The sequence below is a fragment of the Strigops habroptila genome, chromosome 10 (genome assembly GCF_004027225.2).
Source record: "Strigops habroptila isolate Jane chromosome 10, bStrHab1.2.pri, whole genome shotgun sequence".
Classification (NCBI taxonomy): Eukaryota; Metazoa; Chordata; class Aves; order Psittaciformes; family Psittacidae; genus Strigops; species Strigops habroptila.
Genome location: NC_046359.1, coordinates 29,680,949 through 29,803,732, shown reverse-complemented (window position 1 = coordinate 29,803,732; position 122,784 = coordinate 29,680,949). Strand labels below are relative to the sequence as shown.

The window sequence follows — 122,784 nt, the reverse complement described above, 5'->3', positions numbered from 1 at the left end:
ATCACAGACAACATGCTAAGCAAGGAGGTAAGAAATTGCAGGTGTTGGTATGTCCGCTAGTACCAGAAATAACAAACCTTTCAGGTTTTAGGCACAATGATTAATTTTACTGGCAGTAGACAAGAAAGAATGTACATGGAGCTCTGTGACATGCTGCTTTTTTTTCTGTTATACTCTGAGAGCCAAGACAAGCCCTTCATATGTTAGCAGCTATTAATTAAGGCAACAATGTTTAAGCAGTGGGTTGAGGTAATTTTAAAACCACTTAACCCTTTTAAGAACTGATGAGCTTTAAAAAGCATATATATGTGTGTGTTCATATTAATATGTATATGCAGAGGTATCTGCACAAACAGATTACATATATATGTATATATACACGCAACTGTAATGCCTATGATAGCTCCTATTTTCTTTTTTTTTTTTTTTTCCCCAGGGAATATTTAAAAAGCAATTCAGATCCATAATTTATAAAAATTCTGTGCCAATTTATGTAATTAATTATAAAACTGTTGATATTTAGTCACTGAATCAAACTTATGGTTGTTCTGAATTGCAAATTTTGTTGGCATTATTTTGCTTTTGTGGTCACAATTAAAATTAGATAATTTTAACTCTTCCAGTACTAAGAAACTGCAGCTGAACAGACCCCTCAACCTTCACATTGTAGCTCCAGAACCAGCATCTCACATCAACACCACTTTTTGCTCATTTTAAGGATCTGATCAGATTTTGCCAAGATTCCTGGCATGATTACTGAGATCAGTACTGTTTCTGTCTCACCTTAATTCTTCATGTTCAACAAATGGGTTTAGAGGCATAAATGTTAAAGGACTGGCCAGAACCCATGTGGTGAGTAAAGAAACGATGCCACCAGCCTCAAAAATAATTTGTATTTTGTATGGAAGCAAATTAGCCCACAAGACAGTCATGTACTACTTCAGTACTGAATTTTCGAGCAAGTGCATAGCAGTTGGAAATCTATGAACATTCACAAATAGTCACAAGCAAAATGCACAAAGCACATAATTCACAATAAATTCCCAGTGCCTTGCAGCAATACACAGCCATATGAGGTACAGTTAACATTGTGCTTCTAGGCCATACTGTTGCTGGGAAAGTTTACTGGGGCTGGGTTAAGAGTTTATAAAACAACAACAGAAACTTTTTTAAAATGAAGAAGACTTTGTGTGTCACTAGGAAAGACAGAAGAAAAATGTGGCCCTGCTGCTATGCCAGTCTAGCCTCCAGCAGCAGCTCCTCCCTAACACCAGTAATCCTCTTACTTCTCACAATGCAAGCCCCGATGCCAAGAAGAGTGCCCTGAAAGAACCGAGTATTACCTTAATGATTGCTTTTCAACAAACACCCAGATATCCTACTACTCTTAGTTAAAAATAGCTGATCACCTCACAGCAGTGCTTCAACTCATTGTAGAAAGGCACAAAGCCAAAAAATGGGACTTCCAAACCAGGCAACAGCAAAGTGTACTGCCCCAATTGAAAACTTTGAGAAACAGGGCACATGCTGCCCTAATTCACTGCTGCCAGGTGCAGCATGTTATGTTACGCAAGGCAGTCGTTGGATATCCAGGTAAGTCACAGGCCAAACCTGTGGCAGCCATCACTCCAAGAGCCTCTGATCTCAGCTGAGAAAGGCAGAGCACCAACAACATTATGCTATTTCAGCATCCCCTTAATACAAATAGGTATTAGAAAAAAACTCTTCACTATGAGGCTGGCGAGACACTGGCACAGGTTGCCCAGAGAAGCTGTGGCTGCCCCATCCCTGGCAGTGTTCGAGGCCAGGTTGGACACAGGGGCTTGGAGCAACCTGCTCTAGTGGAAGGTGTCCCTGCCCGTGGCAGGGGGTTGGAACTGGAGGAGCTTTAAGGTCCCTTCCAACCCAAAACAATCTATGATTCTATGACGATTCTACGATTTAATTAACTATTTGGCTTGTAATTCCTAGCAACATGGTCACAGGTTGCCACCCCCCCCAGAGCTGAAGGGGCATTTCAGGCCAGCATTTCAGGAACAGTCAAAAAGCCAGAACCATCCCACCAGCCCCACAGTATTTCTGCACACAGAATTCCTGCCTTCCCCAACTCCTACTAGTGATCATGTAAAAAGCATTTTGGCCAAGTCTTATTACTACCTAAAAGTGCACTGTCTGATGACAGCAGAGCTCAGTACTGCCAAATACTTTGGACATGCTTGCTTCAGGTTTATCCCTTCTAAAAGCAAGACAAAAGAAAGGTGAATGGATGTTTTTAGCTTTACATACTCCATAGGGAATTTCTCAATGCTTCTGTATTGGAAAAATGCCTTGCAGCTTTGTAGTATGTTCAGTGACAGGCATGCGATAAATTTCCACTGGAAAAAACTCTTGAACATGACTGACAATAGTAAAGCCACAAATTACCGTAATTTCATGCCCCCTGCAGCTAGTGGTATAAAACATAGTTTTCAACCTTGTTTTTACTTGCTGAATTTAGACAAATTTATAATGTTATTGATGACAGCGAATAAGACACTCAAATGCAGAAATTGTATTCCTGGGCATAAAAACAATTGGAGCACTGTATTTTATATGTACTGTAGATGATGAAAGATATGGCTGTCATTAAAACTATAAAAAGATGAAAAACTAAAGGGTTTTTATTTTGAATTAATTTTATATTATATACATTATTATTTATTTTCAGCTATTGCACTTGATTGGAGTTTTTTTCTCCTCCCTGGCATGCTTAACCAGTGCAGCATGTGGTATTACTGGCTTCCTCACTCTGAGCATTAATGTTTGAAATACAGACTGAGTCAACAAAATCATGAAGGAAAGCAAAAAACTTGTTAAAGCAAAGTCTATAGATCTACAGCTCCTAATAGATTTTTCCAATACTCTATCATACTCCCAATTTTTAGAGTGTAATTTTATTTATAAAGAGTTCTGAGGGCCCTAAAAGTGGACAATTGCTAGAGATGATCAAGACTTACAGTTGACCTAGCCTCCACACCTGAGCTGTTCAAGCCACGAGGAAAACTGAGCAGAGGGAAATCCCAGGGAACTCTGCAAGTAACAAAGGCTATTGCTGGATTTGGTTTTGGTTTCGGCAGGAAGTTTTTTCAAGTATGGCTGGGCAGCGGGCTCAGCACCCTGGTGCAGTTGCTTTGGTTACAGCCTCACCTCAGGCTGCAGCTTCAGTATCAGAACATGCAAAGAAATCATACCAGCCCCAATGCCAAATGCTGTCCCACGTTCAGACTCATCTTTAGAGGTACCCAAGATTACATTAATAACACACTTACTCCTACAGCTGCTTTTGAATTCGAGAAGTGTGGTGTTTAAGAAGCTGCTGCTGGAACAAATTTCCTTTGGGATTTTTGGCACACGATGATGATGCTCCTGTTTCTGGAGTTACCCAGCTGTAGTCACAAGACTAGTACCACCATGACTCCCCATGGTGGAAAGGCAAGAGAGGACCAGGCATGGATCAGCAGCTCTGATCAATCCTTCACAGCCCTCTTCTTTCACTGAGTTGGGTTTAGCAGCCATTTTACCCTTCACAGCCCTTGCTGCTGCCACTGCTTTCCTCCCCAGTGAACCTCCAGAAGTGAGTGGCTGAGGAGGAGACAGTGGGAGCCATGAGAAAGGCATGTGGTGTGTCATTGAGCCAGGCTGCTAGAGAATTGAGGGGTGCTCTCTCCCCTCATGGTCATTCACTCCCAATCCAATCAGGCCCAAGGCATCACACTGAACTGCTAGCTTTGTTGTCTTATTACCTCTCATGCTTCCCACCTAGGTATTTTCCCAGACCTTCCCATCCCTCCAGAGCTCCTCTGCGGCAATCCTGTATTTCGACAACCATTGTTCAGAGCCCCTCTCCCATAAATAAAAATCCAGCACCCAGCAAAACAACCTTTTAGAGCCTTCTTCAGTAGTCTTAAAGGAGGTTGGCCAGGCCAGCCTCATCCTGTCCGCACCCCTCTGCTTTCCCTCCAGCCCAAACTGTTTTCCATCTAAAAATCCACCCTCCTCTCCTGAAGATTCATCTCCGTGCTCTACAGCTCTTCCCAGAACTCCACTTTCAGAGTTGCCCTGGTCACGCAGACTATGCGAATAACTGCAGATGCAAAATACTTGCAAAACCCAGAATTAAATTCGCTGCTGGTTTTCAAGACTCATTGTTTTCACTATGAGACACTGAGGCTCAATGCTTTCTGAACCTTAAGTTCAGTGGCACTTCGAGCTGAGTGAAATAACTATGAGAAACATAGAACTAGGAGGAGGTGTGGAGCTATTGCTGAAGACAATAGCAATTCTATAGCTACTACGGCTTTATCACGGTGTTGTAAGGGTTATCACATGAGAAACTGAAGCATTAGCCAGCTGTAATATAGAGGTTTAGGAGCACCAGAGAGAAACCTTGCATGAATAGTTTTATCTAAAAGTAGATCAATGGGGAATCCCCGTCTATAGCAGGCACTGCATAAGACAGTCTCTATTATCTCATTTTTCTTAATTACAGGAAACAGCAGAGAAAACTCTAACCTCAAACTTCCATGTCTGCTTATTTCCATACCTAATGGGAAACCCAGAACTTCGCTCCTGTAGCTGAAGCTCTGCACACTTGTACTCAGGAAGATGCCCTGGGACTAAATGAGAGTCTCAGTTGGAGCCACTGACTCAAAAGGCTATTGGGTTTCTTCTGACCATTGACTGACAGAAGTACTGGCAAACCACTAGAGACCGCAGCCGTTTTGCAAAGGAAACCTCTTTTTGCATTTGACTTTGCAGAGAAATTATAAGAATAATTTTAAGACATGCAGAGAAATCTTTGCTAAAAAAGGCTAAATTCAGTGACAATCTCAGATTTTTCTTACATGCTCAGTTTTTTCACCTTTACAGCAACAATATACCGGTGCAGGAAATTGGCCATTACTTCTGGATGCTGACAGATTTCTCGTGCTGAACAGCAAAACCTCCTGGTCACATCCATCACTTCTGTCACTTCCTCCTCTGCTGTGTTCCTGGAGAGTCTGGGAGCACCACACATTCAAGAAAACAATTAAATACGGTGGCACTCTGGTGAACATGCTGCCAGTTTATTTCTGTCATTATGTGCACTCGTGATGCACTACCTGCACTGTTACGATCCTCCCTCATTACTGTAAACTGCAGCTGGAATCCTGCTGGCTCAGGCATTCCATCTATAAAACCCATCCAAGCTGTTACTGCCAAAACCAGCATCCATTCAGCCATTCCAGTTTCAACAGTGGGTACATATTAAGAAAGTCTGCAGACAGCTACTAACGCACCACGCTACATTTCTTGCTACAGAAAAGGGTCTCAGGAGACAAGTTGAACAAACTGCTTTAGTAGATCAGGATAGAACTACAGCATGTAATTATCATGCTGCAGAATGACTATATTGGTGGTTAACAAGGAAACTTTTCCCCTGTTGAGCTCAAAAAGCGTCCTCCTCCTGCCCTACCTCAAGGGTGGTGGGAGAGAGAGGCAAGTCCATCATGTGGCACAGGGCACAAAAGTGAGATCAAGTAATTTGGATTCAAGCGGCAAGCTTTTCCCAGTCCTCTCAACCCCAATCAAGATACACTATTATGCAAACACACACACATGCTCCCCCAGTTTGCTTTTTACAGTAACTTGTCAGGTCATTTCATGTCAGCACGCTCTGAGCTTTCCACAGCGGCCTCTGGAAATGTGTGCTCCCATCTCACGGGCACTGCACCTGGTCTGGATCCTGCCCAATCCCAGTTATCCACCAGCTGGTGGCAAATAATTCTTTTCTGCTTTGAAGGGGTGTGTGCTGTGTCAGAATGACAGGGTGCATTTGGTTTCTGGACTAACAAACCATCACAAGTTCTCCAGGCTGTCTTTCTGCATTTTGTCATCTTACAGGTTTCCTTCTTTGAAGAAATAATGGAACTACCTACTTATTTGGTGAAGAAACACTGACCTTCTAAACTGCATTTTTCTTCAGGCTTGAAATGGCTGAGTCTTGGCACACCAATGCATGAGAAATATCATTTCAAGCGTATTCTAGAAGAGTCAGCACAAATGCTGATTCTGCAAAACCTTCCCGGTGTAACCTTGTTTCAGACTGAGATGACTGTGTCCTGGAGTGGCACAAATCCCTCACTGTCCCACATTATAAAGACAGGAGAGGCTGCGCTCCTCTGTGTAATCATTCCTTAATTGCACATGAAACATTCACTGGAACAGAAAATCAAAAATACTGCCACATAATGGCAGCCGCTGCCTCTCCTTTGAATGATTTCTGCGTCTCTGCCTTTCCCTCTCTGCCACAGGGCTCCATGGGCCTGGGCTATTGCAGTGTGATCCCGAATGATCAGTGTGCACCGTCTCCCATTACTCTGCCACTGCTGTCACAAAACCCTGGTGGTGTTAGGTCTCCTGCTCCTGCAGCGCCTCACTGAGGTTTAATCAGCTCACTCAGCCCAGAACTTTCACGAGGTTACTCAAAATGCAATTTCAGAGCTGAAAACAATTTAATTTATATTCTTCAGTTACAGGCTATCAAATTCAGTTTCCATTGCCACAGCTGCAATGATTAAATTACAGGGCATTATTCTGTTAAGAGTTCAAGTCAAACCAGCTAGAAGAAAAACATGCAGATGCTAACTAGTACTAATCCTGCATGGACAGACTCATGCACAGGAACCAGCCACATGCAGCCCCAAGTTTGGCTGCGGTGTGATGTGCTTGCCTGTCCCAGCAGGCAGCAGCCAGCAAACAGGACCTGCCAGCATCACAGCACAGACTCAGGGGAGGTGCATCACCAAACAGTCAGTTCAGCACCTGGTCCACAACCACAAGATACCACCTCCTTTTCACAAAGGTAGTTGACAGATCTGCTGTCAACTTTCTCTGATTCTCTGACCCAGTGTTTGCCTCAAGCAATGTTCTCTTCCTTATCCTACATCCTAGCTTAGCTCTAGCAGCACACAGGCCCATTGCCTTGTAACACTCAGATGTGACGACTCTTACTGGAACACAGCTACCATGTGAAACGGAGAGATTCCTGAGACAACCTCTAACAAGAGCTGTGGCATTAGAGAAAGGGCTGCCAACTGGTTGACACTGTCTTCAATTATGCTATTACAGTGAAACACATGTAATGTAGCTGTAGCTTTACAAAAAAACCCCAAAACATCTCCATTTGTGAAATTAAATAAACCGAGTACCACCAAGGCTTGCTTTCAGCTAGGGCACACAACCATTAGGCTATGAATGAAATCTCAGATGTTAATGCCTCATCTTAACAATCTGGGAAGAAAGGGTGCCAAGTGGTCAGGGTCATGTAGGTGCAGGATGTTGGTGAGTCTCTGCTTGTGAAGTAATGAAGGTTGTCGTAAAGCCACAGCACCAATGGGGTAGACACAGTGACGACTCCTCCAGCTTGTTTGGAAACAAAATTTATGACTCTCCTCAGCTCCTGATTAGTTATGCCTCTTTTTCTTTTTAAGTACAGCAGGAATTTTCTGTGTATTTGCAAATATACTAGATAAGGAACTGGAAATTTTACTTTTAAAACAATTAGGTCCTAATTGCTTTCTAACTTTCAGATTATTGTACAAGTCTTCCAAACTTTTGCCAAAACCTTGTGTGCACACTTGAATTTTTAACAACCCCAGTGTTGTCTATGTGGAACAGCTTAGGAAAAATAAGGTTAACTGAAAATGTAAAGATAAATAAAGTTATTAAATGCACAGAAACAAGCTTTCATTTCATTAAATCCTGTTTGACATACTGCATAGGCACTGTATGACATTGGTTAGATCAATGTGCACATTTGTGAGTTTCCATCATCATTTACAGAGACAATGGGTGTATTTTCTATGTATTCTTTTATTTTTGTCATTTATAAGTGTCTTATTTTCATGATCCCACAACTCTGGACCGTAAAATGTCATGCCAGAGTAGGTTTACTCTTACATTTATACCAATCATGCATGCCCACCAGTCTCCCAGCAAGTAAAACCTGCTACCCTTGCAAATAGCAGGCACTGGTTTAAAAGGCATGTTTTCATGGATATGCAGTTCTTGTCTCCATAAAATTAACTGGACTAACAGCTATGAGAATGAATTAAAGATGCTATAGAACTACAACACACAAGCTAGTGTAAAAGGTAGAAGTATTTTGTCTTCACCTATAATATTAAAAGCCCTAATGAGATACTCAACACAAGAGAAGTACATTTAGGAGAATTCTAAAAAAAGATGTGTTTATTTTCATTGTAGATACAGATGAACCCTGAAGATGATGTTCTTCACTCTTCTATTACCACCCCAAAGTACACTGACCAGGCAAAGAGCAACAGAAGATAAGACAGGTTGCTTAAGTTACAGTTACATACCCCTCTGGCAACTTTCTTGATAAATATGTATTTGGTGAATCAACGGAAGCCAAAATACAGTTCAGGTTACAGCAGATCATACATCAAGACAGAAAGAGCCCAGGAAAGTTGTATCTTGATATTTCATTAGCAATTTTAACAGCATTTCTATTAATGAATGTTTCCATCAATTACAGCTATGGAAAGTGATGTTTAAATACAGATTTATATTAAAAATTACACAGAACAACATGCTTTTTACATTTTTTATTGAATGTAATATTTAAACAATTTCATAAACAACTAAAACATAAAAGACTGTCTGCTCATAACACTTCCAATTTTCTTTTCTTCCATTTTTCCACATAGACCTTGAATGTCTCCTATAAATAGAGTGGAATAAACAAGTTCAACACTGTTCCAACTGAAAAGTTACTAATTCTGAACAAAGTCTTATGTCCTGACAAAAGCAAAATCAATTATTCTCTGTCATGCAAAACTAGATCTGTATTGAAGTCTGTATAATTAAAGAGAAATACCAGAGAGAGAGAATAAAAGGATAAGGAAAACCTTGCCAAAAATGCATAATGAAGCTTCTATTACAAAATGCAACAATATAATCAATTTCATTTTAAAAATGAAAATACTTTTTAACTGGAATCTGCGATTGTGTCAAAAAAAATTATGAGACGCTCTAAAACACCAAGCTGCATTAGAGAAAAACTGAAATCAGGGAAATCAGAAAATCATTTTCTGTGACTTTGAAAAAACATTCTTGTTTTCACCAGCTACATGTAAGAAACAGACATTCGAGGTTTTAAAATTTACACAGTCCAAATAAAAATTCTGATTATAAGTTATGTCAAGATTGCAGGAAAAACTCCACAGCTGTTAAAAGGCTAAACCAAGGGAAGTACATTTAGGAGAATTCTGAAAAAAGATGTGTTTATTTTCCTTGTAGATACAGATGAACCCTGAAGATGAACCAAGATTTTCTCCAATTCTTTGCAAAATTAGAAATGAAAAATCACATTTATGATGAAGCAATATGGAGAAACAGCATCAGGTCTTTACAGAACTACAGAAAAAACATTTTAGAATATAAAAAGCAGCTAGAAAATGGCAATTAAAAGTTTGCTTAGAGAGAGACAAAATGTGTTAAGTCTTTAAAATCTGCTTTGCTAAAATGGTTCTAGAAGACTGCTAGGGAAAGGAATGATGTGAAAGAAGTATTTACAGTCTTGACAGATTCAGTGTCATGCCACTTGTCAGCCTCAAATAAGGTGTATTTGCAGAGTTGCATACATTTGTTAGCAAGGCAGCTAGAAGCAAAGCTGCAACAGAAAAATAATTCCTACAGTTCTAAAATGCCATCCTACCAAAGCAGCAACTTGTACTAGATAGAAACCAGGTAACGAAAACTAAATCCCATAAATTGTTAATGAAATACATTCTAGAAGCCTTTTAAAGTTCAATCGGTTAGATAAATGCCCCGAGGACATTTGATAAAGGTACACCTGTAGATGAGTGCCTGGTAAGGATTGAGTAGTTTAAATATCATAAGGCCCAAGAGGTTTTATTTCCTCAAGTCAAATCTGATGCAAGATTACTGTAGCTCCTACAACACTCGGTACTTCATACGTTACCTCCTTTGAGGAGTCTCTGCAGAGATCTAATCCCTATGTAATTATTCATGCAATTTGTTTTATTAACACTGAACACACACAATTCTGCAGATCTATTTCTTAATTAGGCAATACTCACGGGTGGCTCAGTGAAAGGGACAGGCTCTCCTACTTTCGTCAGAAAAGCTGCTAAAGATTTCAGAGCTAGCTCGTGCAGCTTTATATTCTTCGCTTTTGTTTTCTCATACACAGCCTTTACAGAAGCAACATCTCCATCCAGTTCTGAGGAAAAAAAACCAAAACCAAACCCCAGTGATTAAATGTTCCTCTTTTCACCTGTTTCCATGATGTCATGCACTCCTACTACTTGCCAAAACATTCTAAATATTTTAATATACAGTATTCCAAATATTCTGGATACTCTTCATATCCTACTGCCAATTCACATAAAAGAACAGAATACACAACCATTCTAGCTTTCCTTTTTATTCGAGGTTGGATGATCAATTCCTTCAAGCATGTGCTGGAACCACACGGGAGTAGGAGCTGCATGGCAAGAGCACACCACTCTAGGATGTGAGACACAGGGCCACATGTGTCTTTCTGAAGCAAGTGATAAAAAATGAAAACAAAAGATAAACCAAAAGCCAAACCAAAAGCCACCCAAATTCAGCATGTGAAAAATCTAGGACAGAATTTAATTCCCGTAAGTAAGGGCAGAATATTGTTAGTTACAAGTGCTGGCTACATCAAAGCTGTAACCTAGACGAACAAAGAAAACAATGGCCAGATGCTCATGTTAGAACACAAAACTCATTTCATCCTACCGAGTAAGAAAAAATTTTTGCTGACCCACTAACACTATTACAAACCATAGCTGTTCAGGTAACCAGTAACAATTTCCTGGATATTCCATAAAAGGCACCATCCCCTGCAACAGGTTCTAACTAATCCATTCTTCATTTATTTAAAGCACTATTCACTTCTAACTGTGGAAGACTGGAGTATATGTTTCTCCTTCTGCTAAAGTGGAAGAGGGGATAAACTCCTTCCTTTACTTTGACTCATGCTTAGCCACAGACTTTTCTGCTGCTCAGATATTTGCTTGAGAAGCATCAGGATGAAACTGAAGTGACCCCTGACAGTTTTGCTGTTGCCCTCAGGGTCCTAGAAGCAGTACAACAGTTCCTAGCACCTTGTGAACCAAAAGCAAGCCATCATGTCCAGTTAAATTCATTTTGTTGCTTGGGAAAATGCAAACATCTCCATCATGTGAACTGTCTCAAGTCTTACTGTTCACATTTGGAAACACCATCTTCACAACCACAGGGGCTACAAAAACAATGGTTCTTAAAGAAAAAAAAAAAAAGCTTTAATTTTGCAGAAATGGATAGCTTGTGTCCCATTCTCATGAGAAAAAACTTTCCAGTCATATCTGGCAAGTGGCTAAACTCCTTTTTGAATGTGGGAGGCTACTGCAGAAACTGCATGTAGTGATGGTTTAATGAAATTGAGATCACTAGAAAATGAATAGAAATTGTTAACTTTCTATGTCTTTACAATAGATACATTTATTACATGGAAGACAAAAAAAAAAAGACCTAATACTTAGGTTGTATTTAATGGACCACCCAAATGTGATTTCACATGTTTCCTTTTCCTAGAAGGTATACATAAAAGATCATGGACCTCACCAGATGAAGGAAGTCTAGTCCTGGATCCTATCTCAGGATAGGGAAAGGAGTCAATGTCCCCTTATTTGTTCAGTTGCGGATGTCTGATATACGATCTATATTCTACTGTATCTTTGCTAAATACATAATTATTGTTTTATTTGTCCATTTATTTTCATAACTAGCAACAATAACTAAGTGTGGTAATAGCACTCTGTTATCTTTCATTCCCCTTTCTGACTAATTACAATTAACCATGGACCTGACAGGAAAACTATTTGTTCTCTAGAAAATGATGATACCACAAGGTTGGACTTGGCCCAAAATGAGAAATCATATTTTAAAGCATACTAACTGTAAAATGATGAAATAAAATTAAAATCTTTTAAATAAAAGACCTTATTTCTAGCCCTCTTGGCTAGAACACAACTAGGCACAGCCTTCTAAATTTCAGCTGTGCTAAATATTTTGCTGATGATCATTTTAGCAGCCAAATGAAACTAACCTACTCACCACTGCAGAAAGCATCAAAAATGGAAGGGAAGGGATGACGGAAAGAGGTAGCTCAATTGTTGTTCATGTGTACAGGTCTGACTATATTCTGTTGCCATATATTATACACGGTAATAATGCCCCTGAACATCCTAAGAGTAGGACACTACCCTACTTCCTTAGAACAGAAAGATGCAATAGAAAATGCAAAGATGCCTTAGTATGACTCAACCAGACCAGCCTTGGTGAAGTGGATCAAGTAACTTATGTGCACTTTCTACTCAATACTGGAATGGAAATCCCTGTCTCAATACAGGCGAGATGCTCATACAGAATAATCTGGGAACAGCTTTTAAAACTCTACATGCTGGTACTGAATGTCTCCTCTAAAACTTGCCACAAGCCAGCTATATCTCTGCCTAAGAAACTACAGCAGCCATCTGTTCATCACATACACTGTGGCTTTGCATGTTGAATAAACTCTAACCACTGTTTCAGGCATAACGGAGCAAGCGATTGATTCTCTGTAATGTCTTTATGAAATTGTTGTACTAAGATGCAGTTGGCAAGGGTATTGAAAAAATTACTTAGATCACTTATGGAGTTTCTACTGGGGTAAAAAAGCAGTAAAGGGCTAATGATAAGCATAAAGCAGCAAGTACATGCTGGTGATAAAAGGGCAGGGTTTTTTTGTTTTGTAAAAACATGTTAGGAAACTTACCCTGCTGTGAATGAAACTATGGAGCTAAACAATTATGGTAGTGATTGCTGTTTTGAACATTACTAAGCAAGTGAAACTTGTAAGCTAGCTACTACATCACGAGAACTTCTACAACTTCACTCAAATACAGCAATTCTATTCCTTTAACAGAATACCTTGGATTTGGATTTGAAGTATTCTACTTAAGTTATTCCTATTTTATTTCCTCTGTGATAGACTAGAGCACAAGGGCTTCTGTCATTATATCTTTCTGCTTGTAATACACATGTGAAGAGTATTTACACCCTATAACAAAACTGGAGGACCATATCAGAGTACACAAGGCAAAGAACACTACAGCACAGAGACGTAAGCTTCCAACTGAGCGCTGCCATAGGGGCTACACATCCTGGATTTTCAAGGGTGAAAGCTGCAGATAAACATATTTAAATAAGCAACTTGATTTTTTTAAGAGCTGTTCCTCTCCAACTATAAACAGAACTGATTAGCACTTCAAACCAACTACTTAGGAAAATCCAAATGAAGGCATCTGGAATATTAATTTTGGCTAAATTAAAACAGGTATAAACAATCTACACTAAAAGCAATAAGGTCCCTTGGCATTATTGATGTTAGTTCTAAGGGTTTCCATGACTTTTCTGAATGTCTCAAGAGCTCTTACTAAAAAACTGTTCCGGATAATATATTACCGTAACATCTCATGAGGTAGCAGTATGCAATTTCTGGATCTAGATGATTAGGAATAAGTTCCAGAAGTGTCTCGATCATCTTTGCCTACAAAATTTAATGCATAAACAAAAAGAGCATTAATTTCAAATCCTAAAGAACATAATAAAATTGCCAAAGTTCGAATAATTATTTCAGATCTTTTAAGTGAAATGAACTGCACTGACAACAAGGAATGGATTGTACAACTAAAGTAGACATAACTTCCTTCCCAAAATTTCATATGCAGATACAAAACAGTCAAAGAAGCCAGGGACAAAAATAAACCAAACAAATTATGGGACTAAAATCCCTACTTGAGAAGTCTTAACATCAGTTTCTAAATTATTTCCTTTTTTTTTTTTTAAAGGAAGCAATTCATGTGTTAATGAGAATATATCAGAATTCCAATCAATTAAAAAAACCATCCAAACCACTCAGCAGCCTGACAGACCTAGAGGTCAATAGTAGCCATGACCAGTGCTTAAAAGAATTCACATCACTAATGTGCTTAAATTTGAAGCCTCCCTCCCTCAACCTCCTATTCCAGTTTCAAAAACTCCCAGGTCTTGAATTAAAAAAAAAAAAATCATAGCAATTAATAGCATCTTTATCACATGCTATTAACTTCTATGCATGATTAAAATTTCAGTTTGAAAAGCTAGAAAATTTCAAGTTTCTTTGATATCTTCTACAGACAACAAAAGATGGTGTTTATCATCATTATATTTATCATCACTGCAACAGAGGTTTTAATCTAGGAGTATTTAATGGCAATTTCTACAAAACATAAATGTGCAATTTCCCTCATTTGAAAAGTATTTATTCTAGTTTATGTATTAACTGTCTTGTGACACTGCTCCCCAATGAAAGAGAAATCAACGTGGTTTTGTGGTTTATAGGGAACGAGCAAAGCGCCAGGAATCTAAACAGATACTCAAACTAGAAACATGCCCAAACCACCTAAAACCATTAGTTGCTGGCTGGAGTTAAACCACGACACAAGTAATATGAAATGTGTCTTTTTAATGTAAACACAGAGGCATTTTATCATTAGAGAGAGGCTGAGGGTTTTAACTTGCATTTGTATTCACACAATGTAGTGAACAAAATAAGTACTTTCAGGTTGCGATACTGAACTGGAGAGCGCAGTAAAACATTTAAAGCACAATGTTTGCAGGATATAAAGTATAATATCAGAAATGCAGGAAATGACTGAAACAAAAGAAAAATATTAACTACACTCTCCTTTTCATCATGCTCCATAAAGTAAATTGTTCCTTTAAATGTAACCAGCTTTGCCTATTAACCTTTTCCCTCCCCAAGAAACCTGATAAAGCTGTCAACCGTGAAGTTCAAGGTCCAAAACTTCAACAAAGGTTGATGAAATAGTATTTTGCTTCATATACAATGATATACATGAAAAAAAACTATACCTGTCCAGGCCTAGATGCCGATCTAGCCATAAAACTCATAAAAGTTCTCTTCTCCTCAACTAACGCACCACACCTCTAAAGAAAAAGGAATAGTTAATGTAGCAGTCACAAGTAGGTTAGTGATAAACAAAATTACTAATCACAGATGTTTAAAATAATATACTACCTATTTACAAGGTAATAAGAGAACATTAGGAAAAAAAAAACCAACCCCAAAACCACCAGAAAAATACCACTGAACACAGGAAACAAGTTTGTTTCATGCACCATTTTGATAAACATTGTTTTAAAATGGTAGGTATAAAGTTTGTTTAAAACAATAGGGGAAAGAATTAAACTAATACTTCAACATACCACAAAAATGGTTTTAGGACTGCAAAAGAATGAAAAAGAGAAACACTATTCCTCTCCAATTATACTGCCAAGCATTCACAAGTGAGCTAGGGATCATAAGGTTAATTATACATTTAATAAGGTGTCAGGGAGATAACTGCTCGTTTCTTTATAAAAATTAAAATGTACAAAGCAAGTTCTCTTTAAAGTATAATTACCTACACTTATGCATACAAAGGACTGATTTCAATCTCTCTATTTTATAAAAGGCTTTCACTGCAATAGACAGTGTTTGAGAGAGAGAGAAGTTGAACTTGGAAAAGTTTGAGGCAGACCAGATAAAAATCAAAAATCCATCTTACATTAGAAAAAAGGGCAAAATAGAATCTACAAGACAATATTGTAGTGTATTTTCTTCAAAAGCATCAGTCTCAAAATTCTTACAAGGCACACTGCTTTTTACCAGCTGCAAGGTATTTTCAGTACCAAAATGCACAGGAAGAAGAGAATACTGTGCATATAAAAATGCACATACCATCGATTTACTACATTCGATTACCGACTTAGACTTAAGCAAACAAGAAATTCTAGTTTATGCCATTATGAATGTACTGTACATGTAACATGGTTTGACAAGCTCTTTAAGGTCCAGGTGAAAAGGTGTGAAGCCACATTCCATCAGGCAAACAGACAAAAATGTACCTGCAGTGTTCTGACAAAAAAATTGCTTTACGGAGATAAACTCAGGCGAAATATTCATGGGAGAAACTTGTGACATGTTGTTACGGATTCTAGCCATTCTCACCTACTGTCAGTAGGTGCTGTGAGAGCAGAGACAGCCTAGCTGGAGAAATGTTCTCCACAAGCCCCCTTTCATGCTGAAACACTAAACCACTTCTGACTTTTGTCAGTAAAAGCATCTGCACTCCAGACAGTACAAAAGACATTTTTGCTGTCTCTTAAACTGTTAAATAGACCCTCATATGCATTTTTGAAAGCGAGAATTCTCCATGCGTGTACTAATGTCAGATTATTGCAAGCAAAGTAATTCACTTGGATTATGAATTACTTTTCAAGAAAGTAACAAATAATGGACAATGATTATTCCTATCTTCTAGTTACCTATTAGCAGAATACTCGATCCACAATAGCAGTAAAGAATGCTTAGCACAACTGAAAGTTTTTCCTAAACCATATAAAAACCGAAATTTTCTCATATACACAGAAGTTTAAACTTGAGCTTATTTGAGAATGTCCACTTAACATAAAATATTTAGAAATTTCCCCCCAAAATATAGCATATACAATGTTATTTCAAGTATGTTAGAGAGCCATGAATTTAATTCCAGCAGTTGTATGGTGTGTAATAACAAGTTTTAGGAATACATGTCTGGAAATTACTCCATGTTTTGAAAAATTTTAAGAATTTACAGATTTTTACTTAAAAATGCAACTCCCCCCTTTCTTCACAGCAGCAAGAAAATGTAACTGATTTTCATTCACTCATTCAATTTCATTCATTTCAATCAAAAAGCAATCAAAAATTCAGGAAGAGTAAAATAACTTGATTTTCCCATTTTTGTGTGTCATGCTATATACCAAGAAGGCTTTATATCAAAATTGTAGTCTCCTTTTAAATTAATACTCAGATGGGCAGTTAGGCAAAGCAATAAACAAAGTAATATTCCAGAGCAGGGAATATACAAATGAGACACCTCACACTGTAGCACAAGTAACTGAACACATTTGCTGGTGTGCATTCTTCTCAAAAAATGGTCTTAACTGGATGGATGAAGCAGAACATTTTCTTTAGCAGCTTAAAATACTTAGGCACTGGTAAACGAGTAGTATGCACTATGAGGAGATGGTAAGAGGCCTTGCACACAGAACAATCCGCAGACTTGGTGGACTGCTGGACTGCCACCTGCTGGGATGAGCCTCCCTGATGGAGCCTGTTTGTGCAAGCTCCCATCATCCCACGTCTGGCTCGGCTTTGTCTTTAGCTCCGTAAAAATGGCATGAATGCAGCTGTCTCATCCCTTGAAGACGGCTAACTCAGATGAGACTATGGCCCAAAGACCAGCATTTGTCTTTTAATGCATCTGTGACACTCAAGTGAATAGAAAGCAAAATCAGCTCTTAATAAACCCTGAACACATCATATACAATGTTACAGCAACCAAGTGAAATAAAGTCCATGAAAAGCAGACATTGCCTGCTTCTGGTCTGTAAACTGTACAGCTGTAAATTATTATGTTTACAGCACTTAAGTCGCAAGGAAATGGTTTGCAAGCAGCAACTTCTTCTAGACAGCAAACATATAAAAGTATTTGCTTTGGATGGAATTTCAAGCAATATACAAGTCTTCTCTTACTCCCTTCAGGTTGTTAGAAAAAATACCTTCCAACTCTGGCACCCACTACTACTATTAGTACTAGAATACTAGCCTGTGGTTTGGAATAGCCTAAACTGTGCTACTGCAACGCACACTAATTCAAAAGCATACTAGTACTAGCCTATGCTATACAACACCTCTTCTTGACAATTTCTCCGTTAACCTTTGAAGAGCTCTAAGCATTTCTGTACCTCTCTTGTTATGTCATTACCTGTATCAGCGATCTGGCATCATCCACTCTGCCTGCACTGACATATTGAAGGAAAAGATCTGTGACAGGTCTGTAAATTCCAGACTGACTGGCCAGTCGTTCTGCCATCACACCAACTGCAAAATGATGGGTACATAAGGAAAAATATTTGATTGAAAAGACACTTTTGTAAACTTCACAGGCATGATTTATGCTGACTGAGCAGGTTTTACGTGTAATAGCTCTTTCATAACACCTCTGTCTAGTCAGAATATTTAAGTATCACTGCAATTAACTTACATTTTCCCAAAGCTGGTTCTAATCCTTCCTCAGACACCTTTCTTAACAAATAGGAAATACTTTGGACACCTTGATCAGGATTCTGTGCACCGGAGATAAGCAGAGGCTCAAGGTATTCCATGGCAGCATCAAGGTCATTGCTAAGAAAAGAGATTGAACTGGCTTAGTTTCTGAAATCAAGATTTCTAAACCTCAAGAAGCAGTTACATTAAGTTCTTTGTTTTCTACATTAAGGTTATATTTCCCAGAATGGTGGAGTACCTATCACTTCACTCAGATACTGTAAAAGTGAAACCATTTATGACTGAATAAATTAACCCGTAAATAATTTTTGTTATGACCTTTGACTTGTACAAAGCCTAAAGTAATTTTGACACACTTTGCCTCATTAAGAAAAAAGAGTTCTGCTAGCTGCTTTAGGAAAATGTGTTCTGCTAATCTAGAAAGCAAAACCAAAACATTAACAGAAAGTATGTGAATAATTAATGCATGCAACTAAAATTTTTTTTAATGCTATTCAATTAATTATTTACCCATTTTTTCCCATGCCTGCCTTTTTAGATGCAAAAGACAACACTAAATGTCATTTGCAAGATATTTAAGAATATATAAAGTGCATATTATTTATGCTGCTGCTAAGTCTTTTCATAGATTCAGACTAGTTGTAGTATGGGAAAAGCAAAGTTGATGCTGCTTAAATAACCTGTGCCTGCACACAGCTATTTATTTATTTATTCCTGCCACCGATCTACATCTTAAGAACACAGCATGACTTTGCAATGCTGTTATGACATGGAAATACAGGAAAATATGCACCTTATGAGACAAATCCTGAAGTATCTCTACTATTTGGAGCATTTAATTTAGGTAAAAGTCAATGCACTAAAACTGTGTACCAAGAACCACTCAGATCTAAGTATTTACAGGATCAGTCCTTTATGGTCAGATTGTTTTTCAGTAGCTGAAAATAGAGGGAGTTCACTACTGGAACTGGCCTGCACAGCTCTCCTTCAAGTCTTCTTGCTGTTCCAGACACTTATCAGTGACTATTCTCTCTGGTCTGCATGCGTGAGGCAATCAAGTATTTGTTCTGTACTACACAGTTCTACAGTTTTCCTGCAGAGTTATACACAGGAGCTCTACCTGATGAAACTGGTTTGAAATAAAACAACAGGGTATGTAGGGTTCTTGAAGACTGGCTCCTGCAAAGCATATTTGAGAAGTTCATAGTATGCCCTTTCTCCCAGAAGTGCTTTCCCCATGCAGTTTTATACAAAGGATAAACTAGCACAGTACCAATGTATCAACTAAAGCAGAAATGCTAGGCAGAAGATGATATTGTATTAAACAGTTGAATCTAAGGATGCTCAAAGTGTGGGGATAATTATAATGATCGAAACTGTGGCCTAAACCAGCATAGCAGCCAATTTTTTCTGTAACAAAAAAAAACCCACCAAAAACCAAAAAAAAGGACTCCACAGATATATGTCTGACTTTCACATTTTGAGAGTAAACAGAATAGTATTCTGTCATTTCACCTACTGGAACAGGTACCAGATTTTTGTTTCCAAACAAGTATTGTATGCATAATTGGTGGGTGCTAGGTTCCAAGATTTTTCACATTTATATTGATAAAGTAATTCAATTGTACATTCAGATTTCATAGGGCTTTTGATCTAACACCAAGAAGAACACTTCACATGAGATGTAGTATGTTAGAACAAAGGTATCAAAGCTAAATTACACCACTATAGAAGACCATATGCCCTCCCAAATGCTTCACAGCGATCCCTATGTGTTTGAGAAATGATACCAGAACAGAACTGCACAGCACACTGCTCAACTTGACCAGAATTTTAACAATTAGGACACCATAAGAATGAAATGGATAATGCAAGCCATTTCTCACCACTCTGCACAGAAGAATTACATATACTAGTCCTAGAAATACTTACTTTTTAGTATGAGCCAATGCAATAGCATTAGCCATTAGTGAGGCAGGTATACCAATTGGTTTTGTGGTGTGTTCCAGCATGTTTTTAAGTGCTTGCAGGTTCTTTAGATCTCCTTTTTCTGCCAGAGACTGAATGAGAGCCATAACTGCTGATCTAGCAGGCAACGAGCCACTGTCAAGTATTCCTTTTAAACCAGCCATGGCATCTAATGATGGCAAAGAAACAAGGGAAAAGGAAATCAGATTTTAGTTCAGAAGGCAACCATGCTGCTGGTATTATTAACCCTACCCTTTTAAAAACAGAAAATAATTCTCTTGCTGAACTTAAGCCCCAAAACTGCTATAGTGAATTATAACTTGAATATATATACACACTAACAGAAACTTTCAACAGTATTGTGGCATTTTAACCTGAATTATTTGATCAATAAAATGAAGATACTTCTACCAGTTAATTAATTTTAGTATCCAGCTCAAAGAAAGCATCTGTGTCACAAATGTCCTCCCTTATGACCATAAAGTCATGACCTTTTCAGCTTGTTTTTTCTCCAAACTATAATTAATTTTCTTTAAAAACCCAAAAATGTTGAGTGTGTAAGAATAGTTTTAAAATGTAATTCATTATTGAAACTGCAAGAGTCTAGTATTCAGATTTGTCTTTTTGAGTGTGCACCAAAACTTTGTTTACCAATATTTAATTTTTAAATAGAAGCATTGGACGGTTTCGATACAAGAACAAAATCAAACTTGAAATTGGACAGTTTCCAAACTCCTAAAATTATAGCAATTTACCTATGTTAAAAACCCACAAAATCTCTTGTCCATCTGCCACAAATTCCCCAAACCCACCACAGATGAAGTCACCCTCACTGTTCTAACCAGAATTCTTGTCAATTTACGTTATCCATGAGCAAACATACAGAGAAAGACATGCCCCTCTGGTAAAAATCTCTCACTCCTTACCAACATAGGCAGGATTAGTCACAGATAATAATTATAATACCAAGGGATAACACTTATAATATACACCCACTTAAACTCCACAGCATTAGCATTCCAATGTGCAGGTACTGCAGAAACCAAATATTACCTTTTACATGAGAGGAAGAAAAAACATCCTGTATGCCTAACTGCACTTAACAGCAAATTTTCTTTCTGCTCCCTCCTTCTCACCCCCCCCACCCCATTCTTTTTAGGGAAGGAAAAGGAGCAACCCATCAGGGACAAGATTCCCAAAATTTAAAAAGCTAACTTAAACCACATGCTAAATTCAAGTGCCCTCCTGACTTCCACATTTTAAGTCCACACTCTGTTTTGCACAGAGTACGCAGCCTTCTCAAGAACACACACAAAGATTTGAAAGTTGCATGTGTGCAGCATTACTGCAAGAAATTACGTACTAGGAGTATACTGGATAATTCTGCTGGTATCTTTTTTATTTTCCCTTATGCAAAAGCATTCATTATTACTAATGTGAATTCATAACTTAACCCCTTGATTTTTCAGTACATAAAAGCAAGTAACTATGTGCTTGTGAAAACTGACCATTTATCTTTTAAAAGGCTTTCCTATAAACTCTGCCAATTCCCTACTATGAAACTCAAGTTCTGACTCTTCAAGTAACCTGGGTTTTACCAAGCTCTTGCTAGAAGATATTAGAGCTCTTACAAGTATACTTAGGGATCTACATTACACTGCAAAGAATGATGGTGAACTTTATGAGGAAGTGATAACTCAAGCAAGTTTTATACAAGTGAAAGCCATTACAGGATGTAGGTCAAATGTAGCTCACAAAATTACAAGACGACAGTACCAAAAATTTTCCTGGGTAATCAGAAAAATGACTAGTCTGGTCGAAATATTTAGTAGCTTGCATCTTCAAGGCTTCACTTACAAAAAGAGAAGCAGTATCTTTCAAATTAAAAAAGAAACAAGGATCAAGTCTTGACTATTCAATTAAAGTACCAAAGTAAAGCTTGTTCAATGCAGAAAGTAAAGGAAAATATAATTTTGCAAAGCAATGGAATTCCAGAGACTTCTTGACAAACTTCGTATTGTGCAAGAAGAAACATTTTTAGAGTACTGCAAGGGAGAGGGTTGTTGTGGCAGAGAATTTAGTATGCTAGCTAAAAAGTAATCACACAGTTAGCACAGGAGACTGGTGGAATAAAGAAACATCAGTCATGTTACGAAGAAGTGAAGATTTTTCCAGTGTAATATTTAGGAAGAACTGGCAAAAATTCACTGCACACTGGATGACAAAAAGCATAAGATTTGTCAGAGTAAAATCAGACAGGGAAAGTCAGGTGAAGGCCTTGAAAGTTGTAAAAACTTCAGACTTGCTAAGAGCAAGAGAAGCAATTGTATTGACCCCATATATTTCAGTTGATGACACCTGGCAATGACATCAGACTGAAGACTGGGGAAGGAACTGAAGACAAGTTTATCAGCTGCATTAAGGAGTACAAGTGAGAAGATGCATCTCAATGCTCATCTTAAAGTATCTTAATGTACCTGATATTACACAGGTATGGGCTACTACAGTTACGCATAATGAAATAAAATTAATTGATGGCAGAATCAAACCTAGATTTTCCGATATGCCTTTTGGTACGAAAGTAAAATCCAATTCAGTGTAACACGTTTTCTTTGTACATTTGTATGTTGTCAGTATGTTTAAAGGTACTGACAGAAATATGTATCAACACCGTACACTTGCACAGGGATAAAAGACATAGCACTGCATGTAAAACTACTTGCGGGCAGAGTTTCCTTCTCTCACCAGAGTTCTACCGCACAACTAAACAAGTAAAATTTAACACTGTGGAGCTGAACTCTTCCCTGCAAAACAACCGGTGCCAAGAACTAAAATAACACAACTGTAAACTTTACCCACCATCTTGTTGGGTACCCTTACATACTCTTCAGCCACCATTTCCTTTTCTATCGTCTTTTTTATGTTAAAAAGAAAATCAAACTGAGTATTTTGTTACTGTTGGTATTGAGAACTATTAAAAGTATTTGATTAAGTTTTTAAATCAATATTATAATCATTTAGTGCACAATCATGCACATTTAACAGTCAATTTAACTCATCTGGTATCTCACACAACCAACACAATATGCAAGAAACAACTGCTGGGAATTGTTTCAGATGCTCGAAAGTATGTTAATTTCCAAAGCAAAATGACTTGTGCTGTGAATTTTAACGCACTTGAAAGCCTGTACTTTCTCTCGTTCTGGAGCACAAATTTTGCATGTCTGAAGAGCTGTGATTCATCTTAAGAAAACCCATCTTGTGTTAAATGGAATGGAAACTGGACTAAGTGGTCAAATGACAAGTACATTCATATTCAAGCTGTATTATAAATGCATGTACAGTAATTTACGTCTCTCAGCTACCACAAAAGGCTCTTGATAAGCAGGTAATTTGCTAAATGGACTCCTTTATCCAAGTATTCGAAGGGCGTTACAAGAAAAATCTGCAGAGGCATTAATGTGACGTAAAGGTCAAGCATTGTGACATACCTTTCAAATAATCCCGCCTAACTTGCGATATGATGAGGAGGCTGCTGGCAGCACTGTTCAGTGTGAAGCCCTTGATGTGGGTCTCAGCACTAAAAGAAGCAGACATTTAGAAAGGAATTACTGACATGCTTCTGATACGATAATAAATGGTTGAGCACCAAGGTGAAATTATAAAAACTACTGTTCGTATGTTAAAAATATTGCTGCAAAATATCGACCTGGAGACAGCTTTTGTGTTATCCTGTCAATGGTTATAGAAGGATAATTTTTTTTTGCATTCTGACAGATGACAAAGTTGGAAGTGAGCAACAAAAGAAACAAAGTACAAGATTTTTTTTAAACAATCGGTTCAGATTCTTGAATGCTGACATATTAGATGACTAAAATAACTGCATGCCCTGCATTGTTCTGTTGTATCCTAAGCTGGATACTTTTTCTTCTTTTTTCAATAGTCACCATAATTATAAAATATAAAACTATTCTTTCAGCAGTAAAAATGAAACATTTATTTTCAGCACTGTATATTTTAAACATAAACTAAAGCATATTATGAACTAACACCGTATCATTTGGTTGATTAATTTTCAAATTTCTGTCATCTAGATGTATACAGGTTTTAAAGTGAACATACTACATTTGCTGCCTTAGCCATGTTAAAATTGTATTTCACTTATCAATTCTTCATCTCCTGTAATACAAAACTTCACATATCTATAGCAAAGAGAGTCTTTACATTAATAACACTGCTAGAGCTTTTCTAACACTCTGAAAATTAGTCAAGAGAGACTAACCAGCAATCACGTTGATCCTATTCTCAAATGACAGCCACATTTTTAATATATAAGGATAAGTTTACAAATGTTGATTTCTAGATTACAAAATCTCTGCACAGAAAAGGGGGGCATTGCCATTTACCATATCAGCAATCAAGATAAACCTCACTGATCATCTTGTGGCAAACAACTGAGCAGCCTACCTACTTGAACTTAGAGGCTGAGCGGATTGGGAGGTAAGCAGGGTCATTGCTAAATTATTCTCCTCAATCCCAAGAAAATCCTTCACAGTGCACACAATATGACTATCCTCTCAGTCACTTTCAGCCTCCCAGGCTCAGAAATGCAGTCACTGGACTCTGGGATTTTCTTACTCTCCCAACCAATCCTCTTAATCCCTGCCTAAGCACCCACTGCTCAGTTCCGCCTTTTTTTTTCCTTTGTCCCATCTGTCAAAGCCCTTAAGTCAACAATTCATGCATGAGACTGTAAATTACATATAACAAAGGATTTACTTTCTCCAATCTTCCAATCTTTAGTGTGATTAAATAGATGTTAGCTACTATTACAGAACTAATCCATCATTCCAATACTCCTAAATTTCTATTTAAAACTTCTTGGACTAAATGCAGTAAATATTCCTCTAAACAGTGCTAGAATGTGAAAACAACTAGACTTGGGTTGACCAACATATCAGTAACCTCCTGGGTTGTTTGGTTTGGGGGTTTGGTTTTTTTCCAAATGCAGAGTAGGAGTGCAATTTCCTTCTGCCACATCACTTCCCCATGGAAGCTTCTCAGTTCTGATACCAGGAGGGAAGTTTTAAAATTATCTGACCTTTTTAAATTAAAAAACCAAAAACAAACAAAAAAAAAAAACAAAAAAAACCCAAAAAACCAAACAAAACCCGCAAACTTATTTTGTTGCCTATGCTAATGCAATAGTAAGGCACTCAAAATATTATTTAAATTTCAAATTTGGCTTCAAGCAGAGAAAAAAACAAATTGATGTTAGCTTATATAAATGAAGGTAGCTTTCCTATATTTTATGAAAATATTAGGAGTTGCACAAGTTTCAGGCCACTGCACACATTTAGGCTTTGTAGGAGTAATCTCTTTGTAATATGAGGTTGGAAAAATTGTCAAGCATGCAGAAATGTGTGCAAAACACAGATTTGCTATTCCTCAACCATGGGTACTCACACAATCACTTTGTCTATTTCAGTGAATAATTTAAAACTTACAGACTTTTGCAAATGTTTAATGTAAGCACCATTTTGTTACTAGAAAAAAGATACAGAGATAAACACCATGAACACTGCCAATATGAAGCATTTTCTGTCTTGAGGCAATAGTGAGCTGTTACAAGTTTCCTAGAATGTCATTATTTGGCATTTTTATGCTACAAGATGGAGTATGAGAGTTCTGAAAAGCACAGAGGTTATGATGGTTGGCTTTGGCCAGTGACAAAGAACAGAGCCTCTTACCAAGTCCTATTTTCTTTTTTATTAAATAACTCAAGGTTCAGAAGTGTGTCCTTTGAAACACATCTCCAACTTCATCAGTCTTTACAATTTTTTGTTCTTTATTTTTACCCCTGCATTTTGAATTTACATACTAAAACATGTATCTAAAGTGGGAATTCTGAATCATTAAAATACCAGGAACAAGCCGCTACCTTTTTTCTGCTCTTCCAATCTGCAAATTACTGCTGATAACATGCAATACTTTGTGCCTCTTGCTTGCAATTGTGTTTGAGCAGGGAAGCAGTCAATGCAGTAGAATGTTTCAAACTTCTCCCCTGACGAATCTTTCAATACATTGTGATACATTAATATTTTGTGTGAATGTTTAACAAACTACCTAATTTTTATCAATATTCTTTCGTGCTTCTAAAAACACCTCCTTTCCATCTTTTATTTATACAGACTTATCAGTTACTTCCATTTCAGGGAGCGTAATTTGATAAACTGTCTTAGTTTTTCCTTGATATAAGCCATATATCCATCAAGCACAAACATTGCTTACCATGAAGCCCAGTTACTGAGACCTATTTGAAAAAAACATTATTTGTTCTGAATGCAGATGTCAAATACTTTTTCAATGAAAGACATTTCTTTGGTCTAAACACTTTCAAAGAAAACATGAAAATAATAAACATTGTCTTACACTATACCGTTCCCAGACATCAAAGACCAAGTTGACTCTAAAAATTATTAGATTTTTATAGTGCTTTATGCATCATGTAAGTTACCTACAGGCACTTTCAAATTCAATGTATTCAGTCAGAGAACACACTTGATGACAACCACTGTTCTTGTTTTAGTTGTAGAAAGTGAAAGACTTAAATTACACTTATATTTTTGTTTTTCTTGCCTCTACATTGATGAGTAGTAACACTTTTACTCTGAAGCCTATAATCTGAGCAGAACACACATTACAGGCAATAATTAAAACAAGTGGTGTACCATGCAACTCACTAAAGGTTAATTTGATTCTGTTGATTCTAATAATAGATGTCAGCAGGTTGGGTTTATTTCAGAAGTGTTAAAGAGTTGGATCTAAGGTTTATGGTCATCTCCTAGCCACTGGCACCACAGTCAAATGTACCATTTTGCATCTGGTAGGCAGCCAGCTGCCAGGGAGTGTGGGTAGGGCAGGACAGCAGCAGGGATGGGGATGGAGGCGAAGGCTCACAGGCAGTTAAGTGAAGGAATCTTGTCTGTTTGGATATTGCTCGAAAGAGGAAAAGGCAGACTGCCAGGAGGGTAGATTTTCAATTCTGATGCCAAGTACATTTGTTGATACTGTTAGCTGAAATGAGTTATTAGCAATACATACTCTCACTCTAGTACCTTTTCAATACACAGCGTATCTCTCTATGAAACACTGGTGTATTTCTTACCATAGCTCCTAATTACCAGTCATGACCCATTTTCCCATTGAAAGATATGGACTTACCTTAAAATGATCCAGAAATTATTTTAAAACATGCCTCACCCAACTTAATTGTTGGGTACCCAAACAATTAAATCCCCCAAACACAGAAAAGCCTTACATTTGTTTTACTTTGATGGCTTGTTCAAGGCAATCCTGTGCTAACAATGCTTTTATAAGGGTAAAATAAGAACCGTAACGAAGCTCATTCTTCCCTTTTATTTTCAGGAAAACACTATAGGCCTCTAGAAAGGGGAAAAAAAAAAGGCAAAATTAAATGTCTCATTGCAATGATGTTGATCATAGACAGAAATCACCTATTCATTGAAAAGGTCCATCTTAAATCTATTTATCCTCTGCTTACATCTTAGACCCCAAAGCTATTAGTCACAACTTGTTCAAAACTGCTTATATACAACAATTGACATATCTCTGTATCTTCACATATCTCCACAAAGTTTGCTACTGGTCTTTTTCTATATGTGTCTGTTGCTGAAATACCAACACAGCTGTTTAGAAGGGGAAGACTCAGGATTTTTAAAGCAACACCTAATTCTGGGGTATACAGTTACAGTGTCTGGTGCATGATCACAACAGCATTTAACAAATAATATAGGAGGTGATTCCAATATGGGGAGATCAAATTATTTGGCTACGACAAGATTTATACAAAACATACAATTTACAAATATACAGATATTTAACAAGTAAACTACGCTGCATTTGTTTGACTGATTAACAGTTTTATTTCATGCATTCACAATAACTGTCACTGTATGAAAAGATGTTACCAAAAAGGGGGAAAAATGATAAGCACACTTTTCAGTCATTTATTTTTCTGAAACAAGATTATGTGGCTATAAACACGCAGCTAGAACTGCCATCCAGGCTGTAACATATGCTAGAAAGCTGTGTTAAGAACCACAAATGATCTTTTATATCTAAACTGTGTTTGCATGTTTCATTTAATGAAACCTCATAAATAATCCCTTTGCTAATGCAAATCATAGCCACAATAACCCTTAAAACTTTTCAGAAATACTCGTACTATGACTACCAATGTCAGAGCAGTAGGCATTTTAGTTTTTTCTTATACTTCAAAAGTAAAGATGAAGACATCTCATTTGAATCCTACTGTCACAAGAAGAGTCACACTAATAGCATTTGCTACAGTGTGCTGTGGAATTTTAAGCTGGCATTCCCCAAACCAAAACGGCTGGTGTTCCCTTTGGTTTGAATGTTAAACTTCTTCAACCAAAGAGTATAGAATCATAGAATAGTTTGGGTTGGAAGGGACCTTAAAGATCATCAGTGCAAATGGCAGTCTGGTTGAAGTATAACTAGATGAGTCTTGAATTAAGACATATGCCTGATCAGGTATTAACAGCTTACTGCTTCTTCAAATAGCATCTAAAATTATTAAAGTATATTAGCATTCGAAAGAGAAAGTTCCTGGTTTCAAAATCATACTGTGTTATAGTAGCTATTTCAAGTAGAAAGATTTGTTAGAAAAGTGACAACTTGCCAAGAAAGTCTCAGTTCTCAAGACAGTCAAACTTGTTTCAGCAAATCCAACTGTTTGGGATATGTGTAACATGATCCCCCAGAGTCAAGTTCTCACACTGAGGAATCACGATAAAAATGAAAATATGACTTAGCATAAATCAAGCACTTCAGGGAACAGCTTTTCAAAACACCTCCATGTCAGAATTGATAAATTTGTGAAATTAGTTACATAACTAGATTAAGTTAATATTTTTCCTATCAAAAGGCTGATGCTGATAAAAAGTTATATTCTGCCTTATTACATTCACATCAAAATTACACTATACTGTTATATAAAAGTGACAACTTAGTTTTTATGCTGGTTTTTTTTTCCAAGACAAAGAGAACTGTTTCCCAACGTTTGTCTTTTTTTCCCTGCTAATTCCCAGTAGCTCTACACCACCTCCTCTCGAATACTGCACCTTTAAATAAAAGAACACGTAGGAATAATTTATTGATAAATTCAGTATCAAACGTTATCATAGACAGTTAGCAGTTACATTTCACAATTTTGTTTTAAATTAGTCTCCCTGCAAGGTCCATGACATATTTAGTTTCCTCCTCCTCTCCACTTGATCATTTATGATATCAAAGGCACAGGACACTTTCCCAGGAATCATGCTATAAAATGCCCTCCATTAATTTTGAAATGTTTTCAGTGACAATATTTCTGATTTTCTCATTTTCTTTTGAGTCCCAAAATTTACCAGCATGAAGAAAATTCTTGAAAACATTATATCTGTCATAATACATGATTCTTAAATTCATATACATAACATGAGATTACACACCCTATATATAGAATACCCAGACTCCAGACCTCTAATCAGTGCTCCTGCAACTGAACAACTCTATAGAGTCATTTCACTAACAGAAGCGTGTGAATAGCTGACAGATTCTTATTTTAAAACTCAAAAGCTTAAAACCCAGCATGTCCGACCTGTAAAATACACTGATAACACTCAGGGAAGAAAAAGACTAGGTATCTTGTATTTATAAATCTTCCTCATTCAGCAAAAATGATTTTTTAAACCTATTTAATTCTATTCCTTATCTGCTTCCAAGTGAGATACCCGTTTATATGTCACAGTATAGGTGAACAAAATCAGGATTTCCAGAACATTCAAATACTCTGCATCCTGGCAAATGCTAGAAATAGACTAATTTCCTCCCCACTTTGAGAGGTCCAGTAATGCTAGTTCTGACTCCGTGACCCTACTTTGGGACAAGATGGATAGGAATGGATTTCCAATGATTTAAACACAGATTAAGCCAAAGGAACTGCAATGAAGCACACTCCTCCTTTCCATATACAAAGGCAAACACACGTGCGTAAGTTAATTCCATTTTTATCTGAGGTAGGGAAGTTTGCACAGAAAAGCTGTTAATTTTTCATAGCAGAATTGATGTGATCTCTCAATAAGGCCATTTTACTTGTGAGACAGTACCCACAGGCACAGGGGTTTGAAACTGCAAGCTATGGGTCACATTTTGATTTTCTTTTTTTTTTAATAGCCTTTATTTGTTTGGGGAAGGAACAACAGGAGGAAAAGTCTGCAAATCCTACAGATAAACACAGACAACTTTAATCTTAGTTGTAAAGAAGCTAAAGACGCTATGAAACACATTGAATCCTTCCTTCAAATAGAAATCAACAGCCTTGCAACATCAGTGGATAAAATATAGACTAACTGATAAAAGACAGCTAGGAGGAGAGCAATGGTTATCTCCATAACATAGTCCCATCTCATTTAATCTTGTCTATTTAATTTCTTTGTCAAATCTATACTTAAATAAGGTACTTGAAGTATACTTTGGAACCATATCTGATCTTATTATTGAGACTTCAACAGCAGGGGCAAATACAAAATCTCTGAACAACTTCTTTTAATAAGTAATTGCCTTTTCATAAACATGTGTCTGCTATTTCACTTGACATCAATCTTTCATCTCACTACAGTTCTCATGTCTCACAGCATAAAACTTTTGACCAAAAAGCTGGATTTTCTGGGAATCACAGAAATGATATTTTCCTATACATAAATTTATTTTCTGGTGTTTTATGGATACATTTGAAAGTCTAGAACATGGTCTTAACCCAACAGTATAAAGTGAACTACAGACCAGCAATACTTCGGTAATTTTAAAATTGGCAACCTCTCTGTAGACTGGCTTTCAAACATCCATCTAAGAAGTCAGCATTTCTAATGATATTTTAAATATTTAGCATATCCCTCTCCTAACAGCTTCTGAAATGTAATATTGGCAGGTAACATTATCATGTAACTTTCTTAATATACTAGCAAACCAACAAAAAAAAGCAGCAAGCATGTGTTGCTCTGTAGTTAATTGAAATCTTAAAATTAATGCCGGGGAGGGTGGGGAAGTGGTTTTCAGTTTACCTTTTGCATTGTTTTTGCTGCAAAGCATCCTTATTTTTCTTTCTTCTTCACGAGAAACAGTTAAACTTTCAGTATCTTCATGTCTAACCTTTAAAACAAACTTATTTAAGTTACTGTAATGCTGTATGTTAACATTTTTCAATGCAAATATATTAAAAAGTGTTGTTAGCTAGGAAAGTTAAATTCCAGTTACCTTAGGTACCTCAAATGGAACAACCTGACCATTTTTTTCAAGAATTTCAGCCAGTAAGGCTAGTGTTTTCTCACGAGGAACAAGATTTTCTTCTTGAATTTTAGTCCAAACAGCTTCAGCCTTTCTCCAGTCATTGTTGTTATCTGAAAGCAGATTCAAATCTTCAGACAAAAGCACATTTGAAGTACATATATATATACATATCTAAAGTGATTCAAAAAAGGTATCTTTGGAAAATAATTCATCAATTAGTCATATACTTCTGCTTTACATGATCATCAACCTGAAAAGTTCTGAACTACTTTTAAAACACAGAGGACACTGGAAGATGCAAACAACAACAAAAGGATTGTATGAATTTTCAAATTAATGAGAAATCAGCTCACAAACATTGCAGAAATGTGCCTCCTGGCTCATAAGTTCTAATATACTTGATTGTTAATTATAAAAACAATTACAAAAATTTCTAAGTTAGTACAAAACATTAACCCTCTAAGGTACCACTTCCTCAGTTCTATTCTGAAATCCTCGAAATTAAATCCCCTGGTTATGTTGCTACTGAGTTACAGCGTCTACATTCCAGAAGTTTAGGTCTTCAGGCTCTCATTTTCTAAGGGAAAAAAAAAAACAAAACCAAAAACCCAAGCAAAACCAAAACCAACACCAACTGTATCTGAAGACTGTAAAAGGTTAAGTTTTCTGAAAGAGAAAAAAATAATTGCTGCCAAATTCACAGAATAATTCAACTGTTTTCAACAAAACCAGCTATTTATACATGCATCACTATACAGAACTGCAAATAAATAGAAAGCTGGACTTTATGAAAAAAGTTAATTGCTATTTAACAACATACATCAGGTGGTTTCCTATGTCTCTTATCATAAGTCACCAGAATAGCATTGGATTCTGGTTGTAGATCCTATTCACAGCTACCTAACCCCAACATTTGCTAACTATAATCTGTCCATTCCATATTTTAATTCAGAATTCCAGAAATTAAGAGATGCAATGCAAGAAGGCAGTCAGAAGGCGGATGACGGAACGAATCGTTCACTCGGCAATATCTCAGCTTAAACCAGCAGCTCTTCCACTACTCTTCCACTGTTCAGTTACGGAACTTCAGTTTTTCAGCAGCTCAGGCTCCACTGGACTAAGCCAAAGCACAAGGAAAAGCTGGAGCAGCCACTTGGAAGCAGCATGGCACACTTCGATGTTCTCTGGAATTGTTATAAAGGTGGAGTTTCAAAGCAGAATGTGCTGCTTTGCAATCAATATTGCCATGCAATACTGAAACGTTACAGTGCAACGTTCTCTTCTTCCCAGGAGCAGCATGAGTTTAGGAAAACACATGGATATGTAACAGGGCTGATTCAAGCTCCATGCCCACTTTCTTTGGCATTGCTTCAGCTTTTTGGAAGAGGCAACAAACTTGGTGACTACCCTAAGTAAAATAAAATGATTGTTTTTAAGGACTAAATACTGCAGATAACATTTTAAAGCCGATTATAATGGCAGTTAGCAGAGTAGGACAGAGAATTTCCTAACACTTTTTCATGCACTTGTCCCTATGTTTGGCCCTCATGAGGCCACATCTAGAGGACTGTGTTCTCCACAACTATAGAAGACATGCTAGCAACTGGAGCAAATTCCACCATCAAGACAGACATGGGGCTGGAGCAGATGCGCAACAGGAGGTTGAAGAAGAGTTTTGGGCAGCCCGGAGAAAAGCAGGCTAACAGGGCAGACTACTTGCTGTCTTTAGTTACCTGTAAGTTACGGAAAAGAGCGAGTCAGGCTCTCCTTGGAAGTGCACAGCAAAGTATGAAAGGTGATGGTTAAAAGTTGCAGCAACAGAGTATCTGAGGATGATCAAATCCTGGAACAGGTTGCCCAGGGAGGCTATTTGATTTCCACCTTTGGAGGCACCCAAAACTTCACTAGACAAGGCCATGATGTCATCTAACTCTGAAGCCTTCCTAGCTCTGGGAAAGGGGTAGGCCTAAAACTCCTGAGGTTCTCTCCAGCGAAATTCTTCTGTGGTTCTAAAAAACCAAATGCATTGTCTTCTACATTTCCGATCACAGCTTGGACAAGATGCTAGATTCTTTTTTTAATATGCCTAAAATAGATCTGAAGTTATGGCTACTCTCTACTGTGCTTGTGCATGGAGCAGCTTCAACAGATAATCTATAATGGTTGAAAACAGGAATGTGCGTGGGTTTTGTGTTTTATGGTGACAGAAACCCACAAATGTTTTCCACATCTTTGAATAGATGGAATTGGTTTTGTCTTTTGAAAGACAACTGAAGATTTTGCATGACAGAAGTTGATAAATTGTATCTTCTTAGATTCTCTTCCTAGCAGACACACTGTCAGACTTACTCATTGCCAGAGGTGAACAGGATGAGAAGGGAAATAGGAAGGCTCCCTCCCTGTTGAGCCAACATTGCTTTTCAGGCCTACTTGATTTTTGACGGTGAACCATGTGCAAAGCCAGAATCAGGTAATGCTATAGTTGAATTTTGACGGAAAGGCTGTTCAGGAAATGAAAAGTAACACAGAGGTCTCAAGAGGTCTCATCATTTATTTTGTGGAAGTACTCATCTCTTCTGCTTAAGGGAAGTGGAATGGGGAAGTATTCCCCATACTAAATATATCAAATTGCTGTAATGGCTCATTAATCTATACACACACGCATATCACCGAAATGCGTAATAGCCCCTGTAATGCTTTTTTATGTCCCAATTTACTCTACCCATATCCAATCTGAACACAAAATGTTTTTTCAAGACTTCAAAATAACTGAAGCTTCCAGAATTTTTATTGTGTAATACAGCACAACACACTGAGTAACAAACCAAGCACAAACTGAAAAATACATAAAAAGAGGAAATTAAAAACACTACAGACACATCCTACACTAAGTCTCTAGCATAGAAATGACCTTCCAATTTTAAAAATTGTTATGTTTCTACAAATGAAGCAAAATTTAAATTGTAGCTGGTGAAGAATTGGTAGATTAAAAAAAAAAAAAAAAACAAACAACAAAACCACCTTTCAGAACCAGATCCAATTACAGAAGACTCCAGGTCTTTACCAGTTATGAAGATGTAACAAATCTTCATAACTGTTTTACTTCTTCAAGCATATTAAAAACCGAAACAGAGTAAACTTTCAAACTAGGATACAAGACAACAGCATGGATTGGAAGACTTGTACTATGTAAGTTCTAGGTAAGTGTTCTGGTCTGCAGGCCAAGAGTCCCCTGTACTCTCTCCCTCACAAGATGTCTCAGAAATGGTATCAAGGCTAATCACATTTCAGGATAAAACCCCTCTCCAATTCAGGGTTATTACCTATCTCCAAACACAAACCAAAACAGATCACAAGCTCACTTACCACACAATTGAAGCAAGTAGTAGTACATCTCATTTCTATCACATTCGAATAGATTTTGAGTTAATTGTACTAACTGTTCCAATGTCTCCATCTTCAAAAAGAAAGAAGGAAGAACACAGTTATACCCCAGCCAAACTATTTTTCTATATATGTGCACTTACACGCTGTGTGCATTCAGCTAAAATAATATTCCTGTTTAAGTATACACCAGCATTTACACAGAGCGATAAGTTCACCTCATCAGCATGTCACATGTCCTTTCACGACCAAAAAAATCAAGCAATGAAATACTTCCAAACAATTTTTCTTGGAATATAATGACATTTACATAGAAGACATCATACAAGCCACATACCTGATTATTTGATATACATTTCTTTGCAAACCACTGCAACCTTCCAGAGTGTGCTCTCAAGCCAGGAGTCTGTAAAATATTTCCACAAAAAGAAACACATTACTTCACACAGAACATTCTAAGTAAAAGTTAATAAAACTTCATAGTTTTGGGTTGGGTTTTTTTTTTTTTTGTTTGTTTTTTTTTTTTTGAAAGCTGAATGAGACTACAAGCTCACAAATAATTAAGTTAGGCTACATTTATAAGAGACTTTAAAATTGCAGTCAGTTTATTGAAGACATTTTCCTTTTTGGTTGAACACTGCCAAGAGAGTTGTTTTAAAATACACTTCAGATGAGCTGAAATGTTAAATAATTTCTACCACCACAGTAATAGAGTATTATTGCTATTACCCACAGTAATCTTTTGTATTACTTGTGGCAGCGAATTGCACAAAATGCTTCTAAACTGTCTTCACAATGAAATGTTTGTATTCAACACCACTGCAATGTCTTAGCAACTAGAAAACCATGCCACTCAGCCACATCATCACCAGTTCGTACCCTCTCTCTGCTAACATTAGCCACTTTCTTACAACTAGTAACACCTAATACCAATTGTGGTTTTAGATACTGACTTCTCTTGCTACTGCTCAGTAAGAAAAGCAGGAATTTATAGAGCAGTAACTGTTACAACTGTAATGTGCTGCCACGCAGATGCCAGGTATACTACTGTAAGGCAATTCCTATCCCAAAACAGAGCAAAGGCTTACTTCTTAAGTTTTGTACATGGAGGAATTGATGTATAATAGTCAATGTGCCCTAGTTCTTTCTGTTACTAATTTTCTCAGGTTTAACGAGCCTTTGCTTATTCATTCCTCTCTTGTTTTGAGCAGACGACAGCTACAGAATACAATCTCAAAAAGGCTTCAATCATTGGAAACTCCTCCTGGTACAGACTACCACATTGTGCCATCTCAGTAACACCAACCATAATCAAAATATTAGTTCCTCCACTTAAATAAATCCTTAAACACAGGAAAATTCACGGTTCTTAAACAAACATGTTACAGACATGCCAGTACTTATGTCCAGCATACCTAAAAACGATACAAAGAAACTGTGCAAAGCATCCATCATTTTCACCTCTTATCTTTCCCTCCCACAGAGTACTTAAATTTACTCTATACTCCCTTGTTTTATCACAAGGATCATTTACAGAGAGGATTCTGCTTTCATCTCAGGTGTCCAGATTCACATTAATACAGCTCAAAGTGATTCCAAGGAAATGTCTGTTCATCCCTACAGAGAAATGTGTGTTTTGACTCATGAATGCTTTTAGCTGTTAATATTTTAAGAAATCTCTACTGTTTAAACATGAAGTGCAACTTCTAAAATTTGAACACCACTTAGCATAAAGGAGCCAGTCTGAACAAGAAGCTGTGAGAAATATTGTGTCTCAGTTCCAAAACAGTGGAAACAATTACCACTGAAAAAGCCAATTTACCTTCCGTCTTTTTAACACAGATAATTTCTTTTTCCCATATTCCTAAGTGCAAAATTATTACCATTACATCTTTATGAAATAATTCAGCATATACCAGAAACCATCATGCAAAACTTCAGTCAAAACCATTAGAATCTGCTAAATAGATAGGAAACAGTGTTCTGCAGAGTAAATATTGGGCCATATAATCCTACCAATCATCCAAGCCATTTTATTCAATCACTGTAAGATTTAAAAAAAATAGGACATTAACCCCACAGTTCTTCAACATGGAGCATCTTCTATGTGTATTCAACTGTACTATAAAAATAGTCTCAGCCCAGAGGTTACAGAAAAATAGTGGCTTTCTCAGGTATTCAAAAGTGGTATATATAAACACAGTTTTGCTTTCCAGGTACTTGCTTTTTTTCCCATTTTCCCCCCCCCACATTTATGTTTACAGATACCTGTTCAGTGTTTCTTTAAGAGCTACTAAGCAGTTTCACATAAAATATGCTGAAAACTAAGTCAAGAATTAACATCTTATACAACAGGCTCTTGAAAATGAAAAAGAAAATAGCATGTTGCCTGCATTTGTAGCTAATCCTCTTCAGGACATGGTAAAATTCAAATGCTGAATTCACTTACAACTTCCAATATCATTGCTGATCCGAATGCCAATGAACTCAACAGCTCCAAAGCTACAAACTTTTTATAGTAAATCCTTTCCTGTTCAGAAATGATTGATGTGCCTGTCACTACAAGGACAGCTGAGTTATACAACAGATATCCTTGTATTTCATTTTGAAATTGAGAAGTGTTTTCACATACTGCAGTTCTCAATCATCAAAAGAACATCTAGGTCAGATTAACTAAATCTCCAGGGCTTGCTGATAGTCCATATTTGTAGCTTATCCCTTACCATCTTAGGGCATTTTAAACATTGCATTTAGCAAGAAGCAGACTTTCTACAATGCAGCAGACTAAACTACAGAATTAAAAAAAAAGCGAGTTATAAAAAAATGAAGTAAAAAACCCTGTTACTCTAATTACTCGTCCAAATCCCCATATACAATTTTACTCTTGCTTATTCCAATGGAGAAAAAAAAATAATTATTAAAAATCTATTATTCTTAGTGGGTTTGGTTTGGTTTTTTTTTTAATTTTTTTTTTTTAAGCTATTCACTGCTTCAAAGACTCAAACAACTATTGAGAGTCTCAAGCAATTCATACAGCATATAAACTAAACATGGAGGTTGTCTGGCTTTTACATTCTCTTGGAATGTAACACAGTTGTACTGTACCAAACCAAAGGTTCATCTAGCTTCTTATCCTCTCCCTAACAGTGCCTATAGAAGAATATAAAATGACAGAAAACCCAGCAATACTTTCCCCTTAGCGCTATTTCACTCTCCGACTACTTGAGGTTCAGGGGGTTACACTGTTTATAGAAAGTGATTTCTCTTCTGTGAGCTTTTCTGGTTGCCCCTGGAATCCCGTCAGATTTACTATTCCTAAGATCCTTTGGCAAAAGGTTGCATCAACTGCCTTATGCAGAAAACAACCACTACCACTTTTTGTTTTTCAGCCTAGATTCTACTAGTTTCAACTTATATTGGAAGGCAATCCACAGTTGATTTTTCTTTATCCTTTCCATTTCATATTAATATCAGGAGTGGTATAATTCCCTGTGGTATACACTTCCCTATTTCACTGTTTCTTCTCCAGAATAAGCAGAACTCATCTACTTAGCTATATCCCCTATAGAAACCAGTCCATACTTTTGATCATGTTTGTCACTATCTTCCTGAGGCTCAACTTACGACCCTACAGTAACTTACTGATTTTATACTTTCACATACAGAAAGGAAAACTAACCAGAGGGAAAAAAATATGCTGCATCTTTACAACAACTCTTGCCAAGCAGCACTCAAGAATCACATGAACGCAACACTCCTAACACACTGAATACGTTTAGTTTGTTTGCCTCCTTCCTAGGACCAGTCACTTCAGACAGGTGATTTCTGTACTAACATTTTTATTTGAGCCAATTTCTACCTATTACAGCTGACTGAAAGAAAACAGATTGCTTGGGAAAATAATCACCTATCAGGGACGAATCTCTTTGATGTTTTCCCAGATTTTTAGATAATTATGGAAATATTAAAGTTTGGTTTAGTATTCTGTAACTGTTAAGCTAATAGACAAACACTATTCTTACTACTTTTAAAAAAAGCTTTACAGAAGACATATGGAAAATATTTATTTCTCTCTACTTGCCTAAAGCAACCTTTTTCTCTTTAAACAAAAAACTTACTTACAGAGAAAACCCACAAAAATCAACAGACCAGAAACCCTCTGGTATTGTTAAAAAAGAGGACTTTCAGAAAACTAAGAGTTTCCATTATACAACTTTTGCTATAGCTGGCTTAGGATGCACAGTTATTTAAAAACCAGCAGAAGTGGCTGGCTTTTCATTTTTCATTTGGCATATACATAACATGAGATGGATGACTTTTGTTTTAACCTTCCAACACTGCACTTCCACAAACTACTACTGTGCACTGTTTGGATATCTTGGACAGCTAATTTTAGCCTTTCACAGTGTAACTTCACTGTGAGTAACACACCAATTCTAACCAGTCAAGTTTAACTATGGCCTCCTTAAATGTTTTATGTTTTCTTCTAAATCCTTACATTTTCTTCCCGAAGTTCGTTCTTTATTTAGTGAAAGAGTTCCACCTACAATCACCAATCCAAACATATTCAAAAGAAAAAGTTAAATTTTATGAACACCATCCATGCTGCACTGTCTGACGGTATTTTTTTGGATGGGTAGAACGATCCATACCTCTCTGTGCAGCTGAAAAAGCCAGTAATAATAAGAGACAGCTAATGCTGCTGAAGGAAGAAGAATGTTTCATGATGAGTTATATCAACAGCCATAACAGACTTATGTTACCAGTACCAGAACCAGTTACTGAGATTTAGATGCCAAAGCAATGTCTTGCAAGAAAATGCGTTACTTCTCCAAACAGACAGCCTTGAATAGACAGCTATAAGAACTGATGTATGTCATTTCTAACAGCGCTTTCTAACATAAGCATCAGTGAAAACAGAACATTTGATGGGAAGTTCTTAATTTAAAGACAGAGTTTTCCCTGATTCCACAAAAATGTCTATGAAATTCTTGCAAATTCCATGCAGCTTCAATGAAGCCTGGGATATTTTTGCATGGCAGCTTACTCGAACAAAGTTTTTCACAAAATAAACACTCTATGCTATGCTTTAATCTTCCCCTGTGTTAAAACTCTTGGCAGAAGTCCTCACTTCTACTAAACAGCACGTGTACTACTTCATCAAAAATTAAAAGAAAATATGCAGATATAAAGTTTCTGTACCTTATGTAGTCATCTAAGTCTAGTTGATAGATGAGATGGTTAAAATTATCTTACATTTCTATTATACTCCACCTTCAAATGGCAATGTATTAGTTTCAAAAAAATACTAAAACATATACATTAACATTATTTTTCAAATAATCTTACATCTGTGTTGCTATATATGAAACAAGTATAACATTTTGCTCTATTTCTTACATTGTAATCTTCATAGCATAAAGTAAGTGAAGCATCACAGTGGGATATAGAGAAAATAGAGAAGGACCATTTTGATTACTGGCTCTGAATGTACCAACTTTTATGCAATAGTCCAGAAGTTTGTAAAAAATGCAGCTTTAAGGCTATGTGATCTAAAGTTAATCCGCGCATCTAAAAGACTATTTTCTGTTGCAATCATATCATCTATCCGAGTAACCTGGTCTATTGGAAGGTGTCCCTGCCCATGGCAGGAGGGTTGGAACTAGATGGTCTTTAAGGTCCCTTCCAACCCAGACCACCCCATGATTCTCTCTAGCTCAGCTTTTCTTTAAGTCATTGTACTATCAGGCTGACACTAGAGTTAATGGCAGTACATGGCAGGCAATGGCAGTAATACTTTTTCTACAAGTTCATTTTCCACCTTGGAAAAAGTTTAGCTCTCGGGGATTTAAAAAAATGGTTTCTTTGGTGATGGCATGGAAAGATTCCCATTCATTGACTTTAGCTTTTCTAAGCAAGAAAAAACAAAAGAAGCAGCAGCAAAACCTTGCGAACTGCCGGTAATCAAGATGGGATTTCTCTAAAAGAGCAATTGCTTTTGTTCTCTGTAAGCTATTTTGCCCATAAATAAATGTGACTAAACACAATCCAAACTCCCATAATACTGATTTCTTTAATGAGAAGCTCACCTGAAACCTCCAGACACTTACATAACTTTTTGGGCAAGGGATAACTGTATGAAAGCTTGACTACAATAAAATCTGTATCTTCAATATGACTGCTTTTCATGTTTGGTAACAAGGGCAAGCGCTCTTATGCAGCACCAGAGTTTTGAAAATTATGAGTTGCTCCACAGAAAGTAATGCCTTCAAAACCTACTCAATTATAGCGTATTTGATATTTTACTTGCACTACCAGATATTCCAAGACAGACATAAAGGGACACACGTCTACATATTTATCATTTGTAACCCTCCTGCTGGGAGTGATTAGAATTCAAGCTTATGCTCTCCTTTCTGCCTATTCTACAATCACCCAAGGCAGCAACTAGCTTACTTGTACTAGGTTAATTTTTACGTAAAAAGCAGCAGCAGTTCATAATAAGAAAATAAGAGAGCTTGCAGTCTCCACCGGGAGAGTTTTTACTGTTGGTTTGTTGTTTGGGTTTTTTTTTCTGAAGTATGTATTTGCCTCAAAGCTTCTAACAGTTACATAGTTCACTGAATTTACCAACACAATTAGTATGTTTAGTAAATACCTGTGATTTTATTTATTTCATTTGAAACAGGTATATATGCTGCTTTATGTTAGCAGACATTGAGAAAAATATAAGGCAACTTAGTTATTTTCCAAAAATACCTACATAAAAATAGGAAACAGCTTTACAACTTTAGCATTACTCATGACAACTGAAACTGATGTATGTTTAAGCGCTATTGGAATATTCTACATTTACCAGTAAGATTTCTAAGGTAAATTATGCAGTAAAGTATTACTATAAAAAAAATAAAAAAATCATTAGACAATAAGAAAACTTCGCAACAATGATCACGTCAGAAGAAAAAGTGGCATCAAAAATACGCAAAATGCCTGCTTAAAACAAAATCCTCAACGATATTATAAACTCAACACAGAGCAAAAATTTGCTCTTTGTACTGTAATGTGGTTTTATGTTGTGTGATGAATGAAGAAAGTATAAAACTCGGCAGCATCTTCCCTCTAACACAAAGTCCCTGGAGCTAAGAAAGGATGCACAGCTCTTGCCATGACCCTACATTCCAAACATTACCCTTTCCCTTTCTGGACAGAATTCGTTTAGTAGTCATCTCCTTTACCGAATTTACTTATTTGAAACATATTCCTTTGATTTCTTTTAAGAAAGCAGTACTTAAAGACTTCTAAACAACATGCACTGAAGTAGTAAGCATTCTTTTTTTAATTAACCCATATACACACATGTACATAGGCATGAACACAAAATTCAACTAATAGCTGTATCAGAGTTGAGTTTCATAAGGAGAAGTTATGCTTTTATTAGACTAATAGGACCCAATACTAAGAAAAAAAATAAAAATCTTTGCTTGTAGTTATAGGGCTTGCATGCCTAAAAGCTCTTCAGCCTTTCCCCCTCCCTCAGTTGTATACAATTACTGTCATAAAAGCTACTACACCCTCTACAAACTACTCCTCAACCTCAGACCATTGTTATCTAATACAATTTGCATTCAACATTCACAAATATTTGAATTTTGTTCCAATCACCTCAATCCTTTTCTCAACAGGACCAAAAATGAGTCTTTCTAGGTAAATTTAGACACCAGATATACCCATCACAAAATTACACCTAACTCCCCCCCCCCAACTAAATCCTGCTGTCACACATCCAGAAAGCATCTTCTCCCCATAATTTCTCTCCAGCATAAAATCAGGAAGACTCAATTTTATGATGCAGATTCTTAAAAAAAAAAAACAAAAAACAAAAAACAAAAAAAACCAAAACCAAAACCAATCTGGAAGAAAGAAGACTGGAATCTCTCAATATCAAATAGAAATATTCTCATTGTTTTTATGGTAGATTAAATCCAATGGCAACTGGTATCTTGAGGTCTGCTGACAGTGGATGTCACAATTCTTTGCTTAAATCTATTTATCTCCTGAATTAACTTGACATCTGTTGATAGATATATTCCTGTACACTAAACTCACCCAAAACAGTTCTTTTGTCAGATCTTGAATTTCAGCAGCAAATACCTTTTCTTGCATTTATTCACACTGGAACACATTTCATCAAAATACTTCACAACCACCTGTCCCTTATTTCTTCATGTAAACATCTTGAGATATGGTATGATATATTTAACTATGAAATATAAATATTTACTATGAGAGCAGGAAGTAGCAGAAAGAGAAGAAAGTATCACACTTAAAATCCAGTTAAGAGAATTCTTCAGCCATGCACTATGCATCGCCATTTTGCCAAGGGAGGTTCCTCTAGCGGTAGCAAACTCGTACAGGTTGATCTTCTACCAAAAAAATTTGCTATTCAGTTCTGAGATCTTCCCCTATATCCCAAATACAGAAATCCTCTCTTAGCCTTCATTTCCAGTAAAACTACAGAGCAAGACCAAGAGCTACACTCCCTCACTGAAGAAACAATTTTAATTTAATAGCTAATGTGATTTGATCTAGAAAGATTTCAAGAACTGCAAAACAACAAAGGACAGCTGAACATTTCTACCAACTCCTAGTTCCTATCAGAGGAGACCATATGCTCCCAACTAAAAATGCCAGTGACCTGATACCCTTTTTTAATGTGGTGCTTGTTTTTATCAATTTTATCAGTGCAGAAATGGATTAAACACCATTTTAAAACTTTGCATACTTTAGCCACAGGTGTAAAGTGTTCCTTTCTACTTCATGAAGACATGGTTTGGACTTTTCTGAAGCAGATTTATAGAAGGGCTTGCTTGAACCTCTGCTGCAGGACTATTACAGTACTTAATGATAAGTCTTGTAATTCTACCAGAAAGAGCCAAGCATGGACATGGACTTAATTATACGTAGATTCAGAAAGTATTTTCATAATTGCATTCAGCATGAATAATAAATGAAAACAGGGCAAGTTTCAAAATACTCAACCACCATGCATTGAAACAGCTGCAACTATGAGACCTCAGTGCAAAATTGAGATCGCCAAATAATTAAAACTGGGCCAAAATGACAGACAACAACTATATTCTAATTACTTTAGGTAGTGGAATCTTTAAACCTCCATGCATCATGCAAAGAGAAGAAAAGAGTAACAGGTGAAGGGAGAAGAAGTAGATTCCCCCAAGGTGGTGTAACATTCCAAGGGAAAGCAAGCCAGTATGTGACCTTATGGTAAGGGGCAAGGAGAGACGTGTGACAACTTGGTTTTGACATGATCACCTTTGAAAGACTCAAGACAAAAGCTAACTTATCAGTTGATGTGCAATTAAGAACTGAAGAATAAATCATGCTTTGATGTACTACAGCAGCCAATGGTAAACATGTTCCCAGTGGAAAACAAAAGAGCATCTATCAACACATCCATCTACCAGCATAACTTAATGGGCTCAGGAATCTCCCGGCACAGCTAGAATAAACCAGACTTTATGGAGCAGCCAAGGGTACCTCATTTGGAGGTACTGTCTTTGAGAAAAGCTTTCTTCTGTACCTACCTGCCACAGAACAAACAAGAACAGACTTTCAAAAGCTTAACAAGGCAGCCTAGCAACATTGTAAACTATATTACCTTACCAACCAAACTCTGTGAAGCCTCAGAGCCTAGTTCTATTTCCTGCCCCCCCAAGAGCCTTCTCAATCACAGCTTCTCTTCCACTTAGCATCACTTCAGTAGACTTACACCACTTAACTTAGCACACTATTCAGTTTACTTGTTCTAGGATTGGTCAGGTGCATTCTTTGCTTCATCTAGTTTCTATTCACCTTTCATCATCTTTTATACTGTCATTCTCTACCTAGTCTTGATGCCCTTCCAATAAGCAGATGAGCCCCAGAGCTTTCAGCTTTCTTGCTAAGACAATATCCCATATATATATTCATGCACAACACACTTGTGACCTGTTAATGTACATACACAAATGTGACCTAATTTTTATAATCTCACTGAAATCTTATCCTTCTCCTTTCCCATTATTGCTACCCAATTGTACTTTACCAAAGGTTGAGATACAAGAGTTATCTTCTTATTCCTGGGGCTTTGAGTTTGAAGTTTTTCAAAGCAGAGGTTGTCACAACGTTTCACATGAGCATCTAGTGTACCTCTGAGTTCTAAAAACAGCAAGTGCAAACAGAGGCAGTGGTCTCCCAATGAGAAAAAACCCCATTTAAATGACTGTATCCTCCATGGTCTTAATTTCCACAGCTCCTAAGGAAATTTTCTTTTTCCCAGCTCCATTACTACTGTTTTAGATACTCTTAACTCTGTAGGTACTTTGAAAACAAATGATATCACTAAAATAAATTGACTACCATATTCAGTAATATATGATAGAAGTACAGCTGAAAGGTAATCTATGTCTAATGTGCAACATTATCTAGAAAGAGAAAGCAGTACCAACTGATCACTTTCACTGAATATTATTTCACAAGAAAGGAAAATAGAATAACAATCTGAGATGACCAACAATAGAAGTAATTTAGTTGCAAAAACCACTGGAATGAAGAAGAGGATACACATACAGCTTGTACTTCATCTTCCATGTTATACTGATTAAGGCTTTGACTTCCCAACAAACAGAAAAGTGAACAGTAACTTGTTAATGGTTTAAAATAATAACAGCTATTTTTTTATTCAGCAAAACACCAATTTTAAGATTCCCCCAACCTGTGGAAAAAATGTATTTGAAAATACTTAATGTATTGTTACGTAATAGATGCATACTTAAAATATAACACAACGTACAGAAATCGATTTTGTGCTGCTTAATCCACTGGTAAAATGCATACATACTATTCCTACCTACATTCCTACACTCCTAAAAATTCCAGAATTTAAAACCTTTTCTCTGAACAACATACACAAAACTAATTCATACTTCATGGAATTTTGTTAAGAGCAAGAAACCCTGCTAAAAATAGCATAAAAAGTAAGGAAAACTTCAGTTTAGTTGCCAGATATCAAGAGTTCAGATTTACACCTAAGTGTCTGTTTGTGATTAGCAATAATTTGTGATTAATCACCAGATACCGAGTATTTGCAGAGATAATTTGGCACCTACTAAGAAAATGACAGAAGTTTCAAAGCCCAAACAATTTGATTATTTGCTTACTATCCTATTTATGACGGCTGAACTGTCGCCACCAATTCTGAGACATTAAATGCCAGTATCAAAGAAACAGCTGCTGTATCACATCAAGTACCAGTTTTACTCATTTAATTTTACTTCCAAATATCAGATTCCACCCTTTTACCTCCTATATGCTTTAATCACTATAAAAAGATCTCAATTCCTCAGTGTCATCTTTTGTCAGATACTATTTCTATTCTTCTGTATTATAAGACTTCGAGCTCCAAAAAAACCTCAAAACAAAAATGTCAATGCTTTAACACTGTGCTTAGCAATTTCCACACACCCCAAGCAGGACAGTATTGTTCTACTACAGACAAACAAGCAGATCTTCAGTTAAGATTTTTTAAAAGCAAGAATTCTATTAGATAATTCAATTAGGGATAACTGGTATTTCAAATATTCTAGGGGGAATTAGGAAAAAAAAAAAACAAACCCTTCCAAATTAGGTTAGAGTTGTATATGTATACATATATGTATACGACAAAAACGATGAGGACAAAGTATTACTTTTTCTGAAAGATGCCTCCTTCCACATATTAACTAGAAAACTTATGCAGCATTTTAAAAACACAACTGTGTTAAGAAGAAAAATAATCACAATCTGGGCAGACTCTGCAGCTGCCCCTTTGACTTATCAATTTCAGTAAGCACAATTTCAATCAAGTCTAGATAAAATATACTAATCCTAAATAGACCAAGTTTGTCACCTACCACTTCCTATAAGCTGCTTACTATCCTGAAAAAGAGAGAGAGAGAAGAAATGCTAAATTAAATGCCAAACAGTAGCAGACAGCGCTTGTTTGGCTGATTAACTTGTAGACAAGCATTACAAATAAATCTGAGCATGGTCTGCAGCAAATTAAATTCCAGTGCTTTTAAGAACAAAGAATTCCTTCGGAAAGAGGATTAACAACTTTACACCCAGGAATGCCAGTTTAATTTAATTGTTCCACAATCCGATATTTAATATGCAAATATCATTTTGATATATAACAGCAATTTTGAAAAAGTGAGGAAACAATTTCAATATACAACAAGACTCATTCTCTTCTGAACTGTGATTATACAAAATAAAGCTGGTTGAGGGTTTTTTTAATTATTGGGATTGAATTCTATTAACATGAATCAGAAGAAGTCTAATTAAAGGTTAAAAACTTTAAATGTTTCTAATTAAGAGTCTAAATAGCTGCACGATTAGAGCACTGCAGTTAAAATCCCACCTCAGTGACCTTCCTGGCCTCTTTGTATTTTCCTGTTTGTAAGAAGGCAAAGAAGAGATCATAAAGAGCCATCATGTCACCATATTCTCTGCTTATAAAATCTGAAACTGAAGAGAGAATAAAACTCATTAGTTTACCAAAAACATTGAAGCATTTTAATACACACATCAGATTTTCTTAATAATAGTATTTTCCAAGCATCTCAAACCTCCAAGAATAAGCCATAGGGAGATAAATTTTGAAACATATGGAATGATTGCAACATATTACACAACTTCTTGTAGCTTTGCAGTTCAATGTTTATCTGCAAAATATTTTGAATTACATTCAACAAAATAGACTATATACTGGCATTCTCTACTTGCAGAGAGTGGGGGTATAGGATTTCTTAACTGCACAACTATTTGAAAAACAGATGTTTTGTTACTATTAAGTTGTTTCTTAATAGTAATATACATAGCTAGAACAAGTATTAGCACTCATCTTTGAAAGCTCGATGCTGTATTATACAAACATTTGAATTCTCTGCATTTAAAATTAATATCGAGTTTCAATTTGAAGAATGTAGGCATCAGCTGCTTTAAAGTTACACATATGAACACAAACCCTTTTTTGTCTTTCGGTTGAAAGAAATTATATACAAATCCTGGAAAAAAAGCCTCCAGAACACACTCCATATAATCAGACAGCATTTGACTACATGCAACTAACCCTTCTGCAGAAGATCAGAATCTCCTTTTTCTATCAGTCTACAGTAGATGTTATGAAGCTGAAGAATTTTACCATACTTCTTATAACAGTCGATTAAAGCTTCCAGAGCCGCAGGCATGTCATCCCTTGTGGAATGAAATAAAACAAGAATTAAAAAAAAATAAAAATAATCAAACATTATGAGCAGGAGCAGTGCATGCTGAACCCACTTCAGTCTTGAAAATTCCAAGGAAAATTCATTCAGCAGTCTATAATCCAAGAGTGTATTTTCCCCCCAATATGTACAGTTATTTGTAAATAACAGGAAAAGTTTTTCTATAAACAAATACCACGTATGCTTGATAAACACAGACATGAAAACAAACTACAGATTTATGCTTAAACCTCTTGGCTTAAACTTTTGATTGCATGACCACTGTTCACTACAAAGTAACCAAAGGTTACTTTGGTTGTTCATCATTAAATGCACTTAACTTCTGAAGTAAAATTTTTAAGGTCTGCTATGTACTATTGTGACAAAACCCCAACTCTACAGAAATTTCAGTTTGTATTTAAGATTTCTTTTTTTTTTCTGTTAATAAGTAATATTGTGCATATTATATTACTTCCAAATGTCTGTTTAGATGTTTTCAATTTTTAAGTGCTTTAAAATTTTTCCACAGCTTTTTTATTTCAGTACTGATCTCCAGATTTAAGCAAGATAAGCACAGCTCTCTTCAGATTCCTTCACACTTGCTTTACAATTTAATGGACTAGCTGTAAATAATCTGTTGATTTCCGTTTCATCATAATTGAGGGGCTAGCATTTTTCCATTCTACATAAAGGTATGAATCCAATGTATATTGCATTTTTTGCCATGTATTTTTTGCAAATAATTCAACAATATACTAAGGTATCAAAATGTATTTTATGCTGGCCTATCTATTCACATAGAGCCACAGCACTATTATATATCCACGGTACCAGTAAATTAGTGTGTAAGATGCTGACTTCCTTAAATGCACTTACTCAGGAGCCTTTGAGCAGTTAAGTACAAGTAACAAGCACAATATTTCCACTTTTGTTATGTCAGTCCTTTGCTGAATTTTTAACCTACCTATAAACACCTTCAGAAGTATATACAGTTAAAATGCAAAACTGCAAAGCCATAAAAACAATCAGATCTGGAACTTAAAATAACAACAAATACAAATTAACTTTTTATACTGTGCAACTAACAGAACTAAATCATCTGCTCAGACGCTTTTTTAAAGGATTGCAACTCCATCTAAAAAAAAACCAACCAAAAAACCAAAACCAAACCAAAACCAACCAAAAATCCAAACCAAAACCAACAGACGACAACGACAGGAACACTGATAAAACAATATCTGAAGTTATTCTTTTAAGGGGAAGATTTAAACTGAAATTCAAACAAAGCAAAATGACATGCATAAAATGTAGTAAGTAGCCAAACAGTCAATAACAATGTATGTTAGATTTCAAAATGCTTATCAAAGAAAAGCTGGTGGAAGAAGACAAGGAGGGAAATAAAGAATTTTTAAAAATAATAATAAAATCACTTAGCAGCAGCAGCTGAAGGCCACAATAAAACTGACTTCAAATAATGATTTTGAATTCCTGAAGCAACTTTATTATTGATCAACTGAACCTCAATAAATACTGCTAAAACAAGCCAAATTCAGATGTCCTCCCATTGCATTTCTTATGCAGCACAAATTTTGCTTTTTTCAAAGAATGAAATATCTAGATTACTATATACTACTATCTTCATTTAGGCTAATATTTAAAAGAAAAAAAAAGGCTAAAACACAGGAGAATTACTTTTGTTCAGTAATACTGACATTCTGAAAATGAACCTAAGATGATGGATTTCTACCTTATCCCCCTTACCGAGCCCTGTTTACAGTGCATCTTCTGGCACCCCATGGAGTCATTTGAATTTTTGTCATTTGGGGTGAAGACTAAATTACAGGTTAATTTCAAAACTGCAAGTAGATGTTGCAGGCTAGATTACTGTCATAAAAGAGAAATACTATGGTAGTTACCATAGACAGATATAAAGCTTTATATAATCAGTATTTTTCTCCTGCTCTAGATGCAAGTTCAGTTAACATCTAAAAAAAAAAAAAAAAAAAAAAAGAAAACCCACCAAAAAAACCCCAACAACAGTTTTACAGAAAACTACTCAATTTCTAAGGAGGCACAACAACATTTATACATTCAAATTAAAGTTTTCAGTGATAAATCTAGCTTTTCAGATTGATGCTCAAACAGCCATAGTATTGTCTCAGCTGTATTCCTAAAGCATTAAAGTGACTGGTTTTAGGTCAAAGCTATCAATAAATGAATGAATAATTGGAATGCCATTCAAACAGGAACATTAACAGTTTTCTAGCCTCTAAATGTATACTTCTGAAGGCATTAATACTGTATATTCAGAGAAAAATGTCTGCAAAGAACTGAGATAACAAAAATGGAAATACTGTACTTGTTACTGGTACTTACTGCTCAAAGGTGGCTGAGTAAATCTGCATTTAAGGAGGTCAGTATCTTACACACTAACTCACTAGACATTTGTTTTGAATCTCTCAAAATCTGGTATATTTGTTCAGTTGAACTCAAGCAACCAATGAGTCATCCACAGTTTACTAGAGAACAAGGTTTATAAAACTGATAAATGACAAAACGGGAAATAACCAACTATAAAACAATGAAAGGTATAGAAGTTCAGCCTCTACAAAAAAATTGTTTGTACTACCACTGCAAAAAAACCCCTATCAAGCTTTTGCTTGCACTTCAGTTAATATTATTTATTCAACAACTCGCAGTATTTCTTAATTGTCACAAGCTGCAGTTAATTCCAAGTAAGTACCAGCAACTACCTTTGTAAGCAGTTTTTACAATCCTGTTGGAAAATGAATGAAAATCAAAATCAGGAACTTAATGCAGGCTTCAAATTCTGAATATAGGTAACATGTTAATGGTTTTGTTATGACTAATTAAAAAAAACCCCAAAACCTGCACATAAAAGATTTTCCACATTTTAAGAAAATATATTTAGACATGAGGACTTTAAGCTGTCTTTCTAAGCTAGCAGTCTTTCTGTAAGAACTTATGCATGGTGAACACCCTTTTATCATCCCAAAGGATATTTACTATACTACTAAAATAAAAGCCTGGTCCAAAATTACCAAGTCAGAAAGGAAATAAAGCCCATATACTCATAGCCATGTTGGCAAAATCTGATTTCCAGTGTCATTCTGGACAAAATAGTATTTAAAATGTGAACACAGATGATCCATGCTTCATTTTGAGTTGGCCAGATACTACAGCTTTAAGTTAATCACAAATTTTATCTGTCCAGGGCTAATACCTGTTCCACTTAAAGATCAGGTGTATTTTTCCCTTTCATTGAAACTTGTTATTTTAAAAGGAAGATATACTATTATTTTTGAATGACAGAAGGCGCCTTAGTCCTTACTGTATTATGCTTGGCCCTCATGCAATTCCAGAAGAGTCCTACTTTGGCATTATTTTTCAATTAAATTGATGCTAAGGTGAAGATACCGTAAGTTTGTGGGTTCATTTGGTTTCTCTTTAGGATGCCTATGATGCCCAAGATACTATTGGGCACAATTTTCAAAACTATTTGCATGGGGAGTTTTATTCACACAAAGCTATTTCAAGAGACAAAATTAATCAGATGCCTGAACATTTGCAGAACACACTCTGTGGCAGGACTGGCTATAACATGCATGGATATAATATCCGCATTCAATTTCAACAAGCCACTCCCCTCTTGCTTCAAGAATGCAGCACTAAATCTAACCCTTCTACTTGTAATAAACAACTTTCCCAACCAGAGAGCCTGCCTGATAAAAATAAGACTCCAAATATTGATTTTAATTGGAATGAAGTGCTGCAACGTTATGCATAAAGCTTTAGTGAAGTGGCAATTTACCTAAGGGGTTTACTGATTGAAAAGCTCTCAAACCTGAAATCACTAGAGAGGTAGAAAAGAAAAAGGACTCTAGGGTGGGGGTGGAGGGTAGACTAGTAAAACAAATCCTTCTCTACAAATCTGAAGCAGATGTTAGTGTAGAGGGAAGTCAATTCAGCAAGGTACAATCAGCTTTACAAAAATTATTCTGTTAAAAGAGAACGGGCTCTTGAAAGAGCTAAATGTTTTTCTGTTCATTTGCTATACTAAGGAATCTTCAAGGAGACTGGTGTTGCAATTACAACTAATCCTCCCCAAAAAATTAACTGTGTTGAAGGCTTTGTAATTTCCCTAGGTACAATTTAGCTGTCACTTACTTTAAAATTTACTCAAACATGCGTTCCGAACAGCACTAACTTCACATGTCAAGTGCTTTCCAGCCAATTGAGTCTAAACTGGAAGTCGGTGTTAAACAACTGAATGATTAGACAAGATAGCTCATTTCCCTGCTCTTTTGTTCAGAATAAAATGCCACATTTACATTATCAGACTCAACAGGAATTTCTGACAGAGGGAGAAAAAACCCTAGTGAACACTGTCCGTACCAAGCACATGAAGCCTGTCATTTACCAATCATCCTTCAAAAAGCAATAGCCATGAATGTAACTTAATTACGACCCAATGATCCTTGACGAAAAATCATCTTATCACTGTCCTGTCCCCATAGGGCAAATGAGACACTTTTGTCCTTTGGCACTGATGATGCTAAATTCCTAATTGCAATAATGGAGTAAGAGAGGCAAACATCCCTAATTTCACTGCAACACGTACAGAGTTTTAATACAAATATTTGAAATAAAGCCACTAAAAATTAGGAAAAAACCTCCTCCCACTAGAGATACCCCTCCCAAATCACCTGATTTTAAAAGATGCATATTTTAAAAAGTAAATTAAAAAGTCAATTAACTCGTATGTGCTACAGAATCATCTCAAACAAAATTATAGGTGAATTTAACTCCATGAAAACAACAGAAGAAAAACTGTCAAGGCACCACACTCAGGATGTATCGTATCTACTACATGAGAAGGTAAATGAGTTTCTATAAGACTAATCACAAACCAGCACACAATGCTTTAGTGGACAACGCTGTATTAAAATTCACTGAGCATTTTTAAAGAAACACAATCCAGCTATAGCTTTTTGATTGTTTAATATACAGCTATTAACTGCTTGCATTCACTGACTTAAAACTACAAAATATTTTATTCTTACAGTCTGTAACATAATGTTTTCACAGTTTACCTGCAGATTTTCTTTCCTTTGCTTAAGAGCACTTCTGATATAGGGAATTCATAAATTTCAAACTTGAAGATGTTTTGGTTTGTTTCTTTTCTCAGAGGTGGTATTATTCAAGGAGAGAAGAAACAAACTTCTGTTAATGAACATACAGGAACCATATCAAGTTTTTAAGATGTATATCCCTGTATTTCCTTGCATGAAAGCTGACTTGAGCAGCTTTCTTGGAGAAAGGGTTTTGTAAACTGGCTCATGTTTTCCTGTGACAGTTGGTAAAGAAGGCAAAAGCCAAAACTACTATCATCAAAATTGTAAGAATTTTTATATGGTGTAGGTAACACAGCCTTTTCCAATCACTAGCAGTTGGAAGATCCAGTTCAAAACTAAGACATGTTTTAAGAAAAAGTACAAGCTCTTCACATCCTTGCAGATTTTAGAAACTAAGATCTTTGTCATACTGTCCAAGGCAGTTTTACCACCTTGAATGACAGAGCAAGATTCCACATGTGGACTGTCTCAATTTTTAATGCGATTTCACCACCTTGAGAAACTGTTCAAAGTTGTAAATAAATATCATGCAATTAAAGGCAGGGGGTGGTTCCCCTTAAATTTACTTAGGGTAAAAAACCCCAAGATAGTATGAGTTCTCTCAGTTAAATATTTCTCAAATATTAAAGGAAAAATGTCCATTCTACTAGAATATTAGATTTTGTTGGCTTTTGCCAAGTTATACTGTTTATCATCAACAATTTTCCATGCTCTGCTGCCAATTGTCACTTTTAATATGCAGTAGGACTCAACAAGAATTTCAGAGTATCCAGGACTGGGTGCAGAAAAAAGGGGTAGGTAAAAACATCATTTTACGCCTACAATTGCTGAAATCCTCAAAAGCAAATCAAAGACTCTTTTCCAAGCAATTAAAAAGTCTGAAACAAATTAAGAACACAAAACACCAGCATAACTACTGCTGTGGACCATTAAAAAGTATCCCGAGTCTAATCTAAGAGGCATGCTGATGACCTGCAGCTAAATGACAGCATTTCAGTGTGATACTTGAGCTCTACGATGGCAAATAGTAAGCACTACTTCTGAAAGAAATGACTAACACTTATTTCAGTCACTCCTAACTTTCAAAAACTTTTAGCATCTCCAAGACACACACACATACACACACACAAGAAAAAGTCAAATCTAGTTATTCCTTGCAAGCAAATTATGTGGAAAAAGCTTCCCCCTTCTGTTCTGTCTAACACTGGAGAGGAAGCAAGTATCTCCACCCATAAGGTCCCCTCCCCAAAACACAGGAAATGAGCTTACTTTGTATTATATTTATATATATGAAATACAGTAAGTTAAACAACTGAGTACCAGCAACTTGTAGCCAATACAATTCCAAGGTATGGAATTATTTTTTCCTTGAAAAATCTAGTCTCATAAAAGGCACCCTTAAAAAAAAAAAAACAAAAAACCCCAACCCCCCCCCCCCAAAAAAACCAAAAACCCCAAAAAACCTAAAGTTTTACCAAACATTTATAATCCAAAAGATTGTGGAATCAAACTAAAAAACTAAACTAAGATTCTTTACTGTCCCTCTGCATCCACACGTGATCACATATTTATTTACATTATATACTACTTCTCAAGTGAAAAGAACCCAAGTAGCACGATGTACAACTTGCATGTCAACGTGCCTAAAGCAATTATGTAAAATGCAGCTGCTTTCACTGCACACTGCAAAGCATATCAGATATTTTTCCGACACATTAGTTACATATGATTGCAGTTAAATTACTTTCATAAACATCTGCCTTGTCTTGTGATGTAACCAAGGCAGTGTCACTGACTGAAGAGATGTATACTGTATTCTTAACTGTTGACCACTTCACTAAAATACTATTTTAGAAGAGAATTTACATGCATCTATCAAGAGTTACATCTTTTTACAAGAATTTTGAATATAGAAAACATTAGCCAGATCCTGCATACCCAAAATACTCATAAGAACTCAAACACTCTACATGTTAACAGAAACATGTAGAAATATGCATCTTTGAGGCTAAGCTACATAATACTATGAAAAAAATCACTTATTTCATAGGTATTATATTTAAGCCAAGAACATCTCATACATGTGAACTGAACTGCAAGAAATTGATCAATCACTCTAGCTGCAAGAGATTAAAATCCAGCAACTACATAAATTACAAAAGAAAAAAATAAAAGGATTGTGCATATGGTAAAAGAAGTGAAAAGGGATTCTTGGCTCAGTTTTAGTAAGAAATTGTTATGTACTGCATACGTACATTCATTCAAATATCCTCCACCTCCTAATGAAAATTTACGCAAAGGAACATGACACATGGAATTACTTCCTGACAGAATCAATGTATGAACTTCCTTTTCTCTATTAAAAGGTATGAAAAGTATATATGGAAAAAACCCAAACAAAACAAAGCACAAGACAAATTAGACAGTACTCTCTTCGAATTTTAAATTCAGTAACATGGCAGTAACATCAAATTATTTGAGTTATGTGAATTAAAAATATTTCAGTGTTCGACAACCACCCTTCAACTCACGTGAAATGTATTGGATGGCACAGCAAAATAATGCTGTTTTGATGGGAAAACACATACTACTTAGCCACAAGAGCTGAGGCTATACCTATCATGCTCTGAATAGCTATCTTGTCACACCGACTTTATAACCAACTATCATATGAATACTCCAGTATATAGACACTTCATCTCTGATGTGTACATAAAACATAGCTGTTGCTCCCAGAGCCATGATGTGATGTATAACTGATGAAAACAGACTTATCTAAAACATATTCATTCATTAGTATTCCTAAATCACTTCAGTACCTTATGTGCACGCATGTGTGCATGTTTACATGCATGAACACTTTCAAACACATATGTGCAGCTGTGTATAACACACACAGGTCATATAACACAAATATCATATAACTTGTTTCATCTGAAGCCCAAACATAGCTTACTTTTCAAGGTGAACTGTAATCAGAGGGGAATGAAGGGCAGCAGTCTCTGCCAACCCCAGGTTCACAATGGTCTCATGTAATCGATTCACTGTTTCAACTTCACCTCGCATGGCAGCAGCATTAAGAATGCGGAAAAAGGATGCAACTGTTCTGTCTGAGATAGGAACATCCTTCTCTTTCATCTCCGTTAGAATGTTAATAGCATCTACAATGAAACAACACAAAAGACCCTTAGGTAATTTCATGTAGGGAAAACAAACTGCTATTAAAACAGCATTTCAAACCCAGCAGGAATGCAAATTCTGGCGTATAATGCCGATTTCAAGTTAATTACTACTTGCATTTCTAAACGAGACTACAATTATAAATCCACAATAGCATGGTTTTATCATTTTGCTGCAACTTTGACTACAAATTATAGATAGGAACTGGGTGCCCACTCTGCACCACGTAACCCTGTACAGTCTGCCCTATAGCTGCAAGATTCTACTAAATGGATGCTTTTATCGTTCAATGCTAACATCTGCTAAATCACTCCATTGTTTCTTCAGCAGATGGCTTGTCACGAGGCCAGATAATAAAGATATGTTTACACTGTATATACAGCCAGACTAATGGTCTGATACCGATAGGGCCTGTTTGCTGTGTCGATACTAATTAGCCAAGGAGAGCCAATGAAAGCTTTCTAACAGACTGCATGTTAAAACATTAGGTTCATTAAGCTTCATTAGTAAGGCAGAAATAAACATTTTGGTATATGGAATAAGTGCATTTTTATAATGTTCTTAATTATTGCACAGACGGAATGTTTTGACCACATTTATGAACTGTTTTATTTTCTGAGGACATTTATGCTCTTATAAGCAAGCTAATCTTTTCAAGCTGCTTTAATGTAGAGGTGGTCACGATCTGATTTACTATGATTTTGAAAACCTCAGCTTTGTTTATTATTTTCTAACAGTAAGCTTAATAAGAGGCCAAGACAAATTTCAAAGAAAGATCTTACCAAAAAAAAAAAAAAACACAAACAAAAAAAACCCAAAAAAAAACCCCAACAAAAAAAAAAAAATTTGCTTTTTAATTTTATTGTATAGTTTTGTATATAAAAATATAGCCTTTTGTGTCTAGGCTTGGACCACGCTTTCATGGTGTTAAGACTTCTACAAAATCATAGAACTCAATGTTCAGAATCACCTTTTAAAATAGATGACAGCCTAGAGTTCTTTTAAAGATCAACCAAATCATGTAAATTACAGAATTATATTAGACTAAATTACAGAAATTAAAGAGCTAACAGCTTAATGCAAACACCTAGAAATACAAAATAGGCAGTTCGCAGAACACTCATTAAAAGCCAAAATTTCCAGGCAGTTTGACAGATTTGACTCTAAAATTCAATAACAAACACATAAAAGAATACTAACAGAAAAATATATACCTTATAAAAAGTTAAATGATTTTTTGCAGTACTTGGCTCTTATGAGAAGGTTATGTTTATAGGTTTTATGTTCAGCCTTCAGACCTTCTTAAGCAAAAACAAAGCCATTAGTCTAGGCACATACGCAATTTGTGCCATAAGTCATGATCTTCAAACTCAATCCAAACAGCAATGCTAATAAAAACTAGCTGCAGAAATGCAAAAAGCACTGAGCTGTGCAAATGTAAATGACAAGCTTGCCAATCCATTAAAACTAATGGCCTGCACTGTCCAAGCATCTCTGGTTGAATTCACATGCAAATTTGTATGCAAAATGTTCAAGCACTTTTCAGGACATGATATACCATTTATATCAACTCACATTTTTATTCTTCAGGCAAGATACCTTTATTATATAGCAGAAACACACAATGAAAGCAAATGGATTACCTTCTAGTCTACCATGCTTTCCTAAGACTTCTACTAGTGCTACGTACTTTCCGGTGTCGAGAGCAACAGGTGAATTCTTGGGGAAGCTAGAAATTAAGACATTAAGAATTGTATCAACAGAAGTTCACATTTCATGGATTCAGCTTAAAGATTCATTTTCAAAACTACGTAACAAAACAATAGCACTGAGAGCTAAAATTTATAGTAAGTGTTAAGGGGAAAATCTGATAAGACTTTAAAAGGTGCATCATTACAACATGATTTAAAAATACTATCCACACACCTTCCCACCCCCAAAACCCAAAAGTTACATTTTAAAGAACCAAATGGTTTAATTATTTGGTAGTTTTTGTATGAAACAGGGTACTTCCCAGAAGCCTGGGAAGAAAACCTAGTCCATAGGGCTCAGGCAGGGCTGTATTCTTTTCTATGAAGAAACTATTTACCTATAGTAACAAGTTAAAAGCTACTACTTTGATGTTTCTACTATGTGTTTGCTTTCTTTTTTCATTCATTCAGTATTGTTTCTCTTTGCAACAATTCAAAGAGTCACTTCTTAGCAATATTATGCTACAAGTGAGGCAGATCAGTAAAAACATGCTACTGCAGTGAAGCTCCACTAGAAGACTCAATTTTACTTCACGCAGGCTTGCTATGGGGCTGTGTCAGAGTAGTAGTACAGCCAAAACCAGTACACTATCATTATTTGCAGAGTGGCAAGTTTCTTGATATTCATAGCACAATCATTTCATGCAATTTCAAAGACTAGCAAGGTTTAATGAGCACCTGATTGCTAACCTACTGTAAACCCAGAGCAAACACGGTGTGAGTGCATACGAGAGAGAAAAGTAACACAAAACTTGTTCTATATCTACTGCAGCATCAGACTGGAAGGAAGCTCTTAAGGGAAAAAGGGAAAGGAATAAACAGAAATACCTGCAAGAATTTGCTCTGGGATAACTCACACACAGAGCATGTTTTAGCTGGGAGCTAATTTTCATGGTCAAGATACAAAGCTTTGAAGACGAAAGATTTTAAGTAGAATGCTTGTTGACAGTTTTAAAATAATGTCACTCAAACACTGCTATTCTAAAGACAACATAGGTGCAGCATATTTTAAACACACTCTAGGTGCTTTCTAAGACACAATGCAGGTACTTTTTTCCCCCTTAAATTAAGCCAAACTTCAATTTAGGCACTATGATTGTTTAAAATAAAACCAAAAGAGATCCTACATAGCAATTTGCCTTAAAAAAAAAAAAAAAAAAAAAAAAAAAAAGATTACTGACCATACAAAGTAGCTGCTTCTGATGTTCAATTATATAAAGCAAATTTTTTGTTTCAAAAAACCACACCCATGACTGTTTTAAATGCACATACATTGGTGGGGAGAACTAATTAAAAATGGATGAGGGGGTTAATACTCAACCTACTTAATTCAACAAGGTCTGTGTATCAGCATAAATCTCTGTGCCATGTTTCAGTGCCGGTGTACTTACACTTTTTCTTTCAGGTTCATTGCCTCTTCTACATTATCATGTCGACAGCACAAATTTATTAAGGCTGCATAGCCACCAACAACCATGTCCGGTTCGTATTTGGCTTTCACTTCAAGGGCTTTTTGCATATTCTAAAAAAGGAACAAAGCAAAGATGTGAAGTAGAGGAAAAGTCAGTATGACATTATGATTCTTCTATGTTCAGTGTGCAGTTACATGACTGCTTTAGTGCTTTTAGTAGCATAAGATCACATTTGAAAACACAGTGCTTTAATGCATAACAGATTTTAAGAGTGAAAGTTATTTTGCAGAAATTAATATTTTTCCAAAATATCTTTTAGATTCTTTTGACAGATTTCTAAAGACATTTTCTTCCTTTATATTTCTAGCATGTTTTAATGTAAGATTTTTTTTTTTAATCCAGACAGACACCATAAAATGATTAACCCAAATTTCAAAACAGTTATTTATTTGGAATTCATAACAACTTTCACCTGGCACACTGCCAAACAGATAACAAAACTACTTTCTAAAGAGTAAGAAACTACTTAATGATCCCATAGAAAGCTTATTTTTTTCCTACTTTCCTATTCATACATTTGACCACTCTGAACTTACAATAGTGTTTGCTTCTAGTCCTATTTCACAACCAAAATTGTAGAGACAGACAGCTGAGAATCACTCTTTCTAAATTGTATTCTTAGGAACGCAGAATATTGTGCTATCATCTGCACAACTGTTACTGTTCCTATACATACAGCTTTATAGGCAGGATCATACTGAACAAGAAACTGAATAAAAGTGTGGTGACACCCCACAAATTACAGACACACACTAAATGAATGTAAACTACAGCTGGACGCCTGCCGAATGAAGGCAAGAGACCCTTTATCTCAGAAGAGCTTTCCTCCTGCAGGAAAATGGAATTTCAATCCCTGCATTAACAACCTAGTAATATTTGAATTGCAAATGACTAGTGCATGTATCAGTTGCTTGACAATCTAGATATAAGAGACCGAAGCCATGGCTTGAAAGGACATTTGGCATGTATGATAAACCTATCACAGCTGTTACTATCATTCACTTTGCAGATTATTGTAAACAAACTTCAGCAACCCCAAAACATGCCATTCAAGGTGTTGCTGAAATTAGTTAACCTTTTGATTTAATTGCTTTTTGCACTTATGTTTGATTTATAAGCATCAAACCATGAAACCTCAAGCACTGCACTTGTCTTTGCTTAACTATGTCTTTCCATAATACAGTCATTTATGTCCCTTTAAAAATATAGCTATGTGTTTCCAATTATCTCTGCATTGCTTAAGATACCTCTTCTTCACAAAGAGCATGTATGAGTTGTTTCAAGACATCTGTAATAGGCTGGTTTTCAGCTTTTTGCTTTTCTAGTTTCTTCTCCAAAGCAGACACGTCAGATTTAGCACTCTAAATGGAGGTAACAGAAAGAATGTCAATTGCAAAAACACCATTCCCTGAACAACTTGTCGGATCGCTTTAATAAAAGACAGACAAAATAATCCTCTTCTTTCATACTCTAAGAAATTTTTTAATCATTTAAGGTGCTTTTATCTGTTTAAATAGTACATACTAATTGAAGATTTGACTCAGAATGCAGTAAAAAAAAAAACATTAAGTAGCATATCTACAAAGGTCAACATTACTATTTCTCTCGTACTCGGTTCTTTGTGTTCAGGGAAGCAAGGAATAGAAACCTGTTTCTTTCTCCATCTCCACTCTGCTCAGATCAGAGATGTAAAGGCTTGACATTCCACCATTAGAAGCAGTATGGATTTATATGGTTCCTGCCACTCAAGTGGATCACTGTAATTTACAAGCATGAATTAAGCCTCATACCACCACTGTTAACTAACTAGAACTTTCAAAAAAATATATACTAGACAGGGAAACTGAGTCATGAAACCTCAGCCAACTCCAAGGTCAAGTATCAGGTCTATGTGAAAATCTGGATAGCCTCTACTCCTACCCTGGAAAGTAACCTCTGAACTTCAAATGGTAGATTTAAATAACGCTAATATACTTCCATGATCTGAAAGCTAGTGATTACATTTCATCTAAAAACCCATATCCAAACATTGTTATTACAGTAAGAACAAGCATAGCTATCTGTGAATTTACTTACTTCTGGAATGTTGTCTGTAGACAGGATTTTTTTATGAGACAGTAACCTTGCATCCTAAAATGTAGTAAGACAAAGATATCACAAATCCCCCCCAAAAAAGTTCAATCCCTAAGCATATTGTGCTAAAAATGTTCAAGTTAATTACATAATTGCAATGTAGAAAAAAAGCTGTATTCTACAGCATTAATACACTGACTTGAAAAAGCACTTTCTAAATGTATCCCTTTCACATATGAAATGAAAACAGCTTCAACAGTGAAAAATCTTGGAAAGGTTAAAAAGCTTACACATAATCACTGCATAACAATATTTATTTTGCAAAGGAGAATATAGTTACAGAGTACAGATTTTTTTAGCTTCAAAGTAATTGCTATAGAACCACAGACCTTAATTAATTCAGGAACTTGAGAGGAGTCCAGCAGTCTGCAAATGCCGCTGTAGTGGGTTGTAGGGATAACTATATTCTGTACCAAGAGGTGGGGAAAAAATTATATGAGTTTTGAAACACAACCAAACTGAAATTTGTCTAACAGAAATTATCTCAGACGTAATTCAAGTCTCCAGCTCTTGCATGTCATTGAGAAGTGGTCTGGTTGTACTTAAAAGCAGCAATTTCAAATCTAATAGATACATGTCAGGCAGGACAGGCATTATGTAGCAAAAAATGAAATGGTACCATCTTCTTCAGCTGATGGAAGTATTGTCTCAAACGCTCCTCCTTGGCCTGTACCTCTGAGTCACTCATGCTGTCAATCAAGTGATAAAGAAAATAGCCAACAGCTTCTGTGGAAAAAAACAAGAGAAAGCATTCCACTAAAATTACTGAGACTGTCATGTTATCAAGATTAATTTATAAGAAATCATTTTGGTGTGAGATGTCACCCTGATGAGAGGCTCTGGAATGGCAACAATGATCACTGAGGCATAGAGATTATGTGGTTTGGGAGCACATATCTAACTGGTGAGTGAAAGGAATATTAATTATTTTCAGACCTAGTGACAGCTTTTCAGTACAGAATCTTACTTCAATCTATTTTTTCCACTACTGTGTGACAGAAGTGGTACTGCCCAAGGCCTTCCCCCCCTTTCCTGCCCGCTACCCCAAATAGTTGCCACAAATATTTTGTCATTGCTCAAAAGAAGGAAGAGGCTTCTAACGCTTTGCATATTTATTCTGTACATTTTACACATTATATTCCATTACTAAGCCACATTAAGTATTGTAATATTAATAGAAGAACATAAAAAAATGTTTTAAACATTAGGTCAACTAATACTGAAGAAGCTGCCTATCAGCCAATGAAAATCAAGATTAACAGATTTTAGCAAATAGCACTAACTTTATTATCTATGGTAGTGTAAAAATATATGGGGTCCTGTTGCCAAGAATAAGAAGAACATCAATTATTGTCTTCTCAAAGGTTAGCTTTCCCTAAATGCCCCCGCCCCTCTGGCCCTGACAGGAGGAAAAAACCCCTCTTTTTTAAAAAACAGATTATTTAGAAAGATATACTTATTTCAAACTAGAGGATTTGGGATGTTAAGTACCATTTCCTTTCATGAAATCAGAAGAGCTACCAAAGGTAAAACTAAGTTGAAAGACTTCCACCTTTGTTCTTTTTTGTTTTTTCCTTTCTTCTTTTTTAAGTATTTAAACACTGATACTGTGTCGATTCTAAATCTCTTTTCGTCCATAAATTTAGAAAAACAAATCGATATCAGCAAGATTTGCCTCTAAAAAAAGATCTTATGGATGTCACAAAATATGCTCTGATTATTCGAATCAGGATTTTACCCACCATGTTTTCAAATTTCACTTTCAAAAAGAAGCAATCAGTGTTTACTGTTGTAATCCCTCAAACCCATCATTACACAGAAGAACGGATTTGTGGATAAGTTACAATCACAGAAATTGAAACTCTACCAGTTGGTCCTGCTGCAGGCGTCAGGCAATAACGTTCATCCTTGTACAACACTTCTGTTATCTGGTAAGACAGAATAATCGTACATTGCAGCCAAAAGAAGCAAGCAAGGACAAATAGTATCTGAAATTGAATTCTCAAAATAATAAAGCATTTCTCTGCTAAAGTATAATTCTTTACCACATCATAGTAATTCCCTAAGAAATACAAAAGTTTTTTTTTTGTAAATAATAGGCTTTTCTTGAAAAAAATATTTCAAGCAAAATGCTTTCTGAGGTATGGCAGTAAGACAGACACTCTAGTATTCTGTTTATGTATCGTTCCACAGAAAGTTAGCTACTGTAAGACATTGCTTAAAGCAAGTATTAACCAATGTCGCCCCCGGAGATGCTACAATTATGTTCCAATTTACTGAAAGGCTGAAATTGGCCCAAAAAGCTTTTTTTTTTTTTTTTAAATTTATTTTGAACTAACCAAATACATAAAGAAAATAGAGGAACACAATTTATCATGCTCTGCTACATTTAAGATAACTAGTACAGCTATTGTAAATAAGTGCAATTTTGAATGACAAAATATGCGTCCATAACATTAATTGGACTAAATTTAGCACACATGCCATCAGTCATACAAACTGAAGAAATACATACATTTTACTTCATCAGAAGAAAAGAAGCATTTACTCCAACGCCTCCACATCCTACGTACAAATACTTTAACCTAAACTACAGCACATTAAAAAGCCATCTGACTATTCTTAAGGAAATTACATCATCTTTAGTTAAAATCTGACATTTGAAGTATTTCAAGAATGTTGCTTTATCTGCCATGATTCTAGAATGCAATCTCAAAGAAGTCTGAGGTAAATACATTCCCACTGTCAAAGTGTTGTGTTTCAAGCAATGATAATTGTTAATGAAAATGGATAAAGCCAGAAAATACCAAATGTGCAATGGAACACCGTAACTACCACTTCTCATTCTACCAAGACTACCTACGCTGTGCACAGTTAAACTACAGCCTTCTTCTGCCCTTTTGCCCTCACCCTCCTAAGACAAATCAAGACACACTACAATAAAATCAAAGAAAGTCATGGTAACACAATTTTCCTTCTTAATCAAATCTCAGGAACACCAAAAAGGATGGACAACAGAAAAAAACCCATGTGAATGGGTGATATTATTTCTAAAGCTAAGTATCTCTTTCCCAAGTTAGCATTTCTTATTTTAGAATGTCAATGCATGTATTTACTCATAAATTTAGGGAAGGTAACAAAATGTATCTTTCTTCCATTGCGGAGAACAGCAGAAGTAACTCTAGATACTACTTCTTGTGTGGACCACCATTACTTCAGTCCTCTGACTGTCCTTAAAAACTAATTTCATAATAGAAGTAATGAGATGCTTTTTTTTTTCCTCCCCACCTTCCCTTTTTACTTTTTAAATGCAAAAAAAGACAGATAGATGCAGAGGACAAAAACATTCTCTCACTATAATCTTCATGCAACATAAAAAGGTAGTAAATTACCAAAAACCCTCATCTCACAAGCTGTACCTAATTTAAATGAATCATTAATCAGTGACTTTCCAAACGACAACTTTTATTTCATTCCAAGATTTCTTTGCAAAATCTAAAATATACTGCACGTCATGTACTAGTTTATTAGTCAGCAGGTACAGTATCAAAAAAAAAAAAAAAAAAAGACAAAATGCATAGTGCATCCCTTCCCAAATTCTGTAAACACATCCCAGGCCATATCTACCAACACTTCCTCTGTTCTAGTGCTCCGCAAAATTTATTGACCAAGTTATATTGCAGTGTCTTTCTAATGTAGCCCATATCAGAGAGGACAAAAAGAACAGTCATTTCCTCTTGAATTCATCCAGGTAATTCCTTTTACCTGGCTTTGCATTCAGTGTTTTAAGTTATATAACAGAAACTTTAGAATTCTAGTTTTGCCTTATTATTTTATTAGTTCTACTGTGGGGATACGAAGAAAGTTTAGGGAAGTCACAAAAGGAAATTAAACAGTCAGATTGCACAACCGTGTCAGACTTTGTTCCAGAATCTACAACTGCATACTACCTCCAGCTATAACAACACTGACGTAGAAATTGAAGTAGCATAAACTACACTACATGGTAACACCATATTTGATTTTTTACAATTACACTTAGCTGTCCAATTTGAAAACTCAATTTCAGACAGTTGTACAACCTACCATTGACAAAAGTCTTGCTCAAATAGATCAGGTCTACAGTTATTGGGCTCAGAAATCAGATGTTCAGAAATGCATCATAAACATACAATACCTAAAGAACTAGATTTTATTTACAGCACTGCTATCTCCACTTACCTTGCTCCAAAGCTGTACATCATCTGAGCTGAAGAGGGCAGCAAAGGATAACAAATTAAAAGCAATAAAATGGTTTTTAGTCTTGTATCTTTTTAAAAAAAAAAAAAGATAATTTACACTGAGAATCTTTAATAAATAATTATAATTATAAATATTATAAATTAATGAATTATATTAATAAAAATAGTCATTGCCACATATTGCTTATACCAGCTTTGTACAGAATAAACATTCTACTTTTTACTATACTGCATACAGTCATAGTTTCTGCTAAACAACTTAAAATAATGCAGCAATCCAAACAGATAGCTAAGACTACAAAGAATACATTTTAGTTTCATTTTCAGTTGAATCTTTTAACATATCCTAATTGTATTTTTTTAATTTATACTTCATTCTATTTAGCATTTCAAGAAGATAAGCTTCACTCAAACAAGTCATACTTTACATTGCACTCGATATGTAGTATTTGCTAGGGCAAAAATCTAGACTCCTCAGCATTAAAATTAGATTTTTAGTATAGACAAGTACAGATAGCTATAAATGTATTTATACCATGCAAAACAGTAATCAAATCTCTTCAGTTATGTTTATTATAGTGAGATAAATAGATAATGTTTTAAAAAAAACAGAAAACAAAACATAATTTCTAATTTCTCCCCTCATAGAAGAGGACAGAACTTGAAGGAGAGCATTTCTCTGACTGTCATCAGGTTACAACCAAAGATCAAATGTTAACCAGTTCACTAAAGTATAACAACCCCAATATATTAAAATGTTAACCAGTTCGCTGAAGTACAAAAAGCTTAACATATTCCTATAATTTGAAGAACATAAAAATTCTCGCTAGCAGCGGTAACTTTTCAAAAACCATAAAGCAGCATTAACCTAGACAAGGCTAAAAGATCAAAAACTTACGACCTTGTTTTATCTTCCTGTAATTCTCATAAGGGCAAAATAAGATGTTAGTCTGAACAGCTGCATAGAAACTTGAAAGCATTCAGAGAAGTTTAGGATTTTATTTAAGAGGTTTAAGCCTGTGAAACATTTATTTTTCCTGTGCAACTGCCATTTGTATTTGAAAACGAGTCAAATGCAGGCCCACACAGGGCGGTGGGGGGGAAATATAACGCTATCTGTGAGGTTAGTTAAGCTTTCCTAGGTGAACTCGCTCCACTACTGACAGCATGACAATGAACTGCAGATATCAAATGCATCAATTTCCTAAAGTACTTGACTCTGAAATAGTAATGGTACATCAGGCAGATAGAATGGGAATACTTCGAAGCAGTTACTAGGGAAGAGCAGCTTCTAAAGAAATCCATAAACTAGTCTGCCACAGACATTGTTCCTGTGTCCCCGGTGTCCATACCCTGTACTTTTGTATGCCAGTCCTAAACTCCACTCATTTGAACATTTGAGACGTGCATTTAGTCATAAAATTTTGCTGTGGTCTTTACAAAAGAAAAGGTACAAATACGCTTTTCTTCTATCCTATCATACCCTCAAGCTTCATTTTCAGGCTGTTCTAGCCATTACGTTTAAAATAGAAAAGGAAACATGAACTGGCACACTTTCAGAAACAACGTAAGGGTGAAACCTGGGCACAGCCAACCTTGTACATAGCTTCTGAAGCCAAGTAGCAATCAAAGCAGAAGACAGATTAATACTAAAGAAAAAAATAAATTAAAAAGCAAGCAAACAAACCAAAACACCAAACTAACAAAAAACACCCCACCAAAAAACCCCAAACCAAAAAAACCCCCAAATAATCACACCAAAACAAAAAACCAAACACCAAAAAAACCCCAAAAAACCAAAACAAAAACTCACAAAAAACCCCAAAAAGCCCACCAAGAAAACCCCAACCTCAATTTTCCTCAGAATTCCAAGTTTTTAGCCCAATAACTATTGAAATCACAACACTAGTAACTGTTTCACTTGAGGAGAGCAAGATTCTTCAGGAGGTAGTTTTCACAATACAAGCTGATAACAATTTAAAAATACTTCAAACTGCATCCTTAACACCTGCACCCCAGTGGCAGGGGTATTTCATGATAGCATTGGTTATGTGCAGTAAACACCGGCATGGGTTCCTTTCCACTGCAAGTCCTACTTCAATTGAATATTCATCTATGCTTTCAGAGAAAGTGTGTTTCAAAAATCTGTTAATTAATACATCTGAAACAGACAATTCTGGGGCTAACTATTAAAATTAATACCTCGGATCTAAAACATTATTTCATTTATCCCTTGGATGTCAAGGTTAGCTATGGCCTAGTTGACAAACCCAATGTCAAGGTTAGCTATGGCCTAGTTGACAAACCCAATTTAGACACTGATTTGCTTTTTTTCATCCTCTTCTCATAGTAGAGCAGGATCAGCTAGACACAACTTGCAATTTACTAGGAAATTATTTTGGTCATATTGGCCTGGTATGTTTTATTAATCTCCAACCTAAACACAGTTATATCTCATAGCCATTACAGAATTTTAGGAGATGACTTAGTCAACAAAACCAGCCTTCAGGCTCTGGTCCTGAGTAGTACTAAGTGACCTCTTTAGTTCCCAGTAGCGCAAGTGCACTGCAAAAAAACCTCATTCACAGTTCTAAATGTCTGACTGGGGCAAACAGTGAATGATAGAAATGCTTGCTAATCCACATACACCTGCAGGGTTCTCTTAAACTTCTACAAGCTAGCAAGGAACCCTCATTGCAAAACAGGACCATATGGCTGTGAATATAAAGTCATGACAATGTAGCACAATAGCTGGCATTCAGTGCGAGTATTCGGGAGTCATATTAACCCAAAGGGCACAGAAAGCTATCAGATGTAGAATATGCCTGGCTCCTACTGGTATTTCATCATCATTAAGCACCCATTTGCTTTAATGGTTACTAGTGATAATCTTTAGGGAAATCTTACATTAGCATAGCACTTTATAAACAAAAAGAGTGAATAAAGATAAAAGCCCAAATGTTTACTACCCTGAGAAGTTTATATACTGTCAAATACCACAGAACAAACAAGAACAGTGAAGTTCTTTTTAATCTAGTGTATATTTAATACTTCAAAGCTATGCTCATATATAGCAGAGGCAAGGAAACCAGGGAGAGCAGAGAGGAACAAAGATATCATTCAGATCTGCTACACCTGGAACCACACTTTTCAATGTTCAAACATGGACTGGGGGAAAGACTGCACAGACTTGCATTCAACAAGGCAAAAAAAAAAAAAAGAGAAGGAACTTGGCTAGAGGGAAAAATGAGGTATTATATAGCAACCTTACCTTTTAAAACCTGAAACGAGGCTGCTCCTGATCTGGCGAATATCAATACGAGGTGTGCTTGCTGAAGTCACTGTAAATGAAAGAAATGTTTCTAAGTAGTCATTGTACAAAAAAAATAAAAAATAAAAAATTCCTGGACTGCCACAACTCGGAAGGCCATGTAAAGAAGGTGTCATCAGGAGAACTATTTTGTTAGTTCAGTAAATGCTGCATAAACATTTGTAAACCAAAATTTCAAACACCAGGGGATGTGAAACAGTCCTGGTTTTATCAGCTCTAAACCTGCTCCATTTCAAAAGGGATCAAATATTCTAAATGTGAGATTTTCCCCTCTTTATTGCCTTTAATGCCAATAGTTAATACATCAGTCTTCTATACAAATTAGTAATTGGAGCAAGCATCTTACCTGTAAAAAAGTACAAAACTGAAGAAAGTATTATGTTCCAAAAAGAAAACAAACCCCAAACAATCCTAACCAAGACACTAGGGAAACTGTAATATTAGCTAAAATTAGATGACCCTGAGAGGTCATTTACAGTTATGCCCTATGTCCTCATCTTTACATCATTGCTCGGCTAAATATTCCAAAGCAGTCTACCTTCTTCATCTAGAATTGCTGTTTCTCATTCCAGCACCACAGTCCAGCAAAGAAGGAAAATACAGTAGTAGATGCATTTAAGTCCTGTATGAAGTTGTTATTATCATCTGACTTTATTATCACGATAGATTTAACCTGAATGCCCTGGGCCCTTTCATCAAGGGCAGCAGTATGGTATATGGTAGAAGAGAACTGAAATAAAAGCACCAGCTCTATAGGAACATGGGAAATATAAGGCAGGAACAACATGCTAAAACCATTCCTTAGACCAACTCCAGGCACCTAGAAAATTTAGTTTTAAATGTTGGAATGTTTATTCTAGTTTGAAAAATCTCAGGTAAAGTTGGTTTCAAGAAGCCCTCAATACAAATCTTCCTCCAGTGGTATATTAAACTTTTTGCTCATAAAAAGATGAGCAGAAAAGCATCTTAGTATGCTCAGCTGCTGCTGACAATCGGCAACCTGGTTCCCTTAGCAACAAACAAGTCTGAGAAAATCAAGGGGCTGACAATGAAGTGGAATGGAACGGCGTGATAAAGGGAAAAAGCAGCTCTCATGTATGCCGCCTTACGCGGCCAGATTCCTCAGCTGATGTTTCGTAGTTTTCATCTTGTCAGTAGCAGAAATCTATATATTATAAGGCATGAGAAGCTGAATCAATACACGTAGATAGCAACCAGCATTAATAACCAACCTTCGCCTCCCCTGACTACACTGATGAGAAAATCTTCAACTGTTTTCCATACTGCATCTATTTTTCCCTCTTTGTAATACTGCAAAAGGAGCTAAGTCAATAAAAAAAAAAAAAAAAAAAAAAAAAGAAAAATCAGCTGTTTAATATCTGTGCCTTACCATTACACAGGTGCTAATTAGATTCATTTCAGCTTGGTAAACTATTTACAGGACTACCTTCCTTTAAAGCTCAAGTTCAAAAGAAATTTTGTATGTCTTCATGAATTATTAACCCTAGCCTTTGTAAACAGAAATATCACTATAAGATTCAAATTCAACACACAGACAACGGCTAAATAGTACACTATGCTAGACTAATTTCATGATGGTAACACAGAATTCATCCTACATGTGCCTGTATCACACTTTTGATATCATATACATCTACCATATACCAGACACACACATATTTGTGCCTTATAACACGTTAAAACTTGACTATTTCAGTTAAGGAAAATGAGTGTGCAGGGGGGCACTTACTTTCTCATGTAGGGAAAAAACAGCAACAAAAACCCAAAACCAAAAAACTCCCCAAAAAAACTATTTCACCTTCCAGAATAAATTTCGTTGCTCTAATAAACAGTTACCCTTTCAAAAAAAACCCTTCAAATTTATCTTAGGTGCTTCATTTTTCATGATTTTTTTTTTTTTTTTTTGGTCATCACAACAAACCAAATGATGGCACAAGGTAAGGTTCACTAATTGATAAATCTCCAATACAGAAATTAAGTCACTGACTAATAACTACTCCATTTTCTCATTTTCAACACAACAGCTTCCCAGGGTCATGGTGTATAGACTACATATTTCTGTATTTGTTAAATAAAACAGTTAATGGCAATTGCAATAAAAGACTGCTTAAGCTCTTCTTTGAACCTTGGACACATAAAACTTTTTGAAAAAAAGACCTTCTTGTATCAGATTTAGTCCAAATTTAGATATTTTATTACTGTCTCAGTATACTATGCAAATAAAAACTGTTTGTTTTAAAATTTGAGAAGATATATTCCTACTTAACCAAGCAAACCATCCCATCCCATACATTCAGTCAATGACATGTATTAACTTTTGCAAGCACTGAGCATCAGAACCGTCTTCGCAGAAAACTCTTAAAAACTGATTAATTCATGCTGTTACAACTTCATCACCTAATTAACCCATCAAACTTACACACATACCTCCATGACCAACAGACCAGCAGAGCACCCTCAGGTTAACTCAGTGTCAATCAGTTCTTTAAAGCTGGTTCTTTCATTCATAATTCTGTGGTACTTCAGAGCCATATTGTTAGACTAGCATCCTGTTATAACTGGTGCTGCAAACAAAAACCATCCCCAGACCAACAACTTTACAGTCATTGTGCAAGGCAAATTGTTTCCTTAAGCCCTTTAAGTACAAAAGGATCATAACTGCAATACAATCACAGCAAAGCTGTGATTTGTAACTATCTCATATATAAATCTTATGGGCAGATTCAATATTAAAAAATAATTTAACCGTGATATGTTGTCCAGAACTGGTAGTTTCAAACAGTCTGACATCGCATCGTAGAGGACCTCATACAAAAGCTTTGCTCAAGTTTCCCACATATCTTTACACCTCATATATTAATACACGTAAATCTCCTAGCCTACAACCAATCAACACTACCACCAAGTACGTAGTAACACGTGGCACGAAAAATACTTACGCAGAGAAAGAACATTGTTCAGTCTTCCATTTACTGCTTCGTATCTTATTTCTGCTACAGAGAGTCCAACAGTTTCAAACAGGCAGTCATTTTTCTAGAGATAAAGCAATCAATCATTGTATTGTACGCACAGGGAAGACTTCCTGATACTTCGTATTTTTAAATGCTTTCCAAGGACATTGGCATGCTTGTATTGATAGTCACTGAGAACACAGAAGCTGCTCTACAGAAGTCTACATGGCTAGCTAGGTAAGTTGCTACTGATCAAAAATCATACAGATTTTGTATTGAAATCAACTGCAAGAGATAAAATTACGAAAATCAAAAAGAGTGGGATAGTTAAACTTAGTCTGCAATTCTCAATTCTTAAGCAAGTTAAAAAAAACTTTTTAAAGAAATCACCAGAAACATCTGTAATACTTTTAATTCTCAGTAAAATGACATAATTCATTTATTTAGCTATCCACTTGAGGGAACAGAAAGCTAGTAAGTCTTGAGCTAAGTATTTCTGTTAGCTCTGAAAAGAAGACAGAAAAGCAGCAGGAGAAAGACAAGCTAAACAAACCATCAGTGCAACAACTGTTTCAAAAGTAATCTAGATATTCTGAACAGGCTTCATCAGACCAAGTTCATGTCTAGGGCACTACTGGGATTTAAAGCCTTCACAGAGAACACAGAAAACCAAGCCATGCAATAGCCATTTTTATGAATTCTAAATGTAAACTCACCTTCAGCTGGGCACGGGCAGTTTCACTATCAGCAAAATTTTTAAAAACATAGTCTGCATATGTGTCTGTATCAAGTTCCACCCCCAAATTGTGCATCACTTTGAGGACCTCAAAGATACCTATCAAGGCAAAATTGGCAAGGCTAAGCGTTTCAGAAGAATGAAAGACTTGTCTCTTTGATTTCCCTCCTTGACATTGCCATGCAAAATCCTGCATTTTTATTTTTGGTGTTAATAAAGTTCTTAATTGTGAAACTTACACCAGATTTACTAAACTTCCTGTTCTGTGCTGTATTATCAAAACCATGAAACTCTTGGTTAGCATACAAACCTATGTTCTAACACACTGAATATATGACATTTATTCTTAGTCACGTTTGCAAAACAACTTTTTAGAGTTATATATCAAAATATCCGTACTATTGTGCATAAAAAACAAATGTGAAATTTGGTGTAAACTACATAACCAAATTCAAGATACAAACACATTCTTCAGTACATTCTTAGCGTTGCTCCCAATATCCAACCCTGTTTACCAAGGTAAGCTTTTAAGATTTGTCTCTAGATTTGCTTAAAACAAGTAACGTTTCTGTAAGCAAATAGGTTGATTAGTCTATCAATGCAACAGCTTCGAACCAGAAATTCAGAGAAAGGCTGAAGTTTCCCAAACCCCATTGAAACTACATTATAACTTTTACAGGGTTCAGATCAATTCACACAACTAGACCGCATATTACTACTGTAGATATGCATTTGAAAACAACAGATACCAAATCTTAATAGATCAGCAATTACAGCATAGAGTTATAGAGTATACGTCATGCTTTTTAACTGCTCACACTCTTCTGATCTGCAGAAACTTCTTACAGTAGCCCTAGCTAGCAAACTCTGAACCCCTGTCAAAACCAATACAGGTATTATCATTTTTTTGCTGGTCTAAAAATGATTTGTCAGTTGCTGCAGGACACCAGTACCAACCAGCATATGTTTTTTTCAACTTGCATTTCATACTTATTACTTTAAAAATGTCCAAAGTCCCTGTCTTTGCCCTGGAGTGCCACCTATGGAAAAGTGACACTTCCATGAATATTTTATGCAGTGCACTATGGTGCAAATAATCAAATGTGAATTCCCTTTGAGCACTTGAAAATACATGCAGGCAAGTCATACTAGATTAAAGTCGCATCATCTGTTCGAGTTTGCCTTAAACAAAACTCTGATTTTGGACCAGAATCCGCAAAAATATGAATAAAGAATTAATTACAGTAAGTCTTTTTTGATACCTTTCAAATTTTGACAGCTAGTTTCTATTTCATGTTTTCAACTTCCCAGAAAATACATTAAGTCCTCTTATGCTGAAACATTTCAAAAAATAACTGTATCTGTATCACTAGAAAGTTGTCTGAAAACCAGCAACTAAATACCACAGTGAATAAGGTGTTGTAAACCCCAAAGATTTAAGTTCAAATTCATATCTAGAAGAGAATAGGAAACGGCCTTGTTAAGCATCCCCCCTTCCCTAACACACATTAGGCTCAAATGTCTACTAGGGCACAGTTCCTGAGCAGGAAAGGGCATGTATGAAGATTAAAACACCTGCACAACAGTGAGAGATGCAGAGTAAGGAGGAATACCAGTAACAATACTGCACATAGCCAAATAATTGCAAACTTAAAAAAAAATGCTGCCACACATTTCTTCATTTCTAAGATGGCCAATCTACAATTTGGGGAGAGGAATAGAAAATTAATGAAAACCAACACTGAATCCTACAGTTTTGCATGCATTTTCTACCTCTCCGAGAGCAGAACTACCTTATTATCACATAAGTATCTTCCACAACACAAACCAATGAAGCATTCCCACTTCAATTAAAATACTATAAAATTGTCAAATACATGCACGAAATAGGATTTGGGCATTTTGTGTGTGGACTTCTACAAATTCTTTGCTCCTTACACTGGAAAATACACTAACCTCTCTCCCCAAACCAAAGAACAGACTAAAAGAGTAACACAAACTGCAATGATATTTCTCTAGAACGCTGCTGTCCAAAACTTTGAGAACACACCCCCAATACATGTATGTTTACTTAGAAATTTTATACACGTACTACTGTATGATATACTATGCACATCAGAAAACATACACAAACATAGAAAGTAAAAAAGGATGAAATAATTACTTTATTTATTCCCAACCCACTCATCCCCCAACTGATTGCCTTGCATATCCCACTTTAGAGACCACTGATCCAGAAGACTGGGTATGATGAAACCCACAGTAAAGTCTTCTGGCCATCTCCCTGCTTGAACAAGAAGAGGTTTTTGAGATCTTGGACTGAGATATGTACAGACTGCAGGAGCTGAGTATCTAAAAATCAAATAATTGAGTAGGAAGAGGGAATAAAAGAAAAATAGGGAACAAAACACAGCCAAACTACTGTTCTCCTTTTTGTCAATACTAGAAACAGCACTCAAACATCCCAACAGAACAGATTCCAGCCTTGGATCAGTACATCCAAGAACAAATAGAGAAGAGATTAATCACAAGCTGTTCATAATATTTGTGGTAGAGCAGAGCAACTTCCTGCTTTTCAAGAAGTGAAAGGTGAGACTTGCATTTCAGGCCACTTTTTAATTTCCTAGGTTTCTCTCACAGTAAGTCGTGCTTCTTCCTAAAGCACTGTCATCTGAACAGAGGGGATTTTCTAAGGCACTTACATACAGTTATACATGTGCAAGGGCAGTAAAACTGGGCTTTATGCAGCTTTCTAAGGAAACAAAAAATTAAAACTCCAGTTTGAAAAGTGAGGTTGCATTCAGGAAAACAACATAATTTAACGTATTTTTGCTGTGCTCTTAATTTCAGATGCACACAGAAAGTTGTGTGCCAGAAAAGTCTGTCTACAAAACAGTCTTTCAAGCAGTTACCTTGTGAAGTCATAAACTTCATTCCCCTCTGGACTCAGACTCTTCTTTCTCTTATTTTCCAAAATAAAAATTGAATTACCATTCACTAACCACGCTTTATGTATATAACAACAGTTTAGTAGAAACTAAAAGTGAAATACACAACCGACTTCTAAGAACTGTCTTTAAAAAATAACATGATTATATAAAGATGAAGGGGAGCTACTGAATTTTGAGTAATGAAGTGTAAGTAAAAGATTTCTGCTTATTTATACCAGGCTCTCCTGGTTTTAGTGTATAATCTGATACAAGATTAATCTCAGTGCCAATAACGGTTTCAGCTCCAACACGTATTGATCTTTTAAAACCCACAAGCACTTTCCACTCCTAAAAGCCTAACAGCATTTACTTAGATAAATACTATGGAAATAATTACTTACCAACTTATATACAAATGCACATAAAAGCAAGAATGCCCCTCTGAAATTATATGCCTGCATAAAATGATTGAAAAAGAGCTGTCTGCTGTTTCACAGCGGTTAAGTTCTCTACAGTGAATTTTAAAACGGCTGTGTTTAGTTTCATTCCTCTTATCCATCACTTCATTGCTACTTTTCTTCCAAGCTCAATTTCGTAACACAGGAGAGTTAGGGAATTTCCTTTGATATCTAGTGTCAGCTTTTGTTATAATAAACATCAGATAAATATATAATTGAACATTGCTACTAGTTATATAATTGTTTGGGTCACATTATATGCACCAATTCAGACATTTGTACCTTGCAGCTCTAGACAGGTTGTTGCTTATACTCTGCATTCCTTAATGATTTAGTCCACTGTCTACATCCCACCAGATTTTTAGTAGTTTTTTCCTGAAAGTTCTTTTCCATTTTCTGCCTTGCCGACACCAAGATTCAAAATTACACATATTAGGCTGGGCATTACTACTTTATAGCGAAAGGAATTATTACCTTGTTTCTAGTGTGAGTGTGATACAGTGTCTATCTATATAGTTTTGTTCACACAGCTCTATTACTTTTTGCTGCTACAAAGCACTCCTCTGTTCATTTACCATCTGCTGTCACCTTTAGGTTCTCACTGCAGCTCTATTTTTTTCTCTATTTTTACAAAACAGTTTCAGGGTAGGTGGTTTTTGCCCCCTATTTACTTTCCTTCACGTGTATTGGTTGTATTTTTAGATAGTGGGTCTCGTGTATTCATTTTTTATTATTAAATTTCAAAAAATGAACGTGAGCTTACGTATGGAAAAGAACAACTTGTTTCACTGCACCAATAATAATTCACTGATTCCTCACTGCAAAAGAAATTGCTTAGATATGTTATGTATTTTAATGATAGCAAAATCACTGACTTCTGTAAGTATGCACACAGTAGTAACATTCCCATTTGACAATTCAAACTCGGAGGCTAAGTACCAGGTTACAAAAATGTGTTTGCAAATCCGCAGTATTATCATCCAGCCATACAGAAGTCTACGTATCCAATGCCTTTGCAGATATAAAAAGAAAGGCTCTCTAGAAAACGGCAAAGCCAGAATTGAAGGTTCATTCATCAGTTTCTTCTCATTTGCTTACATGACTTCCAACAGGAACTACTAGGCAAAGCATAGTCAATTTCTACAGGCAACCTCTGATCTTGCCAGAGATCAAAAAAGATACGAAAACTTAAGTTTCTCTAGATGGTCAGATATTGCTTCAGTTCTGGGAGCTAAGTCTAAATCTAAAAATACTTCTGAGTTCTCTTGTTATTGTGTTAGTGAAGTAAAATTTTCCACAGAGTAACAGAAAGCATGTTTTATCAGTAGGGAAGTATGCGACTGATTTCAGTTTACTTATTTTTGGCAAAGTTGGACTTCAAGTCAGTCACAAAGGACCCAATTAAAACAATATCACTTGATGTTGAATAGCGTTTGATTCTCTACAAGAATAGAACTTTAAAGCATTTGAAAATCTGGGAGAAGATAAACTTGAGAAGTAGTCTAGCAGAAACAGAGCCTAAGGAGTTAATAAAAACTGAATATTGTTTTCATAAAGGCTTTTTGAAAAAGACTTGAGACATTTTTATAGCCAGAAACAATTAGGGAATACTTGTTTCAGCATTTCTTCCAAACTGGAATGTGACTGTATATTTAAGATAAAATTGCGATATGAAGAGTCTGCTAAAAGCACTTTTTTTTTTGTTTGTGCATTTTGTTTGTCACCCAGTGTCACACTAACAACTCTGCATCTCATTCTAAAGCACATTATACTGTGAGATAAGATGAAAAAGACAGTTTTTTGTTTCCCCAAGGGGGAAGTACTTCTGTTAAAAGCACCTTTTTACAATACCATTCTTTCTGAATTACCAATAACGCAAACCAAAGAATTAGATACTGTACTCTAAAATTTAATATTTGTTCAATTCTTATTCATATCCCGTAGACATCCCCATGTGTAACAGGGGAAAGTATGTTAAATGCTTAAACCTACTTAAGAACCCCAAAGATTGAGCATTTTTGTCCTTCAATCAGTATGCTGTCAGGTCAGGCTCATACACTCAGCAGTGTAAGTTCTCCCGCAGTTTTTATGATTGTAACAAAACTCATGTTTGCCTTATCAGGTCAAAAATAAGAAGCTGGCTTGAAAAAAGGTTTGGGTTTGCAGTCCAAGAGAGCTATTATAACATTACCTTACCTTTAAATTCTTCTCTCAGATTTCAGTTTCTTCAAGAGTAAGCTCTATAAAAGGTAACGAGCAGCAAAAGGAACCAGTGGAAGGCAGAAAGAATGTGAAGAGTTAAAAACTCTCTCACACATTTCTATGCAAAGGTAGACCTTAAATTTGTAGATCTGTATGTAACATGATAAAGTAAGAAGGAAAGATCGTTTGCAACAAAGTAAGACATGCAGCAAGGTCTTTGTTTCCTCTCAAGAGTCTGCTGAATCTCGTAGCAAGGTTTTAGTAAAGATTTGTGCACTAGGTTTGCAGTAAAGCTAGAGGAGCATTTATCAGATAACTGACCTTTAAGATTCTTCTCTTTCTGGAACTGAACCAGCAGCGGCCAGGAATAATGAGGTCGGAGTGGCAAGCCTTCCTCTTTCATCACCTTCATTACTTCAATGGCCAAGGCTGAAAACATTCAGAAGATAATTAAACAGTGACCAAGTACTTTAAATTAGCATAAGTAAAAATTAAATAAGCAGAGTACCTGATTTGTTGGCCTCCAAAGCACAACGCAAAACAAATGGCAGTGGTGCTGAGTGCATTTTTGCTTCTTTTAACTCCTTACAAAACTGCTTCAGCTTGTTCATTGGCTGCAAATAATTGAAAATAATAATTTATTTTTCAATTTCTCAAATTGTTAAGAATGTCAGATTCTTCTAATGTTTAGGAAGCAGATATTACATATGCCAAAGATGATTCCTTTGTGAATTTCAATTTACTATGCAAGTTGATATGGAATATTAAGATCCCTTTTTCATTCATTAAGAACTGTACAACAAATCTACCATTTTCCATCTTCACAGTTGCGTAATACACTGTTATTAGTCTATTAAGAAAAAAACATTACTATTCTGCATACCATATCTCTATTTACACAATGTTGCAAGAAGAAGCTACCCTGGTCCACATTATCACGTGAGAAATTGTTAAAAGACTTCAAAATATGGAAACTTATATCTTCGAAGCCATGAGTTATCAGAGTCAAACACAGGTTCATTGCATCTAGCAATTGAAAAACAGAAAAAACAAAATTATAGAAAGTGCATGTAACTATTTTCATATTAAACCACTAAAATTAGTGAAAGCTAGCAAAGTAAATGTTTTACAAGTTTAATTAGCATACTTTAAAACATGATGAACCAATTAAATTTGAGACTACCTTTTTCAGATTTACATTTATCAATGAAATTCACTTTTCCCATCAGAAGACCATGCCAAAAATTACAGAAGTATCACCACTGCAGCATGACAGAAGGATACTAAATAAAAGAAACACATTTCCAGACACGTCAAAAAAGAAAAAATGGATAAAGTATAATTAACAGCTATCAATCAGATTACACATACTGGGATCCAAAAGTAACTTTAACTGTAGTAAAGAAAACTATACTCAGTGTTTAGTCTCCCTTTTTATGATATTCACAAAGAGCTGTCACAACAGGAATTACAACAGTGTTTGAGGAAAGGACTCCACACTTACTGCTTTCCTATAAAATCTTAATGAATTTTAGAAGGTAAAAAAAAATTGATAAATTAGTTTTTGTATGTAAGCAATTAAAACTGGTTTATATTAAAATTTTATACATTGTGATTTAAAGTATCACAATAAATCTGCGTTCTAATGGCAAAAGTATTATTTTCCCTAAGTATTTCAGCGGAAAGTACAAAATTACCTATTATTGGTAACATTAGTTAAGTTAGCTTTCCCTGTCTACCCAGAGTAGCAATCACTGTTGTAGCAATCAAGAACGTACCTGGAATTAATTCCCTTTCAAATCTTATGCGTTCCTTAATATCTTCAATGTACTGAGGATATCCAGCCTTGGCGAGGCTAAAAATCACCTGCATCAAAATCCTATCCATAAGGTACCCTTCAGTCTTCTCAATCTGTTCTAGAGTCTGTAAACGAGAATAAATTTAACTTTAATAAACTTCAAAGTGACTCAATCCAGGATCCATTAAGAAAAAATTAAAAAATAAAATCACAAAAAGCTGTGGGTTTTTACCTTCTTTTAAAACCACGGGGTTAGATACATGGAATATGGTAGGGAGAATACACAAGATCTATAGAGAGAGCCTCAAAAACACCTTTAGACTGTAAAAAAGAAAAAGGGACAGCTAAAAGGGATATATAACAGTTTCTCTCTAATATCTAATACTACATATTAAAACACCAGATGACTTCCATTGAGATGACTCATTGCGAGATGACTTTCAAAAGAAATTACTTTGAAAAGGGGAGAATGATTAATCAATCTTTTTATTTGTGTTTGGAAAGAGGATAGTTGATGAAGATCTAATTCGTAAGTCACAGAACAGTGTTCTGTTTTCCACATCCTCTTCCTTGATTTGGTCCACTCCACCTGATACTACTTATTAAACTGAAATAAATTTTCTTTTTGCATTCCTTTCCAAATACTTCTTTGAAGTAAAAAAATAAAAGAGAGTAGTGGAAAAAAATCATCTACACAAAGGGCTGTAAGGCAGCATATCTTTTCTGCACTTCATGAATACCTAAGTTACTGGTATGAATGCTCAAAAAAAAAAAAAAAAAAAATCAGTATTAGTGGAAACATTCTGTGACTTTAATGGGAGCAGGATAATCAAGGTATAATTTTTATTTATTTTTATAAATAAATATATCTCACATGCACTATTTGCCTCTTTTTAAAAAAGACTGAACTATTAAATCACACATTGGCAAATCTATCTTCTCAGAGTGAAAGGGAACTATCAAAAGAAAAGTATTTTTCACGAACTATGAGATTGCTTTCAGTTTTCCAGCTATTCAGATGACCAAAAAAAAAAAACCAAACCCCAATTTAATTGCTGCACACTAGGAGGAAACAAGTTATAAAATTCAGTATTATTGCTCTTGCATGGACAGAAAGCATTCCAAAGTTATACTGAACAAGAGAACAAACAAGTTATTATCTAAAATCAAACTTACAGTACCTTTTTTATGCTATCAGCATCACCCTTTTCAGCATACACATTCAGCAGTGATAAATAAGTGTCTGGACCTGGTTCCACACCAGACATCCTCATCACTGAAAGGATATTTTCTGCACTCTTAATATCTCTAAAAGAATTCAAAAGAAAGACCCTCAGTAGATTTTATTATAATAATGCTTATTGTGACTTTTACAATTACTCATTAAATTAATTAGAATTGGATATAGAGACAGCAAGAAGCTTAGAGAAACTTACTTTAACTAAGCAAATCCTGGAAGGTGAAAATGCAAATCTTTTAATTATTGCATTATTTAAAATACTCTTTCAACTTTACAGTTGAAAAAGTTCCAAACTAAGCACAGCAAATTTATTTTTCAAATGTACAAAAGTACAGTAATTTATCTTGAAATGCAAGATTTTCAGACATCTACTTCTTTTGTTGAATAGCCCAGTTTTGCTTCAAAAATGAAGACAGTCTTCCATATATTATTATTCAAAACCACCACATTATTCTGCAGCATGTAATTTTTCTGTACAGTATCACTTTATATTGTAGTAAAAATAAAAGAAAACAAAAGAAAAAAGGCATTAAACATTACCCTGATCTTGCATGACCTTTCACAAGGCTACTGAATACTGCCTCAGTAATTGGGAGATCTTTGTTCTTCATAAATCCAAGAATCTCACTGCAAAATACAAGACAAAGAATTGTTAGATTGTTTCCCCTTTGAAAAAGGTAAACTACTGAGATCCTGCTGCTCTGCTGGACAAGTACTGCATGATCAACCAAAATGAAATCCTGATGTCACTGAGCAATTATATTTGCAGACACTGCATTACAGGCTCATGATTTGGTCATCTTCATTTTTTTTCAGATGAATTTTATTTGTCACTTTGAAATATGCAGACACAAGGGTGGGGCTGGTTGTTTTTTGGTTTTGGGGTTTTGTTGGGGTTTTTTGTTGGGGTTTTTTCTTTTGGGGTTTTTTTTTTGTTTGTTTGTTTGTTTTTTTAATCTTCCTTTTACTTATTTCTTATGCCCAGCAATTGCACTGTTGCAATGTAACCTTGCTAAAATTAAAACGTTAGACAGATACCCAGCAAGCCCAGTGTAACAACAAACACAACAACCAGAATTACTGCTATTTGCTCCTTAGCCCACTTTGTTCTCAAATGCCTTTCACAGTAGCCACTTTCTTACTTTGCCAGTAAGCCTTCATAACCTCATGCTTTTTCATGCTGGCTCTAGAAATGACAAAATAAGTTATTTTCTGAGCAACTTGAATACAACTCGATTTGATCACACTGGTCTATCATTTATTTTTATTTTGCTTGTGTAGATTCCTGCTGTCTCTAAGAAGCTGCTCTTCAGTGCTTGGTTAAAACATACTTAAACCCCTCTTTGCTTTGCTCAATTTATAAGAATTAGACTGAAATTAGTGTTAACATTAACGGTAGGGAATACAAGATACAGATTTTGTGGAAATCCCTTTAAACATAAATGCAAAAGAATACCTCGCTCCTGCAATGTCACCCTCATTGCAATAAGCAGCAATCAACCTTTGGTAGGTAACCTACAGAAAACAGAAAGGGCAAGTTAATGATTTCTATCCAATAAATGGATACTACTATTAAGAATGAAGGTATTATAAAAGGATACCTACTCGATTGGGCTGCACATTGGCTTCCTCCATTCTGGCCAAGAATTCAGTTGGAGAAAATTTGTGCTCGTTCTGAAGGTAGACTTTAAGTAAAGCATTATAATGGCTTGTATCATACACAGCACCTAAGGAAATATTTCAACCACAGTCAGTGAATGCAGATTCTCTAAATTCCACATTATGTTATAACTTTCTCAGGTAATTAATTTCATTTCAATTTTATTCTGTATGAACTTTCTGTATAATGAGACTGCTTCCTTTTATCCACCATCTATTTAACAGCACATGCTTATGAAGGCTAAAACATAAGAGCACAGTAACATGAATGCTTGCGTGCATGTTATTCCACAGTCTATACAGCTGTATTTATTATACAGATTCACCAATATTACTATCAAAAAGCAGTTCACCTAGTCATCATCTATATATAAATAATTAAAATATCATCTGATAAACTAGCAGATGCACTCAGCCCACCAGATATCAAGGTAACATCTAACATCACGAAAAGTAAAATACATTCTTACAAGAATAAAAATAAAGCAAAAGTCCATTTTAAGCATCTTACAAAAAAGAAAAATCGTCAGATTTATTATTAACACCCCTAGATGTCAGTATAACTCCCAGAATAGGAAACAGGTCTCTCACCTGAATATTAAAACCTAGTGATTATTCGGTAATGCGTACTTGCTGTTAAAACCTAACATTTTAACATTATTAAAATACATTCAGTCTTCTGTTACAAAGAAAGTAACTGAAGCCCATAGGCGTTCTTGGAAGAGGGACTAACAAAACCAGCTTACCCAGTTCTTTCATCTTGTCCCATATCACATGGGCTAGTTCTGTTCTTTCAGGTGACAATACCTCTGGTAAAAGAGCACCACAACTTCTCAACAAAAGCAAGGCCTGGTTACTCCCTGGACTCCCTGCAAGCGGAACACAAAGACAAATTTATTTATACATAATTATGCATTTAATATTAGAAAAAAAAGACTCTAAATTGACCCACTGATATATGTAAGCATTTTGTATAGAATACAATCTTCTCCAAGATTGAAGATTTTTACAAATCAGGATACCCAAATGATTAAACAATGACGACACTATTATGCCCTATCATGAGAAAGATTCACCATAAAACATACCATTTAGTACAACAATGATCTCAGCTGAGCAGAAATTTTAAAATATATGAGACAAAATACTAAAATTGGATGATCTGGTACTTTTATTTCCCAATCAAAGACCTGTAGATCATTTCATCCTTACAAGGACATAACTTTCTGACAAATATCTAAAATCACAAAATACCAATTCCATTCTATTACAAAACTGGTATTTGGAGACATTTCACACTGAAATTTATATTTCCACTTCTGCCCATGCTCAATATAAAATAAATGAGATAGTTACATCTAAAGAATAGTGAAGGAACCTTCAGGAATATTTACCGTGTCTGACTTCTGCACTTACACCAGAATATTGAAAACAGTAACTATAAACTAATCCGCCTTTCTTGGACTTCACTACTACTCCTGAGGCAAAGTAAGGCAGAGCTGCAGCATGTATCACAGATTACCCAATAATCTAGAGACATAAATTTTTTTTCAATCTCGTCTTTATATGCAAACCCAGCAATTTCTAATAAAATTGAGCTTCCTTAGAAAGAAGCATAGCGTTAAAGAAAAAAAAAAAGGGGGAAAATGTTATCTATTCATTTCCCATTAAAGAAAAAGTTATATTACAAAAGTAATTTCATCTAACAAGGAGCAAGATGGATGTTCACATCAACATAAATGATGAAAAAAATACATAAGCTTTTCTATCTCAGAGACGTACAGGCAGACTTGAAATACTGAGACTGTCAATATGACCTGAAGTCTAGAGCATCACTAATGTTTCATAAGTTACTTCCAAATCATCATGCCAACACTCCAAAGTTGTGTACTTTGGAGCTAAGCTCAGCATAGAGGCAGAAGCTGTGGCCAGTAAAGATATCTCCAGGTGCTGCTGATCACTGTAAGTGTAATTTTTAATTACAGAGAGCTGTAGAAACAGCTATACAGCTACAAAATAACAGTAAAATAAAATAAAAGACCCTCAACATCAGAAAGGTATATACCATCTAGAATTAGATCTTCAGGTACCAAAAAGGACCAGCAAATCTAGGATACCACATAACTATTGTAAACTACATGTGAGAGCACAGTCTACAGCAGAAAAGTTGCTAATACAGAGTAAACTCACCCAGGAAGAAACACAAACAGGAGTGGGAAAAAAAATACGCAATACTGAGGAAAGAAAACAAATAATTTAAAACACTGAGAAGGGGCAGGTTCAAACTGCAAATGGGGATTTGAACTTCCCAAGACACAATGGGGTGGTGAAAGAAGTCAATACTTTTATGATGTTTTTTAAGACCATGACTTTTTTTAAGACTAACTTTTAAATCTCTGCATATGATTGGTTCATGCAATAAAAACACCAACACATCTCCAGTTTCACAATGCCATTGTTGTACTAGTGACAGAGTACCCTGAAAGGCGGAAGAAACAGGACAAGGTTTGGCAGTATGTCTATGGGAAGATGCAGGACAAGACATACAGCAAGCACCTTTTTAGGACATCATTCGTTGCAATTAGAAATGGAAAAACAATACAAACACAGGCAAATATTTTTAAGAAATCAACAGTAACTAACCTCCCACACTTCCGCCAAGTTAGTTTTCAACATTATTAATAAAAAAAGACTGAATTTTTCATCTGGAAATATGTCATTTATTCTTATAGCATCCTAGTTAAATCTCTTGTGACGTTCTACACTTTTTTTTTTTGACTATACTTACACAACCAAAGGAAACCACTGCAAACAGTTAATCTTTTTTTAATATGGCTTCTGAAAAACTGTGTAACTAATCAAAGATCATAAAGAACTGTGATATGCAAATAACCTTAGAGACACAAAATTCTTGCCAACCCACACTCACAAATTACAAGCTTATACCTAAAAAAGAGCAGTCAGAATCAGGAAGAATACTACAAGCAAAAAGAAAACCCAAAAAATTCAAAAGAAAGAGAGCATGAAGTGAAGACAGCTTTTAAACAGTGAACCACAAGACTTAAAAGCGCAACCCCAGGTTGTGCCATTAACAAACCATTAACAGTCCAGAGCAAAGTTTAAAATTAATACAAAATAATACATGCTATCATTGATAAATATTGGCAGTAGTACTTAGTATATTTAGCATGTATTTCCACTGACTCATCCTAACTGGTACCAAACCTTACCAACTGTGGCACCTGGTTTGCAAAATATTGATACAGTCTGGGTATTTTTAGCCAAAGGAGTATTGAATCTGTCAGAATTAACAATGCCTCAGCTGCTTATTTTGGGTTTATTCAAAAAAATAAAACTTTCTTGTCCTGAATCCACAGCTGCCTGGGAATGGGGAAACTGGGGGATCACATCCACATTCCTTGTTACAGTTCCATTTTAAAACAAATAACCTCTTACCAATAGGATGGTTTATTAGAGACATTTTAAAAATATATTGTATAAAAGAGAGATATGATCCCTGTTCAGAATGCCCAAAGCAGTTATGAGGAAGGTGTAACATTACCAGATTAAAAATCCACAATAAGCAAGGCATTATGATCAGACACCTTAAAAGTACACTAAAGTTTTTAAAAGACTCAAAAATTCACAAACAAAAAAAGAGAGAGAAGTAAATGTGTGCATTCAAAGCAAGATAATCTCTAAAGCATTTTAAGTCTGTGCATCAGCATATGCAGCAGATTAAACAACACTTACAGACAAAACATAAATCACAACTCTTTCAACTAATTTCCTTGGTTTGATGTATTGTTATATTGCGGCCTTAAGTTTAGCTTTCCTTTTGTTTTAGATGGCAGCAACTTACCTGTTTTGCAGATTTCATCGAAGACTTTTAGTAGAAGAGTTCTAGGAATGCGGCCAGTTTTTCTGACAGAGTTATCCAGTTTGTTTAATGCCCAGTCAAACTGCCAGGTCCGCCTGGTCTGAACTTCTGAAATTGGTTCTTCTTTAACACTTCCCTCCTGCTGAGGTGCAACTGTAAGGAACCTTGTTTGGTGCATAATGTTTCTGCTTAAATAAAAAAAAAAAACAAACACAAAAAGAGTACACTTCTGTGAGTCATTTTGCAACTACAGTCACACAATGTCAAATAGATAATGTACTTCTTGCTGATGAGCAGTTTCTCAAAACCATTCCATATTGATATAAACAAGTACAAGTGATTCATTTCAGTGTCTTTCTACTTAAAAATATATAGTCATGTTTACTTTCTCACAGTGACAACTATTTCTCTGAGATTTTCAGCTGGATTCACCTTGAGTTAAAATGTTTCAAGTGCTGTTCCCACAAAAGTAATTTTTTTTAATCACCAAGTGCTATAAAAGCCTATTGCCCCATTACAGCTTCTCACAAAAGCTATCAGATGCTTTTGAAAAATCACTCCAAGAACAGTCACAGACATCTCTTCCACAACACAGCAAATCATACTTTTCAGCTAAAAAAACTACTGCAGAGGCCAGTGTTTTAGACAACAACAGGATCATTCCTCATTCTGCAGAATTTACATTAACAAGCATGAAGCTGCCATCAAGTGATGTAAACCAAACATCAGCACTGGATTTGTCTGGGGTACTGCATCCAGCTCTGGGGCTCCCAACGTAAGTAGGACATGGACCCGTTGCAGCGAGCCCAGGGGAGGCCACAAAGATGCTCTGAGGGCTGGAGCACCTCTCCTATAAAGACAGGCTGAGAGCTGGGCTTGTTTAGCCTGGAGAAGAGAAGGTTCCAGGGAGACCTTAGAGCAGCTTCCAGTGCCTAAAGGGGCTAACAAGAAATCTGGAGAGGGGCTTCTGACAAGGGCGTGTAGGGACAGGACAAGGGGGAATGGCTTTAAACTGACAGAGGGAGATTTAGATGAGACATTAGGAAGAAGTTCTTCCTTGTGAGGGTGCTGAGGCCCTGGCACAGGTTGCCCAGAGAAGCTGTGGCTGCCCCATCCCTGGCAGTGTTCAAGGCCAGGCTGGACGGGGCTTGGAGCAACCTGCTCTAGTGAAAGGTGTCCTTGCTCATGGCAGGGGGGTGGAACTGGATGAGCTTTAAGGTCCCTTCCAACCCAAACCATTCCATGATAAATATTTATTTTCTCAAAATAATGTATGATAACAAGAAGCATAATGAAAAAGTGTTCTTATTTCTAGCTAAACAATAAAGGCTTGCCAATTTTATTTTTTCCTTTAAAGAATAAGTTGATGTATGTAAGAATAAGAAAATAGTATTTCTGCCATAGTGGAATTGTGAACAGCCTGTGCAGGTAAAATTACCATTACATACAAGCATTTTTGGAAGTCTGTTCTCAATTGTCCTTACAACTGCACAAAATAAGCCAAACTATGCTCCTCCACAACACTATACAAAGGAAGTAATACATGTTGGATGGGAAAAAGAAGTTTCAGCAACTTCTGAAACTGCCCTTCCTTATCTCTGGCTCTCTAGACAGCTCTTCAGCCAATTTTCTGGAAACTCTCTAGACTAGTTAAAAAAAAAAAAAAAAAAAACCCAAACAACCAGTTATTGTATTCCCTTCTGTTACAGATGCTCCAGGAGTCTTACGCAGGAATGGCTGCACATTTTGTTGAAACAGCAGCCTAAAAGTGAGGAGTACTGGCATTCCCTACAAACTGATTCCCACCCTGGAGCTTTTTCACAGGTGTATCTGCTGGCTGGTTTCTCACCAAAAGATAGTGATAGTTTAAGGCCTTAGGAGTGGAAGTCTAATAAAGGAGAAAAAGCTTGTTGGCAGTTCACTGCTTCAGCAGCGTTGGCAGCAAGCTGCTAAATGACAGAAAAAACATAAGGTGGGTGCATACCAGCATGGTGGAAAAATCAGACTGGTGGTTTACCATCTGGTTGCCTCTTGTGAGTAGGAAGTAGCCCAAACACCACTTTTTTCCTTGCTGTTTTAATACTGATTTGATAACTGAGCAGTCCATAAGTTCTAGGAGTAAAATTCTATAAATAAAACCAGCCTGAAGCAGAATCTGTTTCCTAACGGAGCTGTGAGAACAGTTAAACAAAGATGTCTGATTTCTGAAGGCATTAAACAAAAACCCTTTTGTAATAAGGAACATCACAACCACTACCTTGAAAAAGGCACTACCTTTTTCAAGCAGGCAAATTTTACGCTGCCCAATCTCAGGCTTCTTTCTGAAGAATTTTCCAGAGGCCAGCAAATTATCCACATTTTATTTGACTAGGGAAAGGACAAGGAAGAAAGAATTGAAGGAGGAGAAAAAGACTGCCAAAAAAGGAGAGATCCCCTCCTTCAGTCTCAGTGCTAGCTCCTTCTAGATGCAGGTTCCCAACCCTTCCTTTGCACTAGCCTCTGTTTTATTCAGACCCCTCTCTGAGCTTTTTTAACTCACTAGCCTGGCACAATACCAATTCAGCCACTTCTACAAAATCAAACAATTATTGTTCCATCAGGTTAGAGTGGAAACAGCTCATGTTGTCCAAAAAACACCAGAATGAACCAGAAAAATAAATGGCATAGGAAGAGGTGGCTAAAATCAGAGAAACTAGGAAGAAAACCAAGAAACTGAAACACCTCTTTTGGTGGTAAGCAGCTCATCAGATTAATGCCATCAAACTCTCTTTTGGTTACTAGTAATGCCACCTCTCACTAGAAGTATTTCCAAGGGTATCTTTTTCCGTGACTCTTTCTTTCCTTCCTTCCTTTTCCTCTTCTCCTTCTACCTCATCATATAACCAGACAGGGTACTTTCCCTAAAACAGAAATCATTAGACTAATTTAAGGAAAAGTCAACAGTACAAGGTAACAGTAAGATGCTAAATCTTAAGTCCTCTTGGGTGTAACAACCAAATGAGATGTCTACACGTTAAAACTCTTTAATAATACCTAAATAGCAATCCTCAACTGTGAGCAAGCCATTGCACAGCTCTAAGAATGAAACTAATGACTGCAAGTCTTGATTTTTTTCTTAAAGATATAGATAAGAGAACGGTACCATCCACTCTTATACCCATTAAAAAAGGCTACTTGAAAGTTTTCCGGCGTACTTCAAGTAAGGCCGGAAAAAATGCCTTGCAAGCCAGCAGCAACAGAGGACATACTGCCTTTGTAACACAGACACTTAGACTTTGATTTCCATTAATAGTCAAAACACAAGTGGACAAAACTCCTGTGCTTCAGATTAAGATCAAAATGTCTTTTTCTATAAAAATCTGCTGTTGTTTTATAGTATTTTGCAAGTTATTGAATTATCTTGTGTCACATAGCACACTTTAACCATAAACGATTTTGATATCCACAATTCTTAAGTCCTGCACTAAGAAAGCCATCTTTGAAAGATTCTCCACATGTCAGAAGTCAAAAACATTTTAAAGCACTTGCATAGCTCCATCAGATTCAGTATGAAGGTAAAAACAGTATGAGCATGCTCAACATACACTGGTTTATAGCATGAGAGGACTCTAAAGTTTCATTTGTTACTAAATTCTCCCTGCTTAACATTTATCATGTTGCTGCTTATAACACCAGTTTAGAATATTATATCAATTGATAAGGTTACACATTGTAAAATATTATAATCTTACATGAACTGTTATTTTCATACACTAACTTAACCTTCTGAAAGATCAGCAGAATTGGGCATTTCAATTTACACACCTCCCAGATATTATCGAATATCATACTGGTATTTCTCTACATTTATATTGATTAAAGACATATTAAGAAATGGCAACATGGGAGTCTGAGTGCCAGTTTTAGGGAGAAAAAGTATAAAACAACCTCAGGAACTCAAACTTCCACTGGCATCCACCTACATTAGCATTATCAATCTTGAGATGTAACATCTAGCGTCAGACGCGGGTGCACCTTATCATCTGTACACGTCCAGCACTTGAGTAAATTAACATTTTTATCACAATTTAAGGCACTGTGTAATTGCTAAGCCAATCCCATAATAAGAACTTAAAAACAACTGTGGCTTCAAAAGCTGGATGAAGCTGCAGGCATCTACTGTCTTGAAATTGGTTCTTAGTGCTACAATCAATTAAGAACACAAAACTTACAAGGATATGGGGAAAAAGAAAAATTAAACATGCTGAGAGCTCACTATTCTACAAGATGAAAGATTGAGCAGACAAGAAAGCCAGCTTCCAAAAACTTGCAAACTTAACAAGTTAAGGGACATGGTACCAGGTTTGCTTACAAGCAATCAAGTGAAGGACAGAGGATCGCAGTAGATGACATTCTTACTGAAAACTGATACTAATGGCAAAACCTCCCCATGATACAGAAGCAGCATCAGCTAACAAATGAAGCAGTTATCCATGCAACAGTAATCTTTCACAACCTTGTTCAATTCTTTTTTAATGTTTAGAAGTTAAGAAACAACACAAAAGAGGAATAATAAAGGCAAAAAAAAAAAAAACAGGAAAAAAGCTTCTAAATATAAGAAAGATTTTTTTAGAAAATACACATGGAGAAAAAAAAATAAAATCACACAGTGCTCGGCTTTCAAAAAAATAAAACTGCAACCGCACTGTAAATTTTAACCATTCTACATGACTAAATTTTAACAAGGAGGCAAGGTATAGGTGAGAACAGGGAAGAAAGAGCTAAGTACTTTCTGGAAATGTTAAGATATGTTATATTTAAGACACACTAATGGACCTTACTCAATCTCCAGTCCTTTGGAATTACCTTCAAAAATTCATGAAAGTTTTGGGAAAAACAGAAGCATAATTAAGAAAAAAAAAAAAAACCACAAATTGAGGTACAGGCTTTTGGCACCATGTTACCTGACAATCTCATAACCAGAACAAGGAGAGACGATGTACTTTTAGTTAGAAAAATATGGGTGCAGGAGGGAGGGGGGAAGACAAAATAAATATAAAATTAAAATGTGCTGATCAGGGTTTGTTGCAAAATTGGGAATATATTTTGCTCAATTCTAAATTAAGCTATATCCTGACCCAAATGGGAAAAGGCTGGTACGACCCATGTGCATTCAATGATTTCATTAATAATTTGGATGACAGAAGAGTTAATAAACTTATTACACCATAAGGGTGGCAAACTCTTAGAAGGAGAGCCTCAGATTTCAGAGTCATCCTGATTACTTGATATAATGGTCTGAAATCAACAAAAAGGAAATTCAAGACAGACCAAAGTTGTATATTTTGGACAACGCAGAAACATAAGCTGGTGTACAATTGGATAGACAACAAAACAGCCAAAAAAGTACTGAAAATGAGCCACTGCTAAACACGAAGCATCACGCAGCAAAAAAGAAAACTTCAGTTCTTCAGCTCCTAACAGCAGCAACACAGATAAAATACAGAGAGAATTAGTCCGCTTGTCATGATGTGTTTACAGGTCTGAAAAGACTCATCTATCCCATTCTACTTTCCAAGTAAAGAAGCAACTGCACCTAATCCATCAGGCATCACACTGGTAATATTATTTGTTGTAATATTAATTGTAATGAAATATTAGAACAGGATACTTTGACAGTCAAACTTTCTTATTCAGAAGCTTATAAAGTGAGATTGGAAGGGGGGATCTACCATGCATGACCTTGGCATTTCTGATCATGCCTCGGTGCTAGATGTTAGATTATACAGTCTTATGACATACCCATGTTTTTCCAATTATTTTAATTTTTTCAGAATTAAATGCTATGCTACACAGCAAAATGCATGATACTTCTTCCAGGGCTGCAATGAGTGCCAAGTATTTACTTTCATGAATTAAATGGCATTTTAAGATTTTCTCCATATGAAACATCGTTATTATGCAAGCACGTGAAGGAAAACAACAAACTTCAGATCTGTTTGAACTAATCTCATTCTTCCCCAACATATTTCTCTTTACAATGTTTCAGAACTATGTTTCTTTGTACCTACCCAGAGAAGCTCAAAAGGAGCTATGAAGTAATCTCTCTCCTACTCCCACAATCACAAGATTACAAGTAGCCTTCTGATAATGGAGCTTTTACATAATTGTACCTTTACACCTTTTTCAGCTTTGTCTCTACAACTGTGAGGATTAAAACTGCAGACCTTGCCAACACAGGAAAAGTTAACTAATTATATGTTTGTAATCCCACACACAACCACCCGCTATTTAGCGGTAACTTCTCACCTCCAGTTTATCTTACAACATTTGGAACATAGCTGAAGACAAACTCCTTAAAAAAAACGCTGACACAGAGATGAAGTGTGCATGGGGAAACTTATACCACGTCAACTAATAGAACTCGTCTATGTTTGAAGGGTTTAGTAAGAATCCCAGTACTGTAATAAAGTACTTACATGTTTTCCTTATTTCTAGAGCAGACTAAAGGCAGTGTCTTCAGTTTCCTCAAGAAACATATCTTATACACCAGTCTGAATAAAAAATGTCCCATCTTTCCCAAAAATCAAGTAGGTGGTTCCAGTGCTCTCCCAGGCAAAAAACTTGATTAATTCCAAACATTCAAAATGAGAACTAACAAGCCACCATACAGATATTTGCCTCCCTTTATCACAGTCACAGTAAGGTAGCTGCTATGCTTTTTCTAATAAAAATATTGAATATTTTGTTCTTTCTAAACTAAATAAGCAAAAGGTATGAAACAGTTCTCAAACTACCAGCCATGCTCAAAGCAGAATAATGAAAAATCTAAAAGAGTTAAAATTACTGTACGTAAAAGCACTACAGACTTAACATTAGTTAAATTTACTAAATCTAAGACTAAATATACCATCTGAGATCGCAGCATGATTCACATGACTGCTAAACAGTATTTCCCCAGTCTTAGCCATGGTCACCTAAAAAGAAGGCCACAATGTTCAGGCCACTGTATCCTTGTTTCAGTGAGATACAGGAGGATTCTATAAGAGAGAAAAATTACGTTTTTTTCATATAAACTGAGAAACCTCAAGTTTCTTGGAGAGTATCTAAAAACTTTGCCCAAGTGATTTGCAACAAGCAAAGCAGAAAACCTTTGCTTTGGGCTATTTCTTAAAAAGCTTCTAGACATTTTATATCCACCAGTAAAACACATACCACAACTACAACAACAGTGCAGGTTGTGAAACTTTACTAGGACACAGTGTTGCTTCAGTATTACCAAAAGCAAATTTACTGAATGCCTTCTCTTCATTCAAAGCCCATTAATTGCATTGTTATGTTGCTAATGTAATGTAAGTAAGCATTTGGTTCTACATTTTCACTATGATAGTGAACAGCCAAAAGTAACTTGTTTGCAGCCACAAACGTACCACATATTAAATAATGAATAATTGGGTTTTTAACTTACAGTTTACCCAAAGCTCAAATCAACCCCCCCTCCAGCTCTGAAACAAGATTCTTTAAAAGAGTATTCTCCCATCCCATTAGTGTGCTTCTATCTTGCACAAACACATCACAATGTACCAAAAGGCAACAGTCTTTACAAGGACAACTTGAAAAGCATTGTACATGGTACCCTCTTGCCAACTTTACCAACAATCACACCTCTGAACACAACATGGATCTTGCAAAAAGCAGGTTTCACTACAGCACAGCTGCTGTCTGGGGATATGTTCTTTGCTCAACAGTCCTGAAAACCAACATTTAAGCTCACATATAAGAATCTTGGACTGAAAAAGTGACTTGCAAGATTTTCCCCCTCAACTATACTTTCATGACCTATGCCTTAGCAGTCTAATCGGTCTCCTCCTTTCTGAGAACAAATAAGGTGTCAACTTCAGGATGAACCCAGCACCTGCGCATCTAGAAGGGCAGTTCAGCAACACAGCTGCATTGATCTAACACCACAGAGTCACCGCACAGGGTTCCCTCTTCTTTTTCGCCTGTGGTCCTGCCCTTCTAGAGTTCATCAGATCCTTAAATGATCCAATAAAACCTGTCGATCTGTCAGAAAATACTTTCCCTGCAGTCTAGCAAATGAAACCAAGCCCTGTGACAGGTCCAGGGAGCATCCTGATTTAGAGCAGGACAAGTTGGCCAGCAATGGGAGGGTAGTCAGCATGGGAAGAAAGGAGCCAATACCCTTCCTCCCAACACCAGCTTTCCCACAGCAGCAAGCTGTAACATCAAACTATAACATAATCACCTAGTATATGTAGAATAATCAAAAATATTCTGATGTTAATTCAAAATCTGCTATGAACACTTGTTGATTAAGACACTTGTTACAACATACTTGACAGTCAGTTATTAGCAGCAAACTTAAGTACCTCTTCCCTTAGTGAAGTTTCTGTGAGCAAAATTCCAGTAAACACTTTGTACCATTTAAATCAACTAAAGCTTGCTGTTGTAGGTCTGAGGTTTGTTGTATTGGTCTGTCATAGTTTATCTTGTTACAACTGCATGGCATGAAACTGATGTTTATATCTCAGTAAACTGATGCAAATTGATATATAAACTAATGTTTATATCTCAGTATATTTCGTATTTCATACCCGGGGTAGTCAAGTGAAATTTGCCTTAGATCTGATTTGCTATGAGATGCTTCTCAACCATCCAATGCAATCAGATATCTACTGTCCTAACCCATTTTCTTTAGATTAAATCTATAACTTTAGATTAAAAATCAGAGCAGTACAATGCTTTGATAAAATCTCTGCTTGAATGTGAACAGTTGCTGTTTCACATCTCTAAAGAAGTTAACTGATTTGCATTTTCTGTAAGTATTACCATTACTAAACTGACTTTACTATGTTCAGTGGTAAAGCAACTACACCAAGCACACACAAACATAGTCATTTACCCAGGTCTCTTGCAAAATGCTAGATTATTCCTTGTTATTTACTCTTAAAACTGTGGGTGGGTTTCTCCAGTATTCCTATTAGAATTCTAGCAATATTCTCTGGAACTTATTGCAGCGGACTGCATTTCACTCTCAAAATACCATCTCAAGACCTGAACAGTGAGTATACCAAGTCTACATGTCGTCCATATGTCATTCCAGTTCTTCAAAAGAGGTCCATTTCCAGAAATTAAGGCTTAAGTAGAAAGAAACAATAATGACTAATTACTTAAGATAAAAAGTGGAATTAGATTGTGTACTTGTATGTGCAATTTCAGTTCATAAATGTTACACTTCGGTCCCAGAGCATCAGTTGTACACTGGGATGCCTAAATACATATAGTGAAGCGACAGTAAGACACAGATTTTTAGTGAAAAATTCTCTTAGGAATGAAATTACTGGACAGAAAGAATGCACATATTTAGGTGTTTTGCTCAGTCTTACTGCAATATAATTGACAGTTTAGAACGAAACCTAAAAGCTATGAAATAAATACCGCTGCTGTTTCCTGTGAATGTGTTCTCTAACAAGAACCTTTCTCACATAGTTAACTAAATTTAGCCTTAGAATTAAAGAGTTTTCATCATTATTACTAAACTATCCCACATTTGACCCCAGTCAACCTTGAAAATATAGAAGAGTATTACTTAGCGCAAGAAAAAAGTACCTTTTGGAGGGGGGGAAAACTACCAAACCCCAGCTGTTAGAGCCAAACTATCATCGCGTTTCCAGAAATGGAGTTCTAGATAAAAAGCACTGTTAGCCCTTCATCAAATCCTATGTTAATTTCGATAAATATTACTTCGTGCAACAAACTAATTTCAGAAATTAAGCTTCCAGTCAAGGAAACAAAAACCAGCTGAATTACCACAAAGTAGAAAAGTTTACTCATGATTTGCAGCTAACTAAACACGTGATTCTATTGCGAACCATACTGCAGACACCTTTCCAGTTCCCTGGTCCTTCCTGCACAGGTGTACTCCATCCTTCGCACCAACTTCAGCATTTAATCATCTGTTACACTTCAACCACTAAAACCAGCAGAAAATTGTATTAGCTTTTACCTAAGGTTTTGGTCAGACTACTGAGTAAAATCAGCTCACAGTAAGTTTGATAAGCACTAAAGCTAGTGCAAGTAGCAACAGCTTCCTTATTTTGTGGTGAGACTTCTCTCTAAGAGTTCTCTATCGCTGGCTGTTCCTATCCCTTCTCCTGAACCAGCTCTGGAGCTCATCAAGTGCTCTGCTTGAATGTATTTCTCTCTCTAGAAAGAGAGAAAACTGTCCTGGTTTCCTAACAGGAATTAAGTTATGTTGACTTAGAGGGACCACCAGACCTGTAACAAGGAACAAGCAAGACAGAACAGAAGAGCTGTCTCCCTTTGGTAGCAATAAATTAGGTCAGCTCATAAAACTCAGTGTGTATGCTTAATGCTTTTTTATGTTCAAATTTTATGCAAAAATTTGTTTATAGCATTCTGTGGACATTCAATTTTCAAGCTCAGTCACTAATACTAATTAAAGCTACACAGTGATACATTTTTTTTTCAGTGAATAATGCTGAAATGTGTGTTCCCATATTCAGAGCTAATGGGAACATCAGCTGCTATCTGAATAGTTTGTAAGGTGAGACATCTACACTGCAGAAGCATCATATCCCCTTCCCACCCACCTGCACTGGATCCTTACTAGGTTTTGCATGCACTAGAAAAAATACAGCAAACATTCATCTCCTTGGAGGAAACAGGTCTAAACATCTATTTAGCTAGACATTTATATTTAGAAATTATTTATAATTAACTGTTTAACCTTATACAAATTTCCAGTTAACAGCTGTAATTACAATCACAGCAAGTCATTTGACATAAGTGAAAGCATCTCAACCCATTCCCAACTCCCTCTTTTAAGACTTTGAAACTGGACATGGTGGAAACTGAAAACCTAACCCAATAACAGCTCAGAAGTCATAAAACCTTTCTCTCATTCACAGGCAATCTGAGAACCTGTTAACAATGAAATAACCCCTAATGTTAAAAAAAGTTTGCACAAACCTTCATGTAGTTGTAACAGTATATTTGTTGCATAAAATACAAAAAATAAATACCAAACTCTTTGACATAGCTATCATCTGCACAAGGTGTTTCCTTCTTGGGATAAGTAATTAAGAAAAAAATTATGGAAGCAATGAACTTGCCTATCTAACAGAATACTAACATCACTCTTGTGGTCTCTTAAAAAACCAGTGCCTGCAAAAGACTCTGAAATGTGGTATGTTTCCTACAAACATCGATTCTGACATGTCTGCTTATGTACTCAGGGCTGAGCTTTTTGCACTTCTACACTTTCTAGGTGATGCTTTGCCTAGAAAAAGTAGGACCAGATGAGCCTTGGGGTCCCTTCCAACCTGGTATTCAGTGACTCTATGATCCAAGAGGTACGTGATCAAGACAAAAAAGATCCCAGAAATGCAGCTGAGGTGCACAACGACTGGAGAGACTCGTGTTAAGGAAGGATTGTGTTTTCCTGCTAGGCACCAACCACAGATTAGCGTGGTCAAAACGGCAACAGGGATGCACGGACGCACACAGGTGAGCTTCCCGCCCTACCTGCATAGTGGAAGGGAGGGAAATATGGCGAAGGAATGCAGATATTCCTCCCAACAACGGACCCGGCGCAGCCCGAGGGCACTGTAGGCCGCCTGGATTCCAGCTATGCAGTTACCCCAGTCAATAGCTGCCCATCCCCGAAGGCCTCTCCGCCCCTCCCCGACCGCCCTCACACCGCACAGCGAGTCCCTCCGCAGAGCACTTCTCTCTCCACAGGAAACAAGGCGCTCCGCTTCTCGCTGCGAGGCCCAGCGACACACCGCTGCGGAAGGCATGGGCCGCCCTCGCCGACCCACCAGGGCTCCTGCGGCCTCTGACCCTGAGCTAACCCTGCCGCGTGCACGTGGTCAGAGACCACCGCACCGGGCCGGGCCGGGCCGGGCCTCAAGGGTCCCGCCAGCAGCCCCGGGGCGGGGAAAAGGAGGACGTTTCGCAGTAGGCACCATACACTGCGGGCGCGCAGGGCGGCCTAGCCGGCAGCGCCCTTGGGCACGAGGGCCGCCGCCTCAGCCAGCCCCGCAGCCGCCTCCAGAGCCCGCCAGCGGTCGCCGTGCAGCCCCGCGGCGCAGGGTCTCACCTGGCGGGAGCGGGCAGGCGCAGGAGGGGCAGGAGGCGCGGACAGAGCGCCCGCAGGCGCCCGGCGGAGTTCAGCAGCGCAGCCATGACCGCCAGACGCGGAGGAACACGTGAGTGGGGCGCCACGCTACTGCGCACGCGCACCAGGGGGCAAAGAGGGGCGGGAGGCAGCGGCACTCCGCCTCCGCCGGAACACGTGATGGGAGGAACCATTCGCCTCAAGATGGGGGTCGCCCGCCCCACTCTCGGAATGGGCTCGCTCAGGCATAGGTGTGCTTCTTAACGGCCACCCCGTGCCGCGGATGGGACGCTCCACGCAAGGCTGGCGGCGCAGCCCATGCCCGGGCCGGGTCGGGTCGGGTCAGCCCGGCCCGGCCGGCAGCCAACCTGGAGTCACCGCGGCGGGAGGCGGCCGCGGAGGGTGTCGCTATCTGAGGGGGAAAAGCGCGGGCTCGGCGCGTGTCGCTGTACTCCCGGAGGCGGAAGGGAGGAGCGGGAAGCAGCGGTTTTCCCAGTAGGCTCCTCGGGAAGCTCGGCGCCCCGTCGGGCGCAATTCCGCCCGTCCTTGCCCGTGAGAGGAAGTCACTACTGCGGCTGCCGGTAGTGGCCGGTGGCCGCCGCTGCGGGACCCCGCTACAACCGCCCGCTTCCCTGCGCGGGGAAGGAGCGGCCCCGGAAGCTCTCGCTGTTCCGGCGGCGGTTGTCCGGGGGAAGAGAGGCGGTACCCAGCGGGTCCCGCTGACACACGGCAGGAGGCGGGACGGAGCTGCCGCTCGCTCGCTGCGGGTTTGGGACACCGCTGAAAACGGCAGGCGAAAATAACTAAGGCTTTCAGCCTGTCCGTGTCGGTAATCAGAAAACCTCCGCCTGAACTTGGGTGCTGGTTTGAAACGTTGTCACCGCCACGTCCTTCAAGGAGCGACATGCGAGTGAGGGGCAGAGGAAGGAACAGTTTTTAATGGGGAGTCTCTGCCTGAACGTGGCTATGTCTACTAAAACGCCACCTGCACCGATGTTTCGTTTTAGCTTGCAAGTTAAGCTGGTTCCTATGACATAACTATAAAACATTACTTAGAGTCACTTACAAGTTAAGTGCATGTTTTCATAAAAAAAAAAAAAAGGGCAATTTTTTTCTGGGCCGTAAATTCAAATAATTACTCCAGGGAGCAGATTGATTTTATCAAGTCGGCTACAATCAGCTGTTTCCGATTATGCTTTACTTGGAAAGACTTGCAAAGTTTCCTCATCAAGGTGTGAAGTTTTTTAAAATTATGGACACCCATTTTTGTTATTTATAAGTGCTAGATGTTCAATACTTCTCATTGTCAAGCCTTAAGACGGGAGTTACAGCTATAGGAAGACAGTATTTGTAATTTTACTGCTTATCACAGCCTCTGCTGCATTGCGGTGTTACGATATTTCGTGGAATATGGAGTTCAGGCTTTGTGAGGAAGGCCAGGATGAAATTCATTAACCGAAGTACAAACCTGGTGGCATACATGCCAATTATTAGGCTGGCTTAGGTTTGTGCTTACCAAAATTGATGATGGAGTAGAGCCCCTGGGTGCTCACTCTAATGACGCAATTCAAAAGCGCCTACAATGCTTACAGTAAGGACCAGAAATGATAAAGCAAATGACTGGAAGAGTAAGAGAAAATAATGAGATGATGTTGGTCAGTGTAATAAATAGTTGATCCTTGTTGCTGACACTTCATTGCTACTGAATCAATAAAGAGCAGCTTAAGAAGAAGAATAGTGGCACAGATGCTGACTAGGAATTCCTCCAAAGGACAAAGAAAATGCAAAGGTGTTTGACAATCCAGTTGCTGGATAACAGGATCTGAAATGACAGGCTATTAAGAGAGGATCTGTCTTCGCTGCCGAGTGAGAGGTCATAGACGCGATTCTGTGTTAGAGGTAAACACAGCTATTTGCTTATGTGGAAAGGGAAGGAGGTCCTGAGGAATTAATTAAAAATGTGACACAGCTGAAGCAGTAGACTTTGGAAATTACATTTGCTGAAGGTCTCTGAATGGGTGAGAGTGTCTAGATCACATTTATCAAGATCTGAAAAAGAAAATTTTAATCAGTAAATTGAGACATAATGTTTAAAGTCTAGGTGAGAGTTCTGGTTCTCTGGATGAAGAGGATGAGTTGTGTATTAGATATGTTATTCATGGAGAAAAGTAATTGGCGCTTGTATACATGAATCAAGAGAAAGGACTGTATGATAGTGTCCCCAGTAGTAGCTGAGAAACAGAAGTTATTAGGTGAAGAGGAAGTGTTTTATTTTAGCCATGCCAGGCTTGAGGCATACACAAAATGTGGATGAGACACTGGTATTTCAGTAGGGACAAAAAGGTTGGGATAGATCTGTGGGTCCTTAGCACAGTCATTATGCGATAGTTGTAGAAAATACAAATCCAGAGGTAAAAGATGTAGATCCAGAGATATGGAAAAGGCCAAAGGCACAAACATACCCAAAGAGGAGGATGAAGATGCTCATCCCAATAGGATGATTGCAAAAGATGCACTAGAGAAAGGAAAGAGTTGTAGAAGGAAAAGCTGTGGTGAGCTGCATAAGGGACAACTGGAAAGTCAGATATGAGTGAGTCCAGGCTAAGAGAGATGGGAAGGAAAGACACATGTGGCAGGCAAGGGACTGGAAAAAGGAAGTAGTGTAGGGAACCTGGTCTGCTGCTCTCGCCACCAAAAGAAGGAACTGATAGAAAGCCCCATGCAATCAAAAGAAAGCCTCTGCTGACTTTTTGGTTTTTCCTCTCTCTTAACAGACCGCATCTTCCAAGACTCTTGGCCTGATTGCCTGGCAGAATTTTAGGAATTAGCATCAGTTAGCTTGGCGCTGTTGCCAGTAGGCAGTTTGGCGATGGTCATGCTATGCTGGAGAGTGGGAGAATTTAAAAGGATGGACTCTGGCCAAACTCTTCCAAGTCAGCTTGAAAGCCATAGAATGGTTCTGAGAGTCCTGTTGATATCTGTATAAAGCATGCTCAGTTTTAATGTAATAATGTAAAACAATTCCTTTTGAATGGCGAATGGTGCCTTAATCCCTACAGAATGCTAAATTTATTCCTATTGTATGTATCAGTTAAAATGTTTCACTCAGAATCTCTGATGAGTTCTTTCAGAACTGTATTGCACTGTAAAATAATTATTTCCACTGAAGGTGCAAAAGCATTCTCCTCCTCAGCTATGTTAGTTTTGCAAGGTTAGTAGAAATTTTAGTAAGTAGTAGAGCCTTTATATTTGTAACCAAGTCAGCAGATCTTATCCTGGCTATCTATGGGGAGTAGATTTGATGAGTAAGAAGGTGCTTTTTTTATATAGTTACTTTTCATAGGATCACATTTTGAAAATGGTTGTGACATAACTGGGTCACATCTGAAATTTTTCTGTAAGCTGCATAAAATAAGAAGTTGAGGTAGCTGCTTTTGTCAGAAGGTATATTGTTAGAGCTGTGGTGAATCACACAGCTGAGAGATTTGCATATTGTACTGTTACTGAAAACTGCAAAACAGTCATAGATTTGGAACTCATTAGTAGTCCTTCAGTATCTTAAATCTCTTGCTTTTAAACAATAACAAAGCAAGAATTAAGATACATATAATAAACATCACATACTGTGTTTCTTCTGTCATTGCCTTTGTTTTACATGTTTAATTGTGGGCATGCTGTACTACTAAGAATATCATGTCCCAGGGTTTGGCTACAATGTGTATTGGAGAGGATAAAATAGCAAGACAAGTTTCAGGAATGGTAAAACTGCATTTTAGCTGCCTGTATCTCCTATATGGAATAAATCATTTTCAGATTTTGATGCATGCTTCAATGTTTGGTTGAAACAAGAATGGAATGATTCAGAGATCATGCAGATTGATTGCTAGCTGGACTGGGAAATCATAATGAAACATGATTCCTAAGCTTATACTTCAGATAAGAAATGGTATACTTTAGATAAGAATCCTTATGCTTTTTTGTATTAATGAGCACACTGGCTGAGTCTTTCTGCCAAATCTCCCATCCCAAACAATGAAAAAACTGATCCACTAACATTAAAACAGATGTTAAATCCCTTGGTGTATGCATATGATACACATATACTTCACACATGCGTACCTCTCTGGTATACATGCCAGGGACAGATACAGCATGTTACTATGTATTTGTATGGGTCTTTTGTCTGAATAACAGTTTATTTCTTTCAAATATATGGGTGTCTAAAATGGTAGTTGGATTGTTACCTTTATGAATGATAATCAAATTAGCTGTTAAGACCTCCCATTTTCTGTTTATTTCTCTTCCCTCAGAGTCAGTTCACCACAAACCTGACTGACCTTGACACGCTTGTGAGGTGGGCCGATGCCAACCTTATGAAGTTTAACCAAGCCAATTAAGAAATAATTGCTCTTCAACAACAGTAAATTCAGAATGGGTTAACTAGTAATACTCAAAATGTATTTGCTAGGAGTAGCTGGCAAAATAAATTGCAATTAGTGAGATTGTATAGAGATCATTCTCAGCTTGGTACTTTAATTAAAACCTAAAGGAAGAGTCACTGAATTAGAAAAATCGTGGAGCAGTAAATGATGGAGGTGGTTCACTTAAACAACATGATTTGGATCATGCTTAAACTTTTATTGTGGCATAAGAATTCCTTGAAGTATATAAAGCTTAAACTGAGAGTGAAAACATACTTCATATGGAGTAAGGGGTACTTCACAAAGATTTAGTCAGTGATATATATGCTTTAAATTTACATTGTGCCTTCTACAAAAGAAGTTAAACATACAGCGAAATCTGTACAGTCATGGCTTAAAATTGTGTTTCTGGTTCTTGCTGAACCTCAATGTAAAAACTTCATCAGTAGCGTTTTAGGGTACACAAGGACTTACACATCAGTTTCAAGGCCAGGTTGGACGGGGCTTGGAGCAACCTAGTCTAGTGGAATGTGTCCCTGCCCATGGCAGGGGGTTGGAACTGGACGATCTTTAAGGTCCCTTCCAACTTAAACCATCCTACCATGATTCTATGATTCTATGATCTTGTTGCATTTTCTCCTCTTTTACAATACTTTCTTGCTTGGCTCTGACAAAACATTCTTTTTTTTGAGACTCATTCTATTATAAGAATTTCTTTAAAAGTAATTTGAATACAGAAGAAAGCCCGTTTACTTTAGTTCTTCTGCTTTATCATAAAATTTATAAAAGGAGATGCCTTATTTAATTTTTGGAGGTAGTAGTAGGTCCCTAAGAAAACACTGTAACATTAGTCAGTGCTTTTTGTCCTTGAGAATAAGATGTAATTTCAGTTAGCCAAGGTATAAGTTACTTTCTCAGTTACTCAGATTTAATGCAATCCATATAGCACACAAATCTTACCCTGCTCATTGTTTAGCCATCCATGGAATCTAGGAAGAAAAAAGTATATGTGGCTCACACTTCTAATGTAAATAAATGAAACTCAGGGTTTTTTTCTTTACATATTAAAACGCATCAAAATAAAGAAATAGACTTTTTCCCTGTCCACTTAAAGTTTACTGGGCTTGGTTCATCCATTAGAGTTATACCGAGGGTGAATTTGGACTCTGGATTTTTCCTATCCTGCGCATATTTTCCCACTCAAACCAGTCTTTTTTTTTTTTTACTTTTTATTCCAAGTATTTGGTTCTAAGCCATTTCATAGCCTTCTCTTTATTGTCAGCGTCTGCTTGTCTTCTTTTACTGTTACCTTTCCATTTCTTCAAGTAGGCCTCTTTAAACATTTACAATTTCAGAAACTTTCCAATCTGCCATTACTAGTAAGCCCTTAAAAGAATTCCTCACCTAGAAATGTCTAAGTAGGACATTGTTACTTCATCAAAAGATTAAAATATTTTTCTAATTATGTGTCAATTTAAATTGTAAAGCTCTTGTAGAAATCCTTGTGTTTGGTGGTCATTTACTTAAATACATTTCAGTGAGAAAGACGAGGGTTGTGAGTGTCAGCAAGATATGCCTTCAAACTGTTTAGGTTTGATTGCATTGCATTATAGAATGCTTCATTACTAGTTTAACCTCTCAAAGGTTTTCAGCTGCTGTTTTATTTAGCTATACTGACTACACTGCCTACAGCAACTCCAGGCAATGATTCCCCCAGTGGCATGCATGAGCTGCCCTGTTCTACTGCAAAAATACATTATGGCTGAATTTGCCCTCAGAGTTTGGAAAGATCTAAAGTCTTTGGAGACTAAAAATGTGTTTTTTTCTTTGTTTTAGCTGGCAGTATGAGCCTCTGGCATTTTAAAGTGCAAGTCATTAGCGTCCACAAGGGTGATGTTAATATGTCTGTGTTTCAATCTCAGGACATTTTCCAGTTGCTTCTGCCACAACAATCTCTGCCATCTCAGTGCTTTTTAAGCCCCTTGTGAATTCAAGTAAGCTTTGCAATGCCAGTAAGAATCACTGTAGACTCTGGCTGAAACCAGTTGCTACCTGATTTATTCTTTTTGCAGTAGTTGACAGTGACATTCGAAGTCATTCAGAGCTACTTGATGTAGGGGAGAAATGAAGAGAATGAGGGATATAACACATGAAAACATTAAACACAATCAAAAGGAAAGCTAGAGGGTTTTGGACAACCTTAGTTTTGAAATTATTTGGGTTTATTTTTTTAAATTGAGGAGCTATGATTTATAGACTTATAAGAATACCCAGTTGCACGTGCAAAATCCCAGCAACAGTGATAATATGGCATCCAGAAATAAAAGCAAAGTAAAGGATCAATTGAAGCAATTGAGAACATAGCCTGAGGGACCAGATGGCAGTCCTCATCGACAAGAAGGACAGAATCTGTCAACAAAGGTAATACCTTGCAAGAAATGCAGTAAGGCAACACAGAGGCATCAAGCGCTGACCCTTTAACCCAGTGTGTAAGCACCAAGTGTGGATGTACAGTGTGTTTGGTCAATTGCTGCTTGCTTTCACTGGGAGGAATGTCAGAAATATTCCCCCTTCCCTTTTAGACTGCTTTACTGTATTCCCTCCAGTTCCCAGCTCAGGCATAATCCCAGCTCCCACAACTAAAAGGAATGTAATCTAATCAGAGGGATAGAGCAGTAGAAGAAAAGAGGTCTGAATGTGGAGACAACCAAGCAAAGCCAAAAACATAAACATTTTGGCAAGCGTTGCTATTTTTAGGTATTTCAGTTGGTCATACGGAAAACTAAGTAGTATGGTGCCAAGTCAATAGTGCCTGGGGTTAGGTCGCAAGGTTTTACAGCCATCACAGTCTGTCCCTGCTGTGTAAATTTATAAAAGGACTGGGGACTAAGAAATATGGTTTCTCTCTTAGTTTTCTTCTGATTAATTATTATTAGGTTTTCCCCTAAATGTCTTTAAATGAAGAACTCTGCAGGGGATTATTCTCTCTAGCTCCAAGCAGAGGAGTTCTCTCTGGCATGGGGTCCTGCCCGCTCTGCAGCCAACAACAGACATAGGTCTTTCAGAGTCATCTGCGCATGTGTGCCCACGTGCACATGTCTTTCTATCTTGCACCAGCCTGGTGATGACTCAGGGCAACAGCTTGAAGAGAAGGGATAATCCTGGATCACATTATAATTACTACTGACCAGCTGATTTGGAGCTTTATAGAACTGAAGCTCTTGTTCATAAAGAGTCCCAGAAGGGTTGTGGTTTGGACAAAGACGATCCAGATCTTCAGACCTGCAGGTAGTGAGATCATGGTGTATAGGTTAAAAAAAAAAAAAAAAAAACAAACCAGTCCTGTTCACCCATTTATTTTTGCATTAATTATTACATTTACATAAAAATATCATAGAATCATAGAATAGTTAGGGTTGGAAAGGACCTTAAGATCATCTATTTCTAACTCCCCTGCCATGGGCAGGAACACCTCACCATGTCATCCAAGACTCATGTTTCCAAACTCAGGTTTCTTGGAAATAACACAAATCCTTATTTTGGTCTTGAGTAATATGTTTTCGTTTAGATCACTAACTTTTATTCATAATATTGGGAATGCATATATTCATTCTGGCCATTTCCTTTTGTTCATGTGTGTTACACTATGAAGTAGCTCTGATTCAAGTAAGACCTTACAGAAATACATGTGTTACTCTGAGTGTCAGTAATAGTTTATACTGTATATTAGTCTGACCTGTTTACATAGTGGCCTACAAGGAACTAAAAATTTCAATACGAATTTCAGTTTTGATCAAACTGCAGCCATTCTGGGCTAGTGCAAGTGCTTAAAAAAGCAGAACTCAGGTGCTGGCTAATTCACAGTACCCTAAACATCAACATCTGAGACGAGGGATGGACTTTGAGAGGAGATCAGGCTGTCTTGTGAAAACAGTAGCAGTAAATTTATAGTCATTGGAATGAAAATTCAGAGGTTTGTGACTGAAGTTACAAAGTGAATGGATGGCAGTGCTATGCAGAGACTTGGTTTGACTTCCAGTCACTTATTCCAGAGCATATTTTGCCTCTTTTTATTTGATTTGAACATGACTGGAATGAGCATGAGAGTCTCCTCATGCTCTGAAAACTATGGTAAGATGCTTCTTTTAAAATGTGAATTTGACAGGGTTCACAGGCAATTACCAGAAATAAAAACTAATGGGCAGTGTCTTGTATTTCTCCTTTGCTGAAAGTTGCACATCAAAAGTAAAGTACACTTAGAAAGCTTTGTGTATGTTTCACTGACAAGAGGAGGCAAGGATGACTGGGGGCCTGTGTTTGTGTAACACTTCAGTATGACAAAGATGTTCAGTGCATCTGAATCTTAACAGACACTGAGTGTATCTGATGTATTTTCAATTTAATTTATTATTGTTTATTTGCAAAGAACTCTGAGGCCATCATACTATTTTAATGATTAATGGCCAAGTTTTATGTTGTTAAAAAAAATAGTATTCCATTTTATATAAATTCAGTACAAATTGTTTGAGAATAATTGTCTGAGAATAATCACTATTCCTTTTATATAAATTCAACAGAAATTGTCTGCGAAAAATAGCTACAAGAGGTTCTGTTTTGCATATCTATCTTCCAGTTGGATGCTCTAAAAGCATTTTACAAACAATAATAAATTTAGCTTTACAACACCCTGCTGGTGTGAATGAATATTATGAACGTTTTTTAAAATAGGAAAACTGAGGCATAGAGATATTAAAGCAAAATGCCTCAAGGGTGGCCACTGGCATTACTTTGGAATGTTTCCATTTTCTTTCAGTGCAAGAAAATGACACTACGTTATCAAACACTACATTCTCAAACTGGTGGAAGTGTGAGGAAAAAGTTTTATGATGCTGTCATCACTTCTGCACTGTTTTTCCTTGGAAGATGAGTGGTAGTCTAGGGGGATGTTCAGGATCTCAAAGAAAAGCACTTCAGATTAGCTGGAAGGGGCTGTTGCGAGCATCATCAGACTTTTTGCATAATCTAGTGCATTAAATGTTATGACCCTTATAATTTGTAATAATGTGCAATTGTGTGTGCACATAAGTTTTAGATGGCTTTCTAAAGTAAATTATTTAAATTTTATGTTTTGATGATAAATCTATTCTAATTTTTCTAGATGTGTTTTTAAAACCATTCTTAAATGGGCAGAGAAATATATTAAAATTTTAATACCCTAATACTTCCAACACAGTATTACAAACAGAAAGGTATAGAAAACTTCTGCCCATTGCTGCAAATGTTCAGTTTTGGTAGTGCAAGAGGAACCGTCTTCTTTCATATATAAGAAGCCAAAGTAGAGACATTGCATGAGCTATTAAAAGATTTTGCAGTCTTGATGAGTAATAAGCAATAAGAGATACACACTAGACTCCATTATAACTGTAGGCTATAGGTGCATCCAAAGTTTGATCTAAACTCTGCTCCATGGGTATGAGAAAGCTAATTGAAGCTGATGGATCAGCTTTACAATGATGGGAAGCTCCTTTGGCTTTGAACAGGGTCAGTAGATTTATAACTCGATTATACTACGTGTCTCGATTATTTGGCTTCTGCTTCAGTCAGCTGTGGAAGAAAGTCTTGATGGAGTTTACTGACAGTACTACAAAGCCGCTGCAGTGGTTTGTACCGAAAGATCTGAGATGAGCTATAGAAGGTGCAAGAATGAATATTAAAATTGGTCAGGGCTGAATACAGGCCTTATTGAAAGTATCTGTGGCACAGGTACACATCAGTGTAAAATTTACACCTCGTTTGTAAGAGGTACTCTGGCTTACGTCCTTATTGTAGAAAACTTCAAGTTTCCTGTATATAGCATCCCTTAGTGTTTATAGACCTACAGCTATAGATTTCTGCCTGTGCTGCATGGGACATCCTTCTCTGCAGCAAAACAATGAAGGAAAATGTCATGTATAAATTATTAATAAATTACTTTGATCGTGAGAAATTGTTCATTGCAAATATTGTGCATTGCTTATGCTTATTTTATCATTTCATAATTAGTGTTGTTTCATGATTTATAATATCCCTCTTATTTCAGCTATTTAACAATTTATTTCTGAGTAAGTTAAATAAATTAGTTGGCAGTAGAACGATCACACATCAAATTCCAAAATGGGACCCTAGGTACTGCCGGTTGCCGTGTAGGTGCTTCCAAATGTAATTACCTTGGAAATCCTGACACTACATAACAGGGTAACTTACAGTTCATTCTACAGCACTCCAGAGTTCCTTGCTTCATATGTCAGTCAGAAAGCTCTACCCGGCACTGAGCATTTACTTTTGAGCTGAGCATTAGCACCAATGTAGTGTGTCTCAAAGAATTAACAGAATTAAGTAAATGAATTAAAGAAAATAGAAAGCAGGGCCCTGTGTACAATCAATTCTGATTTATTTGTATCTCATGTCTATCAGTGGTCTTAAAAATAGCTCTGTGTCAATGTAATTAGTTGTTCTGTCAGCTTTTGGGGGTAGGAAATCTTACTAACTTAAATATTAGAGCCTCTGAGGACTATTTTACTCTATTGTAATCATGCTGCAAATGCTAGTGGGGTTTGTAGGGCAGATGTTACCCATGAAACAGTGAATCCTGCTTCAGAACCTCAAGATGTAGAATAAAAGCTGTTTCATATTGCTTCACAGTGAGACCACCTCAAACCCTGAAAAATCAGAATGTCTTTTTTCCCCTTTGTTGTTCCTCTGATTGGAGAGTACTGCAATTTTCTCATCTGCTCCTACCTAACTAGAAAGCCACCTGGGTTTTTTTTTCCCTTAGTTTCCTAAGTAAGCTATTGCTGAGTATCCTCTGTTCTGGCTGGCCTGGACTCAATTCCATTGGGTTGATTGTCTCAGAAGAGGAAGGCATTAAAATCTGAGCAGAAGAGTTTGAGCCCTATAGCAAAGTTATTTCGTCAAATTGTTTTTCAGGTGTTCACAGGAATGCTTGATAGAAGAGTGTTGGTAGTTTTTTTAAAGATTATTGGAGTTCAGTATTTGTTCCTGAAGACTCAGTGATGGGAAGGCTTTGAGTGCAATAAAAGCTTTATCAATTTTAATATAAATGCTTTATTCTGAAAATAATGACGTAAAGGGTTTGTAGGGTAACTCCCTTCAAAAGATTAGCCAGGCTAAGCTCTACGTACTACCTGATGGAGGTTTGAAAGTGCTCCGAAAACCAGACATTTTTGCACACTAAAGACATAGAATTCCAAGATGTGAAGAAGCTTGAATATAAGATTGTTACAAAAGTTGTCAGTGTCACCTGCACTAGAAGTATGCTTGGATCCTTACTCCGTCCACCTTGCAGAACAAGGTGGCTGATGATCCCTCTTTTCTTTTTTTTTTTCTTAATGACATTAATATCACTGGTTATAAAGATCTACAGGTACTGAATGCCTTTGAAAATTCTCCCATTTCCATTCTCCCAGGTCCATTAATACAAGATATTAATGTACTTACTTGTATAATACTTTGGGCTGAGGACAGTTCTCAGATACTGGCCTGAATTGTACCTTTGATCACACTACTGATAAAAAATGGTGTTACAGAGCTCCATACAGCCCAAGATAATGTAAGCAAAGGATCTCCTAGGTCTTCACATCAAACATGACCACATGTACCACATCACATAACTCTTTTCCTGACCTTGTCAAGATTCATCGTGCTGGAGAGCAGCCCTTTTGCTTGTACCACTCAGATGAGAAGCTGCATTCCAGACCTGGACTGCCATGGGCGCTTCCTCCAGCAGTCCCTCGGCTTATGTACAGCCAGTCATTCACTTGCCTGTTGTGGTGGTTAAATGGAAATTCTTTTCCTTCTGTACCTGATCAATATATTTCTTAAAAGAAAATCATATCTGTAATCAGCTTCAACAGATCACTCTCTTCTCGTGTTATCTCAGGGAATAGCCTCCTCTTGCAGGACAGTTCCAATTCGAGTTCCTTCGTGAACCAAGTGACTTGAAAACTTTGTAGTAAGGTGTCACCTAAAGCATTCAGATAGGGTCTTACCAGTTCTGTTGTGCAATGATATTAGTAGTTCTTCAACAGAAAAATCTCATCTGATACCAGCTTGGCATCATTTGTCTTTCTCACACTGACATCAGATTGTCATCTGCAACTCCTGTGATCGTTCATTACAGCAGAGTCTTTCTCCTTATCTGGTTGATGGATTCCCAGCTTACAACAAAGATTTTGTTATCACTCTCCAAATGCACCATCTTGCATTTTGTAATATACCATATCTTCACATGTTTATTATTCCAGTCATGAATTCTTTCTCTGAGACATGCCGGCTCTTTTTGTACTGCTGTACCTTTTAGCTGAGCATTGTCAACCCATCTCATCAGCACGCTGTCATTTCCCTGTTAAGGTCATGGAACTTTTGACAAAGTTTGTTTTTAAAATTATCCTGAAAGATACCCACTAATAACCCCTCTCCAACTTGAAATGCTTATTTTCAGTGGTGTTTGCTCTTCAAGCAGTTCCTTATGAACCATGTTTTCCTTTACTGATTTCATCTTCTGTGTGTCAGATTTTTCACTGGAAAACTGGCAGAGGTTTTCCTAATTTCTTATAACCAGAAGCCATTGTTTACTTGAAGAAAAAAATCAAGATTACGCAAATATGAATTTTTCCCCCCCCCGCCATACTCCATTCAATTTATTGAGGAGTTTCCATACAGTTCTGGTGTCCTCAACATAAAAAGGATATGGAGCTGTTGGAGCGAGTCCAGAGGAGGGCCACGAGGATGATAAGAGGGCTGGAGCACCTCCCGTATGAAGACAGGCTGAGAGAGTTGGGGCTGTTCAGCCTGGAGAAGAGAAGGCTGCGTGGAGACCTCATAGCAGCCTTCCAGTATCTGAAAGGGGTCTTACAAGGATGCTGGGGAGGAACTCTTCCTTGGGGACTGTAGTGGTAGGACAAGGGGTAATGGCTTCAAACTTCAACAGGGGAAATTCAGATTAGATATAAGGAAGAAGTTCTTTACAGTGAGGGTGGTGAAGCACTGGAATGGGTTGCCCAGGGACGTTTTGGATACTCCATCCCTGGCGGTGTTCAAGGCCAGGTTGGACAGAGCCTTGGACCACGTGGTTTAGGGCAAGGTGTCCCTGCCCATGGCAGGGGGGTTGGAACTAGATGATCTTAAGGTCCTTTCCAACCCTTACGATTCTATGATTCTATGATTTCAAGTCTTTCTTGCTGATTTGCTGAAAGTTTGACCTTGCATGCTATCATATTATTTATGTCTGATTAACAGATTTTATCTCCTCAACTACAATTTTCTTCCTGACTTTAAAGACTGTTAGTCTTCATTCTCCATTTGGACAAGATATTCAAGGTCTTCAGTACTAGAAGTTTGAATTGAAGGACTTAACTAAAAGAATCACTATATAATCCCAAAGTGAGAAATAAACAGCTGAACCATGGATTTTCTTGCTTGTCAATTGGAATTTTTTAGCTCAGGGAAAAACAAAAGTTTAGCTGATAGCAACTAGCACAAATTTTATATTCTTGCATTTCCCTATTTTTATGCCTTTTACGTGAGTTCTAATGCAGGATTCGCAAGGAAACCCAACTGACAGTCACTTCCCTATACATTTTATCACATATCCCAGTAGAGTGACATTTTTAGCATGCTTTTCCAAGTTGTTACATTAACAAATTTGCACTGATTTCTTTATCCTGTCATCTAAAGACCACCTTGTAGTAAGACAGTGAACTTTTACAGGATTCCATAGTTGATGCACTGTCTAATGTCACAAATGTCTGCTCAAATTACTTCACTAAGACTTGAGAAGAGTCTACATTGTGCCTTCCATTTGAGCTTGATTTGACAGAATCAGTCCCTGCGCTAGCTCATGGCACTTATCAGTTAGTCAGCCTTCCTCAGGGAAGAGAATTTAGAGTGCACCATATTCAGTTTTCAGATCAAGCCCTGTCCCCTTAGGAAGCTATGTACTGCATTATTAAACAAGGTGCCATCAGCCGTAGCACCATGCTTAAACATTCAGTCAAATAAAAGACGACATCATTATGTTAACTCTTTTTTCACCGGCCTCATTTATCTTTCAGTGGTCTGAAATAAATCGCTAAGATGAAGAAATCTTTGCTACATCTTTCTTTTAATTTTTCTTGAAAGTACATAAACATGGTCAGGAAAAGCTGTCTGTTGTTATAATAATTAAACTTCATGCTATATGAGGAGGTTTTTTTCAAATTAGAATTTTTTAAGTTATTTGAGACCAATGCATTGTTTATTTTGTCAGGTTTATATGTAGGTCTCATATAGACTACTCATTTTTTATGTTCTGGTTTAACTGTTATAGCTATACACAGCCAAATTCTGATGATAGCTGTAACTTTAAATACATCAAAGACAGAAAAGTTACTTCAAGCTGATACAGCTAAATGAGAGAAGAAATTGGTCATAAATGTAGAAGTCCCTGTATAAAATATATTACCTGTTATACCATAAATGCACTGTGCAATAAGCTATAACCAGATTGTGATCAAATTATGCACATAGCATCAAGAACCATGGATCCTTCAAAAGATCCTTTCATGTAGTTTCAATCGAACTGAAAATCACACAGAAGGGAGACGTGCTCCCTCTTGAAATAGATTCAGGATTCTTGAGTAGATTCAGGATATATACTTTAAGATTTGCATTTTAAGTCTCTTTGGGTCTTCTCCTTATAGTCAAAGTGAGTTTTGTATGTCTTTATTTATCTTGTCAGACCAGAAATTTTCAAGATTCTCTGAGAAAAGGAAAGATATCCTTTTTAAAGCTTCATGTTGATATAAATATGAAAATGGATTAAACTCTGCTTCCAATTTTCAAACATATGTACTTCAATGAATATTAAATGGTAGACCCATATCATCATCATGACTTACTTACTTTGCAGAGTTTTTATCAAAAAAGGACTGGAGTTTGCTGTGGAGCGTGAAACTCCACTGTAATTGAGTTTAGAGTGGTAAAACCGCTAAAGAGGCCATGGCCCCAGAGAGTTCCCTGAAACCCACCTGTCAGCTGGTGTTACATCACTGATCCAACAAGCCGTGCCTTCCTCTTTCCGCTAAAGACTTCTGTGGCAAAAAAAAAAAAACCACACCAAGATGAAAAAACATCCAAATTTGCTGCTAGAAAAAAACCCTCTGCAACAGCTGCACAGTGTCAGCAGAAATAATGATCTGAAACTCAGCCTCCAAGGGATGCTAGTCAGGGTCCTAATTCTGTAAGGTGTCATTTCTTTCATTGAGATGCCATTAAGCATGAAAGTAATGGAGAGGGCATGAAGTATTCTTTCGCCAAAGTATAACAAGAGAGAGAAAGGGTACTTCAGGATATTGACAAGAAAAGGTGTCTTGTTTTGCTAGAAGGATCATCTTAAAGGTTCCATGCATAAAAATGGCTGTTTAATTCTCACTTTTGTACCATCAAAATTTCACATTTTAACATTGTAGCTTTTGAAGATGTATGTTCACATGAAAATTTAAATTGTAAGCAGGTTTAGTTCCATAGTTCCTTTGGTTTAAAAGCAATTTTTTGCAGGTGGATTGAATGATTTCAGGAGACTGATACTAGACTAAAATCATTGATGAAATCAGTCCTCAGGTGAAGTGTTCTGCTTGCAGAACTCCATTTACTTCAGTGGAATTACATCTGTGCAGGATCTGGTTATAAGCCGATAGTGACTTGATAGTTAGCAAATGGTTCACTGGCCTGAACAGTTAGATCTGAAGCACCCCCCTGCTATAATTTAAGCACCTGCACTAGCCTTTTTAGCAGAGATGAGGAACCAAAAGATACAGGAAATAGCTTCTGTGTGAACCTCAGGGTGATTCCTGTACCAAAATGTCATGGCAAGCTCGCAGGGCCATGCGAGCCACTTTCCAAAATGGCGCTTTTATTCTATTTTTGGCATGAAAGGAAGCTTTCGTCTTCAGACTGTCAAGCAAGTCCCTTCACAAAAGCAAACACCTAGCTTCAAAGACATTTATATGCCTGAGGCTTATTTAAGAGCTTACCTCCACTGAAATCACTGCCATTCTGACGCTGGATCAAAGTCTATAAAAGAAAAGAGTCCAAATGTTTTCTCTTGAGAAGATGTAGCTGATCATATTGAGTTCCTTTTTCAAGAAAGGGAAAGAAGCTGCTCTGTGAGACTTGGATTTGTTTCAAAGACTGTGGCTGGCAGATGCATTGTTCTGAAAACTACTCCTGCCAGTTTTTTTTATCTATTACACCTACATTAATATTCAGTGCAAATGAGTCCTCGATTTGGTCTTTGAATTACTACTGTGATCATCAGTGATGAAACTGAGAAAGGATATGATATTTCTTCTATTCTTTGCTGCACATCAAAGTCTGAAATAGTGCTTCCTAAAGGAGATGTGCCGCTCTCGGAGTTGTCCTGCTTTAACATGCTTCAAGAATAGTTGCTGGGAGGAACATTACAAATTGCTGTGCATTGCCGACTTGACCTTGGCATGCAGGTTACTACAAGTAGTAACTCCAAACTGGATCACTGCTGGGAAAAGGATACACAGAAACTTGTAACCTACTCAGAGCGATTTGGGCTTCCAGCCTGTTCCTGAAGGAAAATAAGGGCATTGTTAGTGTGGGTGCTCTCCTAGCTGCACAGAGGTATGTTTTCTTTAAATCGGAGATCACTGCAAATTCAATGTCTCCCAATGTTTCCACTTGCTTTCAGCTTCACACTCGGAGTCTGGAGTGATTATTTACAAACATTGAACCAAAGATAACAATTCTGATGTCCGTCACTGAAGAAATGTTCTAATTGTCCATCTTTTCAATATTCTGTGAGATTTTACAACCAAGGAAACCCTTAGACACATAATGAAATTTAAAAAATGTGTGCGTTGAGAAGAAACACACATTTTGTCTTTTGATCTTAATGTAAAGAAGGATGCTTTTTTCTTCAAGGGATACAGCTTAAACATTTACAAATATCACTTTCTCTGTACTATAAATAATTCTTATATTAGTATTGATATATCAAAATAAACTGTACTTCCCTACCTTGATACTTCATGCTTCTTAAGGGGCTATAACTCATGCACATCAGTGAATACTTTCATCTGTGGTACTGCAGTCTGGGGCATAGTTTCATTTGTTCTTAAACTAGCTGAACTGTGGGTTGCTGCTAAAAGGTGTGATTTTCCTTGGGTGATCAGGCTGCTGTTCCTGCTCCAGTATCAGCTGCAGGGCGTAATTTTTGGTGGCTATCTGATAGAAAGCTTTTTTTCTCCCCAATTAATTTTCAGTTGGATCAACTCATTGACGTGGCAAAATCTGATACTGCAGGATCACTGGACCTGACATGACAACCCCAACAGGTTGCCCAGAGAAGCTGTGGCTGCCCCATCCCTGGCAGTGTTCAAGGTCAGGTTGGATGGGGCTTGGAGCAACCTGGTCTAGTGGAAAGTGTCCCTGCCCATGTCAAGGGGTTGGACCTGGATGAGCTCTAAGGTCCCTTCCAACCCAAACCTTTCTGTGATTCTATGATTCTATGTGGAAAGTGGTGGGAGCACGGCAACACAGGAGGGCAATCTAAGTGACTTCTTTTGGCAGCAGTCTAAGCTACACAGGATAAGATGTATCATGAAGCCACTTCGCAGTTAGTAATAGTGCTGTTTTATTACACTAAGCAAACGGGAAATTTGACTCAATATCCCTGAATTACTCTCCTTTTTCTCCCCTTACTCTGCCCAGCAGTGTAGTGCCTTAACTACATCAGCCTTAACTTTAGCAGTACATTAAGAAGATGAGAGATGCTTAAAATAAGCATTTCTGTATATTTTCACAAGCAGTCTTTTCTACATCTCTCTGACTGTGACACAACTTCCTGCCTTCAACCCTGCTCACCCGCAAGGTTTCCTGACATGTCTATGTGAGGGGCCCAAAATGGAATAACTGAAGAAAAAATTACACCTTACCCCAGAGAATTTACATTTTGATAATTTGGGAATGCACCAAATCTCAGATGTTCATACTTGTACTTACTGTGCCATGAAGGGTTCTAATAATTGTGTAGGAGAACTTCATGGTGGTAATGTATGTTGGAATTTTATGCTGCTCAGTGATAACAGAGTATTCGTGCTAAGAGAACAGCGAGAATGAAAGTGGTGCTATGGGTTTGACTGTCTGTACCTGTCCAGCTGCTGCTATCGCTGAATAGTAGTGAATATCACAGTAGTGAATATCAGAGTACTGAATATCACAGTAGCTGACAAGAACCAAAAGAAGAAAAAATGACACCCTGCATGTCTTCAACTTTCGTTACCTGTTTTGCTATAGTATGAGGGTGGTAACTGTTGACATTGTCCTCCTTACAGGATGTTCGGGAAAAGTATGGTGTTACAATCTGTTGCACAGCAAGCTAGACTATCAGTTCCAGCAGTTTACTGAAATAAGTGATCATTGCAATGTCACTTATTCAAGGTATTTTATTGTAATGTTAGGCAGCTCTGTTTCTGGGAAGACTCATTACTCTCTGGATATGCTTACTATCAGATGTTGATTGGCAGCTTTCAAACAAAAGATGTTCACAAATTGTTCACACACACTGTTCAAACATCGTGGAGGTGAAAAATTCTTCTTGTTATTGCATCTTATATTGAATACCCAAGCGTGTTATCAGTAGCTGTCCAGTAAGTGATGAAGGACATACTATGAATATTGTAAAGATTGCAGATTAATTAATGCTTTCCCTTTGACAAACAATATCCAACACTAGATGGCACGCTTGGCCTCAGGATCACAGCCACTTCTGCATGTCCTTGAGTTGCCTTACCGTTTTGGTCTTTTTCATAGTTTCAAAATAAGAAAGGTAGGTGAAGTTACAGAGCACAGCTGGGCACTTCTAGTAGAGTAATTTTGAAATTTCTGTCCTGTGATCCTCCCCAAGCTGCTTCTTTCTACAGATTTTGAAATTTTTCAAAAAATCCCTGGATTTTTTGAAAGAAAATATCACCAACAGAGTAAAATGAGAGGAGTGCAAATAGTGGAGTACTATGAATAGTAACATTTTTAAGCAAACAGTAGTTCATCAAAAATATGAGAAAAGGGATGCAAAACTATTTTCAACAGACATTTTCCTCCTCCTCTATTCCATCTCTGTTATCTATTACACTGGTGGGTTAAAAATGGTTACATAAGCTAAAAATAAACTGCTTCATGTCAGTTTGATCCAAATCAGATTTTTACTTTATGGCAATTCTTGATTTGATCATTGAACCAAAAATCCACAATGGAACAGATCATCTTGAGTGCCGTCACACAGCACATACAGGACAACTGGGTAATCAGGCCCAGTCAACACAGGTTTAGGAAAGGCAGGTCCTGCTTGACTAACCTGATCTCCTTCTAGGAGAAGGTGACCTGCTTAGTGGATGAGAGAAAGGCTGTGATGTCTATCTAGACTTTGACACCATTTCCCACAGCATTCTCCTGGAGAAACTGGCTGCTCATGGCTTAGACAGGTGTACTGTTTGGTGGGTAAAAAAGCAGCTGGATGGCCAAGCCCAAAGAGTCATGGTTGAATGGAGTTAAATCCAGTTGGTAGCTGGTCACAAGTGGTATTGCCCAGGGCTCAGTACTGGGGCCAGTTCTGTTTAGTAGCTTTATCAATGATCTGGATGAGGGGATTGAGTGCACTCTCAGTAAATTTGCAGATGACACCACGTTGGGAGTGTTGATCTGCTGGAGGGTAGGAAGGCTCTACAGGGGGATCTGGGCAGGCTGGGCAAGACCAATTGTATGAGGTTCAACAAGGCCCAGTGCTGGGTCCTGCACTTGGGTCATAACAACCCCGTGCAACACTCCAGGCTTGGAGAAGAGTGGCTGGAAAGCTGCTTGGTAGAAAAGAGCCTGGGGATGTTGGTCGGCAGCTGCTGAACATGAGCAACTTGTGCCCAGGCAGCCAAGAAGGCCAACAGCATCCTGGCCTGTATCAGAAATAGTGTGGCCAGTAGGACCAGGGAAATGATTGTCCCCCTATATTCAGCACTGGTGAGGCCATCAGTTCAGTGTGCAGACAGCTGGGTTTCTCTGTACTCCATCACTCAGCTGTGGAAAAATGCATCTTGCTTAGCAACCAGGAATAGAAACTTTCATGAAGTCCTTGTCTCATTAAAGTATTTTTAGCATTTCTGTACCTCTTTTTAATGTGAAAATGCTGTGGTATTTGTGCCTCATCCTTTTCTGTCATGGGAGGCCTGACCACACAATCCTGATGCTGCACAGATGATATCTGAGTACAGACCTCTGCTGTTCTATTATAAACCTCTACTCGACTGGGATTGTTATCAGGGAATGACCTCCCCAGTGAGAGCCTTGGCTCAGATGTTTCTTCTTTCTGAAGGAGTGGAAGCAAGACACAAAGCACAGCTTTCTGTCAGAAGCTGGGAGTCCTGTCCTGGCAAATGCAAGAGTTCACTGTGTTTTAAATAATAAGGCATAAAACAAAAATAATAATGATATTTTAAAATATTATGCACCAATTCTGTCTAAATTTCTTTCTTTCTATCACTGTAATTTAAATAATTTTACTTGCTTTGTTAATGATTTACATTAACCAGAGTGAGAAGGAAATCAAACCACCGAAATCCTAGGAATTGAAAAGAAACCTTATTGTACTGTTCTGGTTTAGTAGTTCAGCATCCTAATTTTCAGAAGTACTGAAATATCTCCCAGCTGGATAAAGAAATGCAGGAAAGGCAGCCCTGTCTAGCTGATGCACAGTCAGAAACCTAATAAAGGGAATGCAGCATTGGAAAGTATAAAAGTCAACATGTCAACATAAATCAACTTTGTCGGAATGAAACAGATGAGTCCATTTGTTGTTAGATCAGATTAACATAAATCAAGGGAGTATAAAGGTTACACATTATAGGGATTTGTGACTGGTAAACTTCCATAGTGTGATCAGAGACAGTAATCATCTGGCAGTGGGAATAAAAAGTCAAAGTGAAGCTTAAACTCTGAATCAAAAATCAGTCCTGTTAATGTCTAACACACTGGGGTCAAAAATTCATCAGAGTCCAGCTGTGAAAATAAGATGGAAGCTGGATTAGTTTTCTCCATTCTGTATCTCACATTTAAGTGTTGTCAGTTGATGAGAGTTTGTCCCTTGGGAACTGTCGTGGGGTAGTTTGGTCCATGTAAAGTGAATATTTTGCATCACATACAGAATCTTGTGAAACTCTGTAAGGCATGAGGACTACATGCTGAGATTCATAATGGTGAGGAAGGAACAGTAGAAACAGTAATCTGCCACATGCCCTTATCTGAAAGTGGTTCTTGACAGAAGAGGGCAGCGTGTTTGCAGTGTGGAAGCTATCAGAATCTGTGACACATTTTAACCATCAGTGGTTATTAATGGATAAAAACTGGTAACTTTAGAGTGATACTGACATATAGAACTGTTTAGAATAAATATAAATCCCAATGGACATATTCTTACCATGCCTTTCAGTACTATTTCTGTCTGTTCTTTCTACTGGATCAAAAGTTGGATGTAAACAAGCAATAACCTCTCTACAAGGATTTATATACTGAGAAAATTTGAATTAAGAAAACAAATCACATGCAGCTTCTTTAAGGCACATGTTGCATATTGTCTGTGCAAATATTTTACAAAGCTTTTTGTACTTTGTCCATTTTTCCCCTTTGTTTTCAAATGATGGGCTCACAATTCATTATTACTCTAAATTTATGATTTATGATTTTCTAAATTTATGTGACATTTTAATATCATGGTTTTACTGCATACTCAAGAGAAAGAATCTAAATCAAGCAAAGAATGAACTTTAAAAGAAATGAATGCAGCCCTGCTTCTTTTCTAAAAAATTATTTGCAATCCTTAGCAAATCATTTAACCTCTCTAATCCAAATTCAGACCTACGTAAGAAGATCTTTCCTATGCATTTGGCCTCACTCTCTTATTTTTCATCTGTGGTGCTTCCAAAGAGTGAGGTGTTAATAAGCACATGAACATGTCACATCTGTCTATAAGGGGTGTATTATGTACTTGCAAACTACATTACACAGAATTGTTGATTTAAGATATTCAAAGGATTTTCCAATGTGCATTTGATTAGTCTATTTAGCCTCATCTTATTGATGGGGTGACATAAAAACTGGGGGCAGATGATGTTCCTATGTAACTTCTTCTCTTGTGGCGGTCTAAAGGTAATTGAGGGAAGGTTGTGAGGATGTTGGCTGAGGCTGACGTGCCTAAGAGCATGGCCTATCAGACCATTTGTTTCCGCAACTCTATGACTACCTACTTGTGGGTGATTGAAGCTCTGGAACTTGGAAGTCACAATCTGAAACAATGATTTGTCCAAGATAACAGTGACTTGTCCAAGATAACAGTGACAGCTATGGCAAAGTCATGATAAAAATTCCCAAGTATTCTAATTCTCAGTTTCCTGTTCTGGTTATAAGATCATGTTCCCTCCTGCCTTATAGCTACAGTGAAAGCAACATTTCAACAATAAAAGTAAAGTTCTCATGCATCTATTTACTCTTTGAAAACACAAATTGAGAATAATGTATAGTAACTGGCATCAGGTATCAGAAGTATGTTCTATTACTTTTACTTGGTTAAGTATATTTTACTGAATGACAGTGGCAATGAAAGACAATGAGTGACACAAAATCTGAGGGTAAATGATGTCACTTCATACTTTCTTATCTTGTGGTGATTTTAC

General features: G+C 36.9%; 1 protein-coding gene across 2 annotated transcripts; it reads right to left on the bottom strand.

The window, feature by feature from the left end:
* Positions 1-8,239: 8,239 nt before the first annotated feature.
* Positions 8,240-99,677, bottom strand: LRPPRC (leucine rich pentatricopeptide repeat containing). 2 transcript variants are annotated; one of them, XM_030499076.1, is made up of 38 exons: positions 99,564-99,677; positions 87,422-87,627; positions 84,306-84,428; positions 83,506-83,627; positions 83,357-83,415; positions 82,441-82,527; positions 81,842-81,968; positions 80,641-80,785; positions 79,746-79,888; positions 79,371-79,476; positions 79,184-79,291; positions 73,253-73,371; positions 72,525-72,618; positions 69,505-69,574; positions 66,214-66,241; positions 63,860-63,920; positions 62,612-62,718; positions 62,322-62,399; positions 61,936-61,989; positions 61,107-61,220; positions 59,779-59,909; positions 58,280-58,365; positions 56,413-56,617; positions 48,168-48,292; positions 47,457-47,563; positions 35,337-35,405; positions 34,982-35,072; positions 31,583-31,725; positions 31,390-31,477; positions 27,564-27,687; positions 23,734-23,822; positions 20,207-20,411; positions 18,252-18,391; positions 17,973-18,088; positions 15,034-15,108; positions 13,582-13,666; positions 10,146-10,288; positions 8,240-8,764 (listed from the first exon to the last, which is right to left on the bottom strand). In XM_030499076.1, the coding sequence occupies exons 1-38, from the start codon at positions 99,647-99,649 to the stop codon at positions 8,708-8,710; spliced, it is 4,116 nt and encodes a 1,371-aa protein (XP_030354936.1). In that variant the 5' UTR covers positions 99,650-99,677; the 3' UTR covers positions 8,240-8,707. The 2 variants fall into 2 exon arrangements, with proteins under 2 accessions (XP_030354936.1, XP_030354937.1); XM_030499077.1 differs by having other exon boundaries at positions 8,249-8,764; positions 87,422-87,624.
* Positions 99,678-122,784: the final 23,107 nt, after the last annotated feature.

Excerpts from the sequence above, each read along its gene's own strand:
- LRPPRC (XM_030499076.1), bottom strand. The coding sequence starts at position 99,649 with ATGGCTGCGCTGCTGAACTCCGCCGGGCGCCTGCGGGCGCTCTGTCCG. Across the intron at positions 84,429-87,421 it reads CGATGAAATCTGCAAAACAG|GGAGTCCAGGGAGTAACCAG; the intron begins GTAAGTTGCTGC and ends TTCCGCTTGCAG. Across the intron at positions 35,406-47,456 it reads AGGCCAGGAAGGTCACTGAG|ACTCCTGGCTTGAGAGCACA; the intron begins GTGGGATTTTAA and ends AATATTTTACAG.